We start from the raw sequence: 144,179 nt of genomic DNA on the forward strand, positions 1-144,179 counted from the left end.
TCCATGGGGTCGCTAAGAGTCGGACACTACTGAACGACTTCACTTTCACTTTTCACTTTCATGCATTGGAGAAGGAAATGGCAACCCACTCCAGTGTTCTTGCCTGGAGAATCCCAGGGACGGGGGAGCCTGGTGGGCTGCCGTCTGTGGGGTCGCACAGAGTCGGACACGACTGCCGCGACTTAGCAGCAGCAGCTCCTTCAAAGGTCCAAATGCTCGTTTTGTTTTGTGGACTGCCCTGCAGCTTGCAGGATCTTAGTTCCCCCACCAGGGACTGAACCTGTGTCCTCAGCAGTGAATGGCAGAGTCCTAACCACTGGACCACCAAGCAGTTCCCACAAAGGTCCAGATTCTTACATTGTAGGACTTCAGGGAATGTTAAATAGCTGGTGCTGATGTGGGAGAGGCTGGGAGGGAATCTAAGATAAACATTCTTGCATACAGCTGCTCTGCTCCTTACACATGTCTCCATAGTCGCTTTAAAAGGCAGAAATTCAGCCTATCTTAATTTCAATTCTGTTGGGAAGATCTTTGTGAACACTTTTGTCCAGAATTTGTTACGCTGGCTTAGCAAATTCATGACCTTTGTTACTGGCAAGTAGCCATAGAACAGTTCAGTATTTTTGTGACTACATTTCAGTTTTAAACAATGGTTTTAAATAATATTCTATTACACACATGCCAGATATATAACTTGGAAAGTTTTATGATGCCTAGGGCACAGCTCAGCAGCTGGCCAGTCCAACACATAGCAGGGACCTCATTATGTCTGATGAGTAGAAACAAATGGGCTTCTCAGGTAGTGTAGTGGTAAAGAATCAGCCTGCCAGTGGAGGAGATGCAGGAGACACAGGTTCCATCCTTGAGTCAGGAAGATCCCCTGGAGGAGGAAGTGGCAACCCACCACAGTATTCTTGCCTAGAGAACACTATGGACAGAGGAGACTGGCAGGCTGCAGTCCATAGGGTCACAAAGAGTCGAGAGTCGGACATGACTGAAGCAACTGAGCATGCAGGCATGCACTGGGTCTTCTTAATTGCAGCACGTAGGATCTTTTTTTAGTTGCAGCATGTGAACTCTTGGTTGCTAGTGGCATATGGGATCTAGTTCCCCAACCAGAGATCAAACCCAGGCCCCCTGCGTTGGGAACTCAGACTCAGCCAGTGGACCATCAGGTAAGTCCCCATGGAGCCTTGGTAAACTGTAATGTCCATCCTTTTAGGTCCTTGACTCAGGCCTCCGGTCATTTCTGCTTCAGTAGGACTTTGCTATTCAAGTTTCAGAGGTCAGAAACTGCAGAGTATTGGAAGCCCCATCCCAGAAGCTACCATTCAAATTAACCTTATGGGTAAACAATATGTTTAAAATTACAAGTGCAATGAGATTCAGTCTTCTCTGACTTTACCAATGTGGACTAAGGAATATTACTCAGGTGTCTTGAGCAGCTGCCCTTCAGAAAGACTACAGAACTATTTCATTCCCACAACTTCAACAAAAATAAGGAGCAGAAACGACCTGGAAGTGGGGAGTTATCTGGTGGTCTAATTTCATGGTCTCCAGAATGTTACTCCCTGTGGCCGGTAGATTAATGACTCCCCAAATGTCCATGTCTCAATCCCTGGAACCTGAGAATATGTTAACCTCACGAGGCAGAAGGGACTTTACTGATGTGATTAAGTGAAGGATCTTGAGATGGGGGATTATCCCCGATTATCCGAGCAGGCTCAATGTAATCCCAGGGTCCTTAGGAGAGAGAGGTGGGAAAGCCAGAGTCAGAGATGAAGATGTGACAACTGAAGGAGAGGATGGAGTGACACAGAGCCACAGGGCAAGGAACACGGACACCTTCTTGGATCTGGAAAAGAAAAACAGATTCTCCGCCAAAGCTTCCAAAAAGATCCTAGCCCTGCCAACTCATTTTGGACTTCTAATCTCCAGAACTCTAAAGATAATGCTTTTGTGTTGTTTTATGCCACTACATTTGCAATAATTTGTTACCACATCCATAGGAAATTAATATCTTCCCACACCAATCAAGTACTCCAACACTCAAACAGCTGATGCATCAAATTTTATAATTAAATCGTTTTAGTTGAAGTATAAATACCCTTTGGAGAAGGCAATGGCACCCCACTCCAGTACTCTTGCCTGGAAAATCCCATGGACGGTGGAGCCTGGTGGGCTGCAGTCCATGGGGTCGCTAAGAGTCGGACACGACTGAGCGACTTCACTTTGACTTTTCACTTTCATGCATTGGAGAAGGAAATGGCAACCCACTCCAGTGTTCTTGCCTGGAGAATCCCAGGGACAGGGGAGCCTGGTGGGCTGCCGTCTATGGGGTCCCACAGAGTTGGACACGACTGAAGTGACTTAGCAGCAGCATAAATACCCTTGGAACTTCCCAGGTGGCACGGTGGTAAAGAATCTGCCTGCCAATGCAGGAGATGCAAGAGACTATGGGTTCAACCCCTGGGTTGGGAAGAGCCCCTGGAGGAGGCAATGGCAACCCACTCCAGTATTCTTGTCTGAAGAATCCCATGGACGAAGGAGCCTGGTGGGCTACAGTTCATAGGGTGCAAAGAGTCGGACATGACTGAGTACACAGGCGCACATAAATACTCTTAGTGGGAATAAAACCTCTTTAGCCTTATCATTTTTTATTATAGACAAGCTATCACGTCTTTTTAAATATATATATATATATATTTACTTATCTATTTACTTATTTATTGTCAGCTTCAAGTCTTCATTGCCACGTGTCAGCTTTGTTCTAGTTGTGATGTGCAGGCTCAGTGACTTAGTTGCCCCATAGCCTGTGGGAGCTTTGTTCCCTGACCAGAGATCGAACCCACGTCCCCTGCACTGGAGAGTGGATTCATAACCACTGAACCACCAAGGAAGTCCCTATCATGTATTTTTCTGAGAGGCAGTCCAGTACTCTTGCCTGGAAAATCCCATGGATGGAGGAGCCTGGCAGGTTGCAGTCCATGGGGTCTCGAAGAGTTGGACATGACTGAGCGACTTCACTTTCCCTTTTCACTTTAATGCATCAGAGACGGAAATGGCAACCCACTCCAGTGTTCTTGCCTGGAGAATCCCAGGATGGGGAAGCCTGGTGGGCTATGGTCTATGGGGTCGCACAGAGTCGGACACGACTGAAGCGACTTAGCAGCAGCAGCAGCAGTCTGGAAGAGAAACACCCCGAGGATTCAATGAGGCCAGGGAACCACCAGTAGAGGAGGACAAGGTAGCTAAAGAAAGGAAAGAGGAAGTCGCTGTGAACATTTTCTGCTTCACAGTTCTTTCTGAGCCTGGCCTTGGCCGTGGTTTTGCCTTCTGAATGTGCTTTGTTCTGTTCCATGAACCAAGGCCTCACCCCTGGCCTAGCTGGTTCCCACCCCACAGGTTTTGCCCTTGCTGTCCCCTTGACCTTGAATGCCTTTCCCCAGACCTCTGTGCAGCAGGATCCCTTCATTCCACCCACTGTCACTTAGAGTGACCTTCGCCAACTTCTCTGTCCAACCTAGCCACTTCTCCCCCTTCTCTCTTCAAAGTATTATCTTGGTTTATTCCTTTGTTGCAAAGAATTGCTATTTTGACATTATTTTGTGTGATTTCTTGTTTAGTGTCTGTCTCCCCAGCAAGAATATAATCTCTGTGAAAGAAAGAAGCTTGTCTGTCTTGTTCGTCAGTCTATCCCCAATATGTAGATTCATGCCTCACACATAGGAAGCGCTCAATAAATGCCACTGAATACACTGAATGAGTGAATAAGTTATGTGACATCTGAGTTCTCCCATATCACCTTTTTGGTTAAGTCTTCCCCCAACCACGCTGTTTAAGATTGTAACACTGCTGATGAACCCATTTGCGGGGCAGGAATAGAGATGCAGATGTAGAGAACCGACTTGTGGACACAGTGAGGGAAGGAGGGAGTGGGACAAACTGAGAGAGCAGGACTGATGATCATGTGCAAAATAGACAGCTAGTAGGAGGCTGCTGCATAGCACAGAGAGCTCTGCTTGGTGCTCTGTGATAAGCTGGGGGAGGAGGGATGGGGATGGAGGTGGGAGGGAGACTCAAGAGGAAGGGGATCTATGTATACTTACGGCTCGTTCACATTGTACAGCAGAAGCCAACACAACATTGTAAAGCATTTAATTATCTGCCAATCAAAAATAAATTAAAAAAATAAACAAGCAGAGGCTGAAAAGACCTAGGCCCTATGAGTGGTCACTCAACCAAAGTAAATAAATTAAATAGATAACAAACAATCTCCAGCCCTCCTCAGCCACCTTTTACATTATTTTTCTCCATAACATTTATTATCATTTAATATATTTAATAATTTTCTTAGTTTTAAAAATTGTCTCCTCAATTAGAACTTGAAGCACCCCAGAGGTGGGAGCTTCTATCTGCTTTGTTTTCAGCCGTGTCCTCAGGCTTAGAACAGCACTTAGTATTGAATAAATGAATAAATATGGCCTAGGGAGTAGAAATCCCATTTTAAAAAAAAACGGATTTGGGGATTCTCTTGAAAATATGGTAAATCCCAGAGCATTAGACCCGCATTCCCACAGCAGTCAGTGAAGCTGAGGACAGGCTTCCCGGCTGAGACAGAACGTACGATTTCTCCATCACCCCTGCCTCCGATAGGAAGCTGTCAGTTGCGACAACCATCTCACTTGTACGTTATCTCAGGGTAGAGAAGTACTTCTTTAACCTTGTCTCTGTGGCAAGTGGTAAGTGAAGGAAATGAACGCTAGACTTGAAAACCCAGCTGTCCACCCTCATCTGCACTATAGACTTCAGAAATACCAAGACATTTAGAATTCCCTAAACATGCCATGCCGCTTACTCCCTTTGGGTCTTTGCATGCAGAATGTCCCTGTCTAGAATGCTTTTCCTCCTTCTCTGCCTGAAAACCTTCTCGTCCTGACACTGTGAATGGAACACTGAAGAATCAGGGGGTGAGGATGGAGAGGTAGGAAGAAGCACCATCATATGGGACCACTGTTCTCTGCATTCTCTTCTACAAGTGATGGAAAACAAGAGCTGTCTGTTTTAGAGAGAAGCACGGAGATCCTTTACCGTATACCCTGTGAAAGATTAATATTATATGTTTATATATAAAAAAGAGAATGTTATATTTCTGCCATCTGCAGTCTGTGTTTAGAATATTTGTGGTCTGAAGTGGCCATGAATACTGTTCCAGCATCAAGCCACGTCATCTCGACTCCAGGGCTGAACAATTGTAATCATTAAGGTGCCCACTAGGGGCTGATCTCACACAACATTTCTACACCTACAACCTCCAATTTCTATACTTCCGCATTTCTGACGGTTGACTTTTATGCAAACCATTCTCTCAGGCCTTAAAGTTCCTGCAATTCTTTCTCTAATTTGCTCCAGTATCTGATAGCACCAAATACTTCCTTGGAAACTGATGGACTTCGGATTGCTGAGCAGCGGTCCAGTTGAGGTTTGTACAGTCTCAAGGTCACCACTAAGCCTCAGGTTTTGTGTTCCTTGGTACCTCGGGTAGACATGGTAACGTCAGTCAGCTACAAGGTACAGTTTATCCTTCATTGAAAATACTTTGACAATATCCATGATGGGGAATAAAATCACATGTCAAGTGAATAGAATTCGTGAATTTCTCAGTAGGCATTCAACTTTTTTTTTTTTTTTAAGAGTTTGGTCTGTGTGTACACTCCTGTCTAACTCTTTGTGATCTCATGGATTACAGCCCGCCAGGCTCCTCTGTCCATGAGATTTCCCAGGCAAGAGTACTGGAGTGGGTTGCCATTTTCTACTCCAGGGGATCATCCCAACTCAGGGATCGAACATGTATTTCTTGCGTCTCCTGCATTGGCAGGTGGATTCTTTACCACTGTGCCCCCTGAGAAGCCCCAAACAGGTTGGACTAGCTGCAAAAATAATTCTAGAGGTAAAAGGGACAAGATTATAAAAGCTGATAGAAATGAGGAAGTATCTAGAGAGTTTCTCTCATTTTTCCCCCTTTATCAAATTAAGTAAGTGTATAAGATACAGAATAAACATTTTAATGTCATTTTTTAATGGAGGGAGAGGGTAGTTTTATGAGCATGAAAAATCACCTGAGAAGTCTTTTACATTTACCAACATCCAGACCTCACACCAGAGCAATTGTATCAGAATTCCTCAGCTGGAGCCCAGGAAATGCATGTTTTTTAAAAATATTCCCTGGTGACTCAAAGCACAATGTTGACAACCACTTCTCAGGCCTCTTTGGGCCTCAGGCCCAAAGCACATGTTAGAATAAATTTGTTGAATGAAGAGGCTAAAAAAGATGACTTCTAATGTCCATTCTAACTCTATAGTTCAGTAATCCCATGCCCAATTATAATAAAAATATTTTCATACACAAAATAATCCCCCCATAATAGACTTTTCCATACAAGAAATAAGCAGGCATCATTCAACATACCCACTCCAGTATTCTTGCCTGGAAAATCTCATGGACAGAGAAGCCTGGTTGGCTACAGTCCATGGGGTCACAAAGAGTGGACACAACTTAGCAACTGAACAAACAAGATCAGGGAAATAATTTCTCTACCCCTTGATAGCCATTGGGAGAAACATGAGATAAATGAAGAATTTCTTGCTATTGGACTAATATGGAAATTATCTGAGTTTGTGTTACATATATGGTATGTGTCCATCTCAAATCTTTTAGCTTATTTGGGCATATTGTCACAATGGCTTAGAACTTGGCTGAAATGGAATATTTTTGTTTCCTTCTACACTGTGTCTCTCAAACTTTACACTTTGAGCAACACGTAATCTAACTGTCCAACGAGAAATACAAGTTTGTCTTCTAGTATGATCTGTGATCAAGGATCAAATTAAGTATAATATGAGTGTTTCATGACCTCTGTAAATGAGATCTCAGTGTGAGATAGGATGCTTTCTTGGTTCCCATTATAGCTGATACCAGGAAAAATGGAAATTGGTTCTTTCTTGGCCCAGGTCTATGTAAGCATTTGTTCTCTCACTTTACAGAAGTAAATTCTCTTTCTTTAAATATTTGCAAAGATTTAATTCAATGTCATTAGTGACCATACCATCTTAGAATTTGTATAGCCTCAATGTATAGTAATTTCTTTCTTTCTTTTTCTTTTAGAAGATATTACTGAATCAGGTATCTGGTGAAAGGTAGGCCCAGGAAAGCAAAATTTGGGAAAAAAATTAATCAAAAAGTCAAGATCATCCATTTGCCTTTGAGCAAATAAGGATGATTACAAAGAAAGTCAAAATTCCTTTTTTTTGAAATTTTAAAAAATGGGATTTTTGAGTCCAAATAAGACAACAGTCTTGAAAAACAAGTTTTGTTGAGAAAGAATTTCCTGAATTATTTTTATTTTAGTTCCTATTGGCATATCTTGAGGAGAAATGGAATAGGAAGACGAAATATTCCAGGTGGAGGGTCACTGAATATAAACCGTAGCCCGTGTCAGATGGCTGCATTTAAACAGAAAGAGACCAAATCAGGAGTAATATATACCTGAAATTAGCACTATCATAAATCAACTATACTTTAATTTTTTTAAAGAAGAGTATCTTAACTGGTAGATTTAAGACCCTACCCCCTGCACACATACTACCCAGTGGGGTGAGAGTGTCAGGATGAACTGATCCACCTTCAAAAATAAAGCAGCTTCAGTATTTGTCGATATGAATGGTCATGTATGAACCTTCTCAATCCCGAAATAACTGCCAACTTTAATTTGAGCTCACTTACTTCTGCACAGAAGAGATAAGGAGCAAGACTGAACTGGAAGGCTAGTCCCTCACTTAATTGGATGGAATATAAAGAATACAAAGATGGGGAAAAGATAACATGTGGGGCCAGGGGAAGGAAGTGGCTCTTCTGATTACAGCTTCTGGAGGCAATCATGGAGGAGGTGACTTTTGCTGGGCTTTGATGCTTGAATAGATCTGAAGGGATTGGAAGGAAGGTTTTGGCTGGCAGAGAATGCTATGGGAGAGGCCATGGAGGCCAAGGCACAGTAAAATAAAAAGAATTAGATGATGCTTGGAGAAGGAAATGGCAACCCACTCCAGTATTCTTGCCTGGAGAATCCCATGGACGGAGGCGCATGGTGGGCTACAGTCCACGGGGTTGCAAAGAGTCGGACACGATGATAGTCGGACACATAGATGATGCTATTGCTAGATTCTGGTGTCTAGTAAGATTTAATGACCAGAAAGCCCCACCTGAGAGATGATTTGTCCTTTCATAGCTCTTCAATGTTTTACGATGTATTATTACTTTGGCCACCTCATGCAAAGAGTGGACTCATTGGAAAAGACTCTGATGCTGGGAAGGATTGGGGGCAGGAGGAGAAGGGGACGACAGAGGATGAGACGGCTGGATGGCATCATTGACTCGATGGACGTGAGTCTAGGTGAACTCTGGGAGTTGGTGATGGACAGGGAGGCCTGGCGTACTGCGATTCACGGGGTCGCAAAGAGTCGGACACGACTGAGCGACTGAACTGAACTGAACTGATTACATCATGAATGTAGTATTGATCATCGTCCTGAAAATCCTAACAACCATATTCAAATACAGAGAATGGACCTAATTTATAGTCTGTCCTATTTTTACATAGAACACCCTCTCTCACACACACACACAAATTCTTGACGTGACCAAACAACAAATCAAGGAAAGAAACAGGAACTGGCTTAAATATTTTAAAAGATTGAGTTCACTTGTCATTTCTTGCCAAGTGTACAGCCACTGGCTTCTAGAAAAGGAGAAGCTGGTTGTTCATTTTACACGTAAACCACAAAGTTAAAGATTCACCACCTACTGCATTAAAAACCAATAGCTGGCACAGGCTGGTACTGTGTATTCGCTTCTGATATGAGAGACGAGACACACCTGCTATTAACGAATAATGACATGATACTGTGGAAGAATACCCAGGAAAAACATGCCAGGGCAACTTAGTCACAGCATTTCATCATGTTGGTCATTATTCCCAGGCTTCTCGCTGAGAGACTTCAGAATTCTCTAGGCCAGGAGTTTTCAACTAGGGGCAACGTTGCCTCCAGGGGACACTGGACAATGTCTGGAGACATGTTTGGTTGTCACAGCTGAAGAAGATATACTGGCATCTAGTGGGGGAAAGCCTGAAATGCTGCCCTAAAATGCATAGGACAGCTTCTCACATACACACAATAGCTACTTGCTCAAAATATCAATAGTACCAAGGCTGAGCAGTCTCTTTGGCATGAACATGAGTACTCTAAAAGCACTCATCCCCAAATTTCTGACTCCAAATCCTAGATCAGTTCTGCAGCTTTTTGGTGCAATCACTGTATAGGAATCCACCCCAAATCACACAGTCCTCAGGTAGACAGCAGTGGCCTGAATTCAGATCCTCATTTGACTATTTACTGAGTAAACTCCCATTGTTTAACCCTTTTGGGCCTTAAGTCCCCTATCTGTAATATTGGGAAAATAATAGTAACTATCTCATAAAGTTGATATGATGTGTAAGTAAGCAAACAAATGGAAAGTTTTTAGAACAGAGTCTTACCCAGAATGCTAAATAAATGTACAATTTTGATTTATTAGTATCAATTTTATCATCATCATCACTATCATCATTACTTGGAACAAGGCAAAATATAGAGATTTGTATTTATCTAATTTCCAAAAAGGCAGTCATTTGAATAATAATTTTATTATTTCCAATATCATCCAAACGACTGTTTAGATTTTTAACTACTTAAAATAAAGTAATTAAACCTTAACTACTGTTTACATTTTTCTTTAAATCGTCACACTCCATACTCTTTATAAACTTTTCCTGTCCTTTGCTGTTTGATGTCTTAACTGTACTGTATTTTCCCAATGCACATAAAATAATGCCACGCTGTCACCACACACTGGAATAGGAAATGGCAACCCACTCCAGCATTCCTGCCTGGAGAATCTCATGGACAGAGGAGCCTGGTGGGTTACAGTCCATGGGGTCGCAAAGAGTCGAACATGAATGAATGACTAACACACACATCAAAGCAAAGATTTTGTGTTTGACGTGAAATCATCCATATACCCCATTGGTAAACATGCCACAATTAGATGGCCAACCCCTTTCTGGTGGACATTTGTCATTCATTTGGCTGCTCGGCTTCTAAACATTTTATTAATCTTGCTGGAGGCAGAGTCCACCTGCCATCAAGGAAGTTACAAATGCCAAGATGCCTCTTCCCAGCTGCCTTTGCAGCTGAGGCATGAGCATGTGACCTCAGCCTCACCAATCAGACATCCTTGTGCGAGAGTGTGAATCTGGAGCTGGTGATCAGAAGGAGCAGGCATGTGTCAGCCTTTCAGTCTCAACAAGATGACCTTCACTGGCTGTAGTGACATGCAGCCCTGGCAGGCCGAGGTGGCAGAGATTCTCTCACTGGCCCAAGACGACCCAGTATTGAGTAAATTCCCAGAATTACATATTCAAATGCTGAAGGGACTAGGCAAATAAATGACCAACAAGAGCCAGGTCAGAGGGAAGGGGGTACCATGCAATCTTGAGGTCTCACACCTTCTTCTAACTTGAACATCCACTACTACATTCTAGCTATTTGTGGAGGTAGAGGCCCTGTACTACCAGATCTGATTTTTTGAGTGAAACAGGAACTCTGAATTTTATGTGAAATTGATGGCCAACCAATGCACACACACAGATAGACACTCACCATGTAGGGCAGTGGTCCCCAATCTTTTTGGCCCCAGGGACCTGTTTTGCGGAAGAAAAAATTTTGATGGACGGGGGTGGTGGGGGGGTGGGATGGTTCAGGTGGTAACGTAATTGATGGGGCTTTCCCTTGCTCACCCACCGCTCACCTCCTGCTGTGTGGCCCAGTTCTTAACAGACCATGGACTGGTACTAGTCTGCAGTCCGGGGACTGGGGACCCCTAATACAAGTCATCATTGACGGGCATGTGCCTATGAGCCGGCTTCAGTTCTCAGGCCACCTACACGCAAATTTCAGGCTATTTCTAAGTCCTCTCACTTCTCACCTCACCCACCGTGGACAATTTAATGGAGAGGGGTGTTTAAGCAGCCTCTCTCTATCCCTGTAATATTTGTAAGACTTCAAGTAGCTGATAATATTAAGTAATAACATCATTAATAATGATAATGATAATATTAAGCAATATCACTTAATATTATTAACTGATAATAATAACTTTATTTAATATAAAATATAATAATAATATCAAGTGATTTACTCAATAATATTATTAAGTAGTAATAATAAGTAACTATAATATCCTAGGTGGCACAGTGGTAAAGAATCTGCCTCCAATGCAGGAGACATGGGTTTGATCCCTGGGTTGGGAAGATCCTGTGAAGAAGGAAATGGCAACCACTCCAGTATTCTTGCCTGGAGAATCCCATGAATAGAGGAGCCTGGCAAGCTATAGTCCATAGGGTCTCAGAGAATTGGACATGACTAAGCACATTTGCAGGCAACTGTAATACTAGTAAGACTTCAAGACTTCGATATTTTCTACTAGGCTTCGACATAGACACCTTATTCCCTGAATACAACACAGTTCCATGTCTGTGTACTTTTCCTCACGCTGTTTCGTCTTCCTTGACCAGCCCATCTTTGCCTGACTACATATCCTTCTAAACCCTATTCAAGGCTCACTTCCTTCTGGAAGCTTCTCCTGATTTCCTCTCCTGCGTCCTCCTCCTCCACACAGCCATCTTGGGTTAGGTACCCCATAATACACGGAGATAATATTCCAAACATGTTTTTAAAATGTCTTCATCCCAAATCTCGAGAAAACAGGTGGACAAAGCTTCCACACTAACCCTTTATCAGGGGATCCAATCTATAAGCAGGAAAACAGAGAAAGCCAGTGGCATAATTCAGTTCGAGTCCAAAGGCCTGATCAGGAGCTCTGAAGTCCCAGGGTGGGAGGAGATGAAGGAGAGCAGGAATAAAGTCTTCCTCTGCCTTTTCCATTCTATTAGGGTCTCTGAGATTGGGTGGTACCTGTCCTCATTGGTGGGAGTGGGTCTTTTCTCCTTGGTCTACTGAACAGAATGATGATCTCTTCCTGAAACACACGCACAGACACACCCAGATATAATGTTTCACCAGCTGCCTGGGCATCCCCTTCCCTTGAAAGGACACCCCCAGTCAAGCTGACAGATAAAATTAACCAGTGTGTGTGCTGCATGCTAAGTTGCTTTAGTCGTGTTTAATTCCTTGAGACCCTATGGACCATACCCAACAAGGCTACTCTATTCAAGGGATTCTCCAGGCAAGAATACTGGAGTGGGTTGCCATTTGTTCCTCCAGGAGATCTTCCCGCCCCAGGGTTTGAGCCCAAGTCTCTTATGTCTCCTGCATTGGCAGACGGGTTCTTTACCACTAGCACCACCTGAGAACCAGCACACTTAGCAATCCAAGGGGTATGGACTCCTGGCCATGCTCTCCATCCTATTTCCTCTGGCCTCTCCCACCCACTCTGGCCTTTCAGGAACCTAGATTCTCTTCAGGTCCCACAGGACCATCTTGCCTTTGATGGTTGCTCTAGATAAATCTCCACCAAATTAAAACCTCTGCAGTATGTATAATATCTACTATAGGCATTTTATTCTTGTGCTTGTTGAGTGATGTTCACAAGTCTAAACAATACAGTTGATTTTTCTACAAGAAGGTTTTTTTGGTATTTTTTCAACCAAATAAAAAATTGTTCCTTTTAATGGTCTCTCTTGTGCTAAGTAGTTTTCAACACGTGCCCCAGTAGAGTTTCTCTCCACCCTCAGAATTTCCCTGATGATACTGAATCAACAACAAGGGAGCATTTTTATATAGAAAAAGAGTCTCCATCCATATGGGATATTTTGCATTTTTTAGGGGGGAAAAATTACCTTTTGTAATTTTTTTCATTTGTCATTTTCTGCATCCACTTAGCACGTAATGATACTTTGTGTGTTTGCTTGTTTTCTCAGCTATTTATTAGAGATCTGGGTACATAGCACCCAGCTAGATCACTTCACTCACTGATACTTTAAAAGGCTTCCTGTTTTCTAGCCATTGACCGTGTATCCCAAAAATCAACTGCAAAATCTTCAATTTTTCCTTCTCCAGGGGCTGAAAAATATAAGAATGGAATTAAAAGGTGGATTTAAAAACATAAATTGTGGAAAATGAAGTAAGTCACTGTCTCTAAATCATGAATTAAACTCCTAGTAATGCCCAATTCCATTTGTTACTTTAAGAACCCTATCTCTGAAAGTAGTCTTGACTATCAGGAAAGATAAAACAGCCTGGTAATCTGTTAAGTTATGACACATAACCTTCATCACTTCACCCTTTGGCAACTACATTTTCAATGGCACATTGGTCAGCAGGTGATTTATTAACTTCCTGTTGTAGTAACTATTTTTCTGTTATCAGTATGTATGACTTACGTTACAATTTGCTGCAGCCTTTCTTTAAAGACAGTTTGGGAATATTCATGAGGTCTGAAATGCAGCCTGAAAAAAAAGATTGTTACAGAACTGCAAGAGTTAGTCTACCTTTTGCCATGTGTGGTTCATCAAATAATGCTTAATCAGACTCCTGAGAGGAGCCCACACATGCTGAGGTTCTTGGGAGAGCAAAGGCCTCAGAAAAAATAACTTTCAGTGTGTACCTTCTTTATAGAGAGTTCAGGCCTTGAAGTCTGCCAGTAATATACAGCCAAAATGTGGGGGTGTGCAAAAGGCTTGGAACTCTTATCTCAGGCATCTTAGTCATAGTGTACCCTTAAAAAAGTAGAATTTAATTTATGAGTCAGGCTTTAAGATGCCATAAAAGCACTAGGAATTTGAAATTTGGGGTTTTGCATCTTGCTACTGACTCTGCTTTGCCCAGAATCATGAAATGAAAAGTCAGAAATAAAAGTATTCTTTTGCACATTAACACAGGCAATGTTAGCCTGGGGCAAATTTTTGGAACAACAACATCGAAAAAGCCTTTTATTGATGTTAGTACATTTTAATAATAAAAGAGGTCTGGATAAATGGCCCTAGGTGGAGTCATAGAATCCAAGTCATCTTAAAACAGAAGGAACTTTATAGGGTACTTGGTCTAACCCCCTTCACTTTAGAATTATAAGTAATGGAAGCACATAAAGAGGAAGGGACTTGGGTATGGTCATCCGCTAATTACAGAAACATGAGATGGTGCGGAGCATCTTGTGGCTGAGAAGGCCAGGGAGACCCCTACGTCCTGCAGTGACCTTGTACACTGCGACCTTATCTAACTCATGGCAACCAGGCGGACTCTGACTCTAATCAGATCTCTTTACACAAATGAAATTAAATTTACTAATTTCAAAAAATTAATTAAATAAAATTTGCTTATTATTAATTTTGTCATAAAAAAAAAGCCATCTGAGAAAAGCCATGTGATAAGTATATTCCTGAAAACCTGCAGGGTTAGTGGTTACCATCAAATACATTTTAGATGGGCTTCCCTGGTAGCTCAGCTGGTAAAGAATACACCTGCAATGTAGAAGACCCTGGGTTGATTTCTGGGTTGGGAAGATCCCCTGGAGGAGGACATGGCAACCCATTCCAGAATTGTTGCCTGGAGAATCCCCGTGGACAGGGAAGCCTGGTGGGCTACAGTCTATGGGGTCACAAAGAGTCGGACACGACTGAGTGACTAAGCATAGCACATAATTTAGATACTTTGCTTGATTCATGACTCCCAGGGGCACTGAGCACAGTTAACTGCTTTTCTTCTTCTTATCCTGCCTTCCTAGACACCACATTCTTCCAGTTTTCCTCTGCTCTGACTCACGGCTCCTTCACTGCCTTGTGCTTTCTCTCTGACCAGCAGGTAAGCGATAGTACAGGGAAGGCTCAGTCCTGGGCCTTCGTTTCTCTTTCCTTCTCTCTCCTCTTCTTCATCCTCACACTCTGTGAATAATCTCCACCCAGCTTATGACTTCACACATGCCAACGATTCCTGAAGGTTTCTCTAAGCCAGGTAGCACTCAGGCCCAACTGCCAGTCTGCCATCACCCCTTGGGTGTCTAATAAGCATCTCACAACTCTACATGACCAGAGCCAAAAATTTTGATCTCCTGCTGGGAGATCTCTTCCTTCCACCCTAGCCTTCCTCACCTCAGTTACTGGCACCACCTTCTATCCAGGGGCTTGAGTCTCAAATCTGGGCAAGACATTCTCAACTTGCCTCCGCCCTCTGTCCACATATCCAATCCATCAACAAATTCTCTTGGCTCCACCTCCAAATCGGCGCCCACCTCTAAACCCCACCTCTGCATCCAGGCCACCTGTGGCACTCACCTGCTCAGTTGCAAAAACCTCTTTGCCTGACTCTTCTGCTCCTCCTCCCTGAGTCCCATCATGTACATGGCAAAGGCCATCTTTAAAACATTAAATCAGGCTCTCTTATCTTACTCTTATCTTAAATTCTTTAGTGATTTTGCTGTTCTCTCTGAGTAAATTCCAAATCCCTCACCACAGCCCTCAAGGCTCTGCTCCATCTGACCTACTTCTCCCTTCTCTCCTCTCAGCCCTTTCTCCTGACCTTTAGGGACATCTTTCCTTTTTTTTAGCATTCAACCAGTAACACTGAGGAGCTGAAGTTGAACGGTTCTATGAGGACCTACAAGACCTTTTAGAACTAACACCCAAAATAGATGTCCTTTTCATTATAGGGGACTGGAATGCAAAAGTAGGAAGTCAAGAAACACCTGGAGTAACAGGCAAATTTGGCCTTGGAATACGGAATGAAGCAGGACAAAGACTAATAGAGTTTTGCCAAGAAAATGCACTGGTCATAACAAACACCCTCTTCCAACAATACAAGAGAAGACTCTATACATGGACATCACCAGATGGTCAACACCGAAATCAGATTGATTATATTCTTTGCAGCCAAAGATGGAGAAGCTCTATACAGTCAGGAGCTGACTGTGGCTCAGACCATGAACTCCTTATTGCCAAGTTTAGACTTAAATTGAAGAAAGTAGGGAAAACCACTAGACCATTCAGGTATGACCTAAATCAAATCCCTTATGATTATACAGTGGAAGTGAGAAATAGATTTAAGGGCCTAGATCTGATAGATAGAGTGCCTGATGAACTATGGAATGAGGTTCGTGACATTGTACAGGAGACAGGGATCAAGACCATTCTCATGGAAAAGAAATGCAAAAAAGCAAAATGGCTGTCTGGGGAGGCCTTACAAATAGCTGTGAAAAGAAGAGAAGCGAAAAGCAAAGGAGAAAAGGAAAGATATAAACATCTGAATGCAGAGTTCCAAAGAATAGCAAGAAGAGATAAGAAAGCTTTCTTCAGCGATCAATGCAAAGACATAGAGGAAAACAACAGAATGGGAAAGACTAGAGATCTCTTCAAGAAAATCAGAGATACCAAAGGAATATTTCATGCAAAGATGGGCTTGATAAAGGACAGAAATGGTATGGACCTAACAGAAGCAGAAGATATTAAGAAGAGATGGCAAGAATACACAGAAGAACTGTACAAAAAAGATCTTCATGACCCAGATAATCACGATGGTGTGATTACTGACCTAGAACCAGACATCCTGGAATGCGAAGTCAAGTGGGCCTTAGAAAGCATCACTACGAACAAAGCTAGTGGAGGTGATGGAATTCCAGTTTAGCTATTCCAAATCCTGAAAGATGATGCTGTGAACATGCTGCACTCAATATGCCAGCAAATTTGGAAAACTCAGCAGTGGCCACAGGACTGGAAAAGGTCAGTTTTCATTCCAATCCCAAAGAAAGGCAATGCCAAAGAATGCTCAAACTACTGCACAATTTCACTCATCTCACATGCTAGTAAAGTAATGCTCAAAATTCTCCAAGCCAGGCTTCAGCAATATGTGAACCGTGAACTACCTGATGTTCAAGCTGGTTTTAGAAAAGGCAGAGGAACCAGAGATCAAATTGCCAACATGTGCCGGATCATTGAAAAAGCAAGAGAGTTCCAGAAAAGCATCTATTTCTGCTTTATTGACTATGCCAAAGCCTTTGACTGTGTGGATCACAATAAACTGTGGAAAATTCTGAAAGAGATGGAAATACCAGACCACCTGATCTGCCTCTTGAGAAACCTATATGCAGGTCAGGAAGCAACAGTTAGAACTGGACATGGAACAACAGACTGGTTCCAAATAGGAAAAGAAATTCGTCAAGGCTGTATATTGTCACCCTGTTTATTTAACTTATATGCAGAGTATATCATGAGAAATGCTGGACTGGAAGAAACACAAGCTGGAATCAAGAATGCTGGGAGAAATATCAATAACCTCAGATATGCAGATGATACCATCCTTATGGCAGAAAGTGAAGAGGAACTAAAAAGCCTCTTGATGAAAGTGAAAGTGGAGAGTTAAAAAGTCGGCTTAAAGCTCAACATTCAGAAAACGAAGATCATGGCATCCGGTCCCATCACTTTATGGGAAATAGACGGGGAAACAGTGGAAACAGTGTCAAACTTTATTTTTCCGGGCTCCAAAATCACTACAAATGGTGACTGCAGCCATGAAATTAAAAGACGCTTAGTCCTTGGAAGGAAAGTTATGACCAACCTAGATAGCATATTCAAAAGCAGAGACATTACTTTGCCAACAAAGGTCTGTCTAGTCAAGGCTATGGTTTTTCCTGTGGTCATGTATGGATGTGAGAGTTGGACTGTGAAGAAGGCTGAGTGCCGAAGAATTGATGCTTTTGAACTGTGGTGTTGGAGAAGACTCTTGAGAGTCCCTTGGACTGCAAGAAGATCCAACCAGTCCATTCTGAAGGAGATCAGCCCTGGGTGTTCTTTGGAAGGAATGATGCTAAAGCTGAAACTCCAGTACTTTGGCCACCTCACTTGAAGAGTTGACTCATTGGAAAAGACTCTGATGCTGGGAGGGATTGGGGGCAGGAGGAGAAGGGGACGACAGAGGATGAGATGGCTGGATAGCATCACTGACTCGATGGACGTGAGTCTGAGTGAACTCCGGGAGTTGGTGATAGACAGGGAGGCCTGGCGTGCTGCAATTCACGGGGTCGCAAAGAGTCGGACACGACTGAGCAACTGATCTGATCTGATCTGATCTTCCTTTTTTTTAAATAAATTATTTATTTTAATTGGAGGCTAATTACTTTACAATATTGTAGTGGTTTTTGCCATACATTGACATGAATCAGCTATGGGTGTACATGTGTTCCCCATCCTGAACCCCACTCCCACATCTCTCCCCATCCCATTCCTCAGGGTCATCCCAGTGTGCCGGCCCTGAGCACCCTGTCTCATGCATCGAACCTGGACTGGCGATCTGTTTCACATATGGTAATATACATGCTTCAATGCTATTCTCTCAAATCATCCCACCCTCACCTTCTCCCACAGAGTCCGACTGTAAAGAAAGACTGTTCTTTACATCTGTGTCTCTTTTGCTGTCTCGCATACAGGATTATCGTTACCATCTTTCTAAATTCCATATATATGCATTAATATACTGTATTAGTGTTTTTCTTTCTGGCTTACTTCACTCTGTATAATAGGCTCCAGTTTCATCCACCTCATTAGAACTGATTCAAATGCATTCTTTTTATTGGCTGAGTTATATTCCATTGTGTATATATGTACCTCAGCTTTCTTATCCATTCATCTGCTGATGGACATCTAGGTTGCTTCCATGTCCTGGCTATTGTAAACAGTGCTGCGATGAACATTGGGGTACATGTGTCTCTTTAAATTCTGGTTTCCTCAGTGTGTATGCCCAGCAGTGGGATTGCTGGGTCATATGGCAGTTCTAGTTCCAGTTTTTTAAGGAATCTCCAAACTGTTTTCCATAGTGGCTGTACTAGTTTGCATTCCCATCAACAGTGTAAGAGGGTTCCCTTTTCTCCACACCCTCTCCAGCATTGCTTGTAGACTTTTGGATCGCAGCCATTCTGACTGGCATGAAATGGTACCTCATCGTGGTTTGATTTGCATTTCTCTGGTAATGAGTGATGCTGAGCATCTTTTCACGTGTTTGTTGGCAATCTGTATGTCTTCTTCGGAGAAATGTCTGTTTAGTTATTTGGCCGATTTTTTGATTGGGTCGTTTTTTTTTCTGCAATTCAGCTGCAGGAGCTGCCTGTATATTTTTGAAATTAATTCTTTATCGGTTGCTTCGTTTGCTATTATTCTCTCCCATTCTGAAGGCTATCTTTTCACCTTGCTTATAGTTTCCTTCATTATGCAAAGCTTTTAAGTTTAATTAGGTCCCATTTTTTTATTTTTGCTTTTATTTCCATTACTCTGGGAGGTGGGTCATAGAGGATCCTGCTGTGATTTATGTCAGAGAGTGTTTTGCCTATGTTTTACTCTAGGAGTTTTTTAGTTTCTGGTCTTACATTTAGATCTTTAATCCATTTTGAGTTTATTTTTGTGTATGGTGTTAGAAAGTGTTCTAGTTTCATTCTTTTACAAGTGGTTGACCAGTTTTCCCAGCACCACTTGTTGAAGAGATTGTCTTTTCTCCGTTGTATATTCTTGCCTACTTTGTCAAAGATAAGGTGTCCATAGGTGTGTGGATTTATCTCTGGGCTTTCTATTTTGTTCCTTTGATCTTTATTTCTGTCTTTGTGCCAGTACCATACTGTCTTGATGACTGTAGCTTTGTAGTATAGTCTGAAGTCAGGCAGGTTGATTCCTCCAGTTCCATTCTTCTTTGTCAAGACTACTTTGGCTATTCGACGTTTTTTTTGTATTTCCATACATATTATGAAATTTTGTGTTCTAGTTCTCTGAAAAAGACCATTGGTAGCTTGATAGGGATTGCATTGAATCTATGGATCCCTTTGGGTAGTATACTCAACTATACCAAAGCCTTCCAGCATTAAGGCCTCTTTTGGCCTGAAATCACCTCCCCTTGTCCTCCAAACGCTGTGTCTGTTTTTCAGGGCTCAGCACCCAGTCCTCTCCTCACACCGCCTCTCCCTCCTGCCCCTGACAGGTGTCTTCCCCAACTGCTCGCTTGCATCTGACCCTGTTTCTTCCCCACAGTCTTGCACTTTTCAATCTGTAAATGACACTGTTTGTGTCACTGTCCAGTCTTTATGTTTCCCCAATAGAATGTGAATTCCACCAGGGCCCAGAGTTGGTCTCATCACCACCAACCTCCAGTGTTGAGCAGAACACCAGACACACAATAGATACTCAGTATCCACTGTGTCCCCATCGCATGTGTGCTCAGTCATATTTTATGTCTGGAAGTAAATGTAGAGAGGAAGTCTAACTGTTGCATTTACTTAGTTAAAACCCAAGAAGTGGAGACAGTATTTCTGATAGTTGTATCAGAGACCACCTAAAACTCAGGTCTTTCTTCTCCCAGAGTTATGGGTTTTTTTAAAATATTTATTTTAAATATTTATTCATTTTAAGTATTTATTTTATTTATGGTTTAAGTCTTAGTTCTGGCATGTAGGATCTTTTTGTCTTGGTGTGCAGACTCTGCCTTGTGGCATGAAGGGCAGGCTTTTCTCTAGTTCTGGCTCGAAGGCTCCATAGCACATGGACTCAGTAATTGCCCCACAACGTGTGGAATCTTAGTTCCCCGACCAGGGATCGAACCTACATCCTCTGCATTATAAGGTGGATTCTCAACCACTGCACCACTGGGGGATCCCTGTGTTAGAATGTTCTGTTTGTTTTGCCACAAAATGCTACATTAAATCAAGGTGTCTTCTCTCAGGTAGATGTTTTATTTCTTCAACCAGAACACAAGCATCTGGCAGGGCAGTGTGGGAGCTGTGTGCTAAATTTTTCACATGCCCTGCACCTTAGCATCATGTCTTACATGATGCAAATATGCAATACGTCCTTGTTAACCAATCAGTGAGTTAAGAAGGTAATTTTTTCTGTGAGATTTTTAATTTTATGCTTGAAAGATACTGAAAAAATATTGAAGTATGAAAATACAGTTGTTTTCAGAAACCATAGTCATTTCCTGCAGACTTCAGTCCTTTTGTCTTAATATAGCAATGTTTATGAACATCTATATTTATTATCTAGTTTACAGAAAAAATATAAACAAACATGACAAAATATTAACATTTTTGCTTTTGTTTACGTGGAAGAAGTCATCAGTCCAAAAATCAACTATAGTTTTTGGGTCCTAATGAAATTACACTAAATAAAGAATATACTATTAACTCTCCCTGCAGAAATAGATGTTAGGCAAGTGTTCAACTTGACTATTACATTTAGAAAACTGGCATCTATGTATTTCTCTTATTTTGAATACCATATGGCTACAAAATTATCTGAAATACTTGTGGTCTTATTATCACATGAGCTTTTCCCAAGGTATTTCTAAACGGACGTTTTAGTGAATACAAATTTTCCAGCCAAATGTATTTGCTGTGAGGATTGTAGCAACTGATAAGTTTCTTTTGTTTGTTTTCTGAGATGTTGCATTAATTTCCTGGGGCTGCCAGGACAAAGTACCACAAACTGAGCAGCTTGAAACAACAGAAATATATTCTCCCGGAATTCCAGACTCTAGACGTTGAAAATCAACATGTTGGCAGGGCTGCTCTCCTTCTGAAGTCTGTGGATGGGAATCCCTCCCTGCCTCTTCCTGGTGTCCAGTGGTGGCCACCAGTCCCTCGTGTTCCTTGGCTTGCAGCTCAGTCCCCCCAGTCTCTGTCTGTGTCATTGCAGGGCCCTGTCCTGTGTGACGGAGTCTTCACATGGCATTTCCCTCTTCTTACAAGGACACCATTTACAATGGGTTCCAGACCATCCGAATGACCTCCTCTTAGCTTGGTTACATCTGCAAAGACCCTATTTTCTTTCCTTTTTTAAAAACAGGTGTTTATTCATTATTTATTTATGGTTGCTCTGGGTCTTCTTCAGGGGTGGCGAGGGTGTGGGGTGCTGGGAGTGGGGGCTATTTTGTTGTTGAGGTGTGCAGGCTTCCCAGTGCTGTGGCTCCTCCTGCTGCTGAGCACAGGCTCTAGGGCGCGGGCTTCACTAGTTGGCGGATCACCAGCTCTAGAGCTCGGACTGAGTTGTGGTTCACCGGGCTTAGGAGTCCTGCTGCACGTGGGATCTTCCCGGCCCAGTGATCGAATCCATGTCCACTACATTAGCAAGCGCAGTCTTTACCACTGAGCCACCAGGGAAGCCTCCTATTTTCAAATAAAGTTACATTCAGAGGTACTGAAGGTTAGGACCTCAGTGTGTCTTTTTTGGTGGGGGAGGGTATACAATTTAACCCATAACATAAGATATATAAGATAAGATATCTTATCCTAAACCCATAAGGTATGTAAGTGTCTTATGATACTTAAGACAAGTATCTTATCTTAAACCCATAAGATATATAAGTAACATTTTTAACAAGTGTTAGAGACTTAACCTCGGTGGGCAGTACAGAAGGAAAGCCTCTGGTAAAGTTCAGTTCAGTTCAGTCGCTCAGTCGTGTCCACCTCTTTTCGATTCCATGAATTGCAGCATGCCAGGCCTCCCTGTCCATCACCAACTCTCGGAGTTCACTCAAACTCATATGCATTGAGTCGGTGATGCCATCCAACTATCTCATCCTCTGTCGTCCCCTTCTCTTCCTACCTTCAATCTTTCGCAGCATCAGGGTCTTTTGAAATGAGTCAGCTCTTCGCATCAGGTGGCCAAAGTATTGGAGTTCCAGCTTCAACATCAGTCCTTCCAAAGAACACCCAGGACTGACCTCCTTTAGGGTGCACTGGTTAGATCTCCTTGCAGTCCGAGGGACTCTCAAGAGTCTTCACCAATGCCACAGTTCAAAAGCATCAATTCTTCTGCACTCAGCTTTCTTTATAGTCCAACTCTCACATCCATACATGACTACTGGAAAAACCATAGCCTTGACTAGACGAACCTTTGTTGGCAAAGTAATGTCTCTGCTTTTTAATATTCTATCTAGGTTGGTCATAACTTTCCTTCCAAGGAGTAAGTGTCTTTTAATTTCACAGCTGCAATCACCATCTGCAGTGATTTTGGAGCCCCAAAAATAGAGTCTGACACTGTTTCCACTGTTTCCCCATCTATTTGCCATGAAGTGATGGGACCAGATGCCATGATCTTAGTTTTCTGAATGTTGAGCTTTAAGCCAACTTTTTCACTCTCCTCTTTCACTTTCATCAAAAAGCTCTTTAGTTCTTCTTCACTTTCTGCCATAAACGTGGTGTCATCTGCATATCTGAGGTTATTGGTATTTCTCCTGGCAATCTTGATTCCAGCTTGTGCCTCCTCCAGCCCAGCATTTCTCATGGTGTACTCTGCATAGAAGTTAAATAAGCAGGGTGACAATATACAGCCTTGACGTACTCCTTGTCCTATTTGGAACCAATCTATTTTTCCACGTCCAGTTCTAATTGTTGCTTCCTGAACTGCATACAGGTTTCTCAAGAGGCAGGTCAGGTGGTCTGGTATTCCCATCTCTTTCAGAATTTTCCACAGTTTGCTGTGATTCACAGAGTCAAAGGTTTTGGCATAGTCAATAAAGCAGAAATAGATGTTTTTCTGGAACTCCCTTGCTTTTTCGATGATCCAGCACATGTTGGCAATTTGATCTTTGGTTCCTCTGCCTTTTCTAAAACCAGCTTGAACATCTGGAAGTTGATGGTTCACATATTGCTGAAGCCTGACTTGGAGAATTTTGAGCATTACTTTACTAGCATGTGAGATGAGTGAAATTGTGCAGTAGTTTGAGCATTCTTTGGCATTGCCTTTCTTTGGGATTGGAATGAAAACTGACCTTTTCCAGTCCTGTGGCCACTGCTGAGTTTTCCAAATTTGCTGGCATATTGAGTGCAGCACTTTCACAGCATCATCTTTTAGGATTTGAAATAGCTCAACTGGAATTTCATCACCTCCACTAGCTTTGTTCATAGTGATGCTTCCTAAGGCCCACTTGACTTCACATTCCAGGATGTCTGGCTCTAGGTGAGTGATCACACCTTCGTGATTATCTGAGTCGGGAAGATCTTCTTTATACAGTTCTCCTGTGTTATTCTTTCTACCTCTTCTTAATATCTTCTGCTTCTGTTAGGTCCATACCATTTCTGTCCTTTATTGAGCCCATCTTTGCATGAAATATTCCCTTGGTATCTCTAATGTTCTTGAAGAGATCTCTAGTCTTTTCCATTCTATTGTTTTCCTCTATTTCTTTATCTCTCCTTGCTATTCTTTGGAACTCTGCATTCACATGGGTATATCTTTCCTTTTCTCTTTTGCTTTTTGCTTTTCTTTTCACAGCTATTTGTAAGGCCTCCTCAGAGAGCCATTTTGCTTTTTTGAATTTCTGGTAAAGTTAGGAGATTAGAATTTAGGCTGGCATCACCACTTTGAGAACCACCAAATATTTGATGTAAATAAACAGGCCCAGTCTAGCTGAGAAAGATGTAGCACCTGTAATAATTTAGAATCACTAAGTATTTATGATACCCCCCCAAAAAAAATCCCCAATCCTCTCCGATCATGCCACTTGTGCCCTCTTTCCCCCTATCAAGTCTGATCATTCTTCTTTCCCAGGCTGTTCTTTTTCTGCCCTCTGGACTTCCAGCCCTGACATTTTTCCAGAAATGGCCTGGGGTTATAGGAATTCCCTTCCCTTTCCCCCTGCTGCTGCAGCTAAGTCGCTTCAGTTGCCCAACTCTGTGCAACCTCATAGACAGCAGCCCACCAGCCTCCCCCGTCCCTGGGATTCTCCAGGCAAGAACACTGGAGTGGGTTGCCATTTCCTTCTCCAATGCTTAAAAGTGAAAAGTGGAAGTGAGGTCGCTTAGTCGTGTCTGACTCTTTGCGACCCCACGGACTACAGCCTACCAGACTCCTCCGTCCATGGGATTTTCCAGGCAAGAGTACTGGAGTGGGGTGCCATCGCCTTCTCTGGCCCCTGCTGCTATCGCCTGGGATTATCCCAGCCACCTCTCCACATCCTCATCCAGCTGGGGAAGGAGAAAAGGATGAGATGATACTAGAAATAGTTCTGATTCAGCTCAGACCAAACTTGACTGTGGATGCAGTTAAATCATCCAGAGGTGGCTAGAGTGGTGGTGATCTTGAAATATGAGGTGTGTCGGTTTCTTCTTTGGCCTCCAAGCTTACTATCTTTCACCTCCCTGCAGCCATAAACCATATCTCTTCTTGATGAATTTCCTGTGCTCTGTGACTGGGCATCCTTGAACAGAACTTATCTCCACACTGAGCAGTGCATGTCAAACTGCCCTGTTCCTCCTGAACTTTGAGCCTCAACAGCCTGGGGTGGGAGAGGAAGGGAGGGAGGGAGACTGTCATTGATCAAGGGTTCTAGGAGGGGTTAGTGACACAGAGGTAGATTCCAAAGCCAGCACAGAGGTGGGGCAGGGAAGACTTGGCCCCAAGAAATATGCAGAGGGAAAAGGCCGTAGTGAATGATAGAACACAAATTAGACACTAAAGACAAAATCATCATGGACAGTCAAAATGTTAGTTGTTCACTTAAGTCTTCTTGCCTTCCGCCCCATTCCACTGTGGTACGCAGAGGGGAATCAGTGTTTGGCTTACCACAGCATCTCCAGCACCCAGCATCCCACCTGACACATGATAGGCTCCAGTCTCCTTGGCCATCTTTCATTTCCTACCATTTGCAAAGCTCTTTCCTGTTTCTTGGAGAAGGAAATGGCAACCCACTCCAGTATTCTTGCCTGGAAAATTCCTTGGATGGAGGAGCCTGGTAGGCTACAGTCCATGGGGTCACAGAGTCAGACGCAACTGAAGGACTTCACTTTCCTGTTTCCAGAGCCATCAGTCAGTCAGTCAGTTTAGTTGCTCAGTCGTGTCTGACTCCTTGTGACCCCATGAATTGCAGCACGCCAGGCCTCCCTGTGCATCACCAACTCCCAGAGTTCACTCAAACTCACATCCATCGAGTCAGTGATGCTATCCAGCCATCTCATCCTCTGTCGTCCCCTTCTCCTCCTGCCCCCAATCCCTCCCAGCATCAGAGTCTTTTCCAATGAGTCAACTCTTCGCATGAGGTGGCCAAAGTACTGGAGTTTCAGCTTTAGCATCATTCCTTCCAAAGAACACCCAGGGCTGACCTCCTTCAGAATGGACTGGTTGGATCTTCTTGCAGTCCAAGGGACTCTCAAGAGTCTTCTCCAACACCACAGTTCAAAAGCATCAATTCTTCAGTGCTCAGCTTGCTTCACAGTCCAACTCTCATATACATACATCACTACTGAAAAAACCATAGCCTTGACTAGACGGACCTTTGTTGGCAAAGTAATGTCTCTGCTTTTCAATATACTATCTAGGTTGGTCATAACTTTCCTTCCAAGGAGTAAGTGTCTTTTAATTTCATGGCTGCAATCACCATCTGCAGTGATTTTGGAGCCCCCAAAAATAAAGTCTGACACCGTTTCCACTGTTGTCCCATCTATTTGCCATGAAGTGATGGGACCAGATGACATGATCTTTGTTTTCTGAACGTTGAGCTTTAAGCCAACTTTTTCACTCTCCTCTTTCACTTTCATCAAGAGGCTTTTTAGTTCCTCTTCACTTTCTGCCATAAGGGTGGTGTCATCTGTATGTCTGAGGTTATTGATATTTCTCCCGGCAATCTTGATTCCAGCTTGTGCCTCCTCCAGCCCAGCATTTCTCATGATGTACTCTGCATATAGGTTAAATAAGCAGGGTGACAATATACAGCCTTGACGAACTCCTTTTCCTATTTGGAACCAGTCTGTTGTTCCATGTCCAGTTCTAACTGTTGCTTCCTGACCTGCATACAGATTTCTCAAGAGGCAGGTCAGGTGGTCTGGTATTCCCATCTCTTTCAGAATTTTCCACAGTTTATTGTGATCCACACAGTTAAAGGCTTTGGCATAGTCAATAAAGCAGAAATAGATGCTTTTCTGGAACTCTCTTGCTTTTTCAATGATCCAGCGGATGTTGGCAATTTGATCTGTGGTTCCTCTGCCTTTTCTAAAACCAGCTTGAACATCTGGAAGTTCACGGTTCACGTATTGCTGAAGCCTGGCTTGGAGAATTTTGAGCATTACTTTACTAGCATGTGAGATGAGTGAAATTGTGCGGTAGTTTGAGCATTCTTTGGCATTGCCTGTCTTTTGGATTGGAATGAAAACTGACGTTTTCCAGTCCTGTGGCCACTGCTGAGTTTTCCAAATTTGCTGGCATAGTGAGTGCAGCACTTTCACAGCATCATCTTTCAGGATTTGGAATAGCTAAACTGGAATTCCATCACCTCCACTAGCTTTGTTCGTAGTGATGCTTTCTAAGGCCCACTTGACTTCACATTCCAGGATGTCTGGCTCTAGGTGAGTGATCACATCATCGTGATTATCTGGGTCATGAAGATCTTTTTTGTACAGTTTTTCTGTGTATTCTTGCCATCTCTTCTTAATATCTTCTGCTTCTGTTAGGTCCATACCATTTCTGTCCTTTATCGAGCCCAGATTTTACACACACTTGCACGTATGCATGCATATGTGCGCACACGTGCATTTGCTTCCATCATAGCATTCTGTTTGGTTCCACTACAGTCCATACTATAGTTTGTAATAATTCTTTGTACATTTCCTCAGCTTGGCTGTACATTCCAGAAAGAGAAAATATTCGTATCAGTGATCAGCCCATCCAAGAGACTCAATAAATAAAGGTTAAAGAACGAAAGAATGAGAATATAGGCAGAGGTAATAAACCTATACGAATTTTCATCCTAAGTTACATGGGCAGGTGGCATAAAATAAGGACAACATCTTAGACCAGAGGAGGAAAGATGGATTAATTAATAACCACCTATGATCGATTAAATAACCAAAACTAAAACAGAATCCATTTCTTCTTTATTCTACAACAAAATCAATTCCAAATGAGTCAAAGATATAAACCTTAAAAAAAATGAAGCCTTTAAAAAATAATAAACTTGAAGATGAAGATGTACAAGAAATCTTAATAATCTTAATGCAGAGACTTTTTTTCTAAGCAAGTCAAAGAAGAAAGGATGGATGTACTTAAATATGTAAAAATTAACACTTCCTTCACATGCATATACACGTTCCAAACATAAACAGAGACAAAAGATAAATTGGGGAATTATAATTCTCATACTTGACAAAAGCATGGATTTTATTATATATGTTCTGACAAGTAAATAATAAGAACTCTAATAACTCAAAATAAAAATAAAGGACATAAACAAGGAGAACACTGTAAAACTCATACAAATGGCTTTTAAGGACCAGGATATATTTTTTAAGAATATCAAAGGAAAGGAATGTAAATTAATCATGAGATAGCCATATTTTATCTTTGAAATTGGCAGAAATGAAGAAGTTTGATAATCTTTAGTGCTGGTCAATATGTGGAGAAAGAAGCACTGGCATATAACTGTAGAAGGCTATACACATTGTCCTGAAAGTCAGGTCTTTGAAAGTCATTCAGCATTTTTATTTCTGTGTGTAGGACAATTGGCAGCACCTCTCAGAATTTTAAAGCACGTGGATGTGACAGTTGGACTATATAGAGAGCTGAGCGCCGAAGAATTGATGCTTTTGAACTGTGGTGTTGGAGAAGACTCTTGAGAGTCCCTTGGACTGTGAGGAGATTAAACCAGTCCATCCTAAAGGAAATCAGTCCTGAATATTCACTGGAAGGACTGATGCTGAAGCTGAAGCTCCAATACTTTAGCCACCTGATGTGAAGAACTGACTCATTGGAAAAGACCCTGATGCTAGGAAAGATTGGGGGCAGGAGGAGAAGGGGACAACAGAGGATGAGATGGCTGGATGGTATCACCAACTCAATGGACATGAGTTTGAGCAAGCTCAGGAAGTTGGTGATGGACAGGGAAGCCTAGAGGGCTGCGGTCCATGGGGGCACAAAGAGCTGGACACAACTAAGCAACTGAACTGAACTGAACAGAACTCTTTAGCCAACAATTGCATTCTAAGATTTTATTCTACAGATAAACATGCACACATATGCAAATATGCATAAATGAAGACAGTCATGCAAAAGACCAAAATAATCTAAACGACCTTGAATAGTGGACTGATTAAATAAGGTTTGGTTCATACCCATAGTAGACTAACATGTGTCCACCAAAAAAGAAATGTGCCAATGTCTTGTATCTATTTACTAAATGAAGCCCACAAGGCATGGAACAAAGGCAAACCCATTTTTTGAGAAAAAGAAGCCAATGATAGACAGATAAACATGGCTGTGTACGCATACCATTTCTGTAAGGACTCAAAGCTCAGAGGGGAGGAGCTGAGTGGTCAGTAGGCTTACTTTTCATGGTGCCTTTTCATATGATTAGGGGGAAAATGTGCCATCTGCACATATTATTTTTAAATTTAGAAGCTAGCTAGATTATAAAAAATGATGGTAGCATTACTCAGTGCAGCCTTCAAAAAGATCCTCTGTAACAATAATGGTGATGTTAGTAAAATAAAAAGATTTTTCAGTCTTGTTTGGTTAATGCTTTTATCACTCCAAGTATAAAGTTTTAAATGAACATCTAAAATAAAAAAAAGAGTAACGCTTTCAATAATTCAAGAGTGAGACAGGATTAGCCCTTTAGTTGTGAATAAGATCAACTTTAAAAGCCTATATTTAATTTATTTAAAAAAATTTTTTTACTTTTAAAAAGATGGCCAACCAAGGCAGCATGGGCAGGTTAATATCAGTTGTTGCTGGAGTCACTCTCTACCCATCCCCAGCAATGTATTCAAATGCAATGCCAATGGTTACTTATTAAACTCAAGAGCTATCATGCCCTAGGAAAACCATTATAAACTTGGCCTTTAGAAGAACTGATCTCTTCATGAAATACTGAACAACTGTCTCTGAAGAAACGAAAATGGGCAATCGTCATGTAAGTATTTATTGCTTTCGGGACTCACACCAAGTTCTAATTTTGGTTAACATGGAGAAATTTAAATTATGAAATCATGATTGATACTTTCATACTTTATCATTGTGATCACTCCTAATTGTTGGTTTTCACAGTTTCACAGTTTCAAAGCAAACTATGCTTTGAAAATGCATTTGAAATGTATTTTATTTCCATTAGAAATATTTTCAGAGGGATGAAAGAGAAGTATTTGGAACAAGGTGGAAAACAATGCCTTGCAGAGAGCAAGTGGTTAAAAATTTAAGGAATGTGTGATTAAAGCAGTTAGTTTGTAGCAAAGCTACACAAAGCTTCATAGATGTCACCCTCGGTGTTTTGGGACTACAGGTTCATGTTGTAAATATCAGGAGACAAAGCTACTAGGATTTTCACAAGCCTGTATAGCTTGGATTGAAGGGTGAAAATATCCCAGTACCAAACAACCAGGTATTTGTAAATATTCACAAAATAGATTTAATATTTTACTTTTCTTCTGAATGTCTAGGCTCATGTGAATAGCATGTCCGTAAACTATAAATGGCTAAAAATTGATGAAAATATTACCATTTGGAACTAACTAGGCACAAGGGAGTCCGGAGTTAAATCCTGATTTTTTTTTTTTTTTTTTTAAACAGTGAAAAAAGTATACCCAAAGCTATGGCAATAAGAATTTTAATAAGGTTTTGCTGCACCTACTGTAACTTCCCACAGGAAGAAGGATTTATTGTGTGTACGCTAGGAATGAAGAGAATAAAAATCCAGAATTTTCTGTAAAGTACAACTTTATTTATAAGATATTTCTCCTTTGCCCTACATCAGACTTGCACTCAGATGGTTGCAAACCTACAAGCATTGTCTTCAGAGAGGCATTATTTTTGAAGTCATCTGTAAATACCATTATCATAGTGGCCAAGGTTATGAGGCTTCCATTTAGTTGGTCTTTCAGAGAAACTGAAACCTACTTTTAAAATACTCCTGATCCTGGGAACTCTCTGGTGGGCCAGTCATCAGGACTCTAAGCTTCCAATGCAGGTGGCCTGGGTTTGATCCCTGGTCGGGGAACTAAGATCACCATAAAGTGTGTGGTGTGGCCAAAAGCAAATAAAATTTTTTTAATTTTTTTTTTAAATAAATAAGATACTTTTGATCCATGCAGAGGACCTCAGGAAAAATTATTGGCCCCTGCCTTAGCTGCTTCAGAGGATATTTTCACCCCTTGAAAGTCAATCCCAAGGGGCCGTGGCTTGTATGAGTGGTCTAGCATTTTATGTATTTCTTTTTTGAATCCTCAGAGCCAATCTTACTCCCTGCCAGAAGGCAGTCAACACTTGCCCAAAGGGCAGGCCTTACCCTCGGCAGACCTGCAGCCTCTCAGCCACCCATCAGGGAGTGGAGAGCCAGAGTCCCACCAGCCTGTAAGCATTTATTTTCCCTCCAAATCATAAGTATGACCAGGCTTTCTCATGGGCCCCATATTACTCACCAGTGACTTGTCATGCTAAACCCTCCAATCTGAAAAGGTCCCCATGAGGCATTCCTTCCAAGCAGGGACATTTTTCCCTGGAAAATGTTTGTTACCATATTTGCAGCTATGGTGAAAATTTAATCTAGGAACTGAGCTTCCCTTCCCAACAGTGTCCCTTAATGGTGCCCAGGAACAGGGAATGTGATCCTACACTATGCTCCTATGACACCGTAGAAAATATTAGTGGAATTTAACATGCATAAAGAATGATATGTTCTAAGACTGTGTTTCTAGATAAGTAAATGCAAAATCTTTTACAAGGACAAATGACTGCATTAGAAAATGACTTGAATACGTACAAACTTAAAACTCAGATGCTTATAGTTTTAAAGTAGCTATACTTCCTGGTGGTGGCTTAGTGGTAAAGAATCCGCCTTCCAATGCAGGAGACACAAGAGACTCAGGTTCAACCCCTGGGTCAGGAGGATCACCTGGAGAAGAAAGTGGCAACCCACTCCAGTATTTTTACCTGGAAAAATTCACAAACAGGGGAGCCTGGTGGGCTACAGTCCACGGGATTGCAAAGAGTTGACACGACTGAGTGAGCACGCGCGTGCACGCACACACACACACACACACACACACACACACACACTCACTCAACCAAAACACATTTGGAAACTAAATGTTAGCAAAATACAAGTCCATGATGTGCAAAAGTATGTTGTTGATTTAGTGTAATAGATAATGTTCTTGTGCTGAGGTTAAATGCTGGGCTCAATGCAAAAATGGCACGGATAGCTATTATGTGGTTTTTCTGAGTTACAGCATCCCTGAAATATGATGTGGTGTGTGACTTCTTAGTTCTCCCATCACGTTTCTCTATCCTAACTACTGAGAAACCTTTGTTTATAAGACTCCCTGTAAGACAATTGGGCATTCTCTTAGCCAAAATGCAGGCTTTTTACATTAAACCTCCTTCTGTTCTTTGTTCTTTTATCATGAGCTTGTAACAATTAAAGTATGTTATTTGGCGTGCTTTATAAATAGAAACACAAACACAGGCATTGAGATCATGTGCTAGCGCCTGCTCAACCTGATGATCCAGCATGCTTCATACTAGTTTTTCAGTGCAGTTCAGCTCAGTTGCTCAGTCATGTCCAACTCTTTGTAACCCATGGACTCCAGCATGCCAGGCTTCCCTGTCTATCACCAACTCCTAGATCCCACTCAAACTCATGTCCATAGTGTTAGTGATGCCATCCAACCATCTCACCCTCTGTCGTCCCCTTCTCCTCCCACCTTCAGTCTTTCCCACCCAGCATCAGGGTCTTTTCCAATGAGTCAGTTCTTTGCTTCAGGTGGCCAAAGTATTGGAGCTTCAGCTTCAACATCAGTCCTTCCATTGAATATTCAGGACTGATTTCCTTTAGGATGAACTGGTTGGATCTCCTTGCAGTCCAAGTGACTCTCAAGAGTCTTCTCCAAAACCACAGTTAAAAAAGCCTACTAGGAAAGCTGAATCTCTCAAAATATGTCCATAAAGCAGAGTCCATAGATAACTGTTTGACAAATATTGGTCTAAAGCCATTTGAAAGTTGGAAATCATATTTTCCAAGGTACTCTGATATGGAATCCTAGTGAATTCCGAAAACTGAAAATTACTTTTTTCCTTTGTGTTTTTCTCCAATGCTTTTGCCATCATCATTGATTTTTCTGAATTCCAGACATAGTGTTTCTACCTAACCTGTTTGGAGCAGTAAGAACTGACACTGGTATATTATTATCATTTGCTGAAACACACAGTGTTCAGAGTCTGCTTAGCCTAGAGACCATGTCTCTGCTCAATGAGCTTTGTGCAGAGACAGAAAAATAGATCTTCATGAAAAAAGCTTAGGTTCAGCCAGATGACTCTTCCTCTGTGTGAGTTATTTTCAAGATACTAACCATTTGGAGGAAAACAGAATATTGTGACAAAGAGTGAGATGACTTAGTCACAAGAGTATGGCTGTAGAGGGCAGAGTCATAGACAGGGAGCAAGATCTAGGGGTGCCATGGATAAATGTGGAAATCATCACAAACTCAAGAGGACTATTGATTTCTGGAAAATGTTTTCGAGACAAATGAACAGGTGCTAAAAAAGTACTACTGAATTTCTACTCATAGCATGGACCCTGGACTAGTAGCAATGTCCACATGGCTGGGGTGCTTTTAGAAATACAGAATCTGGGACTTTCCTGATAGTCCAGTGGTTAAGAATCCAAGTTGTAATGTGGGGGACACGAGCTTTATCCCTGATCGAGGAACTAAGATCTCATATGTCGAGGAACAACTAAGCCCACACACCACAAACAGAGAGCCTGCCTGCAGCAACTACTGAAGCCCTTGCACTCTGGGGCCAAGTGCCACAGCTAAGACCTGACACAGACAAAGAAAAAAAAATGCAGAATCTCAGGCCCACCCAGACCTACTTAATCAGAATCTACACTTTAACAAGATCCCCAAGTGTTTCCCATGCATGTTGAAGTTGAGAAGTACCCAACTGGGGAACAAGTTCTTCAACTTGCCTGGATGTTGGAGTTACCTGGGGGTTCTAAAAACCAGCGAGGCCTGAGTCCCACCCCCAGAGAATCTGAATTAATTGGTCTGGTAGTTGGCCTGAGTGTTGGGTTTTCTAAACGCTCCCCAGGCAATGCTGATGAGCAGAGTTTGAGAAATGGTGACCCGCACACCACAATCCTGGCAAGACCAGCTCAGCACACTGCTGATGAACGAAGTGTCATTGTGAGTGCCTGGAAATGAAAACCAACTGATAAATGTCAGAACATCTGCTCAGTGATCCCCAGGGTGTTTGTCAAGATGCCACGTTTATGACTCGCTTGTGCTGATATTTAGCCAATACAAATATTGTCTGAAATGGGACTACGTGGTGGACCGTGAACACCCAAGAGATACATGACAGGTGGGGCCTAGGTCAGGATTCCTGAGAAAAGAGGCGAGGCTCTAAAGACAGCTGAAATGTGATGGGGAATTTAAGACAAAAGTACATATGGCTTTAACCAAGAGTGCTTTACACTGTGATCCCAAAACTCAAAGAATCACAGTGACCCCCAAATAGAAACCAGCCTAGACTATGCAGGAATATCTCTCCTATCAGGAAAACTTTTGTCCTGCAAAGTTAGTCCTTTAGATCATCACCATACGGAAGAGGAAATAAAAATGGCCTCTGCCATCAAAACATGACATGCACTAAAGCAAGCTTTATTTAATGACAACTCGCCCACATGAAGTTTAACTACGTTTTAGGCAAAATTACACAATCTTGGCTTTGGAGGTGTATTGGCTATAATAGATTAAAAGCAGTCATTTAAAAGAGGTGCGGGATAAAGACTGGCAAGGACAAATACACTGACAGAAGGAAGAACATGTAACTGAAAACTTGACCCAGGACAAACTTGACCCAGGAACTCTGAAGGTGTAGGAGCCTGGGGCACTTTGAGTACAGGATGGATTTGAGCACATCCCAACACAGCCAAACATCTCTACTCTACAGCACAGCAACATGACCCCAACGCCCAGCAATAATGGACATCACTGGAGGTTTAAAAGGGCCTTTTGAAATGATGATGGTAATGACAACAGACATTTTTTAAGTTGTTGTGAGACAGTGAATAGCTTTGAGCACAGTGGCCCACGAAATTTGAGCCCTTTACAAAGCACTCCATATATACAAGTGTCAGTCCTCACAGCAATTCTAATAGTAAGGTGCTATTATTATTAGTCCTCTTTTAAATTGTGGAAAGTGAAGCAAAGAGAAGTTAGGTTATTTGTCTGAGGTTGTATTAATATATCTAATAAGAGGTATTATTAGTATATTAGTATATTAATATATCTAATAAGAGGAATTCTAGTTGAGCTATTTCAAATCCTGAAAGATGATGCTGTGAAAGTGCTGTGGCATATTGAAAGTACTCAATATGCCAGCAAATCTGGAAAACTCAGCAGTGGCTACAGGACTGGAAAAGGTCAGTTTTCATTCCAATCCCAAAGAAAGGCAATGCCAAAGAATGCTCGAACTACTGCACAATTGCACTCATCTCACATGCTAGTAAAGTAATGCTCAAAATTCTCCAAGCCAGGCTTCAGCAATACGTGAACTGTGAACTTCCAGATGTTCAAGCTGGTTTTAGAAAAGGCAGAGGAACCACAGATCAAATTGCCAACATCCGCTGGATCATGGAAAAAGCAAGAGAGTTCCAGAAAAACATCTATTTCTGCTTTATTGACTATGCCAAAGCCTTTGACTCTGTGAATCACAGCAAACTGTGCAAAATTCTAAAAGAGATGGGAATACCAGACCATCTGACCTGCCTCTTGAGAAACCTATATGCAGGTCAGGATGCAACAGTTAGAACTGGACATGGAACAACAGACTGGTTCCAAATAGGAAAAGGAGTACATCAAGGCTGTATCTTGTCACCCTGCTTATTTAACATATATGCAGAGTACATCATGAGAAACGCTGGGCTGGAAGAAGCACAAGCTGGAATCAAGATTGCTGGGAGAAATATCAATAACCTCAGATATGCAGGTGATACCACCCTTATGGCAGAAAGTGAAGAGGAACTCAAAAGCCTCTTGATGAAAGTGAAAGAGGAGAGTGAAAAAGTTGGCTTAAAGCTCAACATTCAGAAAACAAAGATCATGGCATCCGGTCCCATCACTTCATGGCAAATAGATGGGGAAACAGTGTCAGACTTTATTTTTGGGGGCTCCAAAATCACTGCAGATGGTGACTGCAGCCATAAAATTAAAAGACGCTTACTCCTTGGAAAGAAAGTTATGACCAAGCTAGATAGCATATTGAAAAGCAGAGACATTACTTTGCCAACAAAAGTCCGTCTAGTCAAGGCTATGGTTTTTCCTGTGGTCATGTATGGATGTGAGAGTTGGACTGTGAAGAAAGCTGAGCACTGAAGAATTGATGCTTTTGAACTGTGGTGTTGGAGAAGACTCTTGAGAGTCCCTTGGACTGCAAGGAGATCCAACCAGTCCATTCTAAAGGAGATTAGTCCTGGGTGTTCTTTGGAAGGAATGATGCTAAAGCTGAAACTCCAGTACTTTGGCCACCTGATGCGAAGAACTGACTCACTGGAAAAGACTCTGATGCTGGGAGGGATTGGGGGCAGGAGGAGAAGGGGATGAGAGAGGATGAGATGGCTGGATGGCATCACCGACTCAATGGACTTGAGTTTGAGTGAACTCTGGGAGTTGATGATGGACAGGGAGGCCTGGCGTGCTGCAGTTCATGGGGTGGCAAAGAGTCGGACACGACTGTGCCACTGAACTTAACTGAACTGAATAAGAGGTGAACATGAATTAGGGTTTGGGTAGAAACTCTTCACACTATGTCTTGAGCTCCTATTACACTAACTAGAAGCTAATCAACAGGGATGTCTACAACTATGGAACTGGATTATCACTTCATGTGTCTCTACCCCATCTCTGAGCTTTCTCCTTCTATCCTCATCCCCACACTGGAATAGATGCTTTTCTGTAGTGCTTCCATAATATTCCGTGTATAATACCATCACTTCTCTCCCAGGTGATTCTGGAATTCTTTATACATCACTGGACAGAACTGGACTGACGGCTCCAACTGCCCTGGGGGTTGGACTATGTCTCATTCGTCTTAGCATCCCCAGTACCAACACAATACCTGGCGCACAGCAAATGTGAATGAATTCATCAATTCATTACGATTTCTTATTTTTTCCACTACATTTATTTATTTATGTTTGTGCTGGGTCTTGCTGCTGGGGTTTCCTCTACTTGCAGAGAGTAGGGGCTACTCTCTAGTTGCAGTGCATAGGCTTCTCACTGCAGTGGCTTCTCTAGTGTGGAGCACAGGCTTTAGGGCACAGGCTTCAGGAGCTGTGGCTCTTGGGCTCTGGAGCACAGGCTCAGTAGCTGTGGCTCCTGGGCTCTGGAGCACAGGCTCAGTAGCTGTGGTGACACGTGGGATTTTCCTGGATCAGGGATCAAACCTGAGTCTCCTCTTCTTATGAGGATACCAATCACTGGATTTAGGACCCTCCCTCCATCTGAGCTCATCTAAAACTCCTTAACTAATTATATCTGCAAAGGTTCAATTTCCAAATACGGTCACATTCTGAGGTTCTGACATGAATTCAGGGGCACTGGTCAACCCACTACTCCAAGGAAATTGGGTTTCATTGCCTTCAGCTAGTAGTGGTTTTCAAACTTTGCATAGCAGATTCCTTTGGAAGACTTATTTAAACAGAGAGCTGGGCCCCATCTGCAGAGAGTGTAATTCAGTAGACGCTGTATAGTGGAGCCGGAGAATCTGCATTTCTGACAAGTTCCCTGGTGATGCTGACACTGCTGTCTAGGCACCACACCTGGAGAACTACTATCTTAGGCAACAGAGAAGCCCCAGTCGATCTCAGACAAGGGGATGACAAGGTGGGCATTTTGGATGGACCATGCTGGAAGCTGGTGGAGAAAGGTGTGGAGAGAAACATGACCAAAGGCAAGTAAAGCCCCTGAAAGACAGTGGCCCTGGAGAAAGATGATGAACCCCTGCCCTGAACTGAAACAGTGACAATGGGATTGGAGAGAAAATGACAGATGGGAGGGTCAAATGGACATAACTTGCTAACTGACAAGATATGGGAGGTGGGGGACAAGAAAGACTCCATGGAGCCTCCCAGCTACCTGGCTGTGAATGCAGAATGATGGTGGCGCACCCTGAGAGTGAGGACAAGTCTGCAAGGTGAAAGGATGAATTTGGTTTGGGGATCTGTTGGGTTTGAAATATCTGGGTATTACACCTAACATAGCTGAATCTGAAACTCAAGAGAGAAGTCTGGGGTTGAGGTGGTTTGTAAGTATAAATTCTGGGGTTTTTTTTGTTTTGTTTTTAAGTGAGTATGTATTTGTTCACAAACTACTGGACTGACAGTGGCTTCAATAACAAAGACCTTAAGTTATTAACTCTGACAGAAAGCCTGAATGCAGGGAACTTCAGGGCTGGTTCAGCAGTTCAGTCCCATCACTAGGGACTCAGGGTACCCCTGCCTTTCTGTTCTGCCACCCCCGAGGTACTGGCAACATCTCCACTCATGGATGCAAGAGAATGGCCACGTGCGTGTTCAGGTTTGCAATCTCACAGGATAGAGTCACAGGCAAGAAGGAAAGGGGTAGAGAAAAAGTGGGTTTCTCTTCTGTAAACAGTCCCGTGTCAGTGAGGATAATCTTCTGGGAAACCCCAGGCAGACATCTCTTTGTATCACTTTGGCCGGAATTGGTCAAAAGCCCACTGCAAGACCAATGACTGACAAAGATAAAGAGCACGGTGATGGATCATGATTCATCCCGAACGCTGGGGAATCATCCTGTCAGTAAGTGTTCTTTCCCTCTCCTCTCTCTCTCACACTCTCTCCTTCTTTCTATGTCTTGGCCTCATTCTCTCCTATCGAAAATGAACCTTGCCTTTTGAATACTGGGGAAGGCAAAGGAGTTGATGAGGGGGAGACCTGGCCAGTTCAGGCACCACAGAGAATTCCACAGCCTCACATAGCTCCAGATTAACTACCCTAAGGAAAAGAGTTTTCTCTAAGCAGCCATACATACAGTGCCAAGGACAATTCTGATTGACTTGGGTATGTACCTATTTCCCGGACTATCATGTTAGCCAAGGTTGGCCTTACCTATTCTTAGGGATGGGTGGCATTGCTTTGTCAGTATTACTTTCTTATAACTACTGGCTCTTTGTTTTTAAGTGTAGAGTCATAGTTTTATTATTTTATTTTGTATTGGAGTATACATGCCTTACAACCTTGTGTTGCTTTACAATGTTGTTTCTGCTGCACAACAAAGGGAATCAGCTATCTATATACATATATCCTCTCCCTCTAGAGCCTCCCTCCCACCCCAACTATAGTTTTTTATTAATATTATTATGACTACAAATATGACTACTATTGAAATAGAAAGAGAATGAAGATTTAAAGATCAGATGGGAAGGCAGTAGAATAAATCACCCTTCTGGGGATGTAGGTTTGGATTATGGTGGGAATGAAAAGGAAGACAAAAATGATTTAAAGAATTTTAGAGAAATAATTAAGAAGTTTGGACCCAATGCATAGTTCAACTCTCTTACCAGGGGAAAGAATAGCATTCGTTGTTTTGATTCCAGAGGAGACAAAAATCCGCTTAAAGCAAATTTCCCTCTTTCACCTTGTTTCCTCTTCAGCAAATCTGAACTTGTTCACAAAATGTTGGTTATGCCCCAATACACAGCACTATTCAATGCTGCAATGGCTCAGCTCAGCCCCTGATATTTTCAATTTTCAATTCCATCTGCCCACTTATCATTGACTGCAGAGGATCCCAGAGTATACTTGCTTCCTTTTTTCCTGCAAGCAATGAATCCCAAGTTTATAATGCTCACTGAATTGGAAGGGGGAAAAAAAGTCTTTGGCAATAGAAAAAAGACATGGACAATTCTTTTCTAATGGGGAAAGTGCTTCATTTTTCATCACTCTTGAAGGCATGTCTCCTTTCATAGTTGAGGAATAGCCATCATCTCCCCATCACCACTTTATCCTCCAAGTGCACTTTTGTTAAGGCAATACAGCAGTCATTGACTATCTGAAGGTTTTAACACTCTTTAGAGGCCTCTAAATCCCCAAACAATCTGTGGACAACCTCAAAGCAGACATTTCCCCCAGGACACAAAATCTGGTTTTGAGGCACTGATCGTGTTCTGCCTCTAGTAGAAATTCGGGGTTGTCCAGCCCAACACAGTACTGAAGGGCCTCCCAAAGGAGCTGCCAACTGGGGCTGTGATTCAGACAAAGAAGCAGGTGGGATAACAAGCTTTTACCTTGGGACCAACTTTAACTTGAACTCTTCCTCCTAGTTACCTTAACCCAGTACTCATCTTTCAGATGTGTCATCTGGGTTCCTTTGAAAGAAAATCAAAGAGAGAAAGACCCCATGGTCCACTTCTAATCCCCTCTTTTAAGTAACCACAGCAATGCCCTCTTTGTGACTGGGGACCTTGTTACCTAGGTGTCATTTACCACCAGAAGCTTGGCCTTCTCAACACCTTCAGGTGACATTTTGATGGAACTGTCACAGCCATGCAATCAGGGCTGTAGACCCTTCACAGATCAGACTTTAGCACTACTGACACTTGGAACCAGGTAATTCTTTGCTGCGGGGGCTTGCTGTGTGCCCTGTAGGATTTTTATTAGAGTCCCTTGGCCTGCGTGACTGGATACCACCAACACTCCCCTATTTGTGACGACCAAAAACTCTCTAGACTTTGCCCAGTGTCCCTAGAGGGGCAAAATCACTCCTTGTCGGCTGAGATCCACTTCACGAGGCACAGACCTTAAATGGGAAAGCAAGGCTACTGGACAGGAGAAGTCCCGATAATGTCCTTATCTGGCTGAGATTCCACCAGCAATCATGCCTTCCTGCCCCTCTGGCCCAGGCTCTCACTCCCACTGATTGCCCCTCTTATCACAGGGCAAAAGCCAACTCATCTTGAACCTTGACCCTTGTCCTCCTGTTGATGACCTCAGCAGTCGAGAGGCAGTGGTCCCCCCTACCCCAAAGGTCCTTAGCTCATTAATTAAGTTCTGATAGCCAGAATGCAAAGAGCTTCCCTGCAGAAATACCCAGGAACAAGACTGCCGAGCTACTGGTTTTCCTCCCTAGATGAACACTGCTCATCTGGAAAGACACTGTCTGAAATAATCAGGAGTCAGTTTGCTCACCTCTCCTCTGGGTGGAGCCCCCTCAAAGACTTGCCCCAATCAATCTCCCCCTGAACGCAGGAATCAGCTTTGCTACTGGTCAGTGTGACCCTGGCCAGTCCTAGTTAAAATGGAGGCATAGCTACATGGTGAAATTACTAAATATTCTTATAAGATGGAAACTGTGCTTAAATATACCCAATGGAGTACATTGCAATGCATTTTTTTCTATTTATTAATAATAGTTTAACTTTTTGCTCTGACAAGCATCAAAGTGGATTTGGATTTAAAACTCCTGAAAAACAAGGCTTTCAAGACCAGAGACAGGGTGTGGTAAGCTTCTCACATTGTTTGTGTTTCTGAGTGTATTGCTAGTACCTTTGAAAACAATGGCACACACCACCTTGATGAGTCTTAAGTTCACATCTCCTTAAGGTCAAGTCTCGGAGAAGGCAATGGCACCCCACTCCAGTACTCTTGCCTGGAAAATCCCATGGACGGTGGAGCCTGGTGGGCTGCAGTCCATGGGGTCGCGAAGAGTAGGGCACGACTGAGGGACTTCCCTTTCACTTTTCACTTTCATGCATTGGAGAAGGAAATGGCAACCCACTCCAGTGTTCTTGCCTGGAGAATCCCAGGGACGGGGGAGCCTGGTGGGCTGCCGTCTATGGGGTCGCACAGAGTCGGACACGACTGAAGTGACTTAGCAGCAGCAGCAGCAAGGTCAAGTCTCAACCTCATAGTCACCTTTGACGGTAAATACCACATTGAGATGTATAACCCAAAGAGCATAGCCTAAGAAATTGTGTCTTTCTGGAAAATGACCTAACAATGCCAATCTTCTTTAAATGTTCTTAAAATGCCAATCTATAAAATTTAAATTATAGAAACCCCAAATTTAAGAGAAAGATCACTTTTTAAATCTAAAAAGTTTCACTTACTTTTCAGAACACACAGCCTATGTAAGTATTTAATTTTGAGATCTGATCCAAGGGGATGCTTTTTCTATTTTCAGCCTTATTTGCCCAGTCTTGCAAATATTTGTACTCATTCAGAGTGATGGCTTCCCTAGTGGCTCAGATGGTAAAGATGGTAAAGAATCTGCCTGCAATGCAGGAGACCTGGCTTCAATCCCTGGGTCGGGAATATCCCCCAGAGAAGGGAATGGCTATGCACTCCAGTATTCTTGCCTGGAGAATTCCATGGACAGAGAAGCCTGGTGGGCTACAGTCCATGGTGTCACAAAGAGTCAGACACGACTGAGACTAACACTAACAGAGTGATGGCCAAATCTTTAATAGTCACACCTGTCACTTTAAAAACTCCATCTTTGAAAGGACAAATCAATAGAAACAAAGAGCTCCCTGGTTCTCAGCACCCTTCAAAGGTTTCCTAACGCGCTTTCCTAGCTATCTGGTCTACATCTTTGGCTAATAGACTTCTAAAGCTGATTCAAGTGGAAAGAGGATCTAAGAACAGAGGAATCAGCTTTGCTATTAGTCAATGTGACCATTGTAAGTCCTAATTAAAACAGAGGAATAGTTGCATGGCAAAAATTACCAAATATTCTTGTAAGATTGAAACTGTGCTGAAATATGCCCAACAGAGTACACTATTATATGTGTTTTTTTTTTCTATTTAATAGTTAAACTTTTTGTTCTGACAAGCATTTAAGTGGATTTTGATTTAAAACCAAAAAAAGCAAGACATTTAATCAAACTTATTGTTTCAAGGAAACCATGGCCAAGAAGCAATCGGCTTAATGAAACAATATGCCACTGATCACCCAAGATTCATGTTTAAAGAGGTGAATGACCCCTCTGTTGTGTTTCAAATTGCCTCTCAGTGTCTACTAAATGTATCTGTGGAAACGTCACCAGGACAGTATCTAGCTCTAAATTCATCGACTTTAAATAGTACAATACTTTGCATTCATGCTAACTGGTTTCAAAGTACAAATGAGTGGCCAGTTAGGGGTAAAAGAACATTGTCCTTGGAGATAGGAATCCAGTTTTTTTCCATAATGGAGTAAGTGACTCTGGGCAGATGACTTCACCACCAAGCTTCAGTGTATCTGTAAAATGAGGTGATTGGATACATTGAACAATGTTTCCCAGACTTCACACTTAAGTGTGATCTTTTGGAATGTTTCCAAATACTTGTGCCACATGTTTTATTAATAGTTCTATTTTCTTTAAATCCACTCATCTTTTTGACACAAATTTATCTTAAAAAGAAACCTTGTATTAATACCGTAAATGGGAAACTAGTATCACTTGACATAAACACAAAAAGGGAGAAGAGTGTATTAAACTCAAACTAAATACTATTGCCAGCCAAAGGCTCAGATTCTGTCATTCGTTTTCTGATAAAAAACAATTGTTTGCATAAAATAGAGAAGGTGTTTGCAAAGTAACTATCTGAGGCTTTCTGGGCCACATAATCTTTGTTGTTGGTAGTGGTTTAGTCGCTAAGTCGTGCCCGGCTCTTGCCACACCATGGGCTATAGACCACCAGGCTCCTCTGTCCATGGGATTTCCCAGGCAAGAATACTGTTGCTGTTTCCTTCTTCAGGGGATCTTCCCCACCCAGGGATTGAACCTGTGTCTCCTGCATGACAGGCCATTTCTTTACCACTGAACCACCAGGGAAGCCTTACAACCTTTGTTGCAGCTACTCAATTCTGCTATTGTAGTGTGGGAGCAGTCATTGACCAAATGGGTATGAGTGGGTTGGTTATGCCCCATGCTGGTTATGTTAAATAAATAAAAACTTTCTTTACAAAAACAGGTAATGGACTGGATTTGGCCCCCATCTATAGTTTGCCAGTTCCTGGACTGGAAAAGTGTGAAAAACATACTGTTACCAGACAAAGACTGGCTACTCACAAGAATCTAGAGAGAATTTTAAAAGGAACTCCTCTCCCAGTTGGAAATCCAGTGGGTTTTAATATCTTCAGCGTTCCATGTTATCTACTTTGAAAAACCCTTGGTTGAATTTCTACCCTAAGAATCTCTGATAAAACTCTTCCCTTTATCTTTTACACCCTGGATAAAGTCTAGGATTTCTTTCTTGTACAAACACTCAGTGTATATATTTTTAAAGCTTTCTCATTCATGGAAATATCAGTTGGAAATGTCTTAATTTTTAAGACACCAGTGGTTTTTACCCTTGGTTATACATTAGAATTATCTGGAGAGTTTTTAAAATACCTATACCTTGTATATCTGCATGCATGCTCAGTCACTTAGTCCTGTCTGACTCTGCAACTCCATGGACTGCAACCTGCCAGGCTCATCTGTCCATGGGATTATCTAGGCAACGATACTGGAGTGTATTGCCATTTCTTTCTCTAGGGGCTCTTTCCCAACCCAGAGATAAAACCCACGTTTCCTATGTATTGGCAGGCAGATTCTTTACCACTGAGCCACCTGGGAAGCCCATACCTACTATATACATATATCTTAATGATTCAGAGTTAATAGGACTCAGTCATTTGTGTGTGTGCATGCTGGCTATTGCCAACTTGCACAGTCAGTTTCAGCTAGGGTGACCACCTATCCTGGTTCACCTGGACTGTCTCAGTGTTAGCACTGAAAACCCAGGATTTCCCAGGAAACCCTCCATTCTTGGGCAGTCAAACGGTTGTTTGCCTCAGCGCCAGCCCACCACTGGCAGAAAATCCTCATTTCTTTCCAGGAGGGTCAGGACAGTTTCAGAGAGAAGATGAGGCTTCAGTAAATTTCCTTAAGTAGATCCATTCTCCTCCGTTGCCCATAGAACCAACGGTGGGCAACCAGGTATTTAAAAACAAGGGGACACGAGGCTCCATGCTGTCAGTTTCTAAGCTCTGCTGGCCCTCTGCAGACTCAGGCAGGACATGGAGGAATCCATCCATCACAGCATCCGCCCTCTGCTTCCCCTGCCTCACATGGACAGGCCCCTGGCTAGTAAGACAAACCAGCAGTCGTTTTTGCACAGATTCTGTCAGGCAGAGAGAAGTGACCTTTTACCTGTGAGAATGTTTGACAGTTCATCAGGCTGGTAAGCAGTCACCCCAAGGGGGCAAACATCAGAAACTGGTCCTATGGCTGGCCTCATGCCTTCTCAGTCTTCACAATGCCTCCGCTAAAATTCAGTTCCCTGGCACACTGTGGTCCTCGAACGATGATCCCTATGGCAAGATGTCTTAGTAGCAGGAAAAGGGGTAACTGGAAGACTTGGAATGAGATGGGGAGAGGAGGAAGAGTCCCAAGAGCCTATTGGAGCAGGTCGGAAAAGTCAGTCCCTCCCTGGCCAACTCTGATCACTGTAATGAAAGCGTTCTCCCCAGTCCTCACATGTTCTCTTTTTTCCCCAGTTTTTTTTTTTTTTAAACATAATCTTTGCTATTTATTTATTTATGTCTATACCATAGTGGCATGTGGGATGTTAGTTCCCCAATTGGGAACTGAACCTGTGTTCCCTGCAGTGGAAGCACAAGTCTTAATCACGGGACCCCCAGGGAAGTCCCTCCAGCTTTATTGAAATAAACTGATGTATGACATTATGTAAGTTTAAAGTGTACACATGTGTTGACTTGATACACTTACATATTGCAAAATGATTACCAGCATAGCATTAGCTAACACCTGCAGCATGGCATGTAGTTACCATTTCTTTTTTGTGGTGAGGACATTTAAGATACCTTCTTGGCAGCTTTCAAGTATATAATACAGTATTATTTAACTATAACCACTATGCTATACATTAGATCCCCAGAACTTATTCATCTTACAACTGCGAGTTTGTACACTTTAGCTAACCTCATTCCTTTTCCCCTGGTTCCTGGTACCACCATTCCAGTGTTTGTTTCTACCAGCTTTTTTAGATTCCACATATAAGTGATATCATATAGTATTTGTCTTTCTCTGATTTATTTCACTTAGTATAATGCCCTCAAGATCCATCCAAGTTGTTGGAAATAACAGGATTTCCTTCTTTCTCATGGTTGAATAATATTCCATTATATATATATATATATATATATATATATATTTGACATAATATCTCAAGTTTTTTTTATCTATTTATCTAGATAGGTAGCTAGCTATCTGCCACATCTTCTTTATCTATTCATCCATTGACAGACACATGAAAAGTGAAAGTGTTAGTTGTTCAGTAATGTCTGACTCTTTGCAGTTCTATGCATTGTAGCATGCCAGGTTCCTCTGTCCATGGAATTCTCCAGGCAAGAATACTGGAGTGGGTTGCCATTTCCTTCTTCATGGGATCTTCCCAACCCAGGGATTGAACTGGGTCTCCTGCACTGCAGGCACATTCTTTACCAGCGGAGCCACCAGGGAAGCCCCATAGGCTGTTTCTAAATCCTGGCTATGGTGAATAATATTCACTTTGTCACTGTGAACACCATTCCTCTTATTTTATCTTCCTGAGATTCTGCTGGGTATGGTAGGTATTGGTCCCATTCTACAGAAAGAAGCTGAAAATACAATTTCATTTGACTCAGAAGGAATATTGGTAGCAGAGTTTGACAATAACGTCTGCCCTGCACGCACACTTTGCCCTGGGAGAGGCTTTCCCTTTTGCCTTGCAAATAGTGATAATTGGCCTTTATTTTTCATTTCATTTCCTATTGACTCATCATCAGGAACATTTACTGACCCCATGGCCATGCACATGGCCCTCAGCGTCCCTGGTCAGCAGACCAGTCACAGGTTTCCACTGATGTTTCTATTTTAAAAACTAGCATTTTAAGAGTTGAAATGAGCTTTTCTACCATTAAATTTTTTTTAAATAAACAATTTTGACAGGGACAAAAAATTGGTTGATGAGAAGTCAACAGTAGAGTTTCTGGATCCAGACTGTGTAGGTTTGAATTCCATCACTTACTAGCTGTGTGACCTCAGGCAATTAATTAACCTCTCTGTGCTCTGGTTTCCTCATCTGCAAAATAGGAGGTAACAATACTTACTTCATAGGGTTATTGTGAAGATTGAGTGAGTATACGTCAATTGTTTGGATCTGTGCTGGGCATGTAGTAAATGTGTTATATTCAGCTGTCATTCTCAATTTGAAGTGTTTCTCCCATAAATTTCTCTTAAACTCTTAACTCCTGTTACTACTTAACTACAAGTACAAAATGGTTTCTGGACAAAATTATGTAATGAGCTATTTTAAAGCTGGCATACAAGGCACCATGTCAGGGGCTTGTTCAACACAGCAGGAATCAGGTCAAGATAGAAGGAAGTGCTAAAAATAACCCTGAGCCCTTACCACATGCCGAGTATCCTGCTGAGCACTTTTGACCCATATCCTTATAACAACCCACAAGAGAGAGATACTATTATTACCATCTTGCAGATGGGAAAACAGAGACTTGAAAGGATAAAGAGAGAACCAGCATCACACCAGGTTCAAAGGCAGATATCCTGAAGCGGGGTGTGGGGTGGGGTGGTTAGCTATGTGATCAGAAAGAAGTTTCTGACCCAAAGTGAACCTCAGTTGCCCCAACTCTATACAAGGCAAGTTTAGCCCAAATGGCCAACATTCACTCAAGGTACCATAAACCAGCATGGCAATGGTCTTGCTATTGCTGAGGAGAGTGCAGGTGTGTCTGAGGGTCTCCCTAGCCCAGGCTTTATTCGCTCCTGTTTAATAAGCCCAGGCCATTGCTTAGCTCTAATCCCGCCCCTAGTCTTCCCCATCCCCTCCTGATTCCACGTCAGCTCACACAGCAGGCCTCTTCAGATCGGTGTACAGTGAGCCCTCTGCCCTCTGCTCCCCAGCTCTGCCTCGGAGACTTCCTGTCTCAGAGTCTGGATACCAAGCAACCACTTTTAAATATTTACCCAGCAGACTGCAGACAGCGAAGGCTTCTGGAGACCAGCGCTGTAAAGAGCAAACAATCCAAATGCCACTCCCATTCCCTTTCGGTAATGTTTCCGAGTTTACAAATGACCCTTACCTCCTTCTGTCACCCAGCATCCCACCTCCTACGTGCCACCGTCCGTGTGCTGATTGTAACCTGGCATGGTGCGACTGCACCCTGAGCACGACCACAGCTAAAGCGCATGCTGCGGCGAGCTGGTGCCGCCCCGCTGTGAAGATGAGACAACAAAGGCTCGGACAGATGGGTCAGCTTACTTGCAGGCCTACAACCAGCAAGGGGCAAAGAGTAACTGAACACAGTGGGACTGACTCCCAAGTTCACATTTTGTCTTTATGTCACATTCAGATCATGCTTGTTCTGCAGCAGCGCTGTCACAGGTCACAGTAAACTTGCATGCACACACCCAGGAAGCACCATGCTATAGTTTCTTCCTGGACTGTCCCTTTTTTTCCATTTCCACCCTTCCTCTTCCCCCTTTTTTGCGCTTGCCTAACTCCTATTCAAAACCAGAGACATTACTTTGCCAATAAAGGTCCATCTAGTCAAGGCTATGGTTTTTCCTGTGGTCATGTATGGATGTGATAGTTGGACTGTGAAGACAGCTGAGTGCCGAAGAATTGATGCTTTTGAACTGTGGTGTTGGAAAAGACTCTTTAGAGTCTCTTGGACTGCAAGGAGATCCAACCAGTCCCTTCTAAAGGAGATCAGTCCTAGGTGTTCTTTGGAAGGAATGATGCTAAAGCTGAAATTCCAGTACTTTGGCCACCTCATGCGAAGAGTTGACTCATTGGAAAAGACCCTGATACTGAGAGGGATTGGGGGCAGGAGGAGAAGGGGATGAGAGAGGATGAGATGGCTGGATGGCATCACCAACTTGATGGATGTGAGTTTGAGTGAACTCTGGGAGTTGGTGATGGACAGGGAGGCCTGGCGTGCTGCAATTCATGGGGTCGCAAAGAGTCTGAGCGACTGAGCAACTGAATTGAATTGGCTGAACTCCTGTTCATCTTTGAAGAGCCAGCACAAATGTCAACTTCTCTATAGAAATTCCTCTTTCTCTTCTCAGCTGTTTGCAGCCAAAGTGCTTACTATATCATAACGCAATGGTCATTGATCTATTTCTGTGTTTGTTTCCTTGAGGACAGGGATTACAATTAATAGACCCACTGAGTCCCCCTCACCTGGGGTAGTGCTTGCCATGTAACAGATCTTCAATGCTTGTTTGTTGAAGGAAGAGGAGGGAAGAAAAATAGGAGGAGGAAGGAGAAAGGGGAAGAAGGAAAAGGAAAAAGAGAAGGGAGGCGAGAAAGCAGGTGAAAGGGGAGGAACTGCTAGAGGATAGTCTAATTTGCCTGCAGGGCATTGCTTTTCAATGAATTCACTTGTCTCTCACGAGACAGTGTATTATTATTTTACAGTCTTGATGTTAACCAAATAGAAGATCAGGTCACCTAAGCAGGTTATTCCTACTGATGAGTAGGAGTGTATTTAAATATGAGTGTATTCGGGCTGGGTGACCTATCTGGAAAATCTTAGTTATGATAGAATGCATAGAGCAACGAATTTGCAAACCATATCCTTTGTTTTAACACACTCCATCGCCAGAGTTGCTGGGAGCTGGAGGAAGATTTCGTAAAATATTCCCTCTTGATCATAAGAGTTAAGCCTTGCTTGAACTGCACGGAGTCAGAAGCCTTTGGGTGTCTGTTCCTCCCCTCCATCCTTCTGGCTGGGGGTATCGAAACTCAATAGATATCAAAACTTGATAAAGATGTCAGAACTCAGTAGAGAGCTACCTTTCCTCCTGGGAAATCAATGTGCTAAACCTGAGTCATTTCAGAGTGATGTTTTCAACATTTTTTCTGCCCTGGTGGCACTGCTTCCTAGGCTCCTAGAATCGATTTACTTTCTTTGCATCCTTCCTCCAGAAAAATGGATCCTCGGTGTCCCTGTTTGAGATGCAAGGACATGAAAACACAGAAAGATGATACGTAGACAAGAAAGAAAAAAACAAAAATCTCTCAGAGGAATCATGTACCAGGCAGTGGTCTCTGTAGTGTTAGAAGTATTTGCTTCATTTTGAGCCTGGACTGAGCAGTGTGATGGTTGGCTCTGCACCAGCCTTGTAGCTCAATGGGACCCCCACACCCAGTGGGTGCAAACTGTCATGCTGGCCAGAATATGGTTGTGGTGTCAGCGCAGATCATCTGGACTCCACACAGCCTGAATTTTTAACCACCTTACTGCCCCCAGTGAAGTGCATGCTTAGAACTCTGGAGCCACGCCGCAGGTCATGAGTGAAAAACTGATCTTTAGAGAGCCATTTACAAGGTGAAAACCCCTCAAGCAGGAAAGGCTTAGAATATTCTAGAAAGGTCATGGCTGATCTGCCTTCAACAAATATTTTTTCCATTTATTGAATACATGCCTTCTGCTAGGCTTCCTTTCAGATGCTTTGCATGACTGACTTATTTGAACTCTCACAGGAGACCTACGAGATAGGCGATATTATCTGCATTTTGCCGTGAGGAAGCCACAGCACAGAGTTTCTCAAACTTGCCCAAGGTCGCAGAGGAAATAAGCAGTCCCCATGGGATTCAAATCCAGTCTGACTAGAAAGCTTGACTATTATAGTTGACTATTAAAGTTGACTTTTATATCCCTGTACATGTGTGCTAAGTCATTTCAGTTTTGTCCAACTCTTTGCGACCTCATGGACTGCAGCCCACCAGGCTCCTCTGTCCATGGGGTTCTCCAGGCAAGAATGCTGGAATGGGTTTCATGCCCTCCTCCAGGGGATCTTTCCAACCCAGGGGTCAACTCATGTCTCCTGTATTGCAGGAGGATTTTTTACCACTGAGCAGGGTAAGCCCAGAGAAGGCAATGGCACCCCACTCCAGTACTCTTGCCTGGAAAATCCCATGGACGGAGGAGCCTGGTAGGCTGCAGTCCATGGGGTCGCTAAGAGTCGGACACGACTGAGTGACTTCCCTTTCACTTTTCACTTTCATGCACGGGAGAAGGAAATGGCAACCCACTCCAGTGTTCTTGCCTGGAGAATCCCAGGGACGGGGGAGCCTGGTGGGCTGTCATTTCTGGGGTCACACAGAGTCGGACATGACTGAAGCGACTTAGCAGCAGGGTAAGCCCATTAACATATCCTCAGTGGCTACTTATTATAAACATGATATCTTCTGGGGCATTGCAAGATATATAATAGATGGATGGGTGAATAGATAGCTAGATAATAGATAGATGATAGATGGATGAATAGATAGGTAATAGAATCTCATAATTTCAAGTTTAGAAAATATGTGTATACCTTCCAAATTTGCCAAGTCAAAATACACAGAATTGAAAGCCTAACTATCACTACAAGACAAAAAAAAAAAAAAAGAGTTTGCCCAAAGTAGCAGAGACAGGACTGACATGTCTGTGTCTTGTCTAATTATCAGGCACTGGAAATGTTATTTCAAGGAAGTCTGATCTCGGAAGGCAGACACTGCCCCCATTTTACAGATGAGGAAATAGTGGCTTAGAGTTTAATTGGCTCAAGTTCACAGGACTGCAGAGGGGCAGGGCCACATTCAAACTTGAATCTATGTGGCCTCAAACCCAGACTCTGTAATCATTTTTATTAACATCTAGCATCATGTCTTTTTTATGTGTCTCCTGAGTGTCAGTGCAAATGCTATTTAAAAAAACAAAACAAAAAAGGAATGTTACCCCAGCTCTTTGATGCCTTGTCGTGGAACGCAGGTAGAATAACCATGTGTTTGCCTCAGTCCTCACAAACTCAACCTTTCATCCCCATCCTGGGGTCTCCTGCATTGCCATTTTGTGTCTGGTTCACATTCCTGCAGACCTGCTTTGTATGGAAGTTCTGCTCAGTGGCCTCAGGTTTCAAAATAAAATCTTCTGATGAGCAAATTGGCCCGAGTCCCCAGAGTCAGCTGCCCAGCCCATTAACAATGAACCACGGAGGACGAATGTCTGCTCCGTGTGCATTCCGGAGAGGCTGTTACCCGGCTCATCGGAACAAGCCAAGGACAGCCCTTGCATCAACACTGGCCACGGCTGATGAATGCAGCCATTGTAGACGCAGTCCCAGCCGTGCCAAGGGGAAGATTCCTTCCAAACAGACTGTTTTCTTTTTCTTTTTTTCTTTTTAAAATCACAAAACACAATTCCTTCCCTCTGACATCGAATATCCTGCTGTTAGAATCTGCCTGCCAATGCAGGAGACGTGGGTTCGATCCCTGGGTTGGGAAGATCTCCTGGAGAAGGAAATGGCAACCCACACCAGTATTCTTGCCTGGAGAGGCCTATGGACAGAGGACCCTGGCGGGCTACAGTTCGACATGACTGAGTGATTAAACAACTAGGAACAAGATGGAATTCTCTACTGATAAGGAAAGATAACCAAGACGGCTAAGACTCATTCCTAGAAGGGGGCAGTTACTTTATCCTGCCCCGCTGAGAGTTGTACATCTGATAGAGACGTACACGCTGCATTAGTTGTAAAGGAAAATATGAAGTCTCAACGTCATCTTTATTCCTGACACGTGGCTCAACCCTCTCCCAATGCACACCCTCCACTAGCATCCTTTCCCCCCACATGGTCCCCCTACCTTGCCAGGACATCAATACTATTTTGGCCTAAAGGACACTTATTTGTACTTTTTTGGTCTTGGATAAACAAACTGCCCCTGTTCAGAGATTCCTTTTCACATCCCTCCCCTCTTACAACTCCATGATTTTTGTATCATGGAACCATCTTACTAAAACAGAGACTGAATGGCATTCCGCAGCTGACTACCAGACAGTCCTGGTTAAAGCCCTGGCTCCAATCCTGCAGTTACCTGGCCCAGGGATCTTGAACAAGTCTCCTCATGGCTTCTGCAAGCCCTGGCAGCATCTTTGTGCCAATGAGGAAAAAAGTCTCCCCCGGGGGAAAAGCAGCCTGCCAGCACAGAGCTGGTCAAGCGTTAAACCCACCTGGACCCCTCCCCACCCTCACCCCTCCTCAGCCAGGACCCTCAGGCATAACCAGAACTATTCACAGAGCCCCCATCTCTGTTTCAACTTGTCAGTTGGGAATGGGATAGATAATAAGAGTTCCACTTAATTCTTTCACAGATGAAGCTAAAGTGATCTACAGAACTGTTTATGAATCAGCCTTTTACTAGGAGATTTCTGCTGCTCTGGTTCAACTCCACCTCGCTTCCTGAGCCACCCATAATACTCCTGATGAAAAACAGGGACACAATTTACTTCTTTGAGATTGCTCCTTCCCACACTCCCACACCCAGAGAACCAGCCCTTTTAGAATGTGATCAAAGAGCAGGGTGAGCTTGGTCAGTGCGCAGCCTGTGCAGCTGCACAGGGTCCCACACTTACAAAGGCCCTGCTCTTGGTTTAAAGCTTTGATGGCACTTGAAATTCTCAATCACTTTTGAACAAAGAGCCCTACGTTTTCATTTTGCACTGAGCTCCACAAATTATATTTCTGGTCCTGCCAACAAGCCTTCCTAAGTCCCAGATAGTTTTCTTACAGCTGACAAAAGATTGGGAAAGGAAAATGGGACACACGATCCCTCCACTGAATGTGAAGGTACCAGTCATAATTAGATGTGAGGCAGGATGGTGCAGGGCTTCCTAGGCGGCTCAGCAGTAAAGAATCTGCCCACGATGCAGAAGACACAGGAGATGCCATGGGTTTGATCCCTGGGTTGGGAAGATCCCCTGGAGGAGGGCATGGCAACCCACGCTGGTATTCTTGCCTGGAAAATTCCATGGAGAGAGGAGACTGAAAGGTCACAGTCTATAGGATTGCATAGAGTTGGATACAACTGAAGTGACTGAGCACGCACACAGAGGATGGTGCAGGAGACGCAAGAGCATGGGCTTTAGGAGACAAATTGAGCTGGTGCACACACGCATCCTGCAAGAACACAGATAGGTGCTCTGACCCGCGTGAACCCAGGCTTCCTCCTCTGTAAATCAGATGACTAATGCCCACTCTTCCCTGTGAAGAAAGGTCTGTCAGTGAAGGAGTCGTCTAGCATGTGGCAGGTGCTCAACAAATATGAGTCCCTCTCCAGCTTGTTTCAGGAATAGAAACTTGAAGATGGGCCAGGTAGGACTTCCCTAAAGGTCCAGGGGTTAAGACATGGTGCTTCTACTGCAGGGAGTGTGGGTTCGATCCCTGGTTGGGGATCGAAGATCCCTCACGTCACACGGGGTCAAAATATGGGGGGGCGGGATGGGCTATACACTACATTCCAAAAGGCAATGGTGGGGGGGGGGGGTCCTGATATCCCTTCGGCTCTAAAATTATACGATTCTCCATTAACCAAAACCTAAAAGTCAGCCCTCCTCCAGTTCCTAGTTATATTCTCTCTCTCTGTCTCCGTATTTCCACTCTGATTGCCTCTGCTTTGCTCCATACTGAACCCACGCTTCCTTCATGGAGTGGACCACATGGCCACCAACACACCCTACACTCACACTCAGTCAGCTTAGCAAACCCGGCAGGGAGAGACATCTCTCTCCCAATATCCATATATCAAAGCAGGGAAAATTCTAACTGATCCTGCTTGGATTACATCCCCACTCTGGAACCAGTCACTACTGCCTGAGTGACAGAGTGCGTGTCCACCCAAGGGCAGGACAACGGAGCTCAAGCCTCATGACTGACAGCCCCAGTGCGACCGCATGGAATAGGGGAGGGGAAGTCCTCAAAGGACAAAGCTGCCAGCAGATGAATGCAACTCCTCCTCTGTGCTTTATGTGGTTTACTGCTCATTCCCAATAGGCGCCCACAGAAACGAAAGGAGGGAGAGGAGAATCAGGGAGTGTAGACAGTAACACTTAAGCCAACTTTCCTGGAAGGATGGCAAATAAGTGATGCTTGTCATTAAAGAAGGTCTCTGAGGAGAGATAAAGAGCTGAGAAAAGCCAGGGGGTGTTCAAAGCTACTCGTTGCATAATTGTGATTAACCTCACATCTTTAAATTTTTAATAGCGGTGCACTGATTTTTTTATGCTTACCTTCTGTTTAAGCAAGCAACACTGGTTTTCCACTTCAGTGCTAACAAAGTTTCTTTCTGGAAACTAACTTTAAGCAAAACAAACTAGGTCACTTGAGAGAAAAATAATAAGCAAATAATAATAATGTAGACCTAGATAGCTGTGGACATTTAGTGGATATACTGTGCCAATGACTAAAATATGGGAAACATTAGATGAGTATACATACAGAGCTTTCTCTTCCCAAGGATCAGTAAAAACCAATACCCCTGTTTTGTTCCATAGGGTTATCTCTGACAAATTAAAGAGTACGTCTCTCATTGTGTGAATGGTAAAGCTTTAGCCCAGCTTACAAAATGGATCTGTAATAAGATCCTAGGATCCTCAGTTTCTGGCAGGCAGCAACTATTCCCTAGACAGGCTGTGTCTCAAGGCAAAGGGGAAAAACCAGCATTCCAAGACACTGGCCCACTGTATTACTCTCTGTTTCAGAGACAGACACACAGAGGAGGAGTCGATGAGAAAATCACTCCTCCCAGAGCTGACCAGGCTGATTGTCCCTGAGAACAAAGGGGCCCATTCTCTGTGGGCATCCGAGTCCAGCTGGCTCCAGGAGGTACCAGCCATCTCTCTGCAGCCAGAGCTTCCCCAGCTGATTTCCACACGTACTCATGTGTACAGCAGCAGCTGTTCCCTCATCTGGGTGTCTGCTTGGTCTTCCTTTTAGCTGCCAGTTTCAGCCAGATATCATTTTTAATGCCCAAAGAGTCAGACACAACTTAATGACTGAATAACAACAACAAATTGTCCACTCACCTTTGCAATTATTTTTCCTTCTAGGCCAAAGGGAAAAGTCATCAGGGCTTGGATGCCCACAGCCATCAGCGTTTTGATGCCGATCGAGATGCCAAAAAGCTGAACAAAGCCTGCAAAGGAATGGGTATGAAAGATATTTTGTTTTCTCATTCACTCCTGAAGCTGATTAAACTTGATCTCACGTCTGACTTTCCCATGATCTCAGGAAGATGACCTCCCACTTATCTTGTATTAATATTTTCCAAGCTAAGCTGATCGTTTTTAAGTTTCCCTTTATAAAAGCTCTCAAAGTTATCAGATCCTATTACATTTCAGGATTCAACCTAATAGCTAGAGATTGAAAATTATGACATTTAATTTGAACTTGAGCTGGGGGAAACTTCATGAGAAGTGTAGTTTCTACAATCCTAATGTCATCTAAACCCTCTGATGTCTTTCATGGGAGGTGGTGGGGAGTCAGGGCTGATGAGAACTGAATTAGGGACCTGGAGCTTCACCTGGAAGCTGAACAAGTGGAGGCAAAACTGTGGCCAAGGTCAAGAATCAAGGGGCCACACTGGAGCAGCTGTTTACATCCAGGCCTAAGTGCGGCCAAGAATGGGAGACTAAGCGGGAGCTTGGGCTTCCCTGTTGGTCCTGGTAAAGAGTCCGCCTGCCAATGGAGGACACGCAGATTCAATTTCTGGATCAGGAAGATTCCCCTGGAGAAGGGAATGGGAACCCACTCTAGTATTCTTGCCTGGGAAATCCCATGGACAGAGGAGCCTGGCAGGCCACAGTTCATGGGGTGGCTAAAGAGTCGGACATGACTTGGCAGCTAAATAGCAACAACAAGCAAGAGATCAGGAGAAAGGTAAACCCAGGAACAAAGTGGGATGAGGGAAAGAGCACCTAGTGCTGGGCCATACACAGAGGCTCTGGAACCCAAGGAAGTCACTGGGGTTGATCCCGGGTTTGTTGATCAAGGGTTCCAGGAGAACAAGGAAGTAATGGCAATAGCTTGGGAGGAAAAGGAGGGGCGAAGTTGATAAACTTCCTCAATTTTCTTTCTTACACCTATTGGGAAACTTTTAATATTCTAGGCATTGAGCCAAGCACTTTATATATAAGATCTCATGAATTTATTCTCACAAAAGTCCATTTTTCAGATAAGGGGAAAGGCCATGACAAGTTAAATAACATACCCAAAGACACAACACCAGTAAGCAGTGAGCCCTGGGATTGAACGAATTTCCGTCATTGCCTGCAAGTGCCAACAATTTAGAGACATCACAACTAAGCCACCTCAGCCACACAGCGGCCACGCGTGGGGTCAGGCCTGAGAAGACACGGCTGGTAGAAGCCATCTGAATCCAAAAGCTGCTTTATTAAATGTTTCTTTTTCTTATTGTGATATAATTCCTATATCATAAAATCCACCCTTTTGCAGTGTACAATTTAATGGGGTTTCATATATTCACAGGGTTTTGTAATCATCACCTCTAATTTCAGAACATTTTCATCAACCAAAAGAAGCCCCACATGTATTCATAGCCGCTCCCACTCCACCTTCAGGTCCAGGAAATCACTGGTTCACTTTCTCTCTCTATGGATTTACTGACTCTGGACATTTCATGCACCTGGAATTACAGTAAGTCCCCTACATACAAACAAGTCCCATTCCAAGAGTGCATTCATAAGTCCAATTTGTTCCTAAGTCCAACAAAGTAGCCTAGGCGCCAACACAATCAGCTACACGGTACTGTACTATAAGACATTTATGATACTTTTCACACACATAATACATAAAAACAAGCACAAAAAATAAAGAAAAACAGTTTAATCTTGCAGTACTTTGAAAAGTACAATAGTACAGTACAAGAGCCGGCACACAGGGACCGGGGCATCGAGTGAATAGGATAGAAGAGATACTGACTGCAGGAGGGAGACAAGGCGGGAGCCTGGAGTGCAGGCTGCAATTTCACTCATACCTGGCGTCGATAGAATGCATGTTCGCATCTTGGAAAGTTCGACACTTGAAGGTTCAATATGTGGCCTTTTATGTCTGGCTTTTTTTCTCTCGGCATAATGTTTTATGAAGACAAGTGCTAGATTTTACTTAGAGGTAAATCAGTGGAGAGTTACTTTCCTAGGAATGGGTATTGTGGTAGAAGATGGCCATTGAAACTTTTTGTGTGACTCCAGGGGAAAGACCTGGGATCCACAGTGGAAGTTCTAGGAAGACATCTTTTGCTTCTGTAGAAGGAACTGTCCAACTGTAGAATAGCCTACCTTGCCCAAGAAACGCTGAAATCCCAAAGGAGCTGGGGTTGGAGACAATGTGGAGGGAAGTAGTAGAAGGGATTTCTACGTAGTAAGTATTGTTGAACAAATCAGAGGTGGGAGGGCTGGAAGTGAAGGATGACAACCAGGTGGTTTGGTTTGGGGGGGGCATCAGAGGCAAGCTCAGGAGAGAGGAGCTGGTCCTTGCTCACATCCTGGCTGGCTGATCTTATATTTGGACAACAGCTGTCAGGAGGCATGCTTGCCAGCGAGTGTCAGGATGTTTATAGTTCTGAGGGTCTTAGCCAGCCTCACCGGTGTTTCCCTGCTGCCTCCTGAGTGAGGGCCTGACATCTGGATGTGGGCTGGAGACAGGGGCTTAAGTGGGTGTGGAATGAGTCAGCTGTGGTTTATGATAAATCCCTGAGTTCTTAGCTACCACACGAATTTAGTTCGCCAAGCACAGATGCAGCACCTACTGAACATCAAAGTCATGCTGTGTTCTCCTCCTGCCTCCACTTGGGTGTGGCCATGAGGTGGAACCACTCTTGTGCTGGTGACTGTTGGCGAGTCCCTTCTACGTGCCAAGTGCTAAACTGGGTACCACATACACACATCTTTTGTAACCTCCCAACAACCCTGTAAGGTTGTTCTGTAATGACTTAACAGATGAGAATGCCAAGGCTCAGAGGTTAAATACTTGTCCAAAGTCAAAAAATTATGAAACGAGGATGGGGTGATTGGACCTAGAGCCATCTTGAAAAGCTATCATTTGGATAAAGGTCTAGAATTCCAACCTCTATTAGTAAGTCCAAGGAAAATTGTATCATTGGCAAAACTCATCTGTAAGACCACGTGCTTATCTTATTGCTATACCAGCCCTGCCAGGGCTGGATTTAAATTTCTAGGGCCATGCTGTCCAATAGCCATCATGGTGAGACATACAGGTCATTTTTAATTTTTGAGAAGCCAAATTTTAAAATCCAGGTGAAATTAATCTTAACAATATATTTTAGTTAACTCAATACTGTATCGCAAATATCATTTCAACTGATAGCCAATTTCAAAGTTATTCATGAGATACCTGACATTCCATTTTTCACGTTAAGTTCGAAGGACTATATATATTTTACACTTACAGAACATTTCAACTTGGACCAGCCACACTTTGCATCCTCAGTAACCACATGCATCCACTATGTAGCATAGAGAGAGGTTAGAGGCCCTTGGCATCAAAAAGGTTATGTGGGCTCCCACTCACTCACCCACCTATGAAAGTCAAAATAATAAGAATGCAATATTACTTAACCATAAAAAAAGAATGAAATTGGACCATTTGTAGAGACATGGATTGACTAGAGTGTGTCATACAGAATGAAACAAGCCAGAAAGAGAAAAACAAATATTGTATATTAACACATATATGTGGATTCTAGAAAAACGCTATAGGTGAACTTATTTGCAAAGCAGAAATAGAGATACAGACATAAAGAACAAACATATAGACCCCAAGCAGGGAAGGGGTGGTGGAATGGACTGGGAGATTGGGATTGACATATATACACTACAATATAAAGCAGAGAGCTAATGAGAACCTACTGCATAGACAGGGAAGTCCACTCAGGACTCTGTGGTGACCTAAATGGGAAGGAAATCCAAGGGAGAGGGGATATGTGTGTAAGTATGGCTGATTCACTTTGAAACAGAAAAAGAATCTAATACAAAATTGTAAAACAACTGTGCTGCTGCTGCTGCTAAGTCGCGTCAGTCGTGTCCGACTCTGTGTGACCCCATAGACGGCAGCCCACCAGGCTCCCCTGCCCCTGGGATTCTCCAGGCAAGAACACTGGAGTGGGTTGCCATTTCCTTCTCCAGTGCATGAAAGTGAAAAGTGAAAGGGAAGTCGCTCATCGTGTTCGACTCTTAGCGACCCCATGGACTGCAGCCTACCAGGCTCCTCTGTCCATGGGATTTTCCAGGCAAGAGTACTGGAGTGGGGTGCCATTGCCTTCTCCAAAAACAACTGTACTCCAATTAAAAAAGAAACAAAAGAATGCTATACCATAAAATAACAACTGATTTTTCCAAATAACGCTAAACTGGCAAGTTTCCTTTTCACTTCTTTGGTGCTTATGCTTCCCTGGCTCCTAAGTACCTTGGACCCTTGGTCTGGGTCTTGGTTAACCTAAAACCCTTGACACTGACCCTCCGTTAGGCCTTCCTCTCAGGGCTCTGTGAACCCCCATCCCAGCAGGGCCCTCCTGTAGATAATGCCTTAATCTGATAGTGCACAGACCCCAGCATTCATTATCCTCTCAGAAATACAAAAGGAGGTTTGCCATTTCTCCTTCCGAAAAATACAGAAACGGGTCTAAGAGAGAGAAGCTGCCACGGAGCTGTTGGAGGGTGGCTCTGGCTGGCTCTGGGGCCTGCTGAGAAGTGGTCGCTCATCAGGGAGGGTAACAGGGAGGTCGCTTCCAACCCAGCAGAGACTCAGCTCCCCACCATCCTGCTGAAACTCAGCTCCATGTCTTCCCAGAAAACTGCTGGAAAAGCCAAAGTCAGGAGGCTCTTGGCCCTCTGAGGCTGACGGTCACTGGGTTCTGACCTCGACTGTGTAATTACTGTGTCCTATGCACAGTCAAGGCTGAGGTTCCTTCTTTCCTCATTAAAAAAAAAAAAAGTCTTTCCCAGAATCGCTGGGGACTGGCCCTGGTGCCTCAAACCATTGTAAATGTTTACAGGAAATTGTTCCCCTGCACAGACTGCTTATATGACACACATTCTGTGAAATATAAGATGAGGTCACCGTTCAGTAAATTGCTTCTTGGTCCCGTAGTGGAAACAGTTCTCCACATAAACCCGATGCCGGGACTCAAAGAGCTTGAGGGAAATCAAGTCACTTCCAGTTGCTCCCCCGACCTCCAGGCTGCTGCTGGGCCAGCCCCAGACTGCTCTGCTCTCCTTTTAAAAAGTCTTGCAGGAAGGAAAGCCTTAAAAGCCTTACTTTTAAAATTTTAACTCAATTGTCCTGAATTATGCAGATATAGGTTGACTGAAGCATCGGAGCAGAGGATTTCCTGTTGGTCCCTGCTACATACAGGCTTCCCGGGGGGGGTGAGGGGTAAAGAATCTGCCTACCAATGCAGGAGATACAGGAGACTTGGGTTTGATCCCCAGGTCGTAAAGATTCTCTGGAGAAGGAAATGGCAACCCACTCCAGCATTCTTGCCTGGAGAATTCCATGGACAGAGGAGCCTGGCAGGTTACAGTCCATGGGGTCGAAAAGAGTCCAACACAAACACGCACACACATATCACATCACCTCCTGCGTACAGAGCGCCTGAGTAGAGCACACAGCTGTACACCCATGCAGAGACCAGTGCCCTCAAAATGCAGTGCAAATGTCCTCATGCATTTAAACATTCCTTCACTCAGCAAGTCAGGTCTGATGAATACTGAGAGCCTTCTGTGTGGAGACTGCAATGAGCAGTGCCCCCTGCTCCCGTGGAACTTGCAGTAAGGGATGGCAGAGACGGGACAGAGGAGGAGGAAGGGCAATAGGAGGGACCCAGCAAGGAGTGTCCATCTCTTCCCAGGAGAGGCCAGCGAGCTGAGTCCTGAAGGAGGGACGGGAGTGAAGGTGAGGGGCGCGAAGCTAACAGAAGGGCTTTGCAGGCAGACAAGAGTCCAGGCTGTTGTTCTGGATCTAAAGGGGCCTAGATGGAATGGTTTGAAGCAGAAGGGTGAGCAGGCTGATCTGCTCAGCAGAAAGGCCACTCGGGACAGCGAATTCTGACCAGAAAAGGTGAGAGTAAGGCAGGATCCCCATGGAGCAGCCCACATGGGAAAAAAAAAAAAGGAAGGGGTTGGATTCAGAGATTCTTTTATGAGAAAAAAAAAAAAAATCCCTTCTGAGGTGAGATTTCCGGCACTCAGAGGTTAAAAAGACATCATGTCGCAGAGGAAGTAACTGCATACAGATTCCGTAGGCGAGGCTGCAGGAGGAAATGAAGAGGGACAGCAGAAATAGCTTTGGGAGTGAGTCGGAATGAGGCAGGCAGCGAACGCTATTTTTGCAAGTGAGCTCATCCTATAATTTTCTGTTTCTCCAGCTGGAATCAAAGAGCTAGATCTTCCTAGAATTCTAAAGGTGGAACTAGTCCTTGAGACTACACGAACAGTCCACAGACATGGAGCTGTGGCTCTCCTAGGAGCAGCGCACAGCCCTCCAACCCCTGGGTCAGCGCAGTCTTTCTAAGTCCCAGCACTGACTTTCCAAATAAAGCGATGCTGGCTGGAGCCAAACACTTCAAGTCCTTGCCAGCACATACTATTCGCAGGCAGCAGGCATGAGAGGAGGGCTAGGAACAGGCAGGAACGCTCCAGAATCTGATGATTTGTCGTGTGGTTTAAGGGTGGAGCCAGGAACCCAGTCTGAAGAAATTTAATTCAAGGTTTGTTGATCAAGTAGTCTTTTTCATTCCCATACCTGCAACCCCTGGGACATCTTTGCTACTCTGTGCATGCATGCATGCTAAGTCACTTCAGTCATGTCCAACTCTTTGCAATCCTTTGGACTGTAGCCCACCAGACTCCTCTGTCCATGGGATTCTTCAGGCAAGAACACTGGATTGGGTTGCCCTCCACCAGGGGATCTTCCCTACCCAGGGATCGAACCTGCATCTCTTATGTCTCCTGTGTTGGCAGGAGGGTTCTTGACTACTAGTGCCACGTGGGAAGCCCCTTCCCATCCTGTGTCCAGGTTCTAAAAATGATACGCTGCCCTTCTTTCTTAGTCATTATCATTTCAGTATTGATCACAAATCCTCCTGCAATGCGGGAGACCTGGGTTCCGTCCCTGGGTTGGGAAGATCCCCTGGAAAAGGGAAAGGCTACCCTCTCCAGTATTCTGGCCTGGAGAATTCCATGGACTTTATAGTCCATGGGGTGGCAAAGAGTTGGACATAACTGAGCGACTTTCACTTTCGCCTATGATGAACAAGGATTATTTTGAGCATCACGGGAAAAGTGTGGTTCAAAGGAGTTTAAGGGGTAACTACCCCTCAAGCTCCCGATTAGGACTTTTCTCTGAAATTAACAAGTTTATGAATGGACCTGATATTGTAGCAATTTGGGCCTTTTGTCTTAACCTCTTCCATTCTCTTTTAAGTAATTGGAGGCCAAGGAACATACCATTTTTTTTGTAAACAGCTTTTTTTTTTTTTTTTTTTTGAGGTATAAGACACACCATACAATTCACCCATTTAAAGTGTTCAGTTGTTTTTAATGTATTCAGTTGTTTTTAATGTGGTAATGTATGAAACCATCACCATGGTCAATTTAGAACGTTTTCATCACCTTAAAAAGAAACCTCCTACACTTGAGCTGTCACCTCTCTGCCCACCCCACCTTCAGCCACTGTTCTTCTTTCTGTCTTAATATAGATTTCCCTATGCTGGAGTTCCATATGAGTGGAGTCATAATACGTCATCTTCTGTGATTGGTTTCTTTCACTTACCATGGTGTGTTTAAGGTCCATTCGTATAAAATATATCAGTACTCCATTTCTTTTTCTGGCCAAGTAACATTCCACCAAATGAACATGCCATGGTTCATTTATCCATTAGCCACCGATGGACATTCAAGTGGTTTGCACCTTCTGACCATTATGAATGATGCTGCTGTGAACATTTGAATACAAGCTTTGTGCAGACATAAGTTTTCATTTCTCTTATATTTATGTTGAGGAGTGAAATTAAGGGATACACTGTATTTGTTCCTCTTCCCACTACAATGCCTAGTACTGTGCTTTATGCAATGTGAGACCTCAATGGATACTTGTTAAGTGAATAAAGAGAATACAGTTATCAGCACAAGATATTAAAGTCAAGTGGCCCATCTAGGTTACACCGAAGTCTGTGACCTCTGCCCTGGCTTCTCTAGCTGGACTAAAATAAACTTCCTTCTTGTTTCTCGCTCACTGTGGTTTTGTTTCTTTCTCCTGCACTTTAGGAACTGATGAAGCCGCCATCATCGAAATCTTATCAAGCAGGACATCGCATGAGAGGCAACAAATAAAACGAAAGTACAAGACAACGTACGGCAAGGTGATGCCGAGGGTCTTCAGCCACGCGCACGTGGCCTTGGTCTTAACTGTCTCTTCTGCTTCCTTTGTTCCCAAGACAGTGACGGATACCTTTAAAGCTTTATCTAGTTAGCCCAGGAGAAACAAAACAAGACAACTATTTAGAGCTTTAATTGACTTCAGAAAAACTGAAATGGTCTTGTTAACAGCCTGTAAAATCAATATTAACTCATTACTTTTTCAACTGACTTCTTTTTAAATTAATCCCTCAGTCATTTTTTCCCCATTCTTTTGGACTATTTCCACACATTGACTTATAGATAGGCCACTAATTTGAAAATCAGTTTTTGCGGGAGGGTCTTTATATAAGAATTCTTAATTTATTCATGTGTCTTCAATAATGATTTATTCTTTATAAATGACTGTTACAAAAACTGAAAAACCAAAAAGCGAAAACACCCTCTGTTTCATTAAGCATCAATACCTTTTCCTTTCTTTACATTTCTTTTATTCTTATCCTTGATAGTGTTATGTACAGAAATCTTTAAGAATACATTAGCCTTTCTACAGTATTTTCTTCATTAATATATCATGAACACAATTTAACATTTTCTTAATGTCATTAGAATGATCAGTTTACAAAATAAATATTAATTATGCTGCATTGTAATTCCAAATTTAGAAAATCTTTACAGTGTCAATAATTCTATGTATAATTAGACAGATAGAAATGGACTTTTACATATTTGTCACTGAGTGGGCAACCGTCTCTCCAGGCTTGGTCTCCTCACAAATACAATGATATATTTGCCTCCCTTCTCAGCTTGCTGGGAGAATCAGGCAGGGGAATGCTGGCACCTTCCAGCAAAGGGAAGCCCTAATAAGGGATGGCTGTTTCCATCTTATAGAGAGGAAAGTGGAGCTCATCTATTTAAAAGACTGACGCAAAACCACACACTTAATAAGAAAAAGAACCAGGCCTCGAGTCTAAGTCTTCCATCTCCAGGGCCAGCCATCACTTCTGGAGAACCCATTGCCGTAAGAGGAGGAGCAGTTTATTTCTACATTAAGTGGTCCAGACAGCTGTGCGTTTGTAGTTTTTCCTGCTTCTCTCCTCACAGCGAGGCTTGTCAATGTCATTCATTGATGACACTGGTGAAGATAAGTGAAGCTTCAGTTCAGCTGCTTTAAATTGAATTGAATGACATTGAACTTTCACCCTTGTCAGTGTGCCTGACTGTAGCAGTCCCTCAAGCACTGTGTCTGCTTCTATCCTGCCAATATGGAAAGTCAGATGCAGGCTTCTTAAGCTTTGGTGTAAAATAAGAGTGTGTATGCGCGCTAAGTCGTGTCTGACTCTTTGCAGCCCAACAGACTGTAGCCCATGAGGCTCCTCTGACCATGGGATTTTTCATCAAGAACGTTGGAGTGGGTTGCCATTTCCTTCTCCAGAGGGTCTTCCTGACCCAAGGACGGAACCTGTGTCTATTGTGTCTCCTGCATTGGCAGGAGTATTCTTGATCACTGCACCACTTAGGAAGCAGTAAAATAAAAGTAAACAGGTTCAAAGTCAGAACCTCAGGCTTTGTTAAAGTGGGCACACTATAGCACAAAATCTGCAATACCTACATCTGCCAATCATTTTTTTTTACTTGCCAATTCTCAGCTGTGTATCAGACGGCTGAGACCGCCAAAGAGGTGGTTGAGAATCATATTACAAAGCTAGAAGACATCTCTTGTCATTGTTGTTCAGCTGCTAAGGCATGTCCAACTGTTTTGCAACCCCATGGACTGTAGTCAGCCAGGCTCCTCTGTCCATGCGGTTTCTCCAGGCAAGAATACTGGAGAGGGTTGCCATTTCCTTCTCCAGGGAATCTTCCTGACCCAGAGATTGAACCAGCATCTCCTGCATCAGTAGGCAGATTCTTCACCACTGAGCCACCAGGGAAGCCCTGGAAGACATTAGAGACAAACAAATCTAAATCCTCAAGTCAACTGAGCTCCAAAGAGAAAAAGCATCCCAACGTGACACAGCTAGTTAGCAGGAAACCAGGGTTAGAGCCAAGGTATCCTGAGCTGGCTCCTATGTCCAAATAGAATGTAAACACTCAGGGGTTTGTTTTCATGCTTGTGGCTTCTAACAGCAGGCAGCTGGAATCTCTCTTCTCTGCTGTTCTATATAATGCCCATCTGACTTGAAAAAAGATTTCCAGTCTTCGGGTAGATCCACACCAGAGCACTGACCAGAGGCCTGTCTTCACAAGGTCAGGGTTAGATGCTGCAACTGCCATGGAATGAAGCTAGTAACATTAACATCACAACCCACTGTTGAGACAGCAGATCCCAGAGCCTTGGATAAAAATCTTCCGGGTTTTTCTCCCAGATCTGGAACTCAAAGGTTCATTTGAAGAATAGTTGATTTGCCTTCTCTCTGAAAGTTTCATCAACATAGAATAATAATAACAGCAACAATAATATTCACGTACTGAACATCGAAAATGTGCCAGGCACTGTGTTCAGTGTCTGCAAGGACTGTCTCATTTAATTCTCCCAACAACCCTAGGAAGTAAGTCTTACTATTCTCCCCATTCTTCAAAGAAGGAGACCGAGAGATGATGAAATTAAGCGCATTTCCAAGGTCACAGAACTCCGTGACTGTGTTGTTAGCCATCATGCATGGGGCTGAGTAGCCAGACCCACTCTGTGCTGTACCTCGGTCTATTGGCTTCCAGTCTGACCCACACGGAGCAGTCCCTCTGCATGAAAGTCCTGCTTTGAGGTCCTTCATTTCGGTTGGGATGTCGACAGCTCTAGCTGGACTGAACGTTCCTTCTTGACACTTTTCTCATTAAACCATCTAGCCAGAGGGAGGCAGGTGGGAACAGGCAGTCTACTCGCGATTAGAGGGGGCTTGCCATAAACAGGATGCCAGGTAGAATTTCATGAACTTCCCTTCCCCTACTTGAGTTCTTTCTCACATGTGTCCCTTTCAGGATTTAACAAAACACCAAGTGGCTGTCCATGGAGTTTGCCCAGGATGGTCTCACTTTATTCCTGTTGTCCCCCAACAGGAATCAGTAGTGCCCCCTTTCACTCTCAGGGCTTCCCTGGTGGCTCAGCTGGTGAAGAACCCGTCTGTCAATGCAGGAGACACAAGAGAGACAAGTTCCATCCCTGGGTCTGGAAGATTCCCTGGAGAAGGAAATGGCAACCTACTCTAGTATTCTCGCCTGGAAAATTCCATGGATAGAGGGGTGGGCAGAGTCCACCCTGTCACAAAGAGTTGGACACAACTGAGCACGCATGTGTTTCACTCTCAAAAGCACCCCCATCCGGCCAGTGAATGAGCCAGTCTCCTGCAGAGGACAAACCTGTATTAGTCTTCTCTAGCCAAGTGTTCGTAGATGAGTCCTTTATCTTACTGAGGTTCAGTCCATGGGGATAAAGCAATAAATACCTCTCCTCTTAGGGCTGTCTTGAGGATCAATAAGAAAGCTCTCTGAACCCTAAAGTGTTCTGCAAATGCTTGTTGTCACTGTGACTCATCTTCAGTGTCCCCAGCAGATGGATGGGCAGTCGGGTGACCACTGTCTTCCAGAGAAGGTCACTCAGCCCTGTAGAGCTCCTGTCTAGAGTGTGCCCTGGGCATCCATGGCAAGTGTCCAGTCTCCCCTGGGGCCGTGCCATACAGAAAGCAGACACCTGTCCCCCTTGCCCTCAGGCCCTTCTCAGTCAGGACTCCCGCCATCTTCCCACAGGACCTGGAGGAGGTGCTCAAGAGTGAGCTGAGTGGAAACTTTGAGAAGACAGCCTTGGCCCTTCTGGATCGCCCCGAGGAGTATGCTGCCCGGCAGCTGCAGAAGGCCATGAAGGGCCTGGGCACGAACGAGGCAGTACTCATCGAGGTCCTGTGCACAAGAACCAATAAGGTGAGTCCCAGCTGAGCCCCTGAGAGAGCGTCCACATGCCCGTCAGAGAGGGTTACAGCAGCCAGAAGGGAAAGTCCTCCTAGCCCTCTACCCTTGTGATGATCAAGTGTCTGGGCAAGCAATGTGCCCGCTTGGTTCACATTGGAGAGATGCCTCTTCCAATATTGTGATGGTCGGTTTTGGTGTTACTGCCACTGGCTTGACAGGATAGAGCCTTCCAGAAGAGCTGTGTCAATCCAGCTTTATTTTTCTAAAGAGATGCACAGTTCCATGTGTGGGATACGAATCCTACTTTACCTGCCCAGCCTGACTTTGCAGGTCTCCTAGCACCAATACCCCAATTAGCAATCCAAGTGTGGACGCAGGGAGCAAAGGAATGAGGCAGGGGGGTGGGAATGCCAAGGGAATCCCAGGAAACAGCTGGGGCTGCCACCACCTCCCCAGAGGTTTCCATGTCCTTCTGTTAGCAGTCCTCTCCCCTTGTCCCTTGGGTACATGCCATCATGTCCTGAGATAAAAAGGACATTTGTGAAGGCCCATTCATCTTTGGTTCCAGAACCCATAAGGGCCTTGTGTGTGTGTTAGCTGTTCAGTCATGTCCAACTCTTTGCGACCCCATGGACTGTAGCCTGCCAGGCTCCTCTGTCCATGGAATTCTCCAGGCAAGAATACTGGAGTGGGTTGCCATTCCCTTCTCCGGAGAATCTTCCTGACCCAGGGATCAAACCCAGCTCTCCTGCATTGGAGGCAGATTCTTTCCCATCTGAGCCATCAGGGAAGCCCAGGGACCATGGACTTCATCAAGAGTAAAGAGGGTCCCCAGGTCATTCTTTGGAAATGTCCTCTTCTGCAACATCCATCATGTAGAGTGGGGAGGTCCAGCAAGGAAAGTGCCAAGAAAACCCAACATTTTTGATTCCTCCAGGGAGGAAACAGAAGCAGCACCTGGAGCAGATAGTGAGGAAAACCACCCCAGCACTCTGATGCTGCTGGGCTATTAATACTTATCGATAACCCAGGCTCGCTCCTTCTGCTCAGCCTGTGCTGTCCAGCCCGTTACCCGAGGCACCACCGGGGTCCAGGCTACAGGAGTGAACCCCTTTCCTGAACATCCCTGGACTCCTCTTCTTCCCACAGATAATAAAACCCCTCTATTTTGGGTTAGGATGGTGGTTTAGAGGAGCGTTAGCACAGGAGGATGGCATTGGTTCTGTCCAATAACCACACATCTCTCCTTACTCAGTACCCCCATCCTTTCCAGAAGCACCAAAGTGCCAGTGACCTGGCAGCCAGTATCTGGGCAGCCTCCCTTGGCCAGAAGGTTAATTTGGTCATTCTTTTTCTAATCACATTTATCCGCATGTGGCTCACCCTCAACCTAGTTTCTTTTGGGTCCTGGTCTTGAACAATAAGCAAGACTTTTTTTTCCCAATCAAATAGATCTGACAGTAAAAAGGAGAAAAGCAGGGAGAGAGCAGGCGACAGTTTCAGGCAGATCCTGGTGGTGGGCTGGAAGGAGGAGAAAGGGGAGGGGGCTGCAGAGTCACAGGTGTTCAGCCCCCACCTCCTCCTACCCACTTCCCGCCCACCACAGCAACACGGGCCTGGCTCCTCATCTTCCATCAGCCCCACTCCCTTCTCCCCATCGCTGCCTCACGACTTTCATTTTAAACAGTTTGTGGGAGACACTGTGGGGAGACACTGGCTCTTACATGCTGCTGGTTCAAGTGTAAACTGAGGAAGCTCCCAAGTGGCCCCGTCGGGACGAGCCATTGAAATACACAGCCATACACGGCTTTATGCACTTCACTTTACTGCATTTTTACAAACTGAGTGTGTGCAGCAATGCTTCTTGGAGCAAGTCTATCAGCATAATTTTTCCAACAGCGTTTGCTCACTTGTCTCTATGTCCTATTTTGGCAATTCTCGTAATATTTCAAACCCTCCCCTGGCAGAAAAATGATGACTCGCTGAAGGTTCAGATGATGGCTAGCATTTTTTAGGAATAAAGTATTTTTAAATTAAGGTATGTGCATTGCTTTTTAGACACGATTGCACACTTAATAGAGCACAGTAGAGTGTCAGCATAACTTTTCTCTTTTAATTTTTTAACCTTGTATTGTATATTGGATTATAGCTGATTAACAATGTTGTACTAGTTTCAGGTGGACAGCAAAAGGACTCAACCGTACATATACATCAATGTCACTTTCCTATGTACCGGGAAACCAAAAGATGCGTGTACTTCACTTTATCAGGACACTCGTTTCATCAGGGGGGCGTGTGCCTGTAAGGCAGTCCTTCCCAGCACACACCCTAGGGAGAGACTTGCACTGCAGCACAAAGCAAATTGTTGACCGAGTGCAGCCTTGTTTGAAGTAGAGAAAACTTGGAAACAGCCTAAATGTCCATCAGTCAGAGGCTGGCTAAATAAACTGGGACTTACTGTAGGATGGAACATTTTGTCTCTATTTAAAAAAAAAAAAAATGCTAGGTGACTAATTGTGCGTAAGCATAGCTGGACGTTAAAGACCTATTACTGAGTGAAAAAAATAAGTTGAACAAACATATACAGTATTCCAGTTTTTAAACACATACACAAAACAATTCTATATATTTTCAGTAGCACAAACATATATGTATAAATGCAAAGGGAAAATATGCACAGAATTTCTAAAACTGGCTCCCTGCGGGGGAGGATGGGGAGTGAGATGGAGCAAGAAGGCAGTGAATGACTGTGTTAGCTTAGGGACTTCCCTGGTGGTTCAGTGGTGACTGCCTTCCAGTGTAGGGTGTGTGGGTTTGATCCCTGGGTGGGGAGCTAAGATCTTCATGGCCAAGAAACCAAAACAGAAAACAGAAAAAGTATTGTAACAAATTCAGTAATGACTTTAAAAATGATCCACATCGAGGAATCTTTAAAAAATAAATCAGCTTAGCTGTAATGCTTTCACTTTTAACTAAGGATGTGTATGTGTGTGTGTGTTAGTCACTCAGTTGTGTCCAACTCTTTGTGACCCCATAGACTGTGACCAACAGCTCCTCTGTCCGTGGGATTTCCCAGGCAAGAATACTGCAGTGGGTAGCCATTCCCTTCTCCAGGGGATCTTCCCGACCCAGAGATGGAACTCTCCCACATTGCAGGCAGATTCTTTGCCCCCTGAAGCACCAGGGAAACCCCTTATCCCCACCAGCCAGGGACTTGCCGACTTGCTCTAGGTTTGGACTTTGATCTGCAGGGACTGCCCCCTTTGGAGGAAGTCCTGAAGGCATCCTGTGTCCAGAAACAATTTCTGCCTCTTACCTTGCCTGGTACCTGCCTATCTTATCAATAAACCCCACCTTGAAGTATTGATTGTTTTTTATTATCTTTCCTAGGAAATTATTGCCATTAAAGAGGCCTACCAAAGGTGTAAGTGACCTTTTGTTCTGACTTTAGATAAAGAATGCCTCTTGCAAACTACCTCTGGGAAACTAAAACTCTGCTTCCTCTCCTTTCTTCTTCCGCTAAAGTGTTTGGCAAGAGCCTTGAATCAGATGTCAAAGGTGATACAAGTGGAAGCCTAAAAACAATTCTGGTCTCCCTGCTACAGGTAAGAGTAAAGAGGTCTCACCTGCTTTATGATCTTGAGAAATAGCCCTTGGCAACGTGCAACCATGATGTAAAAGGCAATGTAGATAATAAACAGTTCCTTCTCTTATTAAATTGCTACTGAGGAACCAGCAACCTGTCTTCTGTCCATCTAGCTCTTCTGAAATTATTCAGTGGAGATTTTCCCCCTTGTAACAGTCTGCCTTGTCATTTGCAGTCTACAATCCCTTTCTGTTAGTGAGTCATCTCATTAAGCATTGCCATCTCACTTTGCCAGTGAGGAACCTCTAGGTGTATACACAGTAAGATACAGGCTCATCTGACCCCCAATAGGGTCCTTTTCATGATACAACTAACTTCCAGGATTCACCCTGAGTCTAGGCCTGTAGGAGCCGCTTGGCCAGGAAAGCAGGGTTTTCAGAACTGGCCCTGAGAGGACGCAGCCCCTGGGCCTCCAGCCAGATGGCATCTGCCCTCTCATTGACACACCCGTCTTTCTGAGCTTTGTGTGTTTCCTCTGATTACTTTCCATGTGGAAAGACTGACAGCAGAGAACACATAGAGTAAGCTTGAGCTATAGCAGGAAGACTATATGAATGTTCTCCTGCTGCATAACAAATTGCTGCAGACTTAGCAACAACACAGATCTATGATCTAGCAGTTTCCATGGACTGGGGCTCCTGTTACAGGTTAGTTGAGTCCTTGGCTCAGGGTCTCTACAGGCTGGAATCGAGGGCTGCCATCTCCTGTGAGGCCTGGGGTCCTCTCCTAAGCTCACTGGCTGTTGGCAGATTTCAGCTCTCTATGGCTGTATGACTGATGTTCCTGTTTTCTTGCTAGCTGTCAACTAAAAAGACCCTCAGTTCCTAGAGGCTACCCACAGTCCCCTGTCATGTGGCCCCAGAGAGAGTTCAGAGCATGGGTGTATGGTTTCTTCCAGACCAGTGTGAGCTCATCTCTCTGACTTCTTCCATCTCTGACCTCTCAGAGCTCACCTGATTGGGTCAGACCTACCCAGGGTAACTGATTAGGGACCTTAATTACATCTGCAAACATCCCTCTTGCCACATAAACATAACACGATCACAGGGCTGATACCTCACCATGTTTACAGGTCTTGCCCACACTCAAAGGGAGGAGATTAGCGTGGGCCATCAGGGTCACCTTAGAATTCCACCTGCCACTAAAGGGCTTAAGTGAGACCTCCAAGGCCTTCCACGACCAACGTCCAGGGTTCTTCAGGACAGGGACCCTGAGAGGTGAGACTCGATATTTTGGAAGGAAGACGGATACCTTCTCAACAGACTCACTCTAGGGCACATTATGAGGTTTCTTAGAGGTCGGAGGGGTTTGTGAGTGACCCTGGTTTCTACAAAAAAAAAAAAAGGAAAAATGTGTTTTCACAGAAGCTACTCTGTTTATCAGTTGTGCCCAAAAGATGGCAGCAAAGAGCAGTGCTGCCACTCTGCCAGGCTGAGTCTAATTTCCAGGCCACCGCTCTGGAGTCACCCCTTTTCGAGGACTTTTCCTTTTTTGTTTTCTTTGGTCAAGCAGGAACTCAAGTTAATAACAACGTGTTGATTTTTCTAGGCTAATCGTGATGAAGGAGATAATGTGGACAAAGATCTAGCTGGGCAGGATGCCAAAGAGCTGTATGATGTAAGTATGCGGGCGTGCCAGTCTCTGCAAATGGTTTTCTTTTATTTAACATGATTTTCAACAATTATGTCTTTCTTTTATGTGAATTGGAATTACTTGGGAAATAAGTATGATCTTGAAAGTATTTTTCATCTATACTGTCTTCGTGAACCTAAAAGAATTGCTTATTCTATTATTTTACTCTGGTGCTAACCACCTCAGATCCATTTTGAAATAAGGGGACATATAAATAACATAAATAGATAGGTGAGGTATACTTGTGGGTTAGAAACTGAAAGTGCTAGGTCAATCAATTTGGCTTCTCTTTGGCTCATGTTTTATTGTTTCCTGTAAGTGAGGCCTGGTCACAGCTGTGTATATTTGGTGTTTTTGCAAAAGTCACTTTCAAAATGTTTGCACTTGGTTCTCTAGGCAGGGGAAGGCCGCTGGGGCACAGACGAGCTTGCCTTCAATGAACTCCTGGCCAAGAGAAGCCACAAGCAGTTACAAGCCACCTTTCAAGCCTACCAAACTGTAAGTGATCCAGCACTAAGGCAAGGAGTTCACACAGGAACAGAGTCTCAAGTTATTTCCAAAAGAAGCTGAGATCTGGGATATGGAACTGAGCGGTGGGAGCAGGGGCGGCGGGTGTCTTTTACAACGGTAGTTCTCAATCACGGATGATCTTGCACACCCTAAGGGATATTTGGGGCTTCCCAGGTGGCGCAGTGGTAAAGAATCCTCCTGCCAATGCAGGAGATGCAAGAGACTTGGGTTTGATCCCTGGGTTGGGAAGATCCCCTGGAGGAGGGCACAGCAACCCACTCCAATATTCTTGTCTGGAGAATCTCATGGACAGAGGAGCCTGGTGGGCTGCAGTCCATAGGGTCACAGAGAGTTGGACATGACTGAGCACACACACACACACGCACACAAGGGATTATGTGATCATGTCTGGAAATAGGTCCCAACCAGATGTGTTGGGGGGAGCAGTGCTCTTGGCATCTAGAGGGTCAAGACCAGGGATGCTGTTAAACATCTCACGATGAACAGGACAGCTCCCCACAACAGGCAACCATTTGGCCCAGTGCAGTGCTGAGGCTCAGAAACCCCACTTTGCCTCAGAGGCTAGGACAGCAGGTCAAGTTTAGGAGCAAAGCCCTAGAGTCAGAGGGCCCAGGTTCAAATCCTGGTTTTACTGTAACAAGTGACCAGACGTCTCCATCCTCCTTTGTAAAAAGAGACCCTGAACATCATCTTCCCAACCTCAAGAGATTATTTTCAGAGTTAAATAAGATGAATATAAAAGGCTCAGGACAGTGTCTGGTTGTAGTAAGCATAAAAATGTTTGCCCTTATTTTTATTCCAATTGACAATTGGCTAAACAGTGCCTGAGACAGATACAATAATACTTCAGAGATACATTCCTGAAAAGATGTGTATAAATTGCTTTTATACAATTATTTTTTAATCTGATGATCATTGTAAGCCAACAAGGTAAGTTAGCTATTTCAAGACACTTACTAGTTAGTCCTTCCCTGAAAATCAGTCTTTAATTTCAGGAAGGCTTTTGTGGAATATCAGATATTCTTTCATCTAGTATTTTTTATTTGTGGAGTGCTTTTGACTATTCAAAGCACATCTGTGCCCGGTGTCTCATTTCAACTTCACGACAATACCGTAACTCGAATGTAGGCTGAACAGCCATTGTTACCCACAACTGCTGGACAAGGGAAGTCTGTTATGAGTAAGGAGCCATCTGTTACTTATCAGGACCACACAGCAAGTCAGTAGCAGAAAGTGGATGAGAGCTCCAAGATTCCCCAGCCTGAGCTCCTACCTCGGCTAAAGCTGGCCACTCCTCACTCAGAATAGCATTTTCCGACGTGTTGCCAGCAGATGAAAAGACAAGAAAGCTTTGGAATTTTATCATTACTGTATATAAGCCTTTAGGGCCCTCTGCTTTCAAATCGTGCCCAGAGTCCTGATCAAAGGCAGCTCACCCTGAACTCCCCTGGCCTTTGGGCCTGGAGCTGAGTAGACTGAGCTGGAAGCCTTCTCCATGACCTAGAGCCTCTTCCCATTAGACAGGGGCCATGGATGGAGTTTCTGGGGTGGTTGTCATTGGGCATCACTATAGAAACACACATACATGGGTGTGTGTGTGTGTGTGTGTGTGTGTGTGTACACATGAGTTACTGACAACCTAAGGATACTCCCTAAGCCAATTGTTCTTAAAATTAATCCTGAATCAGCAGAATCAGTATCACTTGAGAACATGCTTAAAACAAGAATTCTTAATCCCCACCCTGGATCAACTGAATCAGATTCCCTGAGGTTGGGGTCCTACAATCTGTGTTTTAATAAATCGTCTAGATCCTGATGCATGTTAAAGTTTAAGAAGTCTGCTTTAGGCTGGGCAAATGGCTAAGGGTTCTGTGCCTCACCTGTAAAACAGGGATAATAATGTACCTGCTTCACAGAGTTAGTAAGGATTAAATGAATAACAGATTTAAAGCATTTAGTGCCTGGCATGCAGTGGGTGCTCAGCTAACATTAACAGTTGGTAGGAGTCTCCCTGTGTGAACCAACAGCAACAAAAAACAGCTGAAACTCAAATGGAAAATAAGATAATCTCCTGATCTGAGGATTCTTTACATGAAACCAGCTTTAAAATGCTATTAATACCTATTCATCTATTCCAAAAACCTTCCTGGAACATCATTCATCTTGATCTTTATCACTGATTTTGAGGGTTCACCATGACCATGATCTTGGGAATCTGGCTCCATAAATTTTCTCATGGTCTCTGGCTAAAAGCACGAAGATGCTAGAGTCAGATCATTGATGTCTATTATGTGACATAGGTTGTGCTGGCATAGAGTGGAATTTTAATTTTTGGCACAAAAACTTTGCCCTTGATTTGTCCTCTAAACTTGAATCTTAACTGCTGACACTCAGAAATCCCAGCCCAAACAACAAAGCTTCCCAACTGTGCTGCATCGTGAAAAGTTATTACTCTTCACAAGTCTACCAAACATGAGAGGCTTATAGAGTTCTGACGTTCCCAAACAGGGCTCAGTATAAATTGTAGGTACACATACCCTTAGCCCCAGGTCACTTCCTCCCCACCGCACCCCTCATCACTTCTCCCCTCCTCTTACAAAGCTTTTCTAAGCCCATTCCAGAGCCTTTAGCCCTTTAGCTTTTATAACAAACCAGAGTGCCTATGGTTCTGCTGTGGGCATGTGGCCAATCAGGGGCACTGGTTTTAAAAGAAAGAAATGTCTCCCCTATTCTTCTAATAATCTCTCCACAGACAATGCTACCTGGTAAACTAGAAGCCTTTGAGGCTTGTCTGGAATCCACCCTGGCAGTGAGTTTTTGTACCGAGATCACAAAACCTGGTTGTGTCCAAAGAGCCCCCTAAGAATTAAGTGTTCCAGTGGGAAGCCTGCCATTTGCAAAGGAGAATCCTAGTACCTTGGGCCAGTGGATTGTTTTCCATCTGTGTTCAGTGGAACCTCTGGAGGTGCCTTGGGAGCTAACAGGAGGGGATAGGGTCAAGAGACAGGCAGAGAAGAAAGGACAATGCCATCTCCCTATAGCTCATAAATAGCGCCCCTTGGAGACGGGCAGCGATGAGGCTCTGAGAGGAGGGGAGCCTGGCGTCTAGGGCTGGGGTCAGGAACCCCTCTCCCGCCTCCCTAGAACAGCTCTGCTTTCCTGCTTTTATCTGTCGTGTAGACTGAGATGCTATAGAAAATTTAAAAATACGTTCTAGCCCAGTATTAACAATAAAAACAAAGTGGTTTAGTGTGAGGATTCTTTTTTTTTTAAGTAAACAGAGACCTATGTGAATACAATCTCCTTTTGTAACACAACCTCCATCTACAGAACAAGAACCCTGTTCATGGTTGAAAGGGAGAGCAGTTTCTTCTGAAATACTAGCTCCCACATCCAACCCCTAAACAACTGAAGACAGCTAAGAAAGGGACAGGACTGAAAGCCCCCCAACCCAACTCCCATCTTATCTAGGTCCATTCCACACCGGACCTCTAGACAGGCCAGCTCCGATGAGGAGATCAAGCGACAGGTTTCATTAAATTCAGACCCTCCTCCCCCTGCATCCATCGTGCTCCCACCACAAAGAATATGTTGTTTACCAGGATTTTCAGAATAAACTCCCCTGGTGTGTCCTCAAAGGCCCCAGTTATTTATAGACTCACAGTTGTGTCATAACCTCAAAAGATAATTTCTAAGAAAGAAGTTTCAGTATTTCTTAATGCTTAACTGCATTTCCCAAACCTGAAGTTTCTCCTTTCTCTTTGTGTGCCTGCTCTGAGCTTGGCCCAGGCGGTACTTGTGCTAAGTGTGGTCACAATTTACTCTAAACTTCAGCTTCTATAAATATTTGGAAGGAAACCTAACATGTAATGCTACGCAGAATGATAGGCGAGCTGGGGGTGAATATAAGACCATTCGGAGTCTCCCCAGAGGGAAGGAAATTGGCATTTGACGTGGTCAGGCCCCTACACATCCCCCACCCTGCTCCTAGCCCATGTAACCCCATCGTATCAGAAACGTTAGACCAAGTCCTTGCCGTGAACTTGACGGCCTCTACCTATGTCTCCCAGATGGTAGCCGCCTGAGCTCCCTGTCTCAGTTTACAACGGAGGAGATGATTATAACCACAGCCTCCTGAAAAACTGGAAATGGAAAGAATTTTTATAAACACATAGGAAACTCAAGTACTATAGAAATACAAAGAATGTTGTTTCAGTATTTATTCGTTGTTCTTCCACTCTCTGATTCTTACAGAAGAGGAAACTGAGGCCGAGGGGGTGGTCCTGCCTGGGGTAGTGTCCATTAGGGGTCAAATCTCCCTTGGCCCTGAGAGTCCGCACTCGAATGGGCGGGGTACCACCCCCAGCCCTGCAAAGGATGAGGCCAGGTTTCCTTGGTCCTTGCATGACCAAATCTGGATGAGTCTTTTCGTGGAAGAACAAGCCTCCAGTGCACCACGGCCAAGAGCAAAAGCTGGACTAACAGCTAGACTTTCTCTCTCTAGCTCATCGGCAAAGACATCGAAGAGGCCATCGAGGCAGAAACATCAGGAGACCTGCAGAAGGCCTACTTAACGCTTGGTAAGTAAAGCCAGGAGAGCCCCTGACTTCAGCCAGGCTCCCTGGAACCACACTTGGAGATAGAGGTTTGTGTGAAGGAAGACTTCAGGTAATAGTCTGAGAACCACAACACATCTAAGCAGCCTTGGGAAGGGAGAGAATGGGTGTGATGCAGCTGCAACAGGAGCTTTTCTGGTCCCCAGGAAGCCCTGAAGTCGGGATGTCTGAAGTGTAGGCAAGGGTCCCAGGCCTTCGCACCCCTCATCAAGAAGCTGGCTGGCTGCACCCATGGGGCATGTGCGACCTTGGGGAAGCCAGCTCCCTCCTTTGACTCCTAATGCATATGACCCAGTCACTTCCTCCCTCCTGAAAAGTGACTCAGCTGTGAGCAGCCAGCACATAACACTTTGCCTCAGTGCCACGGTCCTGAAGACAGAAGCTTTGGGACATATCACAGCATCCACGACAGTCCCACTAAGATCGTGGGTCCCCAGCAGCAACCATCACAGCCTGGGACCATTGTCTAGTCTCAGGGCAGCACGGGTTCACATGACACACACCCGAAAGCACTCAGGTTCTGATCCATGAACAAGTTTTCGCAGGTGCCTGATGGCTCGAGGGTGACCTTTTCCATTTGTTTCCCTTCAACATTGGAATGAATGAGATCTGTTTAGAAAGCAAGGGGGAGGAGACCAGATCATGGCCATGCCAAGCAAACGCCAGGCCCTTCTCTCCAGGTGTTGCCCGTAAGGCAGGAAATAGCAGAGAGATGGGTACTGGGCTGTGACTGGCAGGCTCCTTTCTCATCTTTGCAAGTCCTGGAAGGAAGGCATTGTCCATTGTCCACACTCCAGTGGCACGGAGGCCAGGGCAGCATCCCAAATGGCACAAGAAATGGAGAGAATATCCCCAGAAGAAGAGGAAGAACCAAAAAAGCAGCCCCTGGAAGCTAAAAAATGTCCTCTCGCTGCCAAACTCTTTTGTTTTGCCTTTTTTTTTTTTTTTGATGGGACTTTAGGGAGCAATGTCAGCAATTGCTTAGTTTTTTAGTCCATCAACATTTTGCATTCAAACTAGCAGCTCTGCTGTTGTGATCCAATGCAGAGGCCTGAGCATCATTAATGTTGCTCCTGTCCCAAGATGGATACACACAGATGACTGTCCTTAGGGTTTTAGGGATCACTGTCTCAAGTAAACAGAGAGATCTACTCATGGCCCATTTACAAGTCTCCAAATCCTTTCTGTACTTGCAGTTGTAAAGAATTAGGAAAACACCAGAATTCAGTCAGAAGGTTAATATCAATCCTTATTGATATTAAGTATTAATGGTAATAAAGCCATTCAAGTCTGTAACATTTACTTAACACCTGCTTGGGTCAGGGGTTGTGCCAGGCATGGGAATCAGTGGGGAACAGGTCCAGTTCCTCTTCTTAAGAAGTGTCAAGGTCAGGACAAACACACAAATCAATGGACTGAGCTATAGTAAAGATAAAACGGGCTTCTCTGATGGCTCAGCAGGTAAAGAATCCACCTGCAAAGCAGGAGACACAGGAGATACGAGTTTGATCCCTGGGTCAGGAAGATTCCCCTGAGAAGGAAATGGCAACCCCTTCCAGTATTCTTGCCTGGAAAATCCCCATGGACAGAGGAGCCTGGCAGACTACAGTCCAGGGGGTTGCAAAGAGCCAGACATGACTGAGCACGCACACACAAGCACAAATGAACAAAGATAAAAGCAATCAGAGCAAAGCGAGTACAGAGGAAGGAGAGGCCCGGCCCTACGGTGGGGGGACCATGAAATGCAGGAGTTAGGTGGACTCCCCTCGTAGTAAATTAAAAAGAGATCAGAAAAGACCTTGAAAATGAACCACAAAGAGAGTGGAACATGATTCCATAACTAAATTCTCTAGACACTTCCCCACCCTGCTCCTACCTAACTTGTAAAGATGCCAGCGTGAAGCTAAAATTGAGGAGGAGGTGTTTATGAGACCAAATGGTTCTCACTGCTCATAGTCTCTGGAACAGCAGTTCTCAAAGTGGGGTCTAACAACCCCCTGTATCAGAACCACCTGGGGGAAGGGGATGTGAAAATGCAGTTTCCGAGTCCCAGTCCAGGCCACCCACTTAGAACTTGCAGGAATTCAGCCTAAAGCCACACCTTTACAAGCTCCCCAAGTGGTTGTCTTACTTTCCCTGGAGTTTGAGAATCCCTGCTCTGCATGCCCAGAGGAGTAGGGGACACAGCAGAGCATCTGGTTGCCCTGCACCCACAGCCACAAACAGCTTTATTCCCATATCCTCCTGAGCTGTGTGAGCATCCATGCTAAGTCGCCTCAATCGTGTCTGACTCTGTGTGACCCTATGGACTATAGCCCACCAGGCTCCTCTGTCCATGGGATTCTCCAGGCAAGAATACTGGAGTGGGTTGCCATGTACTCCTCCGGGAAATCTTCCCAATCTAGGGATCGAACCTGCAACTCCTATGACTCCTGTTTTGCAGGTGGGTTCTTTACCACTGAGTCATCTGGGAAATCCTTCCACTTCGGAATCCCATCCAAACTTTTGGAGCCTTCCTGCAACTGTGACCAGCAGAGCTTGTTCATCAGGCATAGCCTGTATACAGCAGCAAAATTGAGAATTTTCTCCCCAAAATATCAGGAAGAAGGAATTCAAGGGAGAAGTCACCCCTAGTGTAGGCTCAGAATACACTGACATCAGGCAGATGATTATTTCAACATCAATTAATACAAATGCATGGCAGAGGGTCCTCAGGGAAATCTTGTGAGGTCACCAGCTCAGAATGCCTGGGAGGGGGGTGCCACAGTGAGTCTCAGATATGCTGCTCCTCAAATTGCCAGGTTCACCCCCAAAACCACCACTAATTCAGCAGCTTGTGGATTCAGACACCTGATCTGGGCTTCTCCACTGACACTCTGGTGACTACCACATAATCTATAAAATAAGGAGACAGACCCCCAAACTAGACTCTGCTTCCCCAGTTCTGTTCCTCCCTCTGGCTTGTAAGCATCAATCCCATTGTCAATTACCTAGAAAATAAGAGTTCTCATTACAGGACATGGTAATGATGTGCATTCCACACATATGCTGAATTTATTACTTATTACTTATCCCGAAAATCAAAAATGTTCATTGTTTTAGGCAAAACATCAACAACATAAACAGAAAAGAGTTAATCCCCCCAAAGTGTTAGACTCCTGTGAACCTGGGAGGAGGGGGGACAAACCAAGATTTATCCCCAGGAGCAGAGGTGCACCCCATCCCCTTATGGGTGGAGAGAGACCATACTTTGTTAATTTGTGGACTAGCTCATACTTCATTCATTTCTGACTGGGGCAGGGCTCAAAATCAGCAGTTAGCAGCATCACAGGAGGATGCTGTGTAGACAAGACCAAACATTTCATCAAGCCCACATCCCAGACCACACACGATGAAGGTTGTGGGGACTTCGGAAAAGATTCAGAGATGAAGCTCACACCTAAAACCCAGTGATGAAAAACGAAGGGAAGGAAGTTTGCTTAGCACGGCAGGCAGGAGGATCACAGTGCAACTGAGCCAGTCTTCAAGATTACCAAGTTTTATTATGGAGACGTTGCCGGCCAGTCTGTGTTCCCCCTCGGGGGCTTCCCTGGTGGCTCAGTCGGTAAAGAATCCACCTGCAATGTAGGAGACCCAAGTTTGATCCCTGGGTCAGGAAAATCCCCTGGTGAAGGGAATGGCAACCCTCTCTGGTATTCTTGCCTGGGAAATTCCATAGACAGAGGAGCCTGGCAGGCTACAGTCCATGGAGTCACAAGAGTTGGACATGACTTAGAGACTAAACCACCACTACGTTTCCCCTCCAGACCTGACTCTGGCATCAGAGATTTCTCTTAAAGATGAGAAGGCATTTCTGCTGGTGAGAATCGTGAACGTTGCAGGGAGAGCCTGAGGGTGCTCACAACGCTCCTCCTCTTCCTTAGGGTCTTCAGGGAATAGGAGAGGTTCTTATGTGTCTGAAGGGGACTAGTTTGAAGAGTCTGGTGCCCTGACCCCAGGGGAATCTTCCAGACCCTTTATCAACAGTGTGAAGTCTGCTCATTTCAAAGGTCATGACTCCATCCGCTCCAAGGGCAAGCCAGCTCTGTTCCTCCCCAGCGTCTCTCTGTTACTGAACAAGACGTGACCTCCTCATGCTCTCTTTCCCTTTGTCCTGCCCAGTGAGGAGCGCCCGGGACCTCCAGGGCTACTTTGCTGACCGTCTGTACAAGTCCATGAAGGGGGCGGGCACCGATGAGGAGACCCTCATTGACATCATTGTGACCCGGGCTGAGGTAAGATGCATTTGGCTCCACCTTCTTGTTTTGCCACCACGGATGTCATCAACAGGTCACTTTTATGAAGGGTGTATCTGCAGAGACAGCCCTTGCTGTCCCAGACTTTGTGGAAGGACATTGTGCTGTGCTCCAGTCGGTTTCTTTTTATAAAAATACAATAACGATAGCGGCTTCTATGCCTTTTCTTTTTTCGTCTTTGTTTTCCTGCAGTGTGGGGCATGTGAGATCTAAGTTTCTGGACCAGGAACCAAACCCATGCCCCTTGCAGTGGAAGTGCAGAGTCTTGACCGCTGGACCACTAGGGAAGTCGGCAGCTTCTGTTTCTGCCATCGGTGCCTCCAGAAAGCTCGGGGTGGTGCCTGGAAGGGACTTGGAGGGGCTGGTCTGGGTAGGGCAGCTCCTTTTTAAGGGCTTCCCTGGTGGCTCAGATGGTAAAGAATCTGCCTGCCATGTGGGAGACCCTGGTTCAACCCCTGGGACAGGAAGATCCCCTGGAGAAGGCAATGCCTACCCACTCCAGTATTCTTGCCTGGAGAATTCCATGGACAGAGTCTGGTGGGCTACAGTCCATGGGGTTGCAAAGGGCTGGACACGACTGAGCGACTTGGCAACAGGTCACCCAGCAGCAGAGCCTTAGCAAGTCCTTTCCAGACTCCTGAGTTAGGCCTTTATTTCCTTAAACACACCCCCAAAGCACAGTTCTGCACAAAAACCACATCAGGACAAGACAAGTTTTCTCAACCTTTTTAAAATTAGCGATCCCCGCATGAGGGAGCCTTTTTGACCTCATTTTTTCCTAATCCTTACTCCCCTCCAAGAAATGTTAACATGGCATACGCTGTATATCTGTTTATGTTCCTTACATATAGATGTAGTTATATTTACATTAAAAGATTTGGATTTTTTTTTTCACCCTCTAAGAACCAATTTTGCCCCTTTTGGGAGCATTATCGCCCCCCTCTGAGAATGCCTGAGCATAACAAAGGCCCAGGGAGAGAAATAGCCAAAAAAGTTTGGAAACAACTGTCAAGACTCAGATTCAGAATACAGGGCCACAGAGAGAAGGAATTACAGAAGAGAGGGGAAGTGGCATTTCATCCACAGCAGAGAGACCTTGGAGGGTGAAGTGGAACTTGAAAACCACTGACATCTTCCCTCAAAAACGTGTTAAATGAGGGGGAAGAGAGATCAACCCAAATTCTGGCCCCCATATTTCTGACAAATAATACTTAACATCTGACACTGTTTTGAAATATAACTTAGCAACACAACCGTTCTTTCGTTTTTATTTCTATTCCTGGAATTTCTCCTCCCTCTCTTTCTCCTCCTCCACGATTGATCCATATTTCCTTCTCTCCCAAAGCCGCTGTCCTTTCCTCCTCCTCTCTCCCTCCCCCAGTCTCTCTGCCACCCTCTTCACTTTGTTTTGATTGCTCTGAATCTCTCTCTTTTCTTAATCTCTCCAGGTCTCTGCCTTCTCTGTCTCTCTGTCTCTTAGTATCTCAGGCCCAGGACACTCCGAGGAGCAGGTTGGTGACAAAGGCCAGCAAGGATGCTAAAGACGCCAGGGGTTGGAGCTCTCCGAGTGATCCTCAGGGTGCCATGGTCACCCCAGCATGCATGGACTGTGGATTGTTTATTCCAATACGCTCTGTCCTAGCTTAGTGCTGACCATAGGCCCTGGGTCATCCCCACATGGGGACCATTCCCTCTGAATGCTTCGGGCCCAGACAGTTATATTGGCCAGATCCCCTAGTCCTCCAAAGCTGCCTCAGACTAGAACAGAGCCCGGGAGAGCCCCATCCTGTCCCTGCACTCACCCCCTCCCCCAGCCAAGCAGCCTACCAGCCAAGGGAGCAGGGGACACACGCCACCTGCCTGATCTCTTGCACAGCATCCACTTCCAACAACCCTCCACTCTTCTACCCTCTCCTGCTCTCAGCTTTCTGTCCCCTGTTGGGCCCTCTAACTGGGGTAGGAGAAACTAAGAACCCGAAATCTGAGCAATGGTTTGTGGGTCTCTCTAGAAAGCCCTTCCCAGGTGGCACTCGTGGTAAAGAATCTGCCTGCCAATGAAGGAGATGCAAAAGATGAAGGTTTAATCCCTGGGTCGGGAAAATACCCTGGAGGGGGAAAATGGCAGCCCACTCCAATATTCTTGCCTGTAGAATTTCATGGACGGAGGAGCCTGGCAGGCTACAGTCTATGGGGTCACAAAGAGTCAGACATGACTGAGTGACTGAACAAATACTAGAAAGCAAGATATAGTCTAATTTTAAAACAATAATGATAACAAAAAAATTGCAAACAAAAACCAAAAAAATTCCTAGTTAAAGAGAGCTCTGTGCTTCTTTTATGAGACTCCCTGTGTTCTATCTGGAATTATATCTTCCATGGCACAACTATTATCTCCTTTTCTAGGTTGTAAGAGTCTTTAGAGCAAAACCATCTTTTTATTCGTGTTTCTTAAGTCCTTTCTCCACCTCCAGCACCTAGGTGGTACCTTTTCAAGTTTTTCAATTGATCCTTGAACAACCAGATTCGAACAGTGTGGGTGCTCTCATATGCAGATTTTTCCAATAAATAATAGTACCTGTGTTCTCATTTTACAGATCTTTAAATTAACTAAGTGTGAGGAAGTTTGTGTTTCCTTGTTGTTTAGTCACTAAGTGGTGTCTGACTCTTGCAACCCCATGGCCTGTAGCCCGCCAGGCTCTTCTGTCCATGGGTTTTCCCGGGCAAGAATACTGGAGTAGTTTGCCATTTCCTTCTCCAGGGGGTCTTCCCAGCTCAAGGATCAAACCCAGGTCTCCTGCACTGGCAGGCCGATTCTTTACCATTGAGCCACTAGGGAAGCCCTTATGTTCCATTAGAGATCACAATATGTAGTATCGAAAGAACTAAGGTTTGAGGACTGATCCTATTCAAACGGTTTCAGTTTCCTGCCCTTGCATGAGTCATTGATCAGTTCTTTCATTTTTGAGACAGAGATAGCAATACAGATTCTAGACTGCCTGGGAGTCAGTGTTCCTAATTCCTGTATTGTCAAGGGTCAATTGTAGATTCAAAACTAAGTCCTACAAATTGATAATGATTTGAATTTTGTTGTTTGGCACTAATATCCTTGCTGATCAGGGTATAAAAGACAAAAAAAAAAAAGCCTTCATTTCATACTGTGTTGACAATTTTCTTAACTTTATACTAAGAGTCCGCAAAGTGTGGCCTGCAAGTCAAATCAGGCTCACCATTCATTTTTATACATCCCTATTATCAGAAAGTGATTATTTTAAAGTAACTGTAGAAAAAAAACTCAAAGGAAAAATAATATGTTCGTAACACATAAAGTCATATGAAATTCAAGTTTTAGTGTCCATAAACCAAGTTGTACTGGAACATACACACAGACACCTCTGCCACCTTTGGGGAGCTGAACTCAACTTTCTTTTTCTCAGCTACAAAATAGGAAGAATAGTAACTCCAACTCCAAGGGTTGCTCTGAGGCATAAATGAGCAAGTGAGAATAATGTGCTTAGAACAGTGGCTGCCTGTGCTTATGGTGAAAACACTATAAACCTCCCGTTGGCTATCATCTCTCTTACAGGTGGACCTTCAGGGGATAAAAGCCAGATTCCAAGAGAAGTACCAGAAGTCTCTCTCTGACATGGTTCGCTCAGACACCTCTGGGGACTTCCAGAAGCTTCTGGTCGCCCTCTTGCACTGAACCAACCCAGCGTAGCAGGAGCAGAGGAAGGAACCTTTGTTGAAAACCTTTCCCAAACCAGATTTGCAAATACAACTCCGGCATGAAACACCCTCAAGGGTCCTGGTTTATTTCCTTGGCACCTTGAGCCAAGTGGCCAGGCCAAGCTGCTTAAGTTAAGGGCAACAACCTCGAGACACTTGCATTGATCACCCTGAAGGCTGGCTTAGTGAGTACCTGGGCAGCCTCATAATTTTCCTTGAGGGTAATAACTGAATGCTTTCTAAGCACAAATAAAGTCTGCAGTTGATGAAAAAACTATGCATTCGTAACAAAACCTTTAGAAGAATATGTCATACAGGGGTGTGGATGTTTTGGGTAAAGAGAGACGAGGTGAAGTACCAGAAAGACAAAATTAAGCAATTCATTCATTTTCCCTCTGTGTACTCAAATCCTCAGTTTCAAATCCTCAATGTTAATTAAAGATGTGGATTATGCCTTCATCAGCTGCTTTTTCAAAGACTGGGTTGATTTCATTTTGGCTTTTGTCCTGGAAATATATGACTTGTGAAATTCAAACATATTTGGAAAATGCAAACAGTTACGTTTATGGATAATCACCAAGGACAGACATCAAGTCCAACGGCAAGGAAACAATGGACTTGTCGATACGAAATGTAATGAAGGGTATAATCCACTGATCTGCTACCTGGTTTAAATGGTTTAAATGGTTCTTGCTCCTCTAGACAACTGACCCACTTGAGTCTTCTCTCTGATCTTCAAATACAATTAGGCTGGGCACAGTGCCATTAGGATCAAGGTTAATGGTCTGACTCTTAAATGGATTAATTCTGTACCAATAGCATCTCTGTTCCGAGATGTTGTCTCATAGCCACGTGCGGCTCCACATAAAGGGGTCTGTCATGAGAACATGAGCACTTTGGTCTAATTATTATAGTCATCCTTCATTGGATGGTTATTTGTGCCTGGCACTGCTAAATAGCTTACTTTCATATTTAATCTTCCCAACATCCCTTTAAGGTTAATATTGTTACCCACTTATTAGCTGAAGCAACTGAGACATTCAACAAATCGGGCTAAATTCATTCACAAGTGACAGAACTGAGATTTATATTCAGAGGTGGTTGAGTCCAGAATCCACACTAATAACTGCTTTTCTTGGGAAAATAACACAAAATACATAGAAATGGGTCTATACTCATTTACCTGCTTAAGTTCCTACTGCTTGCCAATCACTGTTGCTGGGTTCTAGGGCTACAAAGATAAAGAGAACGCTAGCCACACCTTGGGCATTTCAGCCCCAGGTCACTGGTGTGGACAGATGCCTCAATATTCACCAGACCCTGTAAGTACATTAACGGTGGTGATGCTTTAGTCACTAAGTTGTGTCTGACTCTGTGACCCCATGGACTATAGCCTGCCAGGCTCCTCTGTCCATGGGATTCCCTAGACAAGAATATGGAATGAGTTGCCATTTCCTTCTCTAGGGGATCTTCCTTACTCAGGGATCAAACCCACGTCTCCTGCATTGAATATCACTTATGCATATTCCTTATCACTGAGCCACCAGGGAAGCCCTAAGTACATAAATATGTGCATGTAAAGCTCTCCATCCATGAGTAAGCAGAGGAGAATAAAGAGCTCCGCCTGGGGGAGCTGGGGATGTGCTTCACAGAGATGCAGTCGTGCTGGGGTTTGAATGCATAGAAATTCTCCAGAAAAACAAAGAATGGCGTGTGTAGAGGCTTGGAAACACGATGGTGCATGATGTGTTCAGGAAGCGGTGAATCCCTTCCCCTGGGGCTTCCATGTGGCAAAAGGAGAGGGTTGGGGAGGCAGGCAGTGAAGCTGCCGAGGTGTATGTTTGGGCCACATTAGCTGTGGCTTTGCTTCCCAAGTGTAGGCTTGGTCTTCTGGACAACAGTGGTCACTGGGAATGTTTGAGTGACTGAGAACATGATCAGATTTGGGCCTGGGAAATCACTTTGGTGGTGTAATCACCAGAGTATATAGCCCAAACATACTGAGCCGTATCCTCCCAGTGGTTGTAAAGGGTGATCAACAAATGAAGACCTTACATTAACATCCCCATCCTCAACATAGCTGTGTATCTACCTACCAGCCACTGCTGTCACTATGCGCTCTAACAGGTAAAATGGTTCGGTGACAAAACATACTCATATTTACTTGTTGTCAAAGCTGGCCTTTGCTTTTTAAAAAGACAGTAACAAAAGCATCCAGTTCTTGGGATCTGAGCTAATAGTAAGGACAGAAAAACCAACGGGCAACAAAGAGATCTATGAAACACTACTGAAAACAGCCATCCTCGGAGAGTGTTGAAGGACGCGATTGATGTAAAGAAGAGAGGAAAGGGGTTCCACAGGGAAGGCTGAGGAAGATGGAGAAGCAAAGTCATTTGTTCAAAGTCACACATAGCATCTTTCAGGTGTTTATTGGCGATCTGTATGTCTTCTTTGGAGAAATGTCTGTTTAAGTCTTCTGCCCATTTTTTGATTGGGTTGCTTGTTTTCCTAATACTGAGCTGTATGAGCTGCTCATAAAATTAAATATATATACAAATAGAAATATATATCATATAAATATATTACATAAACAAATGTCTATATATAAATTTTATCTATTTATAAAATTTATATAATACACTTACTTATAAATTTATATGTATTTACATTATATAAATTTATATTTATAAATTTATATGTGAATTTATAAATATACATATAATTATATATACTGTATGGCATTAAAAAAAAAAAAAGACATTGCAATAAAGAAAAAGTCACACATAAGAAGAATGAATCAGGGCCAGAATTCAAACTCAAGTCCTTCTGACCCTGATGTCTGAGCTCTTTGCCACACGAGCTCACATCCACAGTGGGTTTCCCCCAAAGCTTGCAGCACAAGGTGCAAGGCACATCCCTGACGCTGCTCAGCGCTCACGCTCACAAGCAGAAGCCAGTTTTTTGTGCCTGACCTGGGGCCTGCTTCAGAGAGAACTCCCATCCAGTCTGTCCCCTGAGTGCCCCACCCTCCAGTCCTCTGGTCAGGAATCCCCTCCTTTTCCCTTGCTACACCCCTGCCCTGTCCAGGATTCCCCTCTCCGCTCCCCAAGCCCCCACTCTCCAAGGGCGGGGTGGCCAGTGGGGATGGGGAAGAAGGAAAGGACAGAGGTAGAAGGAAGAGGGGGGCAGGCAACCCTGCCTTGTCACCTACCCTGCCCCCACCCCACTCCCTTCCTCCAGGGCTGCTCACTGGGGACATCCTAGTTCTTGCCACCCAGGGGGGTTGAGGAGGTGGGGAGTGGGTGCTAATCCCTCCTCTGGGGCTGCAGGAAGAGCAGGCAGGTCCCATGGGTGCATGGGGTAACTCGCCACCCATTTCCCCAGGAAATTCCCTTCCGAGCCCTGACAGGTTCACCCCCAGAGACTCACCTGGCCACGGCTGGTTGGTGATGCGGACTTTGGGACGCTTGCCTGTGGGAAGCTGGGGAGAAGCTGAGGTTCCCCCTGAGGAGCAAAGGGAGTCCCACAACCCACCGCATGTGCTCCAGCCCCCTGGCTGCTCCTCCCAGGGGCTCTAGAGTCCCTCATGCAGGCCCACTCTCAATTTTTGTGGGTCCAAGCCCCCCTTCTCGATTTTCCCTTTCCGTGGGAACAGTGCAGCCCACACACCCAAGTGCTGTCCATGGCCCTGCTGTGAACCTTGGGGAGAGGTTGGTGCCTCCCTAGAAGCCATCTCAGGGCCCCAACAAAGACAAGGTCTAGAGAAAGGGCTTCAAGCTGCAGGTCAGTGTGTCTCCTCAGCCCCATGCAGCCCTCACCGAACAGGAGAACTACAGGGAGGGGAGGACAGGGTATCTTCCCTGAGAGAGGGGCCCAGAGGAGGGAGTCCTTTCCATGAACTATTCTGAGCAGCAATGGCCACTTGCCTTCTTACCTTCCTCCGGCCTCCCATCTCTTCTCCTTTCAGGAGACCAGAGCCAGCTCAGGCTGCTGGAACCCTGCATGAGCCTTAATCACAGCAAATGAGCAAACTACCCGCCTCCATCAACACCCACAGACTGCCATCTGCTGCCCTGGCGACTCCAGCTAACCAGACCTCTGGGGTCTGGCTCAGCCTCGAGGCAGACCACCCTTTGTCATTTTTCTCTTCTTTATTTTGGCTCTTCCCTCACCCGGACTCAGAATCATCAAAGGCAAGGCAACTGACTCATTCCTATTCTAATCATGTAACACGAGTAGGAACAGAGAACCTCCCGCTAGCCGGGTGCAGTGTTGGGCAGTGAGGATGCAAAGGTGAGTCAGTCACACCTGGTTCTGCCCTCAGAGAGCTTCCTGTCCAGGGGGAGACACATATTTACCAAGTAAACAAAGTGAAAGTGTTAGTCGCTCAGTCATGACCGACTCTTTGTGACCCCATGGACTGTAACCCGCTAGGCTTCTCTGCCCATGGAATTCTCCAAGCAAGAATACTGGAGTGGGTTGCCATTCCCTTCTGCAGGGGATCTTACTGACCCAGGGATCAAACCCAGGTCTCCCACATTGCAGACAGATTCTTTGCCATCTGAGCCACCAGAGAGCCCAAGTAAACAAACCTAGAGAGAAAATAATCACAGATTATGATACCAACAATTAAAGGAATGAAGTGATGGTTGGGTTTGAGGGACAGAGAAAGGAACCACTTTAAATGTAGCAGCTGGGACCTACTTCTCAGAGGAGAAAGGATTGAACATTAAGACATAAGTAATAACAAAGAATCACCTGTATTGATGTTTTTGATATCATGTGGTATTGGAGAAGACTCTTGAGAGTCCCTTGGACTGCAAGGAGATCAAACCAGTCAATCCTAAAGTAAATCAACCTTGAATATTCATTGGAAGGACTGATGATGACTCTGAAGCTCCAATACTTTGGCCACCTGATGCAAAGAGCCAACTCATTAGAAAAGAAGACCCTGATACTGGGAAAGATTGAGGGCAGGAGGAGAAAGGAGTGACAGAGGATGAGATGGTTGGATGGCATCACTGACTCAACGGACATGAGTTTGAGCAAATTCCTGGAGATAGTGAAGGACAGGGAAGCCTGGTGTGCTGCAGTTCATGGGGTTGTAAAGAGTTGGACATGACTGAGCAACTGAACAACAACAACCCATATCTCAGGTGAAGGAGATTCAGCACCCAGGACAGATGAGGGCAACTTGAGACAACATGGAAAGAGCAGGGGTGACCTGGAAAGCCTTGGCTGGCCAGTATGGTTGATGCTCTGTGAGTGAGGGCAGAGTGCGGGGTGGTCAGCAAGGCAGGAACAGGAACCCATAGGCCATGGTAAGGTGTCTGGGTCTGATTCCAAGTGTCTTTCTTGTGGGAGAGGCCCACATTCAAACTCTGAGGTTCCACCTCTTATCCACACTGGTTAAGAGGTGGAACCATCTGGGTTCCCAATATGACTGGGACCAGGTCAGGTTGGGGGGTGATAGCATCCAAGCACAGTCCCAGAACAGCCCGCCCTCCCTCTTCTCAGTGTTGAGTTTCTCTTAGAGGATTTGGTGTCCCTTCCCACAAAGTGACTTAGAACCATGTGACAAGTGTATCTATTACACTTGTTATCAACATAATTTTTGTTGTTGCTCAGCCACTAAGTGGTGTCTGACTCTTTGCAAGTCTATAGACTGTAGCCCTGTCAGGCTCCTCTGTCCATGGGATTTCCCAGGCAAGAATCCTGGAGTAGGTTGCCATTTCCTTCTCCAGGAGATCTTCCTGGATCAGGGATTGGACCCATGTCTCCTGCATTGGCAGGCAAATTCTTTACCACTGAGCCACCAGGGAAGCCCCAATTTAACTGTAGATTTACATGATATAATTTTTAACAGTGACTGCGATTAACAACCAGCTCATCAAATTTGTGAAAAATTAACAATTGGCTCCCGTGAACCAATAGGAGCCAACACTAGCACTCCATTTGTTGTGAGTTTCCATTCCATTTCTTCCAGAAGACTCCTGAGACAATTCATACCCTGTCCCCAGGTACCTGCATAAGAAGGGATTATCCTGAACAGTAATTATCCTCTTCCCTCATGGCAATGGGTTGCTGCCTACCATACATTTTAGGGACTCAGTGAATGGTTGTGTATGTTGTCTACTGCACAAGGCTGCCTGACAGAGGGAATGTTTGGGACCTGAAATCCAGCCCTAGGACTGCAGCTGCCTAGAGAGGGCACCTTCCACTAATATTCACCAAGGTGCCATATGGACCGGTCCTGGAACTGTAAGTAATCTATTTTACCTATGAAAGGCCATTTGTTGAGAGGCCTTGATGAGAGGCCATCAAGAGACTCCTCCCTGGACAAAATGCTTCTACCAGCTTCTTATTCTTAAAAAGAAAATTTATGCTCTGCCCCTCTTGGCACACCACATAGTCATATAATCAATTCCTATAAATCTAAGGAAGGTGTTTAAAAGTAAAGATTAAGAAGAAAAAGATGAGAATAATGATCCAGAAGATGAGACAGAGCTTTTATCACATACACGGAGAGAGATGCTAAAGCAGAAAGGGATACCCAGGCTGCCCTCAGGAGGGCATCAGCCCAATCAGGACACTGTGTTCCTGTGTCAGTGGTGCAGAGTCTGGCTCCTTCAGCAGCAAAAGAGCGATGCCCAGGACTCCTCCAGGCAGCGAACTATTTCTCAGATCACACTACAGCCAATAAAAATGCCTCAGATAAGCCCCCAGAAGCTAGATAAGCCAAGAAACGACAGTGCTGGGAAATGGTATTCGCCTCTCCATACCAATGGTAAGAACTGCCTCACTGAGCTCAGACAGAGTCAAGGCTGCCTGTCTGTGTCACTACAATTTCTTACATGACCAGGACTCACGGTGATGACCAGGATGTTTAAAGAGAGAGAGGGTCAAGAGAGAGGAAAGTGGCTGGGGGATAGGAGGGTTTCAGAGCAAACTTTTTCTTTTGTAAGTTTTAGGTTTACAGAAAAGTAAAATTATATTAGTTCCCATATATCATCCTCCCAGTTTTCAAAATATATCATTTATATGGTACATTTGTCACAACTTGTGAACTAAGATGGGCTTCCCTGGTGGCTTGGATGGTAAAGAATTTGCCTGCAGTGTGGGAGACCAGGGTTTGATCCCTGGGTCAGGAAGATGCCCTGGAGAAGAGAATGACAACCCACTCCAGTATTCTTGCCTGGAGAATTCCAGGGACAGAGGAGACTGGTGGGATACAGTCCATGGGGTGGCAGAGTCGGACACAATGTAGTGACTGAACAACAACAACTTTGGGTTATAATTCGAGACTACACTATTCATTTGGTTGCTCAAATTGTTCCAGCTTTGTCTATTGGGAGCTCTTGCAGTTTGCTCCTATGTCCCTTGAACATACCCTCTTGCTTTGCCTCTTGAATATTTCTTTTATCTCTGGCACTATATGATGCCCCATGTTCATTTTGCATATTCCCTTCCCAGCCCTACAACCTGCCATTTCTCCAAGAAATCCTGTTCCTTTTATGGGAGAATGATATTAGAAACCAAAGTCTGGGCACAGGCTGTGCTCATTGCTTCCAGGCCCACTCAGTAGACAGAGTTTGGAAATATAAGTGCATATACTAATCCAGGTATGCACCATATCTCTATATATACATACATGTAGATAGATAATATAGCTGCATAGGTATAGATGTAGGTATAGACATAGACGTAAATCCACCTGCAACCGCATTAAGCTAAACATGAGTTCATACCATATCTTCAGCTTTCATTCAGTACCACATTGCTCATGCTAGGAGGACATTTGACATTTTCTAAAAATAATAAACAGTATTGCGTTTTTAACATTTTTGCTTTCCACAAGTATGTTGTTAACATATAGAAATGGCATTGAGTTTTTTTCTATTTTTGGCCATACCACGCTGCATGCAGAACTTCCCCCACCAGGGGTCAAACCTGTTCCCCCCACAGTGGAACGGCAGAGTCTTAACCACCGGACCACCAGGGACGTCTGATTTTTGACATCTTGAGAACATTGTCAGACAATGACACATAATTAGCATTTTTCCGAATCACTGGTTGCACACCCAGGAAGCCAGCGCTGGACTCACTCTTCTTTTATCAAACTTTCCTTTCTTTGGGAGGGAAGTTCCTAGAAAAAGAAGCCATGGGAAGAAGCAAAGAAAACCACATGGTAGCCTGCGTGTGCCACTGTTTGAGTGGATCTCCATTTTGAATGGCAGACTTTGTGCCCAGATCTCAGGAGAAAGGGTAGGCCATGGCAGAGTGGTCCTTGGACCTCCCCTACCAGGTACCCAAGGAATTGTCCTTAGGTTCTGAAGACAATGCTCCAAGGCTCCTTTGTGACTAAACCAGAAGCACTAAACCAGAAGTCTTCTGTTCCTAAGGTAACCAGCTTTCAATGAGTTCAAACTGTGTTCAGCTGGGACTTCCCCAATGGTCCAGTGGTTAAGACTCCATGCTTCAAATGCAGGGGACCTGGGTTCAATCCCTGGTTGAGGAACTAAGATACCACAGACCATGTAGTGTAGCCAAAAAAAAAAAAAAAAAATGTGTTCAGCCAATACCGATACAACTCAAAGGAAAGAGAAACAAAGACCAACTTTAGTGTCGGAATCATAAGACAGTGGGTTTTCATGCCAGTCTCTTCCTGTAAATGACTTTTGTTCCCTGATAAATGTAACTTCAGGATTCCTTAGAACAAGGATGTCTCAGGACAAAAGAGGCCTGAAGCATTTTTAGACTCTGGGCTAGAAGGAAAAAAGCACTGGTTTTGAATCATTCCTCACTGTGAGTAATGTGGACCAAGATAATCTGACTCACAAACCAAAATGGACACACTAATTGGCTGAACTCTGAGCCCAACCCACATATTAATTTTTTTTTAACTGCACTGAAAACAAAATCTAAGTTGTTGTTTTTAAAATCCTACTGAACCAGTTCAAATTAGAACCAGTCTTTGGAAATGGCAGACCCAGAAGAAACAGAAAGCAAAATCATTTCCATACAAGTACTTCATTCACTTCAAGTGTCTGGTGCATACAAATACGCACTGTATATGTATTTCTATCAGTAGGAGATCTTTTAATTGAATCTCACTTAACCAATTTGCCACATTAAGCAACATGCCCCATCCTCTCTATAGAGTCTATTGGTGGAGGTCTTGGATGCTCTGAAGGCTGGTAGGGCACTGGGTAGGAAGCCCTCCTTTCCGGTGGATCATGCCTTTTGCAAGAGTGCTCTGTATTTGCTCCCTAACCTGTCTTTACCTCTTGTACTCCCTACTATAACTACATAATGTAATTCATTATCAAAGAAGTCAATTAACCATAAGTTCAAAAAAATTTTTTCTTGTTTCTGTGAAAGTTAAATCAAATACTTTGGAAAGATCAAGGTGCGTTGCATTTAAAATAAAAAGACTGAGCAGCACTGATGCCCATCAGTGGCTCATCTGTGAAGAAAAAGTTCTCAATAAATCAATGTATATTTGAATACTTTTTATGAACAATAAAATTATGTATGTTTCATTGTAATGATTCTTTGCTTTCTGCTTAAATAAAAGGGCCTATTCCCCTTATCCCGTGTGTCAGACAAGAGGGTTTCCACACAGTACGTACTTTTTCTTCCTTCTGAAGCACTGATCTGTCCATGATGATCACACAGGCTTTCCTTCTGGTCAGAGACTTCCAAGGCATCAACACTGCCTTCTCTTTCTCTGGATACCTAACCCCGTGTGCAGTGATTAAGAGCAAGGAGGGGCTGAGGAGAGAGAAAGACCATGGAGGCTCCATTCTCAGGCTGTGCTGCTTTGGGAAGCCACTTGCCCTCCTGAGACTCGGTTTCCTCTTCTATGAAATGGGGGTGATGACAGTTCAGAAGCTTCCCTATTTAAGGACCAGAAGTAGAAGAGCCTCCATAGGCGAGAACAATCCACCTCCAGGACAAACAAGGACAAACAAGACATGTCTTCACAGGTCACTGATTCAGTGTCATTTTGAGTCTACCAAAAACATCAGCAACAAACTCATTCATGCATATGCGGAGGAGCTAAACCTACCCGGTAGGATCTCGGTGAGGGTTAAATGAGATAAAGTATCAGAAAGCCTTAGCAGAGAGATGGACCCATCACACGAGCTCCCTATATGCTTGCTGAGTTTTTGTCTAGCCAAGTCACGCCATCCTCTACACTAAATGGCCATGATTTCTGAAATGGAATCACAAAGGAGTCTATTGCGCGAGGAAATGAACCTAGGTTACTAATACCAGATGGATTCAGGACTCCCACCTTTCCCCACCTGGACTAACAAGACAGACGGCGGTGGTCTCTCCACCTCCAGTCACCTCCCTCTTCCCGGCTGTCTCATCCCACAGCCAGCACTGCAGTGCTCCTGACCACAGCTCTCCCCCACAATGATCCCAGGTTCCCAGAAGGGTCTGCTACTCTTATACCTCAAGCCTTTATGCTTCCTCTCCAGGGGTGGATGTCCAACTAATATCTCATACTAAAGGCATCCAAAGAAAAATCTTGATTTCTCCCACAAAACCAGTTCCCTTCCTGGTCTTTCCTATCTTGGTAACCACGCCCAACTACCCAGTTGTTCAAGCCAATGTCATCTTTGATTCAATCCATCTCTCAGTCCTCAAGGGCCAGGAATCAGAAGTCCTATTGTGATAGTTCTATTACTCAAAATATCGTCGCTTTTCCATGTTTCCCCACCTCCAAAGCTCTCACTCCAGGTCAGGCCTCCACCCTCTCTAATCTGAATCACTACAATGGCTTCATATCTGTGTTTTCTGCTTCCCTTGTTGCTTCATCTCTGACTCCTTATAGAACTGACCCACTCTCCCCTTATTCACCAGGCACCAGTCACATTGGCCTTTTTTCTGTTCCTCAAACTTGCCAGGCTTGCTCCTGCCTCAAGACTTCTGTACTTGTAGTTGCCTCCACCTAGAACTCCCCTTCTCCCAGACCATCCTGTGATCCAATCTCAGCATACGTCTCCTCCTCCAGAGGCCTACACCAGCTACCCTGTCAAGTCTCCTTCCCATCACTGCTCTCCAAACACACCCAAATTCTTCCTTCAACCTTATCGCATTTTGTCTTCATAACAGTTGTCACCATCCAAAGTTATCTTACTTGTTTATATATTCATGCCTACCCTCCCCCATTAGAATATAAGTTCCGGTGGGGGCTGGGACTTTTTCTCTGTTGTTCACCCCTGTGACCCCAGCACCTAGAACAATGCCTGGGACTTCGTTGTTGTTGCTCAGTTGCTAAGTCACGTCCAACTCACAGGCCCATGGACTGCAGCCCATTAGGCTTCTCTGTCCCTCACCATCTCCTGGAGTTTGCTCTAACTATGTCCACTGAGTCAGTAATGCCATCCAACCATCTCATCCTCTGTTGGCCCCTTCTCCTCCTGCCTTCAATCTTTCCCAGCATCAGGGTTTTTTCCAAGGAGTCAGTTCTTCACATCAGGTGGCCACACTATTGGAGTTTCAGCTTTACCATCAGTCCTTCCAATGAATATTCAGGGTTGATTTCCTTTAGGATTGACCAGTTTGATCTCCTCACAGTCCAAGGAACTCTCAAGAGTCTTCTCCAGCACCACAGTTCAAAAGCATCAATTCTTCAGTGCTCAGCCTTCTTTATGGTCCAACTCTCACATCCGTACATGACTACCAGAAAGAAATGAACACCTAGCACAATTTCCTTCTTCCCCTTTTCCAGCCAACTTTATCCTTTGTGTGTATGTGTGTGTTTTAAGAATTTTTTTTATGTGGACCATTTTTTAAGTCTTTATTAAATCTGTTACAATATTGTTTCTGTTGTGTTTTTTTATGTCCTGGTTTTTTGGCTCTGAGGCATGTGGGATCTTCGCTCCCCAACCAGGTACTGAACTTGCATCCCCTGCCTTGGAAGGTTAAATCTTAACCATTGGATCGCCAGGAAAAACCCCCAACTTTATCCTTTGACTTCCACTTTTCCTTTCTGTTGTAGCATCACACTCTTGCCTTGCCTGCCCCACCTTCATGTAGCCAGTTCCCCCCTTCTAAGCTCTCCCTTTTACACAATTCCATCAGAGCCCTTAAAGTATTATTCTTCATCATTCTCTTTGTCCACACCCCCAACTAGACCAGGAGATCCATAAGATGAAGGACCACATCTTCCTCAGCCTTCCAGGCCCAACCCACACAGCAGTTCTCTACATCTCTCACCACCCTGCCAGCCCTGATGACACGGGCTTGCACGCTAAGCCGCTTCAGTCGTGTCTGACTCTTAGCTTACCAGGCTTCTCTGTCCATGGGATTCTTTAGGCAAGAATACTGGAGTGGGTTGCCATGCCCTCCTCCAGGGGATCTTTCCAACTCAGGGATCAAACCCATGTCTCCTGTGGCTCCTGCTCTGCAAGCAAATTCTTTACCACTGAGCCACTTTGGAAGCCCTGATCAGATTATTTCATATCTAGTCATTTCCTCCACCCTCTTCTCTATGCAGTGACACCTCTGTAGAACTTATCATCATCCCAAATCATCTCTAGTTACTCAGTTATTTGTTCTGCTTATCTATTAACATTATGTGCCTCCCACACAGGATCTCTGGTGACTAGAACAGTGACTTACACATCAGTTCAGTTCAGTTCAGTTCAGTCGCTCAGTCGTGTCCGACTCTTTGCGACCCCATGAATCGCAGCACGCCAGGCCTCCCTGTCCATCACCAACTCCCGGAGTTCACTCAGACTCATGTCCATCGAATCAGTGATGCCATCCAGCCATCTCATCCTCTGTCGTCCCCTTCTCCTCTGCCCCCAATCCCTCCCAGCATCAGAGTCTTTTCCAATGAGTTAACTCTTCACATGAGGTGACCAAAGTACTGGAGTCTCAGCTTCAGCATCATTCCTTCCAAAGAAATGCCAGGGCTGATCTCCTTCAGAATGGACTGGTTGGATCTCCTTGCAGTCCAAGGGACTCTCAAGAGTCTTCTCCAACACCACAGTTCAAAAGCATCAATTCTTTGGCGCTCAGCCTTCTTCATAGTCCAACTCTCACATCCATATATGACCACAGGAAAAACCATAGCCTTGACTAGACGAAACTTTGTTGGCAAAGTAATGTCTCTGCTTTTGAATATGCTATCTAGGTTGGTCATAACTTTCCTTCCAAGGAGTAAGCATCTTTTAATTTCATGGCTGCAGTCACCATCTGCAGCGATTTCGGAGCCCCCAAAAATAAAGTCTGCCACTGTTTCCACTGTTTTCCCATCTATTTGCCATGAAGTGATGGGACTGGATGCCATGATCTTCATTTTCTGAATATTGAGCTTTAAGCCAACTTTTTCACTCTCCACTTTCACTTTCATCAAGAGGCTTTTGAGTTCCTCTTCACTTTCTGCCATAAGGGTGGTGTCATCTGCATATCTGAGGTCATTGATATTTCTCCCAGCAATCTTAATTCAGCTTGTGCTTCTTCCAGTCCAGTGTTTCTCATGATGTACTCTGCATAGAAGTTAAATAAGCAGGGTGACAATATACAGCCTTGATGTACTCCTTTTCCTATTTGGAACCAGTCTGTTGTTCCATGTCCAGTTCTAACTGTTACTTCCTGACCTGCGTACAAATTTCTCAAGAGGCAGATCGGGTGGTCTGGTATTCCCATCTCTTTCAGAATTTTCCACAGTTTATTGTGATCCACACAGTCAAAGGCTTTAGAATAGTCAATAAAGCAGAAATAGATGTTTTTCTGGAACTCTCTTGCTTTTTCCATGATCCAGGGGTGTTGGCAATTTGATCTCTGGTTCCTCTGCCTTTTCTAAAACCAGCTTGAACATCTGGAAGTTCATGGTTCACATATTGCTGAAGCCTGGCTTGGAGATTTTGAGCATTACTTTACTAGCATGTGAGATGAGTGCAATTGTGTGGTAGTTTGAGCATTCTTTGGCATTGCCTTTCTTGGGATTGGAATGAAAACTGACCTTTTCAAATCCTGAGGCCGCTGCTGAGTTTTCCAAGTTTGCTGGCATATTGAGTGCAGCACTTACACAGCATCGTCTTTCAGGATTTGGAATAGCTAAACTGGAATTCCATCACCTCCACCAGCTTGGTTCGTAGTGATGCTTTCTAAGGCCCACTTGACTTCACATTCCAGGATGTCTGGCTCTAGGTGAGTGATCACACCATCATGATTATCTGGGTCGTGAAGATCTTTTTTGTACAGTTCTTCTGTGTATTCTTGCCATCTCTTCTTAATATCTTCTGCTTCTGTTAGGTCCATACCATTTCTGTCCTTTATTGAGCCCATCTTTGCATGAAATGTTCCCTTGGTATCTCTAATTTTCTTGAAAAGATCTCTAGTCTTTCCCATTCTGTTGTTTTCCTCTATTTCTTTGCATTGATCGCTGAAGAAAGCTTTCTTATCTCTTCTTGCTATTCTTTGGAACTCTGCACTCAGACACTTATATCTTTCCTTTTCTCCTTTGCTTTTTGCTTCTCTTCTTTTCACAGCTATTTGTAAGGCCTCCCCAGACAGCCATTTTGCTTTTTTGCATTTCTTTTCCATGGGGATGGTCTTGATCCCTATCTCCTGTACAATGTCACGAACCTCATTCCATAGTTCATCAGGCACTCTATCAGATCTAGGCCCTTAAATCTATTTCACACTTCCACTGTATAATCATAAGGGATTTGATTTAGGTCATACCTGAATGGTCTAGTGATTTTCCCTACTTTCTTCATTTTCAGTCTTAATTTGGCAATAAGGAGTTCATGATCAGAGCCACAGTCAGCTCCTGGTCTTGTTTTTGCTGACTGTATAGAGCTTCTCCATCTTTGGCTGCAAAGTATATAATCAATCTGATTTCGGTGTTGACCATCTGGTGAGGTCCATGTATAGAGTCTTCTCTTGTGTTGTTGGAGGAGGGTGTTTGTTATGACCAGTGCATTTTCTTGGCAAAACTCTATTAGTCTTTGCCCTGCTTCATTCCATATTCCAAGGCCAAATTTGCCTGTTACTCCAGGTGTTTCTTGACTTCCTACTTTTGCATTCCAGTCCCCTATAATGAAAAGGACATCTTTTTTGGTTGTTAGTTCTAAAAGGTCTTGTAGGTTTTCATGGAACCGTTCAACTTCAGCTTCTTCAGCATTACTGGTTGGGGCATAGACTTGGATTACTGTGATATTGAATGGTTTGCCTTGGAAATGAACAGAGATCATTCTGTCGTTTTTGAGATTGCATCCGAGTACTGCATTTTGGACTCTTTTGTTGACCATGATGGCTACTCCATTTCTTCTGAGGGATTCCTGCCCACAGTAGTAGATATAATGGTCATCTGAGTTAAATTCACCCATTCCAGTCCATTTTAGTTCGCTGATTCCTATAATGTTGACATTCACTCTTGCCATCTCTTGTTTGACCACTTCCAATTTGCCTTGATTCATGGACCTGACATTCCAGATTCTATGCAATATTGCTCTTTACAGCATCGGACCTTGCTTCTATCACCAGTCACATCCACAGCTGGGTATTGTTTTTGCTTTGGCTCCATCCCTTCATTCTTTCTGGAGTTATTTCTCCACTGATCTCCAGTAGCATATTGGGCACCTACTGACCTGGGGAGTTTCTCTTTCATTATCCTATCATTTTGCCTTTTCATACTGTTCGTGGGGTTCTCAAGGCAAGAATACTGAAGTGGTTTGCCATTCCCTTCTCCAGTGGACCACATTCTGTCAGATCTCTCCACCATGACCCACTCATCTTGGGTTGCCCCACGGGCATGGCTTAGTTTCATTGAGTTAGACAAGGCTGTGGTCCTAGTGTGATTAGATTGACTAGTTTTTTGTGAGCATGGTTTCAGTGTGTCTGCCCTGTGATGCCCTCTAACACATAGTAGGTGCTCAATAAAGATCTGTTCACAACGGGCTTATTCAATACATTTGATAAATGAAGGACTGTCCATCAATTAGCCACTGTGGCCACTATATATCTCAGGATACCCAAAGAGCAGGGGCATTTGATGCTATGTTTACAGCAGTCACTGATGGTTTCCAAAACAAGATACAGGGACATGATTCATGAAAATCACATTCTGAAGCACATGTTGGTGCACAGAGGGGGAAGGGGAGGGGAAAAGAGGCAAGTAGATAGTTGTCTATTGAGCAAACTGGGTCTTCAACTGTTCCAGGGCATCCACAGCCTGAAGGACTGACCAGTTGCTTTTTTGTTTGGCACTGAGAGCCCAGAGAGGAACAGCAGGTCTCTCTCCAGCTCTACCAATTCCGTGCCAATTAGTCCAATTAGAAGCAGGTCTGTAGATTAACTGCCCAGATGTTTGATTTCATCAGAGGTCACATGGCCTATGCGGCCCAGGAAGATTAACATAGATCTTGGCACACAGAGGATGGTGGAAGGGATGACAGTCAGCCAAACAGGTCTCAAAGGCCAAGACGGTTTAAAGGCGTTTCAACAGTCCCTTTCCCAGAGGGAGACCTCAGGTCACCTGGCCTTCTCCAGGACCTTCAACCTGGGCCAGCTGGAGAGGGTAGGGACATGAGATTTGCTGCGATGTCGGCTTGGCATCTTCCAAGTGACATGAAATGAATATTAACCCTGTTAAGTCACCCCAGGCCCCCAGCATTGCTGAAGACGTGACAAGGAGAAGTTGGACCATGTGGCCACCACAAGGGCAGAGAAAGCGGAGGCTGGAAATGAGCCAGCCAATGGGGCCAGCAGAACAGAAGCCAGGTCAGGGGTTGCCAGCCACCAGTCCCCAAAATAATGTTTCATCGGAGGACATATGAGTCCTGGCTAGGACTGGCCTGCCCCAGCGGACGGAAATGTATGGCTAATTCCAAACAGGTTATCAAATACACAAATGTACCCAAGAAGCTAGCTGGCCGCACTTCACCTCTGGGCAGGGTGTCTGTAAGGAAGATCAAAAGAAGAGTTATGGTTTCTACTTGACATCTTAATATGAGTAAGACAGGCTAGTTGATCCTGCCTGAGTTTGTAAGTGACGTGAGTGGGATCTACAGTGTTTTCCACCTTTGGCTGCACAGTGCAATTGCCAGGGAAGCTCATAGAATGCAGAGCCTGGGCTCCACTCCGAGAGATCTGGATTTTAGGGGTGCAGCCTGGGAACTGGGAATTTTTTAATTTCCCCAGGGCTTTAATGGGAAACTCGAGGGAGAACCACTGCCCTAACACAGCTGCAGATTGATGGCTCCACAATTCACCCTGTGTTCACCCATGAACACTCCCAGAAACTCACATCATTCTCCAGACTCATTTTAAGCAAAGAGGAAAGGGAAGGACTACTCACTGATTCCTGTTACAAAAGGGCCTTCTGGGGACATAGAATATACCTCAATACAGGCTTTATTTGAAGTCCTCATAACTTCCTATAAAATCCCAATTCCTTAAGCTAGAATTCTGAGCCATCTTTCTACCTGCTTATACATTCGTCCAACAAATATTCATTGAGCATCACTACGGGTTCTATATTCTTACTCTCATGAGGCTTTCATGCTGCTAGGGGAGGCAGAAAAAACAATCAAATGTAATAAATAGAATAATTCCATAAAACATAAAGTATGACAAAAAATGAAACAGGGTGATATGACATCAACAGGTGAGGGACTGCAAGCCACTTCAGGTGGCCAGGGAAGATACATGTGATGGGATAATATGAGCCAAGCCCTGAACACTGAGAAGCCAGCCGTGTGACTCCCTGAGGGTGATGTACATGCCAGGGCCCAGCCTCAGTCTCCTGTAGGTCCACTTCAACGCCTCTGCTGTCCACTGGGGGCCACCAGCTTCCCCACCTTCACATTTTGGATTCGTCCTATCAGAAATGCCATCTTCCGATCCAAATCTATGACTACTGAAAGAACTGCCTCCTCTAAGTAGCTTCCCAGGGCCAGACCCTCCCCATTCTGACCGCCCGTTACTTCGCCTGATATGTCTATAAATGGCCTGGGTGAACTGCAATGAGGGTAGAAGCATAAGACACGATTATCACTACTCACACCTCCTGAGCCTTCTGCCTGAATTTGCATTGAATCATCACACCCTTGATTTTGTTGTCTTGTTTCACCTAGGTACAACTGGTCTCCTCTCATGGGATTGTTGGTATCTCCGGGCGTAAACCAGGTTTTCTGTTCCCCTGTATCCCTAGTCGTTCCTCGCACAGAGCTAAGCATTCATTCATACCCTGTGACCAATGCTCTTAATGGAGGATTGGATTAGTTTGTTAGCAATTCAGTGCTTGTTCGAATGCAAGAGTTCACTAGTAAACCTTGTCTCCAGACCTCACAGTCTTCAGTCTATTTTGCACTCCGTTATCTCCAGTTTACAGGTGAGAAAGCCAAGGCACAGAGAGATTTAGTAACTTGCCCCAGGTCACACAGCTGGTAAGTGGCAGGGCTGAGATTTGAACCCAGGTCCTTCCAGTACCAGCTGCTGAATTACACTGCATCACCGGGTCCTGCGAAGAATGCAAGTCAATAGTCCCATTCTCAACTTTTCAACAAAGAAAACAAAACTCATGAAAGAATTAACAGAGGTAGCCTGGTTCATAGATTCAGTAGGTGCCAAAGGGCAATTATTCACGGCTGTGGATGCCAAGGTCTCTGGGCTTCTGCTTTGCCACGTCCCTTTCAGAAAGGTCAAAACTCCGGTTCGGGATTCAGCCAAAGTATCAGATCATCACTGCGCCCTCCAGTGAGTTTCCATGCTGCTGGGTTGCTGTTGATAATAGATGAAAATGTTTCATGAAATGGTCCATGGGCAAAGGGCTGGAGAATATTCATTCATTTTGCATAACATTTCTTTTCTTTTTTTCTCTCTTTGGACTGCTCGAATAGTGGAGATGGGGAAGAACAGGAGTAAGAAGCTAACATGATCAAGCACCCGAGCAAGTCACATTACCTGCTCTGCAGTTTGGACTTAATGAACTGTTGCCAGAGTTAGCAAATGAAAAGACAGGACGCGCACTTAAATTTAAATACTTTAAATTTAAAGTATTTTAGCATAAGTATGTCTTGTGCAATATTTGGGACATACTTATGCTGAAAACCCTAGCTTAAGAAGACCTGCCTGCCAGGTTTATCACAAGAAGTAAAGGACACACAGGGTGTAAAGTTCTTGAAGATACCTGACTCTGTTCGAAGACTGCCTTTTGTCCTTTATATAACAGAGTTGGCAGACAAACTCTGCCCTGGACCCTCATGCAAAACAGAAAAATGGCCACCATGGATTACTGACTCACAGTTTAATAAGCAAATTCACCAGGAGAAAACACTGCTCCTTTCGGTAGGTGAGGTTCTCTTGCTCTCTCTTTGCCCCCAAGGAAAGCAGGGGCAAAGGGTAGAATCCAGTGGCCAAACCAGTCAACTCCAGAAAAGTGCCTCATGAGAAATGATAATAGAAGAGATAACAGGAGAGAAGTCTTGCAGATAGAAATAACTTGGCTGAGCAAGAGGAGAAAATGAGATGGGGAGATAGTGAAGAGTAGGGGGAAAGGAGAGAAACAGGACCTGGGAAGACCCATGAAGAAAACGGATGGGAAAATGTCAATGGGGAAGGCCCATTGTGCCTAAATCAGAACATCTGGGCACCTTGCATGAAGCCCAGGGAATGATTCTCAAAGATTCACAGACAACCTCAGGCACAGCTGGGAAGAACAAATCTGTCTTCACCACTCTTTCCTCTGCCTTTTCAGCAGTAATGCCAAGTCTGGCCACCCCTCTACCCAGCAATCCCCTAGTAGTTCTAAGAAAAGCACCCCTTCACCCCCAACCCCTCCTCCCTGGTTTGGCATTGCTCTGTTTACTTGTCCAAAGGGCTCCTTCTCAGACCCTCAATCCTATGTGACAAACTAGCCATGGGGCTGGGACATACTTTCTAGGGATCATTCACACAAACTAGTCAGTCCTAAAGGAAATCAACCCTGAAGATTCACTGAAAGGACTGATGCTGAAGCTGAAGCTCCAATACTTTGACCAACTTATGTGATGAGCCGGATCATTGGAAAAGACCCTGATGTTGGGAAAGATTGAGGGCAGGAGGAGGAGGTGGCAGAGGATGAGATGGTTGGATGGCATCACCAACTTAACGTAGACATGAGTTTGAGCAAACTCCAGGAGATAGTGAAGGACAAAGGAGCCTGGTGGGCTGCAGTCCATAGGGTCACAAAGAGTCAGAGGCAACTAAACAACAGCAACAAACATCTTCTGGAACAATCTTTTCCCCTTCTCCCCTGCACTGTTCTCCCCATTGTTGTCTAATTCATGACCTGCTCTAACTGGGGTAAGTAATGCTTTTCAGGGAGAAGATTGGGTTACCGTGCGGCCTGGTGAAAATGAGATCTTCACGTGTCTTCAGTGAAGACAGTAGCTGTGCAGTAGGTGTTCCGTCATTTTGTGTTGGGACGATTTAATCAGCTAGCGTGCCCTGGTGTGTCTCCTAATTTCAGAAGAGATCCCCTCATTACTGTTCTTACACAATCTTTTCTGGAGGAACACCCACTAACAACTGGGAATCTTGGTCATGTCATTGGTTGCCCACCTCCACCCCCACATCCACTGTCTAATGTTCTTCTCCAGGAGCCACTGAGAAAGTATTCTTTCGGGTACTTGTGCTGAAGAAAATTCTGGAGATGACAAGAGGAAAATGCACATGTCTCCCAGGCAGAATGGCAGGTTTCTGACTGCTATGATTACTACCAATATTGTGTAATGCCTTTGGGAAACCGACAACACACCAAATGTTATGAAAAGTTTAAATAGCAGACTCCCTGACCTCTAGCTCATGTCTGAAACTCCACAGCCTGTACTGGCCTGCCCATGGGAATGGAAAACACAAAAAGATACTTCCTTCTTCCTTACCCAAAGCCCTGGAAACTTGGACAAGCATTCCTAGCAATCCTGTGTAACCCTGTGCTCAGTCGCTCAGTTGTGTCTGACACCGTGTGACCCTACGGACTGTGTAGCCCGCCAGGTTCCTCTGTCCATGGGACTCTCCAGGCAAGAATTCTGGAGCACATAGCCATTCCCTTCTCCAGGGGATCTTCCTGATCCAGGGATTGAACCCGGGTCTCCTGTGCTGCAGGTGGATGCTTTACTGTATGAGCCACCAAATCAACTGCAGCTGTCTTTGCTCACTTTCCCACCCCCCCCCCAACCTTCTGATTATTCACGTGTAGGATAAAGTAAAGAGCTGACAAGGAAAGACTTTACCCAGAGGGCTCCTGAATGCCTCATAGGTTCTGAGAACTGAATCTCAAAAACATTGTGTAAAGCTAATATACAAGTGTCCCTCTGGTAGTATCTATTTCCCACCAAAAATTATTTACAAGGAATGGGGCACACCCACCACAACCTCAGAAAGGTGGGACTGATTACAACCCAATATCAGAATCAACTCAATATCAGAAGCAGATACGGTTGACTTGTGAGAAAGAGTGAGTGACCTATTTATGCTTTACCTCATGAAAGAGAGGAGATTCAATTCTTTGAAAGTCAATAAAGAGAGAGTTCATTTCTGGGACACTCCTGCTCCTTGACTCAGAGACCCAGAGACCAGACTTATCTTAAAACTGACCACTAGGGACTTCCCTAGCGGTCCCGTGGTGAAGAATCCACTGCCAGTGCAGGTGACACAGGTTCAAACCCTGGTCTGGGAGGATTCCACGGGCAGTGGGGCCACTAAGCCGCGACTACTGAGTCCTAGCGCCCTAGAGCCCTTGCTCCTCAATAAGAGAAACGGCAGCAATGCGAAGCCCATGCACCGCAGCTAGAGAAAGCCCACATGCAGCAACAAGGACTCCATGTGGCCAAAAATAAAATGAATAAATAAATAAATAAAACTGACCAGTTATCCACTATTACACAAGTGGTATCTTTTGAGGCAGCCAGACTTCAATTTTATTCACAACACACGCATCCCACAAAAGCTTTCCTTATCCTTTTACAGACTGCACTCTCGAGCAACCAATAGGACAGGATGTGGAAGGTGGAGGGGAAAGTCCCTGCCGGGGACCCTTTGTATCCCAAAAGTGGAGTGCAGTTGGCATAAAGTTTTAAAGACATGGAGGGAGACCAGAAAAGTCTGTTGGAGGCATTTGTCAGAGAGTTGGGGTTATAGACTCACAAATACATTGCAGATAAAAAAAAATCACTCCTCAGTCCAGCAGGGTCAAACTTCATGGATGTCACTAAACTCTGGGAATGGAGCTAGGAAGTGGGAAGAATAATCAGCCATCCTTCCAACTGTGGAAGTAAGAAGGATATTCGAGTAGCACCCAAGGGGATAGTTAACATTTCCAAAGGCAAGCTATGTAGTCTGTTAGTTGCCCCATCACTGGGTCTGGATAAATCTTCTCATTCAAAGACAAATACATAAAGAAAAGAGACAGACTGAAAACATACTGCAGGACAAGAAAAGAGAACACCACTCTGAAGACTCAAGAGTATGTCCAGAAGAAACCTTTTCAAAACCTTCAGCATCAATAGAAAGAAAAATGCCTTTCCTTCTGTAAAATAGGCAGAAGTCCACAATGATCAGATTGAGACAGAAGGAGAGTTAGAAGAGCTATGGGATTATTTTTGGAGGAATAAAAATGCAGGAACATATTTCAGTTCTGCACTAGAAGCATCAAAGAGGAAAACTAATATGGAATAATACACCAATGGTATAAAAGGTAAATTCGGGTTGGTATTCTAGAATGCAAGGACAAGCAAGTAAATATTTTACAAGAGATAACAATGTAAATGAGGCCAAGTTAAAAAAATATATCAATGTTGTTCATGAAGAAACAAGACTTCAGTAGAAGCAGTAATCAAGCATAGAATCAAAAGGAACTTCCCTGGTGGTCCAGGGATGAATGGAGGACGGATGAATGGATGGATGATAGGATAGACAGCTGGATGGACCCTTAGTTAATTAGACCCTTTGCTGTTGTTCAGTCACTCAGTCTTGTCCGACTCTTTGCAACCCCATGCGCTGCAGCACACCAGGCTTCCCTGTCCTTCACCATCTTCTGGAACTTGCTCACACTCACGTCCATTGAGTCAGTGATGCCCTCCAAGCACCTTGTCCTCTGTTGTCGCCTTCTCCTACTTTGTTCAATTCACATTTCCCCTGGGCATTCTAATTACTCCTACTTTTAAAGGATTAAAATTTACCCTCCCAACAGACCTTCCTCTGTAGGTCATCCACCTTCTGTACCACAGCTGCAAATTGCCAAACTTTAGGAGTCTTGGATTCCAATACAGCCTCTGTGTTTTAGAACAGTCACCTAACCTCTCTGTGCTTTGTCACTTGGCCAAGAAGGTTTGGGTGGGCAAACTAAGCCTCAGTGGCCTAGAGAGAGTGATGCTCCTGCCTAAATTCCTATTTCCCGATCAGGGAGCACCCGCCCTAGAAAACAGAAACACCAAGGCAGTGTATTATTTTTTGTGACTCACAGTGCTAAAATGGGAGAGTAAGAATGTATCCTTGATCATACTGTTTCTTTATTCCTGATTTGATTTAGAGCCCAGAAAGCTGACCCGTGGCATAAATGATATATGAGGTCAGACTTGAGTTTGTGGGGAGAAGTGGGACCAGACAGCCGGGTTATATACCAACAATCCCCTAGCAGTCTTGACGTCATCTCTGTCGGCCCTTTCTCCCCCTTGCCCTCCCCAGGGGAAAGAAAGTATAAAATATTTCCTGGCAGTGGGACAGGATGGAGGAAGAGTTGGGAATGCAGTCATTTGCACTACTGGCCTAGTAAAAGTAGCTGGGCTTGTAGCTCTCAGAGGATGGTTGTCATGGCAACTGCAGAATCAAGAAGCAGGGTGCCTTTTGGCCACTGTCTGCAGCACAAAGTCCTGGTTCAGCTTTCCACAAGCTGGTCAAAAAAACATACCCAGTCAGATAGGTACAGAGGCTGACAGCCAGGCACTCACAGACACAGAGAAGTTTAAAAACCACATCACAAGAGGCAAGTTCCTTCTTACAGTTTTGGATGATCCAGATCACTGAAACCTCATTTGTCTGTTCCTCACTTTTCTCCAGCACCTGCAGAGTGAGGAAGCTGGAGATACTCTGATGTCAACAGGGAACAGTCTTCCAAGTATCAAGGAGCTGTCCCTAGGCCTTCAAGTGTACATATGTCCCTTCTTGAAACACAGGTCCTGGAAACTGCCCCAGCCACGGTTCCCTGGTTAGTGTCAGGGTAACACCTTCCTTGTCTCGAAGGGTGTTAGGAGGACTGGCCACGTGTGGCAGAGAATATTTTGTGACTTCCTTGCCTGTAGTTGTCAGACCTGAGCCAGCAGCACTGACCTTCCATGAGAATCCAGGCCCAGCTCTGGACAGGAAACAAACAGAGACCTCCTGAGTCCAAGTGATAGCGATGCAAAACTCCATGGGGAAGCTGAAAGCTTTCTGAACTTACTTCAACGGGCAAAATAATAGAGAGTACCAGCTGGCAACTTGATCAGTGTGGAGGCCAGAGCCTCGGCTTCAGGCCAGAGATGTGCAGAAGCTCTGACAAGCCCCCTTTGCTGAGGCTCAGGTCCTGGCAGTCCCTTCACTGGTCTTTTCAGGGCACAAACCACAGGGTGAGCTGAGAGAGGCAGGATTCCAAAGTTACCCACCCATACCTTCTTGGTCAAGAGACAAAGCCAAAGAGGCTACGTGACTGGTCTAAAAACATACAGTCTGATCCTGGCAGAGCCTGGATCGGAATCCAGGACTCCTGAAAGCTGACTAGATAATAGGGAACGTGGCACTTGCTCAGGGCAAAGGAAACAGCCACAATGAGCAGGAGACTAAATTAGATGCTGAAAACTGAGTACAGGAAATATTGGGATCTCATGAGATTATTTTCAAAGTAATAGAATAATACTAACCACAACTTCCTGTGAACCCACACTGTGTCAGGCACTTTACTAGATGCTTCCTGTACATTATTTCTCTGTGATCAAGTTATCCCCATTTAATAGATGGAGAAATTGAGGCTGGAAGTGCAGTTACCAAAGAAGAAGGGGAGGGGCAAATTAGTAGTATGGGATAAAGAGATCCAAACTGCTCTGTATCAGATAGGTGAGCAACAAGGACATACTGTACCGCACACAGAATTATAGCAATCATCTTATAGTAACTTTAAATGGAGCACAATCTGTAAAAATACTGAACCACTATGCAGTAAATTAATATGATATCATAAACTAATTATACTTCAGTTAAGAATAAGCTACCTGCCCAAGACCACATAGATGCCGAGAGGAGATGTGAAGATTCTCCTGAGTCTTCATGCCTTTGAAGCCTGACTCTTGACTCCTTATGACACCGATTTTCATCACAAGGAGAGGCAAAGAGCTGAATGTGCTCATTTATCTTAAGTTCCCATATGTTCAGACCCTAAACTAAGACATCTCCCAGAAAAGGTCAGGAAATAAAGTTAAGACAAAGAGCATAAGACTATTGGACACAAATAGATTTGTGAATTGAAATTAGCCACTTGGGGTTACATGGGGGTGAGGGTAGTGGATACACATTTGGGGTTGGGTTTAGTGTTATATGCGTGTGCCTGTTAGGAGGTAAACACCAAGACTGTGTCTTTTCCGAATGTTTAATGTAGAATTCTCCTAGTAGGCTTCCCCAGCGGCTCAGCAGTAAAAGAATCCACCTCCAATGCAGGAAACGTGGGTTTGATACCTGGGTGGGGAAGGTCCCCTGGAGGAGGGCATGGCAACCTACTCCAGTATTCTTGCCTAGAGAATTCCATGGCCAGAGGAGCCTGGTGGGCTATACATTCCAATGGGTCCCAAAGAGTTGGACATAACTAAAGTGACTAAGCAAAAACAATTTTCCTCATAGGCAGGCCAACAGAAGGGGTCTTGTTTTTTCTAAAACTTTAGAATCCAAAAGATTTATTGAAGTTGGTCAGACATTGGCGCTGCACACCAGGGCTTGTCTGAACGTGTGACAGGGCTGGATCCCAGAAGGTCTAATTAGTTAGAGAACGTAAGGGACACTCCAGGATTCCTACCAATGGGTGGCGCCATGTTAGTTCACGCCCAGAAATCCCTACCTATTGCCCTCACACCAAATCTTAGCTTGCCCACTGTCTGGAAGAGAAATAATACAGGAACCTCAGAGCAATAAGGAGATTATTGTTCTCCTTGTGCTGACTGCAAGGCCAACGAAGAAAGTACTAGGTTTGGAGTTGGGAAGACTTGACAGTTCAGGTCCCAAACTTGAACTTAACTCTTGCTCTGCAGTATAAAGCATTCATTTTCCTTTTCACTTCACCATGTTATTGGATTTGATTAAGACGAAGGACATCCAGGACTGCTCCAGAGCATGGTTTACACTGTGTTCTAATGGAAATGTACCAAGCTGTGCATGCATGTGTTCAGTTGCTCAGTCGATTCTGAGACCCTTTGGACTAAAGCCCACCAGGCTCCTCAGTCCATGGGATTTTTCAGGCAAGAATACTAGAGTGAGTTGCCATTTCCTCTTCCAGGGGCTCTTCCCAACCCAGGGATTGAACTTGCATCTCCTGTGTCTCCTGCATTGCAGGCGGATTCTTTACTCATTGAGCCATCAGGAAAGCCTTGAACACGGCAGCCGGGCTAAACCTATATGGCAAACAGGGGGCATGAAGGACACCCAGCAGAACTTGCTCCATCTCCCCAGTCTCCCCTTTATTATGCTCAATTCAGGAACTATATATAATTCAGCCACAGTGTGCCAGGCACTGTGCTAGACACTGTAGATAGAGAGACAATTAAGATAAGGTTCTTGCTGTCCAGACACTTCCATTCTAACAAAAGGGACACAGACAGGCCAACTTAATTGCAATGAGGGTGTGAGGCATGTACTGTTGGAAGTGTATGAAGGGCATGGAAACAGCACAGAGGAGAACTGAGTACTCAGAGGGTCAAGGAAGACTTTCAGAGATGCTGATGCACAAACAAGGTTTTGAAGGATGAATAGGAGTTCAGAAGTGAAAATGGAAAGGAGGGAAAAGAAGAGCATGTGCAAAGGCCCAGAAGCACAAATAGAAGGACCTCAGGCCCTTGAAGGAGTTTGGTTACTCGTTCATATAACCCCAGCATAGCTCAGAAGTGCAAGTGTGCTCAGTCACTCAGTTGTGTTTAACTCTTTGCAACCCCATGGACTGTAGGCTCCTTTTGCCTGAATTTTTCAGGCAAGAGTACTAAAACTAGTTGCCATTTCCTCTTCCAGGGGATCTTACTGACCCAGGGATCGAGCCCATGTCTGTTGCATCTCCTGCATTGGCAAGCAGTTTCTTCATTGGCAGAAGTGCAAAACAGCCACCAGCTCTAACAGCTGCTCTCTCCAGCCCCCTGCTTCTACCTCCCAGGGTCTCTGACCACCCTTGGCTCAGATCTTCTGCTCCAAATTCCGACCTCTAAGCACCTGGCCCCAGTGACCTGTGATGGATATGCTTTCCTGATCTTGATTTTCTAGACTCTTCTGGGCATTCTCTACTCTGTGATGTGCAGCTATGTGAGACAACCCCCCGCCACCATGCTCTGTATTGCCCTTGAAGGCAGCCCAGCCCAGCTTCCCCAACAGGGACCAGACACCTACAAGGATCTGCAAGTTGTCTGAGGGAACCAGAGTGGAAAACTTAAGTGGGACAGGAAAGTGGCAGGAGATGGTCCTGGAGGAGGGCAGGAGGCCAATCTGATTCCTTCTAAAGAGTCTGGACTTCATCCTGCAGACGGGGCGGTGGGGGCCATTGAAGGGCATGATGCTGAGGGACGGGCAGATTCTGATTTGGCTTCTTGGGGGTGACTGTGGTGGTGACAGGGTGGATGTACTGGAGGGAGAGACAAGGAGCGAGGGTTGGGAGCGACTGTTGCAATAATCCTGGCAAGACTTGAGAAGGAGAGAAAGCCAGGCTTCCCTGCCATCATTCAGTGCTGGTACCCTCAATCAGGACCTCCCTGGACGCAGAGGCAAGACAGATTCAGGGTCCCTTTAACTCACCCTGGCAGCTCTACAGCCCTCCAGCATGGCTCTAATTCTTATATTTGGAGATTGCATCCTACTCCATCACCATCAGCATTCTCCTTCTCTTCTTCCTCCCCCTCCTCTTTCTTCTCCCTCCTTTTGTCCTCTCTCTCTCTCTCCTGCCCACACTCTGCTCCTGGAGCAACACAGTTTGCCTATTTCCTCTAGCTCAAGCCTCTCTGATGGGAAAAATTGGAAAAATAAAACAGAAAAGCAAGCCTAAACTATTAAAAAAAAATAATGAACTGAAGAACAGTCATCAGGGCTCTGGTGAGAAGCAGGTGTGACCCACAAGAGTACTGCCCTGGCCACTTTAAAACAGAAGCCCCTGCGATAAGGAGGATCCATGATGCTTTGGTCTTCCCCAAGTCTGGAAACCCTGGGGGTGCTCCACAAATATCTAAAGCAATTTTCATCACAGAGACCATAACCTTGGAGCCTGGAGGAGGAACTCACAGCCCTCCTCCAGCAATCCTGCCCGCAGATGGTAGGAAAGAGAGACCAACTGAGCAATGTCCTTGGGCCCCCATGTTCTGGCTTCCCTGTGACCATCTGCCACCTTAAACTCACCCAGAACTATCTTCAGTGACTTTTCCCAGGTCACAGCAACCTGTTTACAGACATCTAGAATTCCCAGGCACTTTTAGGACAAGGGACTCGGGATGTGTCCAAGTGGGCAGCAAAGTCTTGTCTAAGAGAAGCTGTTCCTCCAAATCTATTTCTGCCCATGTAAACATTTGCCAAGGAAACAAGGCATGTGGGCATGCGCCGGCCCCACAGGCCCTCGGGTTGCTGCAAAAGGCAAATGGAAAGTCACATGTCATAACAGTGGAAAGTACATACGCAACTATTCTTAGCCCTGGAATGTATACACGGTCTCTCTGCCCAGCAGTTCTTTCACAAAGCTCTAGAAAACTGTGAAAGTGCCTTCAGCATAAACAAATCCAGAATTCTCCCAGGACAAATTATTTGCCAGCTTAAGGAAAGGCCTGGGTTTATGGTTTCACTTGGAGCCAGAGGTGGAAAGTCTCCGGAGGGACCAGCTGCGGCAGGTATCGGTGGTTATCACTGCAGGAAAACGAGGTAAATAGCTCTAATGTTTAATTCTTCTGCAGGTGGACGGGTGGCCAGATGTCATCCAATAAACCCTGCCCAGGGTATCGTCTGGTCTCTGCTTTCTATTTATCTCATTTTAAAAACAAAACCCACAACGCTCTGTGAGGTCATGTTTAAAAATAAGAACAAAACATTGCAAAGATCCATTTCCATCCCTCATTTCTGTCTTGATACCAGAGGCCACGCCCCCAGCATGACATCCGTGGCTAATGACTAACACCCAGAAAGATGTTTGGATGAGTTTACTAAGTAATAGATATGCTAAGAATCTGGAGAAAGGTCCACAAACTTCTGCTTCAAATGCACAGACTGTCATCTTGCTTTAAGCTAACGTTTCAGCCCCTGCGACCACTTGCCACCTTCAACTCTCCCAACTTACCCAACCATCTTCTCTCTCTTTTTTAAATTGTTTTTCTTTTCTTTTCTTTTTTCAGATTGTCTGCAGATGCTATTTCTCTGTTACCTTTGAGAATAATCATAACCGAATACAGAGATTTTCACTGTGAGGCCCATACATTAGGTGATCCCATTTTCCAGTCTTCACTAAGCAGTATTCTTGGCAGTACCCACAAACAACTTAGTGAATGGACAAATAGATGTGCTCTAAATCTCGGAGCTGCCACAGCTTAACCCTCCAGGACGACCTCCCTCTTGGGACTTCTCCCCGTCTTTGCAGGATGGACACGGAGTCATCAGAGGGGCTCCTCTTCAAAGACCATGACTTTTCCTCTGACCTGCTGAGGCAGCTCAATGACTTGAGGCAAAATCGGATCCTGACTGATGTGAGCATCTGCGCCGGGTCCTGGGAGGTCCCCTGCCACCGCAACGTGCTGGCCTCCAGCAGTCCCTACTTCAGGGCCATGTTCTGCAGCAACTTCCGGGAGAGCCGAGAGGCCAAGGTCCAGCTGAAAGGCGTCGATGCCTCGACTCTGGAGCGAATCGTCCTGTATGTGTACACGGGCGAGGTGCACATCACTGTGGAAAGTGTCCTGCCCCTGATGGAGGCCGCGTCCATGCTGCAGTACCCCAAGCTGCTCGAGGCCTGCTCCTCCTTCCTCCAGAGCCAGCTGACCCCCAGCAACTGCCTGGGCATGACCAGACTCTCCGAAATCTTTAGCTGTGAGACCCTCCGGAAGAAAGCCAGGGAGGTGGCCCTGACATATTTTCCAGAGGTGGCCGCGTCGGCTGACCTGAAGGAGCTCTGTGCCCTGGAACTGAGAGACTACCTGGGGGACGATGGGCTGTGTGGGGAGGAGGAGAAGGTGTTCGAGGCCCTCATGGTTTGGATCAAGCATGACCTCCAGACCCGGAAGCGATACATGCAGGACCTGTTCAAGCAGGTCAGGCTGCAGTACGTCCACCCGGCCTTCTTCCACCACTTCATCGCCAACGACGCCCTCCTCCAGTCCTCGCCCCCCTGCCAGACCATCCTGGAGACTGCCAAGAGGCAGGTGTTTTCTCTGTACAGCACCGCTAGTTCCGCAGGCCTCCAACCTCTGTGGCATGTCCCACCAAGAAACTCTTACCAAGACTTCCTCATCCTCTTGGGTGGAAGGAAAGACAACCAGCAGACCACCAGGGATGTCCTGCTGTACGACGGACAGACCGGCCGGTGGCAGAGCCTTGCCAAACTCCCAGCCCGCCTGTACAAGGCCTCAGCCGTCTCCTTGCACCGCAGCATCTACATGCTGGGGGGCATGGCTGTGGGAAAGAGTGTGCCCAGTGCCAAGGTCTATGTCTTCTCCCTGAAACTCAATCAGTGGAGGCCAGGGCAGCCCATGCTGGCGGCCCGCTACTCCCACAGAAGCGCCGCCCACAAGAACTTCATCTTCTCCATCGGGGGGATTGGCGAGGGGCATGAGGTCATGGGCTCCGTGGAGAGATATGACAGCGTCGGCAACGTCTGGGAGAGGATGGCCAGCATGCCAGTGGGGGTCCTCCACCCTGCGGTCGCTGTGAAAGACCAGAGACTCTACCTTTTCGGAGGAGAAGACATCATGCAGAACCCTGTGCGCCTTATCCAGGTAAACAGTACTTGCTACCATACATGTGCACACACACACACACACATGTATGCATACATGTATCCAGGTAAATGGTCCTTCCCACCATGCCTGCACACACCTACACACACACACACACGTATACATGTACGCATGTATGTATCCAGGTAAATGGTCCTTCCCACCATACCTGGACGCATGCGCACACACACACACACACGTATACATGTATGTATGCATGCATGTATCCAGGTAAATGGTTCTTCCCACTATGTCTACACACAAGCACATGCACACACACACACACACATGTACAAATGCATACATGACACATATACTCATACACACGTGTGTGCACTGCATGCACACACATGTATACATATCAGATCAGATCAGTCGCTCAGTCTGTCCGACTCTTTGCGACCCCATGAATCGCAGCACGCCAGGCCTCCCTGTCCATCAGCAATTCCTGGAGTTCACTGAGACTCACGTCCATCGAGTCAGTGATGCCATCCAGCCATCTCATCCTCTGTCGTCCCCTTCTCCTCCTGTCCCCAATCCCTCCCAGCATATGGATGTGTGCAAACACATGTATACATACACAAATACATGGATACACATATAAACACATACATATGCACATACATACATATAATACATGCTTGTTAGTTTCAGGGGAAGGAAAAAGGAGGAAGAGAGGGAGGAAGGAATGAAGAAAGTTTAATTTAAGCAAGATTTTATCCATTTATGAATTCTTTTGTGTAAGGTTAATACATACAAAGGTACATCAGATACATCTAAAGAATCTAGCCAGACTACATCAAATGTCAGATAGTGAAGTTCTACAGGTCTTCCCAGGTGGCTTAGTGATAAAGAATCTGCCTGCCAAGAAGGAGACACGAGTTCAATCCCTGGGTCAGAAAGATCCCCTGGAGTAGGAAATGGCAACCCACTCCAGTATTTTTGCCTGGAGAATTCCATGGACTGAGAAGCCTGGTGGGCTACCGTCCATGGGGTCAAAGAGTTGAACACGACTGAGCGACCGAACAACAGAATAGAAATATTGCAGATGCTCCTAACCCAAATCAGTAAGGCCTTAAAAGAAGATTCCCGAGCCCTGGTCCATAGTCTGTTACCAAAAGCCCAGGAGCCAGACCTCAGATATGCTGAATCAAAATCTGAATCTCCATGTGTGGGATCCTGACATTGACTGTTATTAAAGTTTACAGGAGATTCTAAGGCACAGTCAGGTTGTGGAACCCCTGCCTTAAATGATAGGCAGATGCTCATTTCACTTACAGGTTCCCTGAGAAGTGTGATTAATAAAGATCAAAATGTCATAATATTGGGTGTTTTCCAACTTTATGCACATTCTAATCTCTGTAATTCACCTTTAATAAAAAGCCTCTCTTTATTTTATTTTTTTTACTTTTTGGTCATGCATGTGGCATGTGGGACCTTGGTTCCCCAACTGGGAATCGAATCCAAGCTCCCTGCATTGGAAGCACAGAGTCCCAACCACTGGACCACCAGGGAAGTCCCTCTCCTAAAGATGATCAAGAAGGCCCCTGAGATCTGCTCTGTTCATTTAGAGGAGTTACACTGGGTGCCCTGGGGACACGGACAGGAGCTGTAAATCCCACTTACTCTCCAGGAGCTTAGGAGAGAACTGAGATTCAGATGCTGAATAGAGGGGTGCTCTAAGATCAGATCAGATCACATCAGTCACTCAGTCGTGTCCGACTCTTTGCGACCCCATGAATCGCAGCACACCAGGCCTCCCTGTCCATCACCAACTCCCGGAGTTCACTCAGACTCACGTCCATCGAATCAGTGATGCCATCCAGCCATCTCATCCTCTGTCGTCCCCTTCTCCTCCTGCCCCCAATCCCTCCCAGCATCAGAGTCTTTTCCAATGAGTCAACTCTTCGCATGAGGTGGCCAAAGTACCGGAGTTTCAGCTTTAGCATCACTCTTTCCAAAGAAATCCCAGGGCTGATCTTTAGAATGGACTGGTTGGATCTCCTTGCAGTCCAAGGGACTCTCAAGAGTCTTCTCCAACACCACAGTTCAAAAGCATCAATTCTTCGGCACTCAGCCTTCTTCACAGTCCAACCCTCACATCCATACATGACCACAGGAAAAACCATAGCCTTGACTAGACAAACCTTTGTTGGCAAAGTAATGTCTCTGCTTTTGAATATGCTATCTAGGTTGGTCATAACTATCCTTCCAAGGAGTAAGCGTCTTTTAATTTCATGGCTGCAGTCACCATCTGCAGTGATTTTGGAGCCCAGAAAAATAAAGTCTGACACTGTTCCCACTGTTTCCCCATCTATATCCCATGAAGTGGTGGGACCAGATGCCATGATCTTCATTTTCTGAATGTTGAGCTTTAAGCCAACTTTTTCACTCTCCACTTTCACTTTCATCAAGAGGCTTTTGAGGGGTCCCCTAAACCAGTCTGGAGGGAATCTAGGAGGGTGTGAGGATGTAGAGGCCTTTGGCAAGAACTCTGTGAGGTTGGTGTAAGTGGACTTTAGCAGAGAGGCAAAAGAAGAGAGAAGGAGGTGAGGATGGAGGGTAAAAGAGGAAGGGGACACATGGTGGACACAGGACTCTGACATGGACTGAGATGGGCAGGCAGCTTCTCTGAGCAGATAAGTGCCATCAGGAGGAGGAGTCAGACTCTTCTACTGAGGAGGGGTGGTGTTCCTGGGTAAGGGGATAGCTGGCAGAAGACCCTAAGCAGAAAGGGGATGAAGCCCATCCCAAGAGGAACCAAAAGCTTGACAAGATGGTTGTAACACAGAGGAAGGGGCAGAAAGGTTGTGCACCAAGGTGGAGCTGGGGGTGGTCAGTCCCCCTGTAATCTCCATCAGCCCCCTTCCCAGGTCATACTGAGCAACTCCCTCTACCCAGATTGCTGCCCCTGAGCCCTTTCTACAGAAATTCTAGAACATTCTTAGGGGATGAGTATTTGTGTTGATGAGGCTGGTCTGGCTTTTCAGGCCTTGTCAAGGAATTGGTGTTCAATCCTGAGAGTAGCAGGGTAGGTGAAGTAGTCGAATTCACATTTTTAGAACTTCCTTTGGACGCTTCATGGGCTTCCCTGGTGCCTCACCTGGTAAAGAATCTACCCGCAATGTGGGAGATCTGGGTTTGATCCCTGGGTTGGGAAGATCCCCTAGAGAAGGGAAAGGCTACCAACTCCAGTATTCTGGCCTGGAGAATTCCATGGACTGTATAGTCCATGGGGTTGCAAAGAGTTGGGCATGACTGAGAGACTTTCACTTCACTTGGATGCTTCATGGAGAAGGAACTGGAGGAGGCCTGAGAAGACAAAGGAAGGAGAACTGGCAGATCTTTCTAGAGGTCCAGGCAAGGTCCAGGATGATGGCAGCTTGGACTAAGTTGGTGCCAGAGATGACACAGAAAAGTAATCATTTCTATTCAATCCTTTCCTTGTTTTTCTCTTCCCATCACTTCTCCAGCCCATATTTCCCACTCCTCCCTGACCATCTAGGCAGACTCTAAGCCTGTTCCAGATTTCACTCGTGTACTTGAGCCAAGAGAGACACATTCTGTACCCCTCCAAACTCTGGCCACACCACTCAGATTTATAATAAAGTGCTTCTATGAAAAGCTAGAGACCCTCCTGTTTAAAAAAAAAAACAAAACTGTTTTTCAAAATTAAGTCAACAAATACGTTGATGATGTTCACATTACAAAATTGTTATGAATTATTAAGAATAAATGCAAAGCTCAAAAGAGTTTATAAGCTACTTCATTCAGAAATGCACAAGACAATCAAACAAGAATCTTAAAAAACTGAAAACCAAAACCCAAAACACTAACATGTGAGTGATCCTTTCACCCTGCAGTCCGGAGAAGGGGAAAATGGGAAAAGTATCAGTTTGGAAGCTCCTCTTATCTGCTTAGCATTTAGCTTTGTCATGGAAGTTGTACTCATTCAGATACATAGTTCGGGATGAATGCTTGGGTTACTTGAAGGGGAAGGTTGGGTTTTCAGATATAGGGACAAAGATTTCTTCATCCGATGGTTTACCTGCACGCAAGCATTCTTTTAAAGGACTAAACTGCTGTGGAGGGGCCGGGGCGGGGGGTTGGAGGGGGAATGGGGGGGGTTACTGTGCAAATTGTGTATGTAGATGTACCTTTCTACCTGGCCTTCTTTCCGCTTCTATGGCTGGAGGGCATTAGTCAAACCCTCTACTGTAACAAAGTATCACTTCCTCCAGGGTGACAAACCATCCTTTGTTGTCCTTGCCTCAGCCTCTCTGAGGGTATCATGAGAATTATGAGCAAATGTTTAATCTATTTTTGAAACCATCCTCAAAACTGCTAAAGAAGAGCGAGCCAGGAGGCAGTTACTCAAGTAAAATGCAATCAGTGTTTGCTTTCCTCCAAGGATCTCATTTTTCAGAGTGTCACCTGCATATCTGCAGGTGGTTTAAAACACAAGGCTTGCCAGCCATTGTAATTGAACCTCTCTAGCTGTGGCCTCTTCTATGCTTCACCAACTTTGAGAACTGACAGAGACTTCAAGAGAGCTTCAGTCTCAAAAGCCTCCATCAAGAAGAGCCACACAGGAGAAAAAGGAACCCTCCTGCACTGTTGGAACGGTATGGCGGTGGTGGCGGCGGGAGTTTCGTTGCCAAGTCAAGTCCGACTCTTGTGACCCCGTGGACTGTAGCCTGCCAGGCTTTTCTGTCCTTCAGGTTTCTTAGGCAAGAATGGGTTGCCATTTCCTTCTCCATGGGATTTTTCTGACCCAGAGATCAAACGCATATCTTCTGCACTGCAGGCAGATTCTTTACCGATGCGCCACCAAGGATACCCATGGAGAACAGTATGGAAGTTCCTTAAAAAACAGAAATAGTGTTATCATATGATCCTGCAATCCCACTTGTGGACATATATCTGGAGAAAACCATAATTCAGAAAGATACATGACTCCAATATTCATTGCAGCAGTATTTGCAACAGTTAAGACATGGAAGCAACCTAAATGTTCATCAACAAATGAATAAACATGTGGTACATATATACAATGGAATATTACTCAGCCATAAAAAAGAATGAAATAATGCCATTTGTGCAACATGGATGGACCTAGAAGTTATCATATTAAGTGAAGTAAGTCAGACAGAGAAAGACAATCATATAATATCACTTACATGGGGAATCTTTAAAAAAAAAAAAAGAGAGAGAGAGATACAAATGAACATATTTACAATACAAAAACATAGAAAACAAACTTACGGTTACCAAAGGAGAAAGCTGGGGTGGCAGGCAAATAAATTAGGAAATTGGGATTAACATATATACACTACTATATATAAAATAGATAACCAACAATACCTGAAACTAACACAATATTGTAAATCAACTATACTTCGATTTTTAAAAACCTACAAAAAGGACTTCTCTGGTGGTCCAGTGACTCTGAGCTTCCATTGCAGGGGGCATGGGTTCAAGCCATGGTTGAGGAACTAAGATCCAGTATGCTTTGCATGGTGTGGCCAAAAATACAAACAGTTACCAAATATCTTTAAACACTACGGATTCTTTACCAGCTGAGCTACCAGGGAAGCTCGACTAAGCACCAGATATCTTTAAACACTACTAATACTGTAATAAATGCCAATTAGAGTAGTACACAATTTTTTAAAATCTTTTAAAAAGAAAAGAAAAGCCATCCCTCCATGGCCCCAAGCAGAGCCATGAGTGTGGTGAACAAAAGCATGGACTCTGGGCTCTTCCACTCAGTCTAGCTGTGTGACCCTGGGCATGTTACTTAACCTCTCTCAGCCTCAATGGTCTAATCTGAAAAATGGAGGGAAGTAGTGGTATCCACGTCATAGGATGGTTGTGAAGATCAAATTTGATAAAATTAGAAAATATAAGGCCTTTAATATTAAAAAGCAGAGACATTACTTTGCCAACAAAGGTCCATCTAGTCAAGGCTATGGTTTTTCCAGTAGTCATATGGATGTGAGAGTTGGACCATAAAGAAAGTTGAGCACTGAAGAATTGATGCTTTTGAACTGTGGTGTTGGAGAAGACTCTTGAGAGTCCCTTGGACTGCAAGGAGATCCAACCAGTCCATTCTAAAGGAAATCAGTCATGAATATTCATTGGAAGGACTAATGTTGAAGCTGAAGCTCCAATATTTTGGCCACCTGATGCAAAGAACAGACTCATGTGAACAGATCCTGATGCTGGGAAACATTGAAGGTGGGAGGAGAAGGGGACAGCAGAAGATGAGATGGTTGGATGGCATCACTGACTCGACGGATATGAGTTTGAGTAAACTCCAGGTGTAGGTGATGGACAGGGATGCCTGGCATGCTGCAGTCCAGGGGATCGCCAAGAGTCGGATAAGACTGAGCAACTGAACTGAACTGAATATGGCAGCAATTATAATTCAAACAGAAAGAATTTTCCATGAAGAATATTGGAAAGTTTTTGTTCCTGCTTTTCTTATGTGAAGTCCATCCCACATCTCTCATGAACTAACTTACATTTGATATTTAAACTTTAAACTGAGGGATTTAATAGGAGCACATGTCTGGGAAGGCTTCCCCAGTGGCTCAGCAGCAAAGAGTCCACCTGTGATGCAGAAGACTGAGGAGATGTGGGCTTGATCCCTGGGTCAGGAAGATCCCCTGGAGGAGGAAATGGCAACCCGTTCCAGTATTCTTGCCTAGATAATCCCACGGACAGAGGAGCCTGGCGAGCTACAGTCCACCGGGTCACAAAGAATTGGACACGACTGAAGTGACTGAGCATGCACACACACGTCTGAGAATCATGATTTGCTGCTCTATTTCAGACCAAGGCCAAGAAATCCTGCCCCCATCTCTTTACTCTTTCTTCCTTTTCTCATGCTTCCTTTTTTTTTTTTTTTCTCTTTCTATAATTCTAATGACTTTCAGGCATGACCTGTTCAAAAGCCTTCCTCGTTTAGACCCAAATTTATTCTTGGCCATAAGACCCTCTCAGATAGACTGGAACATGTTGAAATCTAAACATGAGCCAGAAATAAAAATGATTCAAAGATCATTGGTTTTATGCAAGTCCAAGTTGCTCCATTTCTCATTGAAAAGAAAGAAATGTTCCAAGCAAGGTAAGCAAACACATACTATCAACTCAAATGCATAACTCTCAGTCCTTTTCACAGAAGCACAGCCACTGATCTCATGGGCCACATAAAGACCAATTTCTGATAACAGTTTCTTCATTCTGTTATATAATTATATTTTGTTTATTGATGGTAAGATACCTGTATTTTCAGAACCAGAGGAAAAATGCAAAGAAAGAGAAATCACTGCTCTTCTACGCTCTTAACTACTTCTACTTCTTAAAAACATATATCACTTTAAAATGCAGTGCTGTGATTTTATTTCTCCCTCAGGTTTATCACATTTCCAGAAACACATGGTTCAAAATGGAGACGAGAATGATCAAGAATGTGTGTGCCCCTGCCGTGGTGCTTGGGGAGAGGATTGTCATCGTGGGAGGTAAGTTTGAATGGAGGATCACGAGGCCAGACATGAACCTGGCATCTTTCCTGGGTAAAAGGGTAACTGATAGACAGGTATTGTCCTATAAGACAGCCTTTTTAAAAGCACATAACTGAACCACTTTGCTGTATACCTGGAAGTAACACAACATCGTAAGTCAACTCTACCCCCGAATATAAAATAAAAATTAGATTAAAAAAATAAGGAAATAAAATAAAAGCAGATCCATCCAGCTAGGGGAGTGTGGACGACTTGACAAAGCTATTTTCTCATCCAGAAGTCTCTCCATCTTTATCTGTAAAAAAGGAGTGAAATCATGTAATATCTATTTCACAGAATTGTGATCATAAAATGTGCTTACCTATCTAAACCACTTAGCACTATCCCAGACCCAGGGCAAAAACCAAAAAAAAAAAAATGCTATTGTAAATAAGACTAGCTGCTAAGGGATAATTTCTCTGCAATTGCAGGATGTTACAGTTAAGAGGGCTGGTTGGGGTGGGGTGGGGGGCAGATAGACCTGAGTTCAAACCCTGACTCTGCCTGTCACTAATTGTCTGTATGCTCTTAGGCACATTTTTAATCTCTTTGTGCTTGTGTCTGCTGATCTGTAAAATGGGGGTCCTAAAAGTACCCACTAGATAAGGCTGTTGTAGGGACCCATTCCTGAGTTCCCAAAGCTCCTTCTTGGAATTGTTAAGGCTCTTGAATGAGCATATGTGAAAGATGAAAAGCTAATGAAGCTGAGAGGCCCCTGGAATCTCTGTTCTCAATTTAAGGATGACATGTGCACTGCCTTCACTTTGAGTTAAGATGCAGAGACTTGGGACTCTCCTGGCATCCAGTGGTTAAGACCCCACACTTCTACTGCAGAGGGCACAAGCTCAATCCCTGGTTGGGGAACTAAGATCTCACATACCACGCAGCATGACTAAAAACAAAGTTAAAAAAAAAAAGATGCAGAGACTCAAGTCAGATAGATCCAGGTCCAGACCCCAGCTTAATGAAACATTCCATGCTTTAGTTCAAAGTATAGCCTCAGGGTTAGGCGATGGCGGAGATCAGACAGGTCCCCGGACCACCCGCCTCCAGTCCCAACTAAGCATCGCTGACCTTCTCGATATGCCATTTGGTTTTCAGGTTACACGAGGAGGATCCTTGCTTATGACCCTCAATCCAACAAATTTGTCAAATGCGCGGACATGAAAGACCGGAGGATGCATCACGGAGCCACGGTGATGGGAAACAAGCTCTACGTGACGGGCGGGCGGCGGCTGACCACGGACTGTAGCATCGAGGACTCGGCCTCCTTCGACTGCTACGACCCCGAGACGGACACCTGGACGTCCCAGGGGCAGCTGCCCCACAAGCTCTTTGACCACGCCTGCCTCACCCTCCAGTGCATCCCCCACCACTCCACCGTCCCCTGGGTTCCATGAGAAACTGAGAAGTCATCTGTCCTAGTCAAGATGCTCTGGTTGCAAGAGACAGAGCCCAGCTCCAAAAAGCTTAACCCTAGAGGGGTGCAGGGGGAGCTAACAGGAGGGAAAGTTGCAGCGCCTGGAGACCTGGGACCACGCACACTGCTGACAGAACTCTGTCTCTCGCTCGATCTCTGTCTCTCTGTGTCTTTTCTCGCTCTCTCTCTCTCTCTGCCTCCCTCCTTCTCTACCTCATCTGTAGGCTTCTTTATCCACACAGTGTGGGAACAATGGCGACTGATAAATCCTGACCCACACTCTCTAGCTTCAGAAGAGAACTTTACCACTATCCATATAATAACTGCTCCCCCAGAACGATGGTGATTGGCCCTTTTTGAATTCCAAGCCTCCCTCTTGAGGAAATCACCATTTCCAGTGACTGTGTTACTCTAGTTGGCTTGTCCTGGATTGTGTCTCTACAGGCCAAGGTGGGGTTAACAGTTGCTGCTGACAACCTATCTAAACTACACATAATGGATAGAAGTAGTTTCCAAGTGCAAGAAAGAAATGCTGAGCCCACAAAACCACATCTTTCCAGAACATCCTGGAAATTCAGAATGAGAGGGCAAAGACACCCAGCAGGGCCCCTGGAAGTCCTTCTTCCGGGGGCATCAGGAACAACAGGCCCTGACTGTTTCTCTGTGGGCTTCCCAGGTGGTTCAAAGGTAGAGCATCCACCTGCCAATGCCAGACACATGGGTTCGATCCCTGGGCGGTGGGGGGGAAGATCCCCTGGAGGAGAAAATGGCAACCCACTCCAGTATTCTTGCCTGGAGAATCCCATGGACGGTGGAGCCTGGTGGGCTACAGTCCACGGGGTCGCAAAGAGTCAGACACAACTGAAGTGACTAAGCACATCCACACACTATTTCTCTGCATTCTAGGATGTAGTGCATTGGAATGCCAGAAACTGGTATCTAGTATTTGCTAAGTTATCTGCACCACCACACAAAAAAAATAAAGTGTGTTTCTGCTGCCAAGTGATGTTTTTCTCCAGCCTCTGGGGAGCTATAAACCTGCAGAATTTATCAAGATTTTCATTTTGATAAATGTTATAAGAATTGCTGTCCTAAGGAAAGCCAACAAATTCCTTCAGAGTTTACCGCAATCATGGCCCTTCCAATGCCAGGGCTGGCCATTTCTGTATGGCCCTCTTTATCTCAAAGTGTCTCCACGCTGGCTCAGTCCCACACATGGGAATTAGCTGAAGCTGCTGGCACATTACAATCACCTGGGAAGAAGTCTGAAAATGGGGCCGAGCCTTACTGAGGATGCACAGATGGGGATTCTCAGAGGCAGGGTCAGAGCTTGGGGTTTTTTTTTTTTTTTTTTTGGTTGTTGTTTTCTTTGGCCACACTATGTGGCTTGCAGGATCTTAGTTCCCCAACTAAGGGGAACTTGCCCACTTGGGGCAACTTGCTTCACTTGCCCACCTTGGCAGTGAAAGTGTGGAGTCCTAACCACTAGACCACCAGGGAAGTCCCCAGAACTCTGTACTTTTGAAAAGCGTCCCGGATGACCGTAACGTACGTGCACTGAGGTCCAGAACCACCACCCTGCTCAGTCGTGGGCGCTGAAGACCTTCATGTGCTGGTCCCAGTCCCATCCTGTCCTGCCAGCCCCGCCCCAGCCCAGTGGCAGAGGCCAAGTCCTCTCTCCACCAAGGGAAGTGTCCAGAATGGGTCTTGATGCCCTGAGCCTGCATCCCGGTGCCCCCAAGCTGAAGCCTTCCTCCCCACCCAGCTCTCCAGGTCCATGGTCCAGACTTTTCTTTTCCTCCCAGTTTGTAGTTTTTGCACTCCTTCTCCTGCTCTGCCCTGCTCCCCAGACCACTTTGCTGTTGTCCAGACACCCTCCCCAGATGGTCAGCACCTGAGCTGTTGGCTGGCCCTACTCCAGCTTTTTCTCTTTGACCCTCTCTGAGTAGGCTCTCAGTCTCACCTCTCCTCTGACCCTGTACTCATGAAGGTGACCAATGACTCCATAAGCCCACACAGGGAGCCCACTGTCCCTTCATGCCTGACTTGACTGGTCAGCAGCATATGACACAGCGGACCCTCCCTCCATCTCGAAATACCTTCCTCGCTCGGCCTCTGGAACAACCATTCTCTTCCTTCTCCCTGCAGTTCATCCTTGTCTCCTTGTTTTCCTGGAGACTATGTGGTGCTTTACTAACCTCAGTGCTTAGCCTTGAGAACTTTTTCAGATCTACTCTCACTCCCTGGATAAAGAGCCTACCTGCCAATGCAGGAGATATAAGAGATGTGGGCTTGATTCCTGGGTCGGGAACATCCCCTGGAGGAGGAAATGGCAACTCACTCCAGTATTCTTGCCTGGAGAATCCCATGGACAGAGGAGCCTGGCGGGCTACAGTCCATGGGATTACAAAGAGTCAGACACGACTGAAGCAACTTAGCACATCACTCCCTGGGTGCAAAGCTCACCCAGGGCCTGGCCATCCACACTGCCCCACTACTGCTGACTGGCAGCTTTCTCTGTCTCTAGACAGAAGGGAAAGTGGGTTCCACTGCCTACCCTGCATCTCCACACTGATGTTAAGGAGACAGTTCAAACTGAACATGTTCAAGATCAATCTTTTCTCTCCAAGATGACCCCTCCATGGGCTTCTCCATTCTGGGAGAGAACAATACCCTCTCCCAGTTTCTCGGGCCCAAAGCCTCAGACACTTGTCTTGGCTCTTTCTCTCACACCTCCTTCTGTCTGTTCCAAGACTATCCAGAGCCACACGGCGCCTCACCCCCACAGCTCTGCCTCTGGTCCTGGCCGTCACCTTGATTCCAGCTAAACCATCACCATCATTTCCTCACCGGCCTCTCTGCTTCCACTTTGCCCCTGAACCTCTTCTCCACACAGCAGCCTGAGCGCCCTTCAGTTCAGTTCAGCCGCTCATTTGTGTCCGACTCTTTGCGGCCTCATGGACTGCAACACACCAGGCTTCCCTCTCCGTCGCCAACTCCTGGAGTTTACTCAAACTCATGTCCATTGAGTCGGTGATGCCATCAACCCATCTCATCCTCTGTTGTCCCCTTCTCCTGCCTGCCATGTACCTGGAGTGACCTTCGTTACACACAAAAGTGAGACAGAATCGATCATTCCCCTGTTCCCTCCAGAGCCTTCCCAGCTGTCTCAGGCCACCTGCAGGGATCCGCAAGCTTGCTTCTCCACCAGCTCCGGCCACCTCTCTGCTCTCATCTCCTGATCTCGCCTCCCAATACATCCTCCATTTCTTGTTCGGCCTCAGCCTCCAGCTCACACATTTCCAGCAATTCTCCACTTTCTGTTTCCAAGCTTGCTGTGCCCTCCTCCAGAAAATGCTTGCCCAATTCATAACCATGTGGTTTGCTCCCTGGAGTCTCTGCTGATGCCTCCATCTGATCCATCCACATCTGGTCCTGTCACCAGATGACAACCCTGAAATAGACCCCCAATACCTCCAGCCCCTCTGTCTCCATCACTCCTTCTCTGAGTGCAGCCATCCCCCGCCTCCTACCAGTCTCCTAATAGACTCACTGCTTCCATTCCTGTCCCTCTGATCGTTCCTCAAATAACAGGCAGAGTATTCTTTTAAAAATTCAGTTCTGATTGTTAGGTAGGAGTCCAAAATGGTGGTGGCTAAAAGACAAGGAAGGGAAAAGCCCGCGAAAATAGAACAAAAGAAGGTCTGAGGACCGGAGTGAGGACCTCAGGTAAAACAAACAACACTCCTGGCTAGCCCAATTTACACAGGACAGGCCCAGGGAGAGAGAAACATAAATAGAGGAGCCAAAGCTAGCTCGCTCGCTCTCTCTCTCCCGCGTGCTGGGTCGCTCTTCTCCTCGGGTCTTTGGATTGATGTGCCCTCACGCCTCGAAAATGGATTTTCCTGCTATCTTCTAAATAAAATAGAGCTGTAACACTGAGCTGTAACACTGATTTGTCTAAGAGCTATAACATGGTCCATTCAAGACCTGAGAGCTATAACACGGTCTATCCAAGACCTGAGAGCTGTGACATGCCGAGGGGGCTTTAATGTCCTTCACTCCAAATCTTTGTTGTGACGAGACAAAGAACCAAGGAACATACACTCGCGTGACATGATCATGTTACTTTCCTGTTCAAAATGATGTTAAGTCTTCCAGAGACCTTTGCAAGAATCTAGCCTTTATCTACCCTCCAGGGCTTCTCTGACCCAGCCCCTGCCTTTCTCTCTGACTTTCTCTGACCCAGCCCCTGCCTTTCTCTCTGACTTTCTCTGACCCAGCCCCTGCCTTTCTCTCTGACTTCATCTTTTGCTTCCCCTGCTCCCTACAGTCATCTCTGCTTAGCCATCCTTTCTTAGTCCCCCTCCTCTCTCTTGCCACAGGGCCTTTACACTTGTTCTTGGCCTTGCTTAATACACACCACCTCCCTCACCTCTTCACCTAATGTAATTTCAATTTATACTTGACACTCCAGATTTAAAAGTCATTGCATCGAGGAAGTCTTCCATGCCCCCCACCACCCCAGCCTGGGTCAACTCTCCTATTAAATGACCCCCTTGTCTCTGATATGACCCCTTTGAAGCCCTCACCCCATCTGTGATAATTTGATTATCATCTTCCCTTCTATAGTCTTACACTTGTTCCATTTTCCTCTGCATTCCCAGAGCCAGGGCTGGCTGGGCTCAGCGTCAGCCACAGGGATTGCAGATCCTCGATAAACATGTGATGAGTGGATGAAAGAATTGGTAAGTGGACACAGAGGCTGAATCAACACCACCTCAGGGATCTCCATCTCAAACTCAGAGCTAAGTATGCATAGGCACTACTTTAAGCTCTCCCAGGCCCTCTGCTAAGGGAACACTCTGTCCTTCCCACTTTCCCTCTCCTTTCCCCTCCTAAATCAAGTTTGGTGACTCTGGGTGGCACAGCCTACCTCAGTCAAGCCTGCAGGCTTTGTCCAGAGGGCCCTATTTGCCTGGAATTAGAAGGAGGCGTCTTGCCATCTATAACTCCTTTTGCGGCCTCCAACAATCCTTCTGTCAGAGACTTGCTAATGCTTTGACTTTCTTTTCCCTTCGTCTCCATCCAATATTTAATAAGCTGCCAGAGTCTGTGGCTACTCAGAGCTCGTCTAAGTCTCCCTGGGGCACAAAACTATGTAAATTGCCTGCTGGGATTTATAAAGAAAGATGTCCCAGAGCCAAACCCATTAGGGCGCACATCACAGGCCAGCTCCGTGGGTCAGATCAGATGCCTCTGTGACAGGTGCATGCCACACACCTGGGCCTCCCGAGGTCAAGCCCCACATCTGAACTGGGCTGCAAAATGACCCTCCACATCCAAGGAATCCTTTCCAATCTGCTGACCATAAACTCAGACCAACACGAAAGAGAGAGAAGGTTTTGGCACAAAGTGTCCTCAGTCTTGCTGCTTGAGGAGAGAGTCACGGTCCAGAGCTGAGGTCAAAATATATTTAGCCAGGAGCAGTGAAACATTTTAAGTGGAAAAATGTCAACTAGGCTGACTAATCATCTCAACAGGCAACAAGGGAAGAGGGGGAAATGAAGCAGAGTGAGGGCTAAGCAAGAAAACATCCACAAAAACATCAAACACCCTGTCCCAACACACCAGGGAGCAGGAGGGGGACTAGCAGAGAAAACGGCATGGGAGGAAAGAAACTGCAGCAGGGGAGCGGTAAGTGGGGTGCAGGAGGGGCTGCCAGCTTCCGCACTGAGACACGCCCCCTGCAGCCCTGACTCCCAGCAGGCATCTTGTAAGAAGGTCTGCTGTGCTGAGACCACCATCAGGCCCCACGCTGACCAGGAAATGACCAGCAGATACTACAGCAGCGGTCCCCTGGCAGAGCTACATGGCCCCAGTGAGAGACAGTTGCTGGCATCCTGGCCCCACCCCATGCAGACCCTTCCTGACTCTCGTCCCCATGAGCAGTGGTGACTCAGAAGGTGAACCCCCTCCTGGAGGGTCCAGTCTCCCCTCCAGATGGTCTCCCCCTTATAATCCTGCTTCATCCTCTTTTATATCCTGTCTGATGAGGGTTTCCCAGATGGCTCAGTAGTAAAGAATCTGCTCGCCTGTGCAGGAGACGCAAGAGATGTGGGTTTGATCCCTGGGTGAGGGGGATCCTTGGAGGAGGAAATGGTAATCCACCCCAGTATTCTTGTCTGGAAAATTCCATGGACAGAGGAGCCTGGTGGGCTACAGTCCACGGGCTCACAAAGAGTCAGACACGACTGTGTGACTGAGCATGAGCACATGCTCTGTCTGATGAACAAGAACAAGCCCCAGATATCCACGTTTTAAAAACCAAGTACCCCTGCCGCCTATAATAAAACTCTGTAACACCCTGACAAGGACAATAACTGGCTTTACTCAAACGTGTTCTCGGTACGTCTGACACCACCCTCTCCACACAGCTCCAACACACCCCCATGCCTTTCCACAGGCTACTTTTGCTCCAGTGCCTCCCCCAGCCCTACCTACTGAACCCTTACTTGGCCTTCACCTCCTCCATGGAACTCTTTCCAACTTTTCTACCTACCTTCCCCTCTCCCTCCCTCCCTTTATTCCCGCTCTTTTCATATTATAGCACCATAGAGACCTGGAATGAAACCAGAAGGGGTGCTCTTCGTGGAGGCGAAGACAGAGTCTTAGTGCCCCATAAACCCCTGGGCCAAGTTCAATCACTGCTTGGCACTCAGACGACGCTGAAGTGCTTGTGGAATGAACGGGTGCCTGCACAAACGAACAGACCCTAAACACCACCAGGGTGTTCATGCTGCTGTGGGTGAGAACTTATGCACTGGTGCTTTTAAGTCAGGAGTGAACCCCGATGGTGCTTAATTTTTAAAAATTATTATTGCAGACCGACCTGACAACAATGAAAAACACAGACTAGAGCAGTATGAAATATGATGGGGAAGAAAATGACATTGATTTTTAACCCTGGGAATGCTATTCAAAATGGCACAGCTGATGGCCATCAGGCCATCCAGGTCCCCAGAACTCCACATGCCCACCTGGATCATTTTTCAGAGAATCTTCCCCTTCCCCTCACCTAATCCAGTCATCTGGACTTGGATGGCATTGAGTCCTTCCCCAGCCTCAGGGACCCCAATGACCTTCTCTTGCCAACAAGTGTTTGAGGAAGCAGGCACAGAAATGTGGGAGCAGGAGAGACCTGGGCCGGGATTCAGGGTCTGTCACTCCCTGGCAGTGCAACGTCTAAAAAGTTACTTCACTTCTCTGAGCCTCAGTTTCCACATCTGGAAAATGGGTGGACTTTTACCTACCTGAGGGATTGTTTGGAGAATGACAAGACAGATGATGGCCATTAACAGACACAGTACAGTGTCTGACATTGAGTGGACAATGGACACAGTCAAGTTCCCTTCTCTTCCTCTGTATTAGGTATTTCTCTCTGTCTTCTTCACTGGCCAGTCTGCACGTCCCCCATGAAAAACTTCACTCAGTACCCACTTGGACCAAGGAGAAGCAGTTGACACAGATAACCCTTGGCAGCCCCTCCCTTCTGGCTGCCACAGTTTCTCACACCTGAGAACCCATTTCCTGCCTCTGCTCACTGATCCTCCTTTGAGAGCACTGCTTTCTTCTTCCTTCATTCACTTATAAGCTATTATGCATTCAACAAGTACTGAGCAGAAACCCCTACATGCAGGCACAGTGGTAAGGAGGTGAATAAACTCCTGCTGTCACTGACCAATGGAGTTTCCCCAACTGCATGTGCTCCAACCTGGGAAAAGAGTGTGGGAATGAGGGCAAGGCTCTGATACCTCCTTTAGGACTCAGCTCAGACACTGTGTTGGCTCCCAGGGGTTCCCAAGGCTGCCATAACAAACTCTACCAACTCAGCAGGTTCTAACAACAGAAATTTGTTCTCCCACGTTCTGGAGGCTAGAAATCCAAAATCAAGGTATCGGCAGGGCTGGGCTCCGTCTGAAGGCTCTAAGAAGAATCTTGCCTCATCTCTTCCAGCTTCTAGGGGCTCCTGGAAAACACTGCCATTCGTTGGCCGGTAGCTGAATTGCTCCAATCTCTGCCTCCATCATCACACAACATTCTCTGCATGTCCTCCTCTGTCTCTTATTGGACTTGGGGCTTACCCTAACTCGTATGATCGCATCTTGATCCTTACCTTATTACGTCTGCAAAGACCCTACTTCAACCAAGGTCACATTCTGAGGTTCTGAGTTGTCATGAATTTGGGGAGGAGGCATTATCTATCCCATGTAGACAACATCTCTCCCCAGAAGGCATCTTGCTGACCTGCACCATCCTTGGTCCCAGGCTGGGGCACCACGACAGACACCTCCTCATCTTCCCTTTTCATCAGGGGCATCTCATGGGTGGGGACCATGTCTGAGAAGGTACTCAGTAAATGTGTATTGAACTGAACTAAACCATTTCACTGGAGAAGGAAATGGCAACACACTCCAGTATTCTTGCCTGGAGAATCCCATGGACAGAGGAGCCTGGTGGACCGCAGTCCATGGGGTCAAAGAGTTGGACACGACTGAGCGACTAAACCACCACCAAACCACTTCATAGGGACTGCTGCTGCTAAGTCACTTCAGTTGTGTGCGACTCTTTTCGACCCCATAGACAGCAGCCCACCAGGCTCCCCTGTCCCTGGGATTCTCCAGGTAAGAACATTGGAGTGGGTTGCCATCATAGGGACTAGCAACTCTTTAATGAACTCCACGGTCAATGTATACAAGATATAGCTTTCGAGCAGCTTCCCAAAATCCCAAGGTGAGCAACGTTTGCCAAATGCCTATCAAGGAGGAGTTAGAGTCCGTGAAGAGAAGCCCAGAATCAGGCACGAGAAATGATCTAAGAGAACTCATCTGTTAGCACAATGTCACCACCATGTCCTCTTCTCCGTCTAGCCAACATAAGCCTTTGGGATGACGTCGTGAGAGGCTGCACGTTAACACAGAAGCCAATGCCAAGGGGGCTGGAGGGAGGGGTCTGGTTTCTGAAATGTCAGCTCTCATGCAATCTTATAGGAATTCTAGTCTTCCATTCAAACACCATATCATTCTCTTCTTGCAGGGAGTTTGGGTTTTGTTTTCCCTAAAGATACCCATGAGTCTCTTTTGTTCTTCATTTTACTTATTTGATTTAATTAGGATTCCAGGGCCTGTGGTCCAGAAATCCCCAGTGATGCTCCCAGAACAAGTTGATGGTCCAGAAAATGGTGATTTGAGGACAGAGATTCAAGAATCCCAAGTGTTTGTAAGTTAGGAGGATGCAAGCACAAGAGCCTAGTCCTATTCAAAATTGGAGGCTGTTTCTGCATTTCCCCCCAAAAACCCTCTGGCTCTCCTTACGTTCAGAGACCAGAGGCCACCCCAGGGCAACTGCAAAATCAAAACCCTTGGAGACAGCCTGGAAGTGAGGCAATGTGGAGACATCTATTCTCAAGATAAGACTGAGGAGAAAATAGTAGAATTCACTAGCAGAGCCTCTGAGACACTTATCTTTGGTGAAGTGTTGGAGAAGAAAACAGAATTAATCCCCACTTTGGCTATAGATGTGTTTGACTTAACTTATCTGCAGGGCAAAACTAAGAATGCTCGTGGTTTGAGAGGGCCCAGATAATTCTCCACTTGAGACTGAGACCACCAGGGTCTGTGCACACAGGTGTAACAATTGCTTTTTACTTGATAAGCTGTATCCAACTCTTTTGAGATCCCACGACTGTAGCCTGCCAGGCTCCTCTATCCATGGGATTATCCAGGGAAGAATACTGGAGTGGGTTACCATTTCCTTCTCCAGGGTATCTTCCCAGACCAGGGATCGAACCAACATCTCCTCCATTAGCAGGCAGATTCTTTACCTGTTGAGCCATCAGGGAAGCCGGTATAACAATTAGCCTTCAGAAAATGTTTGCTGACTGAAGTAATCCACGAATGACAATGACTAACATTTCCTGCTCCCTTACTAAGCACTGTACCCACATTACCTGGCTCAGGTATCATAAGACTCTTCCAGATTCTCCTCAGCACCTTCCTGAAACCCTTTATCAAATACCTTCTGGAATTTCCCTGGCAGTCCAGTGGTTAAGACTCTATACTTCCAATGCAGGGGATAAGGGTTCAATCCCTGGGCAGGGAACTAAGATCTTGCATGCTGCAAAGCCAAAAAAAGAAAAAAAATCAACTGTCTAAAATAAAATACAGCCTCCACCCCACCCACTGCATTATTCTTTCTCACCCCTTTTGTCTTTATTTCATACCTTTAATCATAACTATTTATTATTTAATTTGCTTTCCTGACTTTATTTAGCTGATGCCCTCACCCAAATGGAAGTCCCATGAGGACGGAGAACAGGGTTGCCTTGGCCACATCTGCCTCCTTGGTTCCTGACACAGAGAAGGTAACCAACACAGGTTTGCTCAACAAATGAATACTCAACCCCTCCAGAGGAGGGCTGCAGGAAGACTACTCTGCGGGCAGCCAGGGGAAGGATGGAGGAATCCAGAGAGTTTAGATGCGCTGCTATTCCCATCCCATGATGAGCTACAGCTGTTAATAGAACAGCAAGGACTTAGGAAACAAGGAAACAGAATCCACAGGGAGCTGGACACTAACTGATGCACAAAGGGGAGGAGGTGGGGAGCAAAGAAGAGAGAGAGCACGCAGTTGCTAGCTTGACTGACTCTCAGGATGACTGTGCCATCAGCAGAGAAGTGCAGGACAAAGGCAAAGGGAGGTTCGCCTTGGGGCTGCTAGCCAGGAGGTGAGAACCCAGAGACAGGAACTGAGGTCTCCCATGTCCAGAGCAGTGTCCCCTGCACCCCGGAGTTGGCACAGCCCTGTGGATCTGTAATCTTGCCTACAGTCTGTCTGGGGCTTCCCAGGTGGTGCAGTAGTGAAGAATCTGCCTGCCAATACAGGAGATGAAAGAGAGGCAGGCTCGGTCCCAGGTTGTGAAGATCCCCTGTAGAAGGAATTGGCAACCCACTCCAGTATTCTTGCCTGGAGAATCCCATGGACAGAGGAGCCTGGTGGGTTACTGTCCAAGGGGAATTACAAAAAGTCGGACACTATTGAAGTGACTGAGCACATAGCCTATCTCCCCCACTAGGTCTTAGGGACCCATCTCAGAACCCCCTTTTGAGACTTTCCAGTCCCCACTCCAGTACTCTTGCCTGGAAAATCCCATGGATGGAGGAGCCTGGTAGGCTGCAGCCCACGGGGTCACTAGAGTTGGACACGACTGAGTGGCTTCACTTTCATGCACTGGAGAAGGAAATGGCAACCCACTCCAGTGTTCTTGCCTGGAGAATCCCAGGGACGGGAAGCCTCGTTGGCTGCCATCTATGGGGTCGTACAGAGTCGGACACGACTAAAGTGACGCAGCAGCAGCAGTCGCCACTGAAAACACCTCTAACAGTGGTTTGCGTGGTGACCTTTCGAGTCTGCAGAGGAGGCTATATGGCAGTTTCTGAATGGACAACAGCACAGAGGGAGCCAAAGTGCCTGGCTGTGTGACCCCGAGAAAATTAACCAACCTCTCTGTTTCTCAGTTTCCTCCTCTCTAAATTAGGGATTATGATAACACGTGCCTCCTCATAGAGTTTTTGCGAGGATTAACTGAATTAATATACATAAGTGCTATCTGTGGGTTGGCCGTTAATACCATTTCTGCTATTAAACATAATGCATTACAAAGAGCCATCTGTAGCTATATGGCCTTGGGGACATCTCTTAACCTCTCTGAGCATCAGGATCCCCTGTGGTAAAGTGGAGATGAGGATGCTATCTCACTGTAGTGGTTTGAATCATGGCCCCAAAACATAAAACCTTATTTGGAAAAAAAAGAGATCTTTGCAAATGCGGTTATATAAAGGATCTCAGGATGAGATAATCCCGGATTAACTAGGCAGATCATAAATCAAATGGCAAGTGTCCTTTAAGAGAAAGGGTGAGGGAGATTTGAGGCACAGAGGCAAAGATGAAGGCAGAGACTGGAGTTACGCAGCCCACAAGCCATGAAACGCCTGAAGCCATCAGAAACCCGAAGAGGAAGGAAGAGTCCTTCCTCATCTAAAGCCTCTAGGAGGGGAGCAACCCTGCCAATACCTTGATTTGGGGCTTCTGGACTCCAGAACTTGAGATAATGCATTTCTATTGTTTCAGACCATGGGATTGTTATAGCACCCACAGAAAAGCAGTAACTCCTTCATAGGATTCCTGCAAGAATTAGAAGAGATAACATCCATAAGGGCTGCCCTGGTGGTGCTAGGGGTAAAGAATCTGCCTGCCAATGCAGGAAATGGGTAAGGAAGATCCCCTGGAGAAGGAAATGGTAACCCATTGCAGTATTCTTGCCTGGAGAATCAGACAGAGGAGCCCGGCGGGCTACAGTCCATGGGGTTGCAAAAGAGTCGAACAGGACTTAGCGACTAAACAGCAACAACATTGTTATAATTTACCTCCCTTCCCTGGACCTTTGTCTCCCCACCTGTAAAATCAGAATTTACATGCAATAAAGGTGTCCAAGTTTTTGCTACCTTCTGCCAGCTCCTTCACCCTTCAGCTCCCTCACATGGCAAGTTGGGACCATGTTATAATAATTCCTGTTCTCTCTCTTTCTACCTCTGTCCATCATCTCCAAGATCCGTGATGGACAATGTCCCCAGTGAACAGTCTTCATATCTCTATATCCATCACGGAGGATGGTGAGCACTTGCCTTTATCCTCATCTTCAAACTGGAGGTGATGATGAGATCACAGAATCCTGAGCAGTCACCCTCCAGATCTTCCAGTCTGAAAGAAGACCCCGGGGCAAGCTACTCAACCCCACTAGGACATGACTGCCCAAATTATATTTTCGGAATGATAATATCCTCCTCCTTCTCAGGGCTTGATGAGGAGGAAGCACTTAAGGTGACCATATAAATGTCGAAGGCAAAAATAATATGGTGGAGGTAATAACACATAGAGAAGTAAAAATGTGCAGTGACATTAAGAATGTCAATGCCATTTGAAATATAAATATACAGTGACTCTGTAAATGACGATGATAGCAGAAAGGACGAGAAGAAGGAGATGGTGATGCTTCATGGGTGTACTGGATCGGAATCTGTCGCCAGACTATGCAAAGGGGCTCCCCCTAACGACTCTCCCTGGCTCCATTCTCTCCTCTCGTCACTCTTGCCCTGCCACCAGGAGTCAGGATTGGAACGACACTCCTAGCAGAAGTGGGGAAACAATGGAATCATTTATTTTTCAAAAAAATAAATCTGGCCTGCGAGCTACGGAGTCGCGACGGACCATGGAGAACAGCGACAAGGAAGGCATCGCCAAGCGCTGCGTCCACCTGCGCCCTGATGCCCTGGCCGACCCCGCCCTCGTCTCGCTGCACCTTCTGCCCTGCGGGGTCTGGGTTACCACCACCACCACCACCACCCCACCCCCGCTCCGTGGGGCGCTTCTTCGGCCCAGCCATCCATCCGCCAGGGTCTTGATGCACTGGAAGTGTCGTTTCGGGGCCGTAGTCTACGTGCCGAGGAGGTGGTGGTGCTGCCCGGCTTCGTGGGATATGCGATGACAGAAGAGAAGGCAGAGGTGTTGGGGAGGCAGGATGACCACAGCGAGAGGAGCAGGAACTGGCGGAAACCCCGGAGGCACTGGAGCGGGACTTTGATGGCTTGATTGGGACCTCGACCGCTTGCTTGGAGCCACAGCCAGTTTCAGCAGCTTCACCCTGTGGGGCCTGGAATCTCTCCCTGGTCCGGAAGCCAAAGTGCGTGGGCGCCTAACCTGGTGCACCCTAGCTGCAGCGATTCATGTACAGGTACCCGAAGACTGAGAACCAGAGCTTGAAATTGAAAGCCACCGATCCCTTCACCCCAATAAACCCCTTCTTCAGTGTGGAGCCAGAGTCCCTCAGGCAATAAAGGAGCTCTTCACAGAAAAATCAATCAATCAATCTGACGTGATCACTCCCTTTCTTAAATCTCTTGCATGGTTAGGAAGAAAGTCAAACTCCACTTCCATACCCAGACTCTGATGCTGGGAGGGATTGGGGGCAGGAGGAGAAGGGAACGACAGAGGATGAGATGGCTGGATGGCATCACTGACTCGATGGACGTGAGTTTGAGTGAACTCTGGGAGTTGGTGATGGACAGGGAGGCCTGGCATGCTGCAATTCATGGGGCCGCAAAGAGTCGGACACGACTGAGTGACTGAACTGAACTGAACTGAACTGAAAGGTCCTTTGTATGTGGAAGAATAAACAGCCTCTACTTGTTTAGGTAACAAATAACATGATAGCAGAGGGCCCACCCAAGAGGCACTCAGCCAATACTAATTTCCTTGATGCCCCCACACTTCCTATTCTCTTCAACAGGGCAGAAAGAGAACTCTCTTATTTGCCTATTAACAAACAGTGTTTAGCTATTAGCTGCAGTTGACTAAATCTCAGATTGTTGGACACTGGTTCCCCATCCTATGGCCTGTGGGGACACAGTGACCTGCTTTTTCACTCTAAGGCCTCAGTCCCAGCGAATGTGGTCAAAGTCTTAGATTCTCAAGAAATTTTTAAGGAAATATTTTTACCCTCAAAATTGCTTCCATCTTTTCACCTAGAATGTTGATTTATTTTATTATTCACTGACTGAAAATTCATGAAATTTTGTGGTTAGAGTAAAAATGTCACACACAGTTCCATATGTCCATGCAGTGGGGCTGAGAAAATCTGACAATGAAAAAAACCACCATTTCTTCCTCTAGAGTTTAAGGGCCTCCAGTCTCTCTCTTTCTTTTTTTTTTTTTTTTTGCTTATAATATTTATTGCCTTAATCAGCAACATTGCTTTAAAAACTATAAATAGATACAAGACTCTATAAATAAGGATAATGGTCAAAGCACTGTATTTTCTTAAATTAGTTTCAAAATTCAAATTCTCAAATGCAAATGTAATATTTTGGAGTCATGGAGCTAAAAGGGGGCCTGAGAAACCAATTGTTCCAAATCAGACAGGCAACATGGAGAAATGGAAACAATGCTGGGTTCCATGAGGCACAGGACTTTGGGCAGATCACTTAACAACAAAGTCCTGGCCTGTAAAATGGGTGAATCTCATCTGCTCAACACTCCTGAGAAAACTGTGATAGTAAGTAGAAAAGTTGACCATGCTCTAGTGGCCAGGGATAAATACTCTCCACCTTCTTCATTTCTCTGGGCTCAAGGCCCATTTGGCTTTGGGAAGCAAGAGTAAAGAGATAATTAGAGAAAGTCATTGAACACATGTATGTAAGCAGTATTCAGATTTAGAAACAGGATATGATAGTACCCCAGAAGGCCCCTACATACCTCTTTCCAGGCATTAGACTCTCTGGGGGCAGCCACTATCTTCATTTCCAACACCTCATTTTATTTGGACCTGTTTATGATGTTCGTGTACATGGAACTAGACAGTTGAACCTTTGGTATGGCTTCTGCTCAACACTGTTTGTGAAATTCATTCTCATTGTTATGTGTTGTTATAATTTGCTTACACTTGTTCCCTGTAGTTCAATTACATAACAATATCACATTCATGTATCTGTTTTACTCTCGATGAGCATTTGGGGCTATTATGGACATTCCTGTGCGTATCCTTTGGCAAATATATGTGTGCCTATCTGTTGAGTGTATATCTAGGAATGAAATCACTGGGTCATGGGGTATATATATAAGTTCAGCTTTAGAGATACAGCCAATTAGTTTCCCAATTATTGTATTCATACCAATCTCTCCCCTCATAACCAGTGTGTGAGAGTTCCAGTTGCTCCATATCTCAACAGTTGATATTATCTGTCTTTTTAATTTTAGCCATTTTGGTGGGTTGGAAGTGGCATCATATTGCAGAATGACATTTTTAAGGTGTAAACTGGGTAATGTTACTCCACCAATAGTTTCGCTTTGCATGCAGAATAAAACCTAACTCTTCAGCTTGACCTATAAGGCCTTGGTTACCTCTGACTTTCTCATTGACCTCTCCCTCTACTCACTATTCCTCCACTCCACCAGGTTCTTTCTAGTCTTTGGATATGCCATGGTCATTCCCAGCTCAGGTCCTTCATATATTCTGTTTCTTCTGTCTAGAATGTTTTCTTTCAAATCAAACCATGAATGACTCTGCCTGGCTCATTCATACATTCAACAAATATTATGGAGTGATTATCAGATTTCTTATCAAATGTCACCTCCCTCCAAATATCCTTCCCTGATCACCATCAAGTGAGTCAAGATTACTCCACACCACAACCACCACCTCACGTTCACTCTCTAGACCCTTATAGCTAAGTCACTTCAGTCGTGTCCGACTCTTTGTGACCCTATAGACCATAGCCTTCCAGGCTCCTCTGTCCATGCAATTTTCCAGGTGAGAATAATGGTATGGGTTGCCATGCCCTCCTCCAGGGTATCTTCCCTACCCAGGGATTGAACCTGCGATTCTTATGTCTCCTGCATTGGGAGGCAAGTTCTTTACTACTAGCGCCACCTGGACCTTATCTTGCTTCATTTTCCTCGCAGCACTTATCACTACCTCCCATTTCCTCTTTTAAGATTTTGGCCTTATCACACAAGAATATAAACTAAGGGCAGATACAATCAGTGTATCTTCAACTAGAACAATGTACACAGTAGGTATACAATAAATAGTTATTGGATGAATAGAGAATAAAAGGGAAGGAATTCAGATAGCCTTCTCAAGGATAACAGAATACTAAAGCTAATGGAGTCTCTCCTATGTTTTTCTGTCTTGCCTCACACCATCATCCCACTTGACTGACAAAAATGAAGCTCAGAAAGATAAAGTGAATTGGCCAAATCAGCAGCAAAAATGGGGTTTGAATCCAAACTCATGATTTCAAGTTCTAGTACACTATTCTGCCTATAAAAACAGGGGACAAAATCTGATCGCATTTGAATGAGTCTCTAATTATTGAATGCTGGATATGAGGAACTGCTTCAACCTGGAGAAGTCCTCTCTCGTACCATAAAGGTTGACAACACATCAAGAGACTATGACACAGGAATCACCTCTGGTTTTTCCCCAGATCATCTCTGTCCTTGGTTCAGAGGAAGAGGATAATATTGGGAGGATAAATATAGATGAGGGTAGCTCTGAGTCTCCCATTCTCTCAAGAAAGGTACATAAACCATCTTGGCAGGAGCAATTTTACTGGGCTCCAAGGGCCTGAGATCTACCAGGAGATCATGACCTACCGGGTGAGGGCCCTGTCTCATATGCTTAGTTTG

At 45.0% G+C, this 144,179-nt stretch overlaps 2 protein-coding genes, 1 long non-coding RNA gene and 1 pseudogene across 4 annotated transcripts; 3 read left to right on the top strand and 1 right to left on the bottom strand.

Moving 5' to 3' along the window:
- Window positions 1-29,867: 29,867 nt before the first annotated feature.
- On the top strand, window positions 29,868-87,159 carry ANXA13 (annexin A13). Of its 2 annotated transcripts, XM_019974106.2 has the most exons (12): window positions 29,868-29,973; window positions 31,284-31,406; window positions 56,012-56,111; window positions 64,265-64,359; window positions 68,096-68,266; window positions 71,645-71,678; window positions 71,780-71,859; window positions 73,449-73,517; window positions 73,929-74,030; window positions 78,568-78,643; window positions 82,841-82,953; window positions 86,558-87,159. In XM_019974106.2, exons 1-12 carry the CDS (start codon window positions 29,959-29,961, stop codon window positions 86,675-86,677), a joined length of 1,098 nt encoding a protein of 365 aa, XP_019829665.2. In that variant the 5' UTR covers window positions 29,868-29,958; the 3' UTR covers window positions 86,678-87,159. The 2 variants fall into 2 exon arrangements, with proteins under 2 accessions (XP_019829665.2, XP_019829666.2); XM_019974107.2 differs by lacking the exon at window positions 31,284-31,406 and having other exon boundaries at window positions 29,876-29,973.
- A 28,452-nt stretch (window positions 87,160-115,611) lies between these two features.
- On the top strand, window positions 115,612-127,877 carry KLHL38 (kelch like family member 38). Its single transcript, XM_019973827.2, has 4 exons — window positions 115,612-115,830; window positions 116,298-117,887; window positions 125,308-125,413; window positions 126,557-127,877. Exons 2-4 carry the CDS (start codon window positions 116,460-116,462, stop codon window positions 126,853-126,855), a joined length of 1,833 nt encoding a protein of 610 aa, XP_019829386.1. The 5' UTR covers window positions 115,612-115,830; window positions 116,298-116,459; the 3' UTR covers window positions 126,856-127,877.
- LOC139186882 (uncharacterized) lies at window positions 125,409-139,120 on the bottom strand. The gene is made up of 3 exons (XR_011570557.1): window positions 139,008-139,120; window positions 136,885-137,051; window positions 125,409-125,711 (listed from the first exon to the last, which is right to left on the bottom strand). It is a non-coding gene; the product is annotated as an uncharacterized lncRNA (long non-coding RNA).
- Window positions 139,121-140,202: 1,082 nt separating this feature from the next.
- On the top strand, window positions 140,203-141,562 carry LOC109568336 (ribonuclease H2 subunit C pseudogene; annotated as a pseudogene).
- Window positions 141,563-144,179: the final 2,617 nt, after the last annotated feature.

Source organism: Bos indicus, chromosome 14 (assembly GCF_029378745.1).
Source record: "Bos indicus isolate NIAB-ARS_2022 breed Sahiwal x Tharparkar chromosome 14, NIAB-ARS_B.indTharparkar_mat_pri_1.0, whole genome shotgun sequence".
Taxonomy (NCBI): domain Eukaryota; kingdom Metazoa; phylum Chordata; class Mammalia; order Artiodactyla; family Bovidae; genus Bos; species Bos indicus.

Excerpts from the sequence above, each read along its gene's own strand:
- KLHL38 (XM_019973827.2), top strand. The coding sequence starts at position 116,460 with ATGTGCTCTAAATCTCGGAGCTGCCACAGCTTAACCCTCCAGGACGAC. Across the intron at positions 117,888-125,307 it reads ACCCTGTGCGCCTTATCCAG|GTTTATCACATTTCCAGAAA; the intron begins GTAAACAGTACT and ends TTTCTCCCTCAG. Across the intron at positions 125,414-126,556 it reads GAGGATTGTCATCGTGGGAG|GTTACACGAGGAGGATCCTT; the intron begins GTAAGTTTGAAT and ends TTTGGTTTTCAG.
- ANXA13 (XM_019974106.2), top strand. Across the intron at positions 56,112-64,264 it reads CAAAGCCTGCAAAGGAATGG|GAACTGATGAAGCCGCCATC; the intron begins GTATGAAAGATA and ends CCTGCACTTTAG. Across the intron at positions 64,360-68,095 it reads ACAAGACAACGTACGGCAAG|GACCTGGAGGAGGTGCTCAA; the intron begins GTGATGCCGAGG and ends ATCTTCCCACAG.